Source organism: Rousettus aegyptiacus, unplaced genomic scaffold, assembly GCF_014176215.1.
Source record: "Rousettus aegyptiacus isolate mRouAeg1 unplaced genomic scaffold, mRouAeg1.p scaffold_m13_p_15, whole genome shotgun sequence".
In the NCBI taxonomy this organism is placed as follows: Eukaryota; Metazoa; Chordata; class Mammalia; order Chiroptera; family Pteropodidae; genus Rousettus; species Rousettus aegyptiacus.
This window is the reverse complement of record NW_023416290.1, coordinates 30663684-30797186: the sequence shown is the minus strand read 5'-3', so window position 1 is coordinate 30797186 and position 133503 is coordinate 30663684. Positions and strand designations below refer to the sequence as shown.

Below are 133503 nucleotides of genomic sequence, written 5' to 3'. Positions count from 1 at the left end.
GAAAATTGGAATCAACAATTCAACATACCATAGAGGTCATTTTTACTCAGTACAGTTGACCTTTGAACAACACAGATTTGAACTGCGTTAGTTTAATTATATACTGTTTTTTTTTTTTTCACTTGACCAAAGTTTAATAGACCCATATGGTTCAAATCCATGTTGTTTCAAGGGTCAACTTGGTAGTTGGGAATCCACATACATGAAGGACCAACTGTAGTTAGACACAGGTTTTTGACTGTGCCAAAGGTCAGTCCCCCTAACCCCCAAGTTCTTCAAAGGGCTACTGTACTTAGAAGCTACATGATATGATAAAATATCAGTTATGGAGCCTGACGGGCTATCATTTAATAAATCTGTGGCCTTCCACAAGTTATGTCAAGTTCTCCAGATATCAGTTTTCTCACCTCTAAAATCTAAATTGATACCTCCCACCTTATGAGTGATTACAGGAAATACATGTGATACTGTCCATGGGCCTTGCACTTTGGGCATCAAGGTTAGTTAGGGCCACTCTGCTAGTCACAGCTAGTATGCTATGCCTCTATTAATAAGAACTATGAGGAGGATGATCAATGGTTGGACTTTGGTACTGCAAAGTCACCACAGTGGAGAGATACAAAAATCCAGTAGAGCCCAGAATACAGCATTCTTTTAAGATGCCTACTAATGTCCCCTCTTCTGACAACTACTCTATTTGTCTTTGGGGAAGGTGTGTCTTCCAGAAGAAAGGCCAGCCATTTGCTAATATGTGTTTGGTCTGACAGTTCTTTTACACATCAGCTTCATTCATTGGCAGCTTGAATTTTGGGTTCATGAATAAGAGGGGTATTTATGCCAGAAGAGTCTAGGAGCAAGCCGAGCAGGAGGCAAATGGAAAAAGTATTTCTTGACATTGCTTTAGAGTTGTTTCCCTGAGTCTGCAGCTGCTGCTCTGTCCACATGGCTTCCCTTTGCTGAAGGGTTATGCCAAAGACAATATCCAAAATACTCTTATTTATCTTCTCAGATTGAGGCCAACTGGGCCAACATTACAAAGTTCTTGAAACCAAGCCTCTTGAGTCCCACAGCAATGCTTTTTTCCTTATTGGTATAAATTAGATAGGCAAAGGCTAAGCTGCTGTATAAAAGACACCACAAAATATAATGGCTCCAATAATATTTACATTAATTTCTCTTTCATATAGTTTAGAAATGGGCAAGCAGCCTAGAATGGTTTGGAGGTTGTGGTACATGTAAACATCTAGAAATCCAGGTTTCTTCCATCTTCTTGCTCCACCATTCCTAAGTAGCCCTTGTCAATGGAGAGTTCTTGAGAAAGAAATAAGCTTTAATACTTTCTCCTATGTATCTAGAATAGTATAGCTTTGTACCATCCTTGGAATAATGGAGAGAGATAAGAGTTACTTAAATCACTTTCTGTAATACTTAACTCTCTTAAGAACCCCAGTTGAAAGAGGCTGCTAGAGTGTTATTATCCCATAGTTGAAGCTGGACTCCAGCAACATATTTGAACATTCCAATCTATAGGGAGAGAGGCAGAGGAAGTGGGAGAAAGGAGATTCTTTAAAAATTACAACCTGGGAGTTGTATGTATCTCTTCTGCTCACACCTGATTTCCAGAACAAAGTTTCATAGCCAAATCTACTCACAAAAGTGCTGAGGAAAGTAGTTTGTAGTGTGGTAGCCATATGCACAGCTAAAACTTTTGGATATTCTATTACTAAGAGAAAGAAGGATGGAATAAACAGGGAAGTGATTATCAGTCTCTGTCATCTTTGACTATTACTTATTAGACAGTAAGTTTTATGAGAGCAGGAACTGTGTTTCATTGACTAAGGACAAATAAGTATTTATTTTAGCATAGTATCTAGTATATAGAAGACCCTTAATAACTTTGATTGAATTCCACTTATTTATTTTACATTAAGATAATCCAGAGGAGTGTCTTAAATTATAATTTTCAAAAGACCCAGGGATCAAACACAGCAGGTCCCCAAATAATGTTGTTTGATCGAACATCGTTTTATTAAAACCTTCATGAGATACCATAGGAGCTTAACTCTTGTTTATATTAATTAGTCTATGGTAAAATAGATTTCATCATACATCACTTTGCCACAGTTCTAAGAACCTATCAATGACGTTAAGAGGGCTTACTGTACTCGATGAATAATTATTTAATGTGTTCTTCCTTTTAATGGGGAGGGTGGTTAGTAATCTTGATTTGTTCTAAGATAAGTTTCTTTCCATTAGCTTTAATTATTGATTACTTTGACTTTCTAAATCTCCAGGATTAATTTATGCACTTTCATAAACCGGCAGAAGAAAACAACTCTCCTCAACTGGAATACAAAGGGCACAGTTAGGATGTGAAGATTATATGGAATAAAGGAAATGGTATTTGTAAAAAGCACTTAAAATGGTGACTGGCACATAGAGAATACTATATAAGTGTCATAGGTGATAGAAACTAGCTGATGGTGATAGATGATGAATAGATAATGATAGACAGACAGAGAGACAGACAGATGACAGATAGGTAGATGAGAGATAGATAGATAGATAGATAGATAGATAGATAGATAGATAGATAGATAGATAGATAGATAATAGATGCCAAGAAAGAAGAAAGGAAAGCAGAAAGGGAGGGAAGGAGGGAGAGAGGGAGGGAAGAAGGGACTGCAATTAGAAACGAGTTGATATTTTCTTCCTTATTCATGAGTAGATTATAACATTTTCTAAAGACAGAACAGTCACTAGGCCTCCATGGAAGGAGGTGTCTCACCAAAGACCTAAAGATTCATTCCTTTGCTTGGCCAAGCCTGGATGCATTTTGCCTACTACTCGTGCTACAGTCAAGCTAAATGATTACTGATCTCTTTGGGAACACTAAAATGACAAGCAAAAATGGACGAGCAGCTAGAGAAAGGGCCTAACTCTGAAGGAGGCAGGTGCCATAGCAAGAAACTCTAAGGATATCTTATGGGGTTCTCAGACCTAGTCTTTTGGGTCATTCTGCATTTTTGGTATAATCTAGCACACAGAATACTTCAGGATAGGAAACGTCCTGGGCATCTTTCTGGTTTCGGTATAGGTGTTTATGATAGATGCATGGTTTTGTCCGCCATGTATCCATTCTCGCTTTTTCTGGTAACAGCACTTTGTGCCCTCCTAGGGATCCTCTGTTCTCCTTTTTCACATGATTCTTGTATAGCTGTGCTCACCTCCCACCAGACCAGGAATGACAACTCAGTGTATGCTATCTTCTTGACCATGTGATTGGTTTATGAAATCACAGATGAAGGAAAATGGAAGGTGTGTATTTGAAAACACCTTTCCTAGCCCTAGAAAGGTCATATGTGGTGAAAAAATGTAGTCAAACCAAAGAGGAAGGCAGAGTTGAGCAGACACCAGACGGAGAGTACTGATACCATTTAAACCCCACAATCCAGTTGTCCTTAAGCTAGATTTGTTCCTTTCAGCTACATGCACCAATAAACTCCCTTTTTTATTTAAGCTTATTTGAGTTAGTTTCTACCATTTGCTTTCAAGAGAGTCCTGCTTTACAGAGTGCCTGACTTGGTCTGGCTATCCTAGCAGCTCCTTAATCACTATGGCTAAGATTGCTGAGGACCTATAACAGCTCTTACAGTTACGTTCCAGTGGTTCAGAAAATTGCTCCGGGTTCCACTTTGTACCTTCCACTCTAAACTCTCTTGCTCTGGTTTCTTATCTCTACTTCTGTCCTGTGGTTTGGCACTTGGGTCTCTTTGGATTGACACTTCATGGTACATTGAGCTTGGGCTTCTATTTCAGGTATCGTCCTGAGCATAATTTCTCCAAAAGCCCTGGGCTGTACCCTTTTTATCCCATAGGCCAGTGTCTCCAACCTTTAGGCCAGACTTCACTCCATAAGCAAGAACCACTGAGCCTTTTTGACTCTTCAGTGGCCCTTGAAGCAAATCTTCCAGGTCCTTTTAATGCATGTTCACTTTCTTTTGGTGTTGTTGCCGTAGGCTTTAATTTATGTTACTCAGAAAACCCAAAGGTCAAAACTCCCTCTGTAGTCCACCAAGATATTCAGATAACTTTCCCCAGATTTGGCAATAGGAATTTTTGGTGGGAAAAGATAAGAAAAAATAAGCTTTTATTAAATGGTTAGTCATTCAAACAAGGAAGAACTAAAACCCACATTACATAAAAAGACTTTCAGCCTTGTAGGAGTATGTCCTTTTTATGGGCTCAATTGTGTCTCCTCAAAATTCACATGTTGAAGTTCTAACTCCCAGTACCTTAGAATGTATTTGGAAATGGAATCTTTAAAGAGGTAACTAAGTTAAAATTAGGTCATTAGGGTAAGCCCTAATCCAATACGACAGGTGTCCTTACTAGAAGAAGAGAGTAGGACGCAAATACGTAGAGGGAATATAATGTGAACACAAAAGGAGATGACAGCCATCTACAGCCAAGGAGAGAGGCCTCAGAAGAAACAAGACCTGCAGACACCTTGATCTTGAACTTTTAGCCTCTGGAATTGTGAGAAAATAAATATCTGTTTTTTAAGCCATTCAGTCTCTGATACTTTGTTGTGGTAGCCCTTGCAAACTAATATAGTCCCCTATCACTTATTAGCAAACTGGCATCTCTCCTCACCAAATCCTTTGACAACTAGAAATTCTTCCTGGCTTTTTCTCTCAAAAAATACCCACAAAAAAGAAACCCATGGCATTTGTGGAATTACTACTAAACACTTTCTTATTCAGCCAGTAACTAAAGGATGGATCTGGGGTCTCAGTCATTGGTGAGAGAGGAGGTTATTGGTGATGCACCAGTATTCTTCTCCTCCAGAATCAATTTCGGCCCCTCTTCCTCTTTCCTCCCTCGTTTCTCCTTCCTGAACAATTTATTCAAAAGTCATTAGATGGAGCTGAGCAAGTGTGTATGTTTGTGTATGGAGGGTAGGGGTGGGGTAGAAGCCAGAACAGTGTGCTGAAGCCTGAGTGAGAGGAGGTGGGAGTCCACAAAAGGGCTGAGCCTAGCACAGGATAGCCTGGCCCTAGACCAGTGAGGAAGGAAGGCGTTTATGTAGATGGGCAGCCTGGTGTGAGGAATTGAAAGCTTAGCAGAGTGAGGTGATTTTCCATGTCGAAAGGGACCCTGTGTGGTATGTCATAGCCAGAGCAGGGTAAAGAGTGTGTCCCTTCCCAGCAGGGATGAAGCGAAATGTAAGACACTGAAGTCTGAGAGAATGAGGAAGACGTCCACATGACAGGTGGCTCAACATAGTGTCGGAAGATACGAGGGGTAATGAAGGCATCCATATTTGGTGGGGGGCTGCTGGCATGATATGTTAAATCCCCAATAGGGTGAAGATGATGCCCACATATAAGGGTTGGGTGGAGTGAGGGGGCAGAGCTTAAGCTGGGTCAATAGGACATTTACTTGGTAGGTCAGCCAAGTGTGGAATGTTGAAGCCTAAATGGTGTAAGAAGTGCCGATGGGAGATTGGTTATAGAGATGGATTGATTAGATAAGTAAATATATTCAGGACAATGAGCATGGTGTCTCCTCGTTAGAGAAGGAAATTACAAATATAGGAAAACTAGAATGAACCCTGTGGTGTTGGGTTAGAATTGGAGATGACACTGTGAACACACAACTTTTTAGATAGAGGATGAATGGATGGATGGATGGACGAATGGATAGATAGATTAGATAAATGATGATAGATAGATAGATAGATGATAGATAGACAGAGAAAAGATAAAAATGAAAGTGTACACATACATATATGCACATTCCCTACCTTTGTGCAGAGATCTGGGAGCAGTGATACTCCCATAGCACGGAGCATACTGTGAGTGCCTAGATTTTGATTTCTAAACACCATTTTCCACTGAATGATACCAGGGATCCTTGGAGATAAATGGCTGATTTCATATCAGTCGCTAGGGAAAGTACAAGACAAGCCCGAAACCTCTTTTTGTACTGGAAAGATCAAAGAATTTATAGACAAGTCACATCAAAGGACACAGAAGCCAGCTTGAAGGGACTCCCACTAGCCAAATATAAAATAGCGTAAGCATGAAAATAAATATAGTAAGAGATGATAACCTATTAAATAAAATCGAAATGTATGGTTCTATATAGATGTAAACAAACAAACAAACAACAAACTGAAAGTATGAGAAACAATAGTATGATAAGATATTTACATAGTCTTAAAGTACATTCCCACAAAATACTTACTAATTACCAAGGGAAAGATGCCTGGGTGGTAGATGCTGCCTTAGTCAATGGTCAATGTTAATATCATAAAAATGGGACAAATCTAAATCTTATGCTACCTGATGGGATGCAATGAAAAGAATACAACATTGGTTCTTTAATATTTCTGCCAAAGATGCATAGACTGATTCTAATCATGAAAACACATCAAAGAAATCTAAATGGAGGAACAATTCTACAAAATGACTATCCTTTAATCTCCACAAATGTCAAGGTCATAAAAGTCAGAACAGATTGACAAATATTCCCTATCAAAGGAGAGTAGGAAGACATGACTTGAAAACTCAACACATTAATCCAGACTGGATCCTTCATCTAAAGGATATTGTTGGGGAAACTTGAAGGAGGTCTGAGGATTAGGTGGTAGCGATGTGTCATTGTTAATTTCCTGACTGTGGTAATGTGAGAGAATGTCTTTTTCGTAGGAAATATACGCTAAAATGTCTGGATGTAATGGAGCATCATGTCAGCAATTTACTCTCATATGCTTTAGAAAAGAATAACTAATCATTTGCACGGCAACTTTCCTGTAAATTCAGGGTCATTTCCAAATTTAAAAAAAAATAAAAAATAAAAAACGTCGGATGCAGGACAACTAGCCCAGTCTCTTCTACAAATCTGTATCATGAAAAAAGGGGTAGATGCAAAGAGGCTTATGGGACATCACAAGCAGATGATAACATAGTCCTGTGTGAGATTCAAGTTTAAATGAACAGTGATAAAGCACATTTTAGAGACAATTGGATAATGCAAATGTGGTTTATTATTAGATGAGGTAAAATGTGTTGAAATAGAAATTCAGAGGTCATTGACCAGAAAAAAAAGAGGTAATAGAACAGTAGCAGTAGTATGTGTCATGTGATCTTATTCTGTGGAGAAAAAAGGAGAAATACAAATACAAAAAGTTCTAATTTTAGCACTGGTACTCAATGAGTAGCAGGAATACTTTTTTATTCTCTTATTTTTCTTGTCTTTTATATTCTAATATACAACAATGTACATGCCTGTTTCTGTAGCAGCAAAAGATGATTTTTAAAGTAAAATTTAAATTAAAAAATTAGGAGAAAAGAGTCAATGGGGTCAGTATTCACAACCTTGAATAATGCACATTTTTATCAGCTAGGACACGTCAATGATACAGAAGATATCTAGGCAAAGTCCCTGAAGCCTCTCCTTGTCTCTGGCTTAAGGTCACGAACTCCGCTATATGTTTCTGAGAGGTGCCTAAGGGGTATACATGGCTTTATCATTTCATTTTAACACCATATAGAAATGTCTGTTATCTTACCTGTAAAGTGAGACTAATACTCTGTCTCAGAAGATTATTGAGAGTATTAATGAGTTAATATATTTGGAAAGTGTTGAATAAATTATTAATAGATATCAACAGCACCTCATTTATACAAATACGAAATTTGTGATTAACTCAATTTTTTGATTCATAAAGAGAATGAAGGAAAGATATAGCCTACTAATCCAGATTGGAACATGGTATTTATTTTATATTGTACCTTCTGTATGCTAGGCACTATTCTAAGTGCTTTACAAATAACAAAATATCAATCATCATAATAAGCCAATAGAATGGCTAATCCTATTACCTTCCCCATTTTATAGATGAAGGAAGTGAGCCACAGAGAGGTTAATAAACTTGTGTAAATTTACACAGCCAGTGAGAGACAGGGATGGAATTAGAACTAGGTCGTCCAAATTCTTAACCTCAGCCCATGCTGCCACTCTTACTGCCACATAACCAAGTACAGAAAAGAACTGCAATTTATGTCCCAGTTGCTTTCCAAAGTTTATTTGTAAGCTCATGTTTCAAGTTCTAATGCATTTCTCACCAAAAAAAAAATATTGCAAATTAGGTTTGGTTCCAGGCCAACCTATTTAAACAGGTTTTTAACTCATGACATTGCTGATTCAGAACAGCTGTGGTCTCAAGACCAGCGTACCTGAGCAGCGGACGGTGAACAGGTTCCATCTTCCTATCCAATTCCAATTCAGGTACTTGTGGCTGTATAGCCTGCTGTCTAGAGAAGACTTATGAGGTTGGCCTTAATAGGAGAGCATCCTAGGATCAGTTAATGATGTCTGCTATAATGGAGAAGTAGGAAGAGAGGCCCCAGAGCCAGGCATTTGCAATCTCTGCCCCAGACCCTTTAAACCCTGACACTAAACTGTAAGCTACAGTTTGTGACCTTGTTTCTGAACACTTCTCAACCTTGAGGCCTGAGGAGCCCAGGGACAGGGCAAGAATTCTGAGACCAAAGAAGAGAGGCAGAAAGAAACTGCTCAGCTCAAAGTTTCCATGAGGATGTGGGAGGGCCTGGGGAAATCAGTGGCTAGGACTCCTCTGATGGGGTGACAACTATTCAGAATTTTGGATAACTTGTAAGTTGAGTATACCTGTGTCAGCAGTGCTGGCCAAACCTTTCCTCACACTCAAAAATATTACCCCAATGATTCACATGCCAACAAACATAAGGGAGGCAAGGTTTTAACATCATCTACTCTTGTGGCATTTCGAGAAGTTGTCAGCATGGTTAAAATGACTCATTCAGGGTCACACAGTGAGATCAGAACAGCAGTCATGAGTTATATATAAAAGCAATGTCAAAGTAGAATGAAAATGAGTACATATAACCCAGCATGATGATCCCACAAACCACCCACTTACGTGCAGGACTATTAAATAAGGATTGGGATGGGTGGATCCTCACTCATTCTGCTGAGGTTTCCAGAGAGCGTCATTAGAATGCAAAACGGACTCTGCATAGGGTTTGCTGAGGACTTATTTCTCAAGATAATCTAGAAAAAAAATTATATAAAGCTAAAAGTGAGTCCCAAGCTCAGTTGCATTTGAGAGAGTACTATAGCCCAGCAGGCCCAAAAATGTTATGTCAGCTTTCAAAGGCATTTCACAGTTGCTGCAAAAGCACCATTGGAATAAATCCAAGTGGCTTTAGAAGCAGCCCAGCCCCTTAGACATGGATGACACTGCCAGGAGCAAAATAAAAAAGGGCCATTGCCTAGCTTGGCATCTGGGTCCTGCAGCTGCCAAATCATATCCATTAACCATGCCAAAGTAATCCACAGAGAAATTCCCAGTAAGAGGCCCAGTGGTTCAGCAAGCTAGAAAATTGCCTGTGATCTAGGCAAGTAATGGGTTCCTGTTCTCCAGTGTCTGCTGAGATTGCCAAGTACTGGAGGCAAGTCAGTAGAAATATTTCAGTTCCTGTCTTCTTGTTCATAAAATGGGCACTGCATTCATTGTGTGTGTGTGTGTGTGTGTGTGTGTGTGAGAGAGAGAGAGAGAGAGAGAGAGAGAGAGAGAGAGAGAGAGAGAGAGAAACAGAGAAACAGAGAAGGCACGGAAAGGCAATGATAAAATAAATAAAAAAATTTTTCCCACATTGCGCATTGTTCAGAAGACAGGGTTAACATGATTAAATGAACTAAAAAGAGGGGTGGAAATACAAAAGACTCTGGCCATTTCCCAATCTCGTATCCCAGAATAACAGTAAACTGTGACACAAGGTTTGAAATCCTACCTTGAAGGAAAAGCATGCCTATTCTGCTAGGGAGAAAAAAGTAAAGCCAAAGCTCAGGAAAGTTGGCCAAACCAGGCAGAAGCTCTTCTCCCACCTGTGCATCTGCCTTAGGCTTTTCTTCTTTTCGGACTGTTGCAAGAAAACAGATGGCTACAGAAGCATGAATTTTAAATTTATGAATGGAAATTTGAACAGATGTTAGCAATCAAGATGGCATATAAGAATTTTTTTCATACCATGTTTACAGCCCAGCCTTCTTCACATAAATGGAAAAGAGGGTCATAAAAAGGGTAGTTTTTGATCTCGGGACAGCATGGATCCGGCATAGTGATTATGTGGCACAAAAACGGAAATATTGGAAGAACAAAGGAAGAAAACACTAATAAATTCCCTGTATAAATGTTAAATATTTATCTACAAAATGATAAAATGTATCTGCAAGTATACCATTAACCCATCAGAGTACTTTCTGTATTTTAAGAAGGCAAAGTTCAAGCCTAAGGTTTTAACAAATATCTGTGAACACCTACTTACTTGAATTGTTTAGACTTTTGACATGATAGAGATTGTTTTGTTTTGTTTGGCTGAAGGTCTCAGGCATATGGCGCCCTACTAAATTTCGGAGAGGAATTAAGTAAGAAGTTGGTAAGAGAGATCTAGTGATGTGTGCATGCGTTAATCATCAAATCCTGGGGACTGGGCGAGGTACTAAGGGCAGGTGGGCAGTGACAAATGCATCCAACCTGATCTGCGTCCTCAACACACTTAGAACTGAAGTCAAAAGCAGATACATATAACACAAGGCTGGAACAAGGTATATGTTGAAGTAATAGGAGTGAAGAGAAAGAAGTGAGGTTGTTGGGGACTGGATAATGACAGTGGTCCCTGATATCCTAAGTAGGGAGAATCTAGAACTTGTGCCCATCTGGGAGAAGAGTATCACCTAGAATTTATTAGCAAATCCTGTTGGCTATACCTTTAAAATATGAGGTGGTCATAAGGTCTGGAAACACTAAGGTCAGTGCCCCTAACGCCCAAGTTCTTCAAAGGGCTACTGTACTTAGAAGCTGCATGATATGATAAAATATCAGTTATGGAGCCTGACAGACTATCATTTACTAGATCTGTGGCCTTCTGCAAGTTATCTACCCTTTTTAAAGTTTTCTATGGCAGCTAAATCTAGGTCCCTGGAAATGGACAAATCTCAAATTTTACTATCGTCATAAACTATTAGCACTTTAAGAAAAACCTTAGTGATTACTCAATGCAGACTATTCCATTTGTCATCTAGCTTGATGAACTTTAATTGGAAACCTCTTAGGGTCTCATCGTTGTCTGCCAGAAGCTTAGAAATTCAAGTCCTAGACTATGTAACGTAATGTCGCTGCCTCTTTAAACCAAATGTATTAGATTTTTCTACCACCCCAATATATAATTATAATAAAGCTGTAAAGAAGATCTTATTTATAAAATTGATCTTGCAACATTTTTAGTTTTATATTTTTGCTAGTTCAAAATTTTTCTTTAAGGTTTCAAAATGTATAAGATAGTGAAGAGATAAGCTCCTAAAAACTGTTATTTTTGCACCTGTTTTAGTAGGAACCACCACCATTTGTAGAACAGTTTAGCTCTTTAAGGCAACCAGAGTAAGGCAATTATGTTCTTATTTAGCTTAGTCTCCTAAATAATACTATATCCGTAATGAGCAAGTGCATTTTGTCTAATTTTCAAAAAAAGAAGTGCATTACCAAAATACCAATTCACTAAACATTTGATCTGAAACTATTAACTTTTAACATTAACAGATGGTAATTTCTGAAAACTTGTCCAACCTAAATTTGATTTTATTAATCAGGTTCTAATACTGAAGTTTAGATACTATGCACTTGCAGTTTCAAAAAACACGAGCTCATCCCATTTCCCATCATACGCTAAAAAAAATGGGACAGTTTGAATATTGCGGTCTCTCAAACACAAAGCCAAATTCATACAAAGGAAATCATTTACATGTAGTTAAGGAAACAGGAAAATTTCACATTGGCTTTAACATTTGTAGTTGACCAAAATTTTCCCAAACTCGGTAATCATAACTAACACTTTTTATAGCACTATTTACTGAATCTTAAAAGCAAAATAAAAGTAGGCAGAAAACATACAGTTGAAGAAAACTGGATGTCAGTCTATACAATGACTTTTTTACTTTCAGCATGACAGACTTTATTTTGGCACTTTAACAAATATTTTGCTTTACAGCAGTGACAAAATATTTGCCAGAAATTTTCTTTACCTGGCATGGGTATTCCAAGCAGTTGTTGTTCTACGAACTAAATTTCACTATGCTTTGTACTGTTAGAGGTATGCCCACTACATTCTTAATCTCTGTAACTGAGGGGCATCATGCAGCTTTAGAAGGTACTATCACTTCCTTTTAATCACTCTGAAGTAGAATAATTCTGTAAGTGATGGGGCAGGAATCTGAGAATTAAGGCCATTAAAAATTTAAGTAAACACTGTTCCAAGTGTTGCTTTAATTTTTTTTTTTTTTAATGAGTTCTATGGCTATTCCAGGAACTGTTCTCTAAATGAAATATTCATACTTTATCAAAAGTAAACTATATGTTGGAAAGGTGGCGATTTTTGCTGTCTTCTTCCTACTTTGGTGGCTCACAATTTAAAACAAAATTAATGGTAAAAGAGAAAAAGGAAATGTTCAGTTAGAAAGGAGTACCCAGGCAGGGTACCCTCACACTCCCATCTCCTCCTTGGGCATCACTCACTGCTTGCCAGCGAATTCAATACTAAGCAGTGAGGCCCTCCTTTTAATGCATTGAGCCTCCCTGCCCGCCTCTCCTTCCCTGTAGTGTGAACTGTGGAATCCCCTCTATTAGTTCTTCAGTTAAGCTTCAGGAGAGATTTGGAGCACAGTTTCAAAGGTAAATCGACCTATAAAATTAAACCTTATAGATACTGACACCAGGAAAGCCCCTCTTTAGTTCTTTGGAACTTATAGCCCTAAAAGTTGTTTGTAAAAGCAGACATCTGTCTCAATATTGCTGTCACCTCTCCTATAAAGGTTGCAGACTTTACAATTCCCGCCCTGGCACTTTCCCAATATCTAAAGCCCAACATACATAGGACCACACATTCAGATTTCCTCTGGCCAATTTGGAGTGAATCTGTAACAGCCTCAATGATGAGCTCTTTGGTTTTGATTTACAGGCACTGTGAAACACTCAGAAATCAAACCCATGTCATCCTTGAGAGCAGACGGTCATTAGCAAAGGGGAGATGTACATTTGATCGAAATGTACAAAATTTATAACAGTGACATTTTCAATATTAGGCCACATGATTTATTCAGTAGTTTTTATGTTCCCAAATTACAATTTATGTCTATTCGTAAGACTACAAAAGTTACCATTAGAATTGTCTGTGCTTATAAAATACCCACTTTTTTTTAACTGTCATATATACTCATTAACACCAGTCTGTGACGAGTTACATAGAATCATAGGCACTTCAAAGGCTTAAAAAGACGTTTACAACTTAAATGCATTTTTAAGAACAAAAACTGATTTTTCCTTAAACCCCTACTCGTACCTTCAAATTGCAAGAAATTAACAAAAACAGTGGCCAAAGGAATCTGCAGCAACTTCTTAAAATACTGTTAGCGTCTTTGGGTTTGCTGAGGCTTGTCAGTAACTCACATCAAATCCTCCCAAAAGAAGATTTGATTAGATACATATGACTAAACAGTTTTCTGGTAACAATCCAATTTTACACATTAATTTGCTGTTGCAAATCTGCCTGAAGCTATAGGTAATGAAAAACAAAGTAAGTGTAAAATGGATAGTCTGACACTTAAAAATTTATACAAAGTGGAGGTTAAAGTTTACATATTTGAAAATCACATATACACTAAATTACCATTATCTGAATTATCCAAAGACAAATTGCACCGTAACAGCTACAAAAGGCATAGAGTTTTGTTTTGTTTTCCAGGGACAAGAGAGGAGAGCAGAGAAGAAGAGAAGAACAACAGATAAATTAACAAAGATCAACTTGGTAAAGTTAATCTGAGACATGCTGATACAAAATAAACAGCTTTTCATCTTCGAACCATTGAATAAAAACAATCACTTCATAATTGCGCGTAAAGGTTTAAACTGATTCCATGAGCATTGAGAATTTTCATAACATAATATTTTGCCACTGCTACTCACAGAACACGCAGATGTTAAGTTTTAATTTTATGTTGTTCTAAAGAAATACATGAAAAGTTTTAAATACAATGGGATTTTATCATTAAAGTGCCAGAATGGCTCTTTAATGAAAAAAACAAAAACAAAGATCTTCATTATTCTATGCAAAAGCTTTATTTTTAAAAGTTCAGTGATCTCACAAATAGAGACACTAAGTGGGAGTTTCACGCATAAAACTCCTTGGTAGGTGCCTTCTGATAAGCAGCACTGGATGGTTTGCGCTCTCCAAGGTCATAACTTCCTTCATCCTTCTTTCTCATGCGATACACCAACAGCAGGATGAGGAAAATTGCAAAGAGAAAGCCGATAACTCCACCAGCAATGACAGCTGAAACACACCAAAAGGGAGATTACTTTTAGAAAGGATTCAACAGTTGCAGAAATAGCTTTGTCAAACCCAATCTATTTACAATACTTTTATAAAAGTCTTAATTTAACACCTCCTCCCAAAATTTAAAGCTGGATTCAATGAAGCAACCAGGCAATTGTGCAAATCTGACACTCCTCAGAAAGTTACAATACTTTCTTTGATTGATATTAATAATACCATCCAAAAGCCTAAATAAGAAAAATCTGGCTGTGAGTTCAACTAATTCCATACTTTAAAATTTTTTAGTCTTTTCACACTTTATAGTTTAATTTGCTAATTGCTTTTTCAATGAAAACACAAAACATGATATAACTGACTTAAATTTAAGACTAACTAAATAGGAAAAAAGCATGCAAATTTTTTTTCTAGACTTGGGAGTTGGGATTATCCTTTCAAGGATTAAGTGTTCTTAAATCTTGCAAATCTTCCCCCTTTAAAATCAAATATTAATACTTTCATCAGGTAAGTTACACTTAGAGAACATCCTTAATATGCCTTGGGTGTTATTTGTGTCAACTGTCTTCCCTCTGAAGAACTTTTCCTTCTCTTAAATTTATTTTAAAGTCAGAATGGCTTGGAACAAGACTGGTTGATTTTCACATTCTCCTACCCCCCACATCCAGTTGTTCTGGACAAATTCAGATCTTGACTGCCCCCACGCCCCACTCCCCCAAATGGCTGGCCAAGGGGTGGGCTGGCCAAGCAGACAGAAAATAGAGACAACACTTCCCTAACTCCCGCCTCTCATTCTGGAATGAGATCCCCCGGCCCCTAGACTGCTTTCATTAGAAAAGTGATATCCAGCAAGCTTTGCCTGCATCTCCCAATCTCACTTAGATAAACACAGAGGCCTATTTAAGGACCCTTTCACCTGACTCCTACACTAGGCTACTCACCTGCCAGGACTTCTGTTCTTTTAAAGAGATTGTCTGGGTGCTTCTCAGTATACACATTTGGACCCTCTTCAGCTGGTTCCACTTTTCTTTCTGAGTCAGAGAGGTGAACTTTCTCCTTATCAATTTCTTCAGGTGACTGGTATGGACAAAGGGAAAGGTTGTAAAGATTTTTGTATAATGTGCTAAAAAGAATAGAAAAGTGTATTTCAAAGTTTTTTTTTTCCAAACAACAAATTTAGGAAATAACTAGAATAATCATCAGTTTGTGTGATGAGGGGTGAGTCTTATGATAAACCTATGTAATTTATGGTTTTATACAATACCCATCACGTGTACAGGCAAGATGGACAGTGAGTTCATAATAAGCCTAAATAACATGGTTAGATTGTTTTAGTTGGCATAGCATAAGATCTCTTTCTCACCACTCCTCTGACTTCAGGATTCCATTTCTCTCTGTCTGCTTGAACCCAGAAACACTGTCCCAACCCTCCTTACTCCTTCATCTCTTTGCTACACTGGGCACCGTGACAACAGCTTCCTTTTAATCATTCCCTCTAGGTGTTCTCCAGTGGTTCTTCCTGATCCCACTGTATAGGGAGCAGGCCCCCACACTTACTCTGTAACCCTCCCCTTTCGTTAGCACTCTTTCACCTTCAGAAACCCCTAAATTGGAGTTTCAGGGGACCTGGGTTCTATAAGTAGCTCCTGTGTGACCCTGATCAAGTCACACACTTTTCTGGACCTCAGTTTCTTTAACCAATGAAGGATACTCTCAGGCTCCTGGGTAGTCTATAATTCCCTAATATAAATTTAACAACATAACTCAGCATCATTACCATCTACCCAGCAGCCTATAGGACACTGCCCTTTGCCATGGCAACAAATCAGATCAACTCTCTCTTCTGTTCCATTAATGGTACCAACAATTCTTTTGGCCCCCAAAGTGATTGTTTTTGCACATTCCAAACAGTATCACAATCCTGACAATCTTCCTTTCCCCAATCTCTCAATCTGAGTCCCTTTCTTTGGAGTCTCATTTCCATGGCCTTGTTGAGGTCTTTATCACATCACAGCCAAGCACTTTTCTTATAGCAACTTCATAAGTGTGGCAGTTTCCAGTCTGGCCCCCGGCCCAACCCCCAGCAGGAAACCCTACAGGCCATTTCTACTTGTACTTATTTACCAAGATTGATCTTAAAATCTGTACCCTGATTCCTGCATTTCACCTAACTCCAACCCAAATTTTTCATTTCTTTCATTGTTCATTTGTCCTTGACAAAGCCCTCCCTTGTCTTTAACCTCTCAAAAGTCCCCTGTATTATAGTCTACCACACCAGCACATAAATCATCTGCTGGTTTTGTAATATCCAGTTCCAACACTGGCCATCTTGTGTGAGTCACCTGCAGTCACAATAAAACTTGAAAGTTTTAAAAATAAATAAAAAAAGGCAAGCCCTACCACTAGACATTCTGTTTCAGTTGGTCTGCGATGGGGAAGCTACCATTGATTTTTGTTGTTGTTTTTAAAAGCTCTCCACATAATTCTATGGTTTGAGACCCACTAGATTAGAGAAATTCAGTTCAAATGTATTGCCTATTCTCGATGAGCCTTAAGTTCTTGTTGGTCAACACCACTAATGACAAACTGTCAACTGCATTGGGCTATTACTGTAGACAATAATCCCATTAGTTCTACTATTCTTTCCCAGAACAGCCAACCATCTTTATTAGGACTCTAAGCTGTAGCCCAGTTAAGTAACTGATTGCTTTATGAAGGCCAGAGTTCATCCAATATAGCAGCCTGCTACCCGTAGATGGTTAAATAACATAAGAAAAGATCTCACCTCCCTGGGGTATCTTAAAACCACAGGCATTTCTGGAAAGGACTATAAGCTAGAACAGGTGGATCCATTTTAACTCCAGAGTATATAAGGTCAATGGGGCCTGGCCTCAGTGAACAGAGCACTAGCTTTTCACTGAAGATGGTATGTAATAAAGAGTGATACAGTGTCTTACCTTCCCAAGTTGCAGGAAACCCTGTACTGACTGAAACCTCAACATGCTGTGACTTTCAAAAAGCAGAGACCATGGAAAAATTACCATTTCACAGCTGTACACAATGTCCCCCAAATTCTACTATCCTCTTGCATTATTGTGAGAGAAATTATGAAAGGTCTTCCCAGGCCTTAATGCACCAAAGTAAAGCAGAAGAGGGAAGCTTAGTGGTAGTATTTATTCTGCTTGAGTTTTCTCCATTCTTCTCATGAAAATTGCATCACTAATTGGCTGCCTGACTGAAGGACAGACAACTGAACAGATAAGAGGATGGATTATCTGGGTACTAATCAGAAACCTTTTTATTGCTTGTTAGCGCTGCTACTACAGGTTAGGAAAGGGAAGAGAAAACTCAAAAAGGTGGATTCCCAGGTTTGTGGCTAGGGAAGAAGGTAGGCGCATTCTGGAGGCAAGTAAAATGGACATACTATGATATTAGAGACTGAGTTTAACTTAACCACCCCTCTTATGATGAAGTGATTTCCCCTCAGGTGTTTTGAGTCCCTAAAATCATTTGAGAGAGGTTACACTTCAATTCCCCCTAACTCAGCTTCCAATCCAGCAGCCAGGAAGCAGCTTGCATCCCACAGGTCTGAGTGTGGGGACAAGAGGTCTCTAAGAGCTGGGGTCACTGTGCACTCAGAGGAATGGTCCATCAGTGCACAGCCTCCTGGTGCTCTGGAACATGCATTCTTTAAACTGAAAAGTTTTATTGTATGGAAGCAGGGGCCTGACTAAGAAGAATTCTTTCCAGAGTAGAGAACGAATCTGAAATACCTTAACTCTAGTATATATGTGAAAAATGAAAGTACGAAAAGGCAGCAGAGATGATTAAATGAAGCCAATTAAAGAGTTGTCACATACATGTCTGGTTGTTTAAATGTCATGGGAATGTAATGGAAGTTAAAAATTAAGAGCAATGCTCTGCATGAATAAATAACTGTTCTTTTTATTTTTTTTGTCACATAAATTTACAACAAACTGGATAGACTATCTATAACGGTGACATTAATGCCACTTTGAGACCCATTCAAAAGTAAAGTCTACATTAATGGTATCCTAGAGGCAATGTTTAATTTAGCTGTGCCATGTAACTACAAAATAGGAAATGTAATCACTATTATTAATATTCATTATCAATATTATCAATTATCAGTACTTAGAACAGTATTTGACACATAATGAGTAATACTCAAATCTATTAATGAAATTTTATTATTACATTGAACAAAAATGATACTAGGAATATAAATATATTACAATATTTGGAGATCGTAAATTTCTGAGCTCATGTGCCAAATATCTACCTTCTTTACCTTGATATGACACAATTACTTCCTTAAAGCCATTTTGAACAACTTAACTCAATTTTTAATCCATTGCTGTGAACTGACCACAACTCTACATTAGATTAGGTTTGTTTTAGGATACTACTTTTTATCACTGAAATCCAAAACTGTTACCTCTAGCAAGTGAGCCCCAATGGTCACTAACTTAAAGAGATTCGGTCGTGACAAACAGTCAAATAAAAATGTGGTACAGCCAAATGCATCTTTAGCAGCCATACTGGATAATTATGGCCATATGATCTGAGGTGGTCAGCCACCCTACCATCAACTGCACCTGTTACTTTTCTTGTCTCCCCTCATTCTTCTTTCTTTTATTCGGTCAACTAAATACACTTATGGAGCAGCTACCATGCGTGGACTGGCTCATGCCATGCATGTCTGCCTCAGTACTCACAGGGCTTCTCTTTTCTTCCCTATCACCTGGCCTGTGAAGTCAGTCAGCTACTAACAGTTAACTGACCCTTCTTACTCCTACTGAGAATACTCCAGTTTAGAGAGGGTTGACCTGGCTCCTGCGTATCTGCAGACACCAATCCAGCTGTGCCATTCACCATTCTCTTCACAGACACTGGGAGGACAGAGGAAGGACGGTGGTGAGGGAGAGTTGTCGGGGAGGGCACTGGAGGACAAAGGCACTCTGGTGAGATCACAAAAATAAAAGGCAGGAAGCCTGCCTGTGTTCCTGCCTGCAGAGAGGCACATCTTACTCCAGAGAATGCCTGTCATTACCTTCATGACACAACCTTCCACATCCTATCTGCTACTGAAGCTTGGCAGCATCTCATTTCTAACCAAAAAGAGATATGTATGTTTCTTAGTTTCCAGTATGCTCCCCTGGACTGTCTACAAAGTCTACCGCTAAAGTTATTACACATGCTCATCTGGTGAGTTCTCTAGGTCTCAAGTGCTCTAACCAAACTCAGTTAAGGCTCACAGAGTGTTCACCAGGTCATAGGGGCGACATTACCCACCCTCATATTTAATTTCCTCAATGATCCATGAGGAGTGGGCTCAGAGAAGCTCAGAAACTTGACCAGATCCAGGGTTTGAATAACTTAGGCCTTCTTCAGACTTTAATATTCATTTTCCAACTTACACAGCTTACCTAGAAGTGGGTGGTCAGCTAATTGCCATATAATGTTAAGGCCAAAATTACACATCTCATGGATTTCATAAGCTAGTAGTTTTGCTCTAAGGCCCAAAGCATTGTTTCTTACTAAGTCAGCTCTCAAAATGAATATAGAAAGATGTACTCGGATTCGTTATTATAACTGAAAGAGGTCAGAGTTCATACACCACTGATGGTGGGCAGTAGGGACTTTAAGAAAAACATATTATGACCAGTATCTGGAATCTCTCATTCAATAACCTATTTCATCTTCAGTTCAAAATGGTTTTAACTCAGAGCAAATTCTTTAAGAAATGAAAACAAATTTTCTTGGCTTGAGCAAAATAAATGGAAACGGTTTTGCTTCTTAACTTGTCTGTGTGTTCCTTAAGGAGGAGCACCCTTATAGATGTCTAACTAATGTACTGTATACTTGAACCTAACTTAAAACAAATTTATTTATTTATTTTTTTAAAAAAGGAGCACTCTGTAAAGAATATTCGTATATAAGCTAGGCCTGAGTGATAAAAGTGGTAGGTAGAATGAGCTGCAAAGCCATGAAAAGACATGGAGGAATCTCAAATGCATATCACTAGATGACTGAAGCCAGTGTGAAAGGCTATACACTGTATGATTCCAACTATATGATGTTCTGGAAAAGGTACTACTATGGAGACAGTAAAAAGATCAGTAGTTGCCAGGGGCTCTGGGGACATGAAGGAGGGATGAAAAGACAGAGTAGAGAAAACTTTCAGGCAGTAAAACTGTTCTGCATGATTCCATAATGATGGGTGCATGTCATTATACATTCTTCAGAACCCACAGAATGACAACACCAGGAGTGAAACCTAACATAAACTATGGACTCTGGGTGATAATGACATGTCAATGTAGGTTCTTTGATTATAACAAATGTACCACTCTGGTGCGGGGTGTTGACATCGGGGGAGGCTGTGCATATGTGGGGGAAGGGGTACATGGGAACTCTCTGTACTTTCCATTCAATTTTGCTGTGAACCTAAAACTGCTCTAAAAAACAAAGTCTATTTAACACACAAAAAAGTAGGTGGGTAAATGTCAAAACATTAAGACTAAGAGTCATTTAAATAATATAATGAAAAAACCATTTGTCCTTATATATTTTTAAATGAAGTCTCTTAAAAGAACCATTCTGGATAATTAAATAAAGGAACATTGATAGTAACCTGATAATGAGATGAAAAACAAAACGCACCTTTGTCTGAGCAGGTACCTTGTTCTGTATCTTCAGGGTCGTGGTTTCTGCTTTCGGAGCAGCACTAGTGAACGACATCTTTGGAAGTGGTCGAGATGTTGTCAGCTCAGGACTCTCTATATCCTCATCAGCTCCTAAAAAAAAGAAGCAAAGATGAGCTGAGGACATGAATCAAGATGCAGATTTTCACATTATCAGACAACACTGTCTAAGGCAGACAATGACAAAGCCATGTTCTTTCAAAATACCTGCTAATCGAGAATTCAGTGCTATAGGCATAAAAAATAAAAAAATAAGGGATTGTAAGCTGACAAGGTCCTTGCAATCTGTGAGGTCAACCAAGAGCTGCCTTGCCTAAAATAAATGAATGAATAAATAGATAGATAGATAGATAAACAAATAAATAAATAAAAAGGATTCAGCAGTCTTCATTGCAACGAAGATGTAATTTCAAAGTAGATATGTGAGTAGCCTTGCAATTTTTAAAAATACTTTTATTATCTTGTACACTCTGAAGTAGCTCTTCTTTCATCTGCAATGTTCAATCTCTCCTGCTCGATGAGATTTCTTCCCTTCTACATGCTACAGTTTCTATTTTAAAACATAAAGCAAGTGAAAAAGGAAGACTCTCCCATGGCTGACCCCGTATCTGATGGAGCTGCTGCTCCCCTTTTCTAGTGCCGCTGTGGGTTCTCACTGGCTCATTTCCTCACCATGTACTCTAGTACCTAGTCAGATTTTCCTTGTCATCACACTACTGGTACTATTTTGTTAAGTGGGTACACAATGTCCTTCATATTGCTAGATCCAATGGCATTTCCTAGAGTGGTCCTCATTTATGGAACCTCCCTGCACCACTGGACACCTGTCAACCATTATCTCCTTCTTGATACACTGTCTGGATTTCTATGACTCTGACTTCATGGTTTTCCCCTCATCTCTCTGGCTATTTCTCAATCTTCTTTGCAGGGTCACTCTCTTCTACCTGGACACAAAATATCAAGAATTCCTTAAGATTTGGCTCTATGCTTCTTATTATTCTACATTTTTGATCTTACCCACGTCCATGACTTCAATTACCACCTCCATATAAATGAAACCTAAGCTTATATATTAGCTTATACCACTCCTCGGAAATTCAGACCTATATATCCACTGGCCTACTTGGCATTTTCACTGGAATGACTCGAAGGTACTATACATCTCTAACATGTCCCAAACAGAAATCATCATTGTCCTCCCTCCCCCCAGTAAGCCTGGTGTTACCCTACACTAAATGGATCCCTCCATTTCCTATAAACCACAACTCTGACTTCCTCTTCCTTACCACCATCAAACCCATCACCCAGTTGTATTGATTGTACCTTCTTAACACCTCTCCACTCTAACACCATTCTGCAGTTCCAAGGCCACCATCCCAACCCAAGCCACTGTAATCCTTCCATGAACCAACATAACTACCCTCTTCCCAATAGCCTTTCAGCCCACTGTCCATAAATTGGCTGTGACCCCATCATCTTCCTTCTTAAAACTATGGCAATGGCTCTCCACTGCTTTTGAGATGAATAGAAAATGCCTAAGGCCCATCCTTGCCTACCTTTCCAGCTTCCTTGAGCAACATTTTCCCTGTTGTCCCCTATGGTCCAGCCGTGGTCCCCTCATCTTGTGCCAGAAGGCAAGCCTTGTTAATTCCTCACCTCTGGACCTCAGCACAAAAGTCATTCCTTAGGGAAGGCTTGCCTTCCACATAAGGTCAGAGTCTTCCGTTAAATGCATTTTTAGAACCACCTTTCTTATCCTAATTGCATTTAGCACAAGTTTGTAATTATGCATTTATCTGTATAACTATTGAATAAAGTCTCTGCTACTGGATTGGAGGCTCTATAAGGCCAAGGGATTGCATCTGGTCTGTTCCCTGAGTGCCTAACAGAGTCCCTAACATATGCAGGCTCTGATCTACTATTTGTTCAACAAGTGACTAACCACCAACTGCCATCTGAGCACTTTTTATTTTTTTTTACCTTTAACCACAATAACATTTGAGAATTTCTGACATTCAAATACAACATTCTTTTTAAATTGATCATTTGTCAAATTTGTAACAACTCAAATAAACTCAAACTCTATAGCTCAACTAACCTGTTTCCTCAGACAGGAACAAAGGATGAAATACCTCCAAATTCCTCCTCACAGAATCATGTAAATGACATAATTGGTTTGAAAAGTAAGAGGTAACATGATGGAAACAATACAATAGCTAAGACTACAGTTCATTTTTTAATATTTTAATAATCAACTGTCTCCTTTAATTCAGCATGTACACTCATTATACAGAGAAGAAAGGGCAGGGTAAATATCGGAATAAATACAGGATTTGGCATTAAACAAACTAACAAACTTAGTACTGGTTTTGGCATTTAATAGCTCTGCGATCTAAGGCAAGTAATGTTTGAGTCTTAGTTTCTTCATCTGTAAAATGAGGAAAATCATAACTAACTCCCAGAGGTGCGAATGTGATATATATTTGAAAGCATTCTATAATGTTATGTAAATATGTCATTAATAATGATGGCTCCAGAAATACACTGCTCTTTTCTATCAGCCTACTTGGTTTTCCTTCAAACTTTTACATATAATATGCTTGATTTACTCCTACAATGAATCATTTTCTTACAAAAAAAATTTCAACAAGAAATAAAATAATTTCCAATTAAGGACTTTCAAGAGCCCCTTGGTTCACAATAGTTACAAATATGAATCACCAGACTAGGGATGTGGAGAATCTGTTGTGAGAGAAGAAAATTCCCTGAAGCCAGAGCTCCTGAAGTTAGAGACAGAGGAATGGTCTGCCTGCCGCAGGCAGTTCTCCAGCCGTATTTATTACCTTTAGTAAAAAGACTGGCCCTCTTGCCCAAACCAGAAATCCAGGAACCCAGATGACCACATTTTCCTCATCCCTGACTTTCAGTTCTTCTGTCCTTTCTGCCTGAGACATCCGGGCTACCCTGGATCCCAGAGCCTGCTCCCATCTGGGAAATTCCTGCTGACACTATCTTGGCCAGATCAGCTTCTTCATTGTGGAGCAATTTCTTTCTCTATGTTCCCACTGTTCACTGAATCTCTTCTTTTTTAGAAAATAGCATTTTGTTCTACTTATAAAAAGATTATATGTCAACAAAAAAAATACATTTTCACAGACGAGATTTCAAAACATGTAAATACAGAAAGGAATAAATAAAATTATTCTATGACCAGAGAAAGCATTGTTAAGATTTTTATTTACTGATATTGATGTGTTCCTAGCACCTGGAATGGTATCTGTTCCCCCATGTGGTAGGTGTTTATAAAAACTTATTGAATAAATGAATAAACATCTTTTGTATCTTCTCATCTCAGTTTTTCATTTCTGACAGAACAGTTGCACTCTCTGAGGACTCTCCTGAGTTCTCAGAGTATTCCTTTTTAATAGTACTCTCTTCTAGTTTCACCATGAAAACATCGTCCTATCTCTCCAAATGTAATACATTTTTTTCTGTAAGTTCTCTTCTCTCTATTTCTGTCCTCTCCACATTTTGGAGTGTGGGGAGGTCTCTATTTTTTTTTTTTTTTTTTTTTTTAGAAATTTTTCCATAAATGCCTGGGGAGCCTTGGTGGTCTTCTCACCACCAAATGGGAAACAACAAAAAGCTGACCAGAAGCTTGGCGCACGCAGGAGAGATCTGGTGAATGTGGATGTCATCAGCTTAGACGGAGCTGTGTGTCTGGCTGACAAGTTCCCAATGCCAGTATTACAGAGTTGTTTCCTTAGAGTTGATCCAGTTCCCCAGAGAGGGTAAAGGCCAGAACTGACTGGGAGAAGGTAACTGGGAACAGCTCAGCATTAAATAACTCATTCCAAGAACTTGCTCTCCCTGTTTTCAATATCGTACCTCTAGCTCCATCTGTGCTTGGTACACCTCTAGCCCAACGACCCTCTGTTTTATCCTCTCCAGATAATAAGCCTCCAGTTTTCTTCTGAGATTGGGAGCAAGAATCCCTCTGCTGCATTATGGTGGGAAGAAATCAGGGAATGTACTTGCTTTTAAAATAAACTTGCAACCAATCATCCTGAGTTTAGTAGCACTTTCACCTTCTGCCTAGTGCCACCAGTTTCTGAGCCCCAACGGGACTCTGCTCTGTTCAGTGGGTTGTTTCTTGGTTCCTTGAGGACAGAGACCAAATCTTTCTTATCCCTGTGTCCCAAGAAATTGGCATAGTGTCTGGCAAACAGCAAATGCCTTTGAAATGTTTAAGTGAATGGCTTAAGTTTTCCTATTTGCTAATGCCTATTTGAGTCCACATATATAGCACAGCCCCATCTCCTCACATAGGAAGCATCCCCTGGAACTTTGGCCATTTTCTCCAGTCCATTTGCTTTCCCACTGGATAACTTGATAGAAGTGAAGACAAAGGTAACACTGGCCAATGCCCTAAGGTTACCCAGTTTCTAGCTGAGATTGGCCATTATCGAGGCAGTGTCTCCTAATTCTAGAGTGGGGTTTTACGACACACGGAGGCAGTGCAGCAAAGCAGTGAAAGAGAACACACTCTCCAGTCCACCTCCCTGCTCTCTATCCCAGTTCCATTACTCTCTAATAGTGTGATCTGAGGCAAGCTACGTAATCTCTCTGTGCCTCAGGTTTTTTCACATGAAAAAGGGAGACAGTAATAGAGCTGTCTTTATACAGATGTTAAAAAGATAGGAACAGCACCTGACACACAGTAAGTGCTTTGCAATCTTTAGTTACAACTTCTACTACCTTTAAGCTGAAAATTAACATCCTCTGTGCAGTGCAAGGAGCTTTCCAAGGTTCCGAATGACTCACTTCTTTGCAACAATGATCTACCCAAGACTGGAGCCAAGGCAGCCGCAATAGCAGCATACATTTAAGCCCCAACTTAATCTATCTGGTGAGTGGGTTTAGGATTTCAAATGACCCACTCCAAACCCTTTTCATCTGGAGGGGAGGAGAGGAGATCGGCAAAGGGACAGGACTATGTACCTTCTTTTTTATAATAAACTTAAGGATATTCTTGGCAGAAATCAGCAAAATGATTTGGACAATAGCTATAGGTCTCTAACAACTCTTAGATTCTAAGACATGTGAAATGGGGACAAAAAAGTATCCATATTTATTATTTCTTGGGACATTTTGAAGAAGACTGTTACAAAGCACTTTTGAGGTGTTAAAGAAAAAAAAGAGGTGCCATGAGTGAAAGATATTAATAGAGTTGTGGGCTATGGAGAACCAGTCTTTTCACACTCAATCTGCGTGTGCGATATATATCACTCTCCCGAGAATAACTAGGGCTATTTTTGCATTAGGATTGTACTGTAAGCTCACTGTTACTAGGTCAGCCACCACCTCTTGTTTTTCTCAGACTTGCCATTTTCTAACTTAAAGCGCTCACTCTCATATAGCCAGATCTCTACCAAAGATACAGTGGATTTTTATTTGTTCTGGGTCACTCTGAAGCCCAGCACAACCTGTCAGACATCTATGTTGAACATAACTTTTACCATTTATTGAATCTACAATGAAAATTCAAAGCAAGAAACGGCCTGGATAAGGCTTCCTTAGCATGCTGCTAATCAAATTCCTGACTTAATCATTAATTAAATATATGCACAAACTCTTCCTCTTTCTCAGCTTCTTAGGGGCCATTCCTGGCACAGGTGAAACATTTACCAGGTAGAGTAGAATACAAAAACAGCAAAATCGTTTATTCCCCCTGTATCCGCTTCTTCCACAATGTGATCTTATAGCTTCTTTCATTAAGAAGTGGGCTAGCCTTATGACCTGCTTTGACCAATAACATGTGGTAGTGATGCTATGCTAGTTCTAAGCCGAGGCTTTAGGAAGCTCTGTACACTTCTGCTCTCTCGGGTTCTCTGCCTTCTCCCTGAGAACAATGGCTGGCCTACTGGAGGATGAGAGACCGTGTGGACCAGACCCAAGTCTGCCCAGCTGTCCCAGAGCTATGACAGAGCCCAACCAAGATCAATAAAGCTGCGTATCCAACCTGCGGCTGACCACCAGTGTGTGTGGGAGCCCAGTGTGCCTGGCCTAAACTGCCAACCCACAGAATAATGAGCTAAATAAATGATTGTTGTTTTTAGCTACTACGTTTTGGGGTGGTTTATTATACATCATTATTGAGGCAACAGATAACTGATATACCAAGAGAAATGAGAATATTCCTGTAAGATCATTTACTCGACTGTTACAGTCTCCCTCCTATTTTTAAGCAATACACTAGGAGTAAGAAAGTATAACTCTTCTTGGTCTCATCGATAATCTTTAATATAGGGTGGGCAGTTTTATAAAACTAGTGTTTGAGGGATTATTTAAGGGTGATTTCCATGACATCACTGAGAAAGGCTTAATAATAAAGTTAAAAGCTAATGTTGACAGAACACTGACTACATGCCGAGCAGCAAACTCCAAGAGCTATGGATGTGTCGACCCCTTTAATCCTCACAACATGTCTATATGGTAGAACCTTCCATTCTATAACTGAGGAAATGGAGGTTCGGCCAAATTAAATACACTCCATGATCTCATGGCTTAGGTGACGGAGAGCAGAATTTACACCCAGGCACTTTGACTCCAAAGGGCACACTGTTAACCACTGTGCACCTGCTTGTGTCCCTGAAGTAGTTCTAGGAGGGGCAAGTGGGGGTGGGGAGGGGTAAGGGAGAAAGGGAGAGAAGGAGTGAGGGAGAGAGGGAGCAAGCATGTAGAATGGAGATGACTGTGAAAGCAGCCTTACCCGAGCCTGATGCAGAAGCATAGTCATCGTCATCAATAGGATATACTCCTGAAGCATCTTCAATGGAGCTGTTGTCCAGGTACATGTCTTTATCAGATGTCAGCTCTGCCCTCTGGGAAAGGAAAGAGAAGAGATTCAGGATGGAGAGATTAAGAAACATTGTCTCATTGTTCAGGTTTACACTACGGTGACCACCCCTCCCTCTCCTCCATTCCTCTGAACTCCCATCTCCGGCCCTTCCCGTCCTCAGATGTGCAGGAAGGGCTGACCGCAGATGAATGCCCAAAAGAAGACTACGTAGCCTGATCCAGTAGATTTAGGGTGGCTCAGAGACCTAGCACCTATCATACACTTACTCTGTCACTTTATACTAAACCTGTCTGAATTGCAGTGGTCCCAGTGGTAGTTTTAAGCCATCTCAGGCATTCTTTTTATCACAAAGTCACTGTGAAGCTCCCTGCCAGGGAAAGCTACAAAACACTGAAATCATTTAAGACTTTATTGGGGCTGTATATAAAGATATGATGGCGCTAAGGCTAAATCATCACCATGAAGACCCACCAGATGTTTGCAGGCCTGGTCATGCTCAGACCTTTGGTCATGCTCATCACTGCAGCCAAGAGCTTCCAGCCAATGGGCAGCCCAGAGCTTCTGCCACAGCCTGGATCCACGCAGAGGCTATGCATGGAGCCCTGAAAGGGGCAGTGCCTGCTGGGCTCAACTGACAAAAGCGAAAGCCCACTGTGAGCCCGCTTCTAGGGCTCATTGGCTTAGCAGGATCTTAATGACAAATGCAGATAAACCCCCACGAGCACCTTTGATATTACTGGTGAGAGCAAATCACACACTCCTGTACATAGAGAGGGATCATTCACTAAGCATACCAGTTCCACAGCTTCTTAGCTCTTCGGTAAGAGTTTTAGTATTAAAATTCAACCTAATCCTGCCAGAAGAGTAACACACATGAATTGAAGGTAAAGTAGACTAGAATTTTTTTCAAATGGTTTCAGTAAATTGATATTTTACCACCAATATCTTATGAAAGCCCAGAAACAAATAAAGCAGACTCTGAGATTCTAAATAATATTTGTGTTTGGAAATAAGCAACACTCATTATTGTCCTATTTTTAAAATTCAAATTGAATGTGTGTTCCTAGTAAGAATTATTAAAAAAAATGTTTCCCTCCCTACATTGGCTTTCATTAGATTTCCTCTTAAAAATAAAACTTTCTGTTCCAGCAGTTGCTGTGACTGAAGCCAGCCTATGAGGACAGACAGGGCCAGCCTTCATAACAGTGCCACTTTATTCTCTAAGGTTTCAGTTCTGGCTAGAGAGGCCGACGTATTTTAAACCTCTCCACCAGGCTTCAGTGTCAACTCACAGGAAAGCATGGGAACCCATTTTGTCTGGGCTACCATGCTGGCACATCCTGAGAACTGAAGCCTGAGAGGCTGATTTTCCAGAGGGCTGGCCTACAGGCATTGAATGATCACCTGGAGCCAAGAGCATGCTGGAATTTTTCTGCTAGAATGGTTAGAGTTAACTCTGTCATCTGAGGCCATCCTGCTTTATATCAGTTTCCAAGGCTATCGCCATTTCAAGCTGCAGTTTCCAAAGCTTGTGAACTGTATCAAGAGCCCTGCATTCCATAGCTCTACAATCAATTTAACCGATCCCTATTAGACTCAATTCTCCTTTAAAGGCAAGGACTGTGCCTTAATTCATCATTTATCCAACCTAACTCACCATACTCACAGTATCTGGCTGAAGTACGTGCTCAGTTAATGCTGCTTGGACTGTATGCAGTCTCGCCTAAAGTCAATTCTCAGTCCTGCTTGTATGAACCTTTGCCCTATGAACTTCATCTGGATGACCTTCTTTTTCTCTAAAATCCTGTCTACTTCAAAACAGGCTCTGATTTCTCCAGTCCATATATGTTCCCTAGTGACAAACTACTATTTTGGATTTTGTAGCATATGAACGATGTAAGACATAAACTGTCACAGTAGTTTTTAACTGTTTCCTGTGTATTTCTCTTGCCCCTTGGCTGAAAACAACTCACTGAAGGCAAGTCTTTAATGACCGGTGTGTACTCCCTACCCCTCTAGGTGCACAGATGATAAATAAATATTTGTAGACTGAGATTACCTAAAACAAACTGGCCTTTGACGCAGCTTTCAGAGTTAATCCATGTCACATGACTTCCAGGATTCCTACAGTTAAAATCTCCCAATTCTATGCCTGGGAGATCATCAGCCCATACATTTTGCATTGCATCCACTTAAATAACCTAGAATCTTAAAAGCAGATAACGGAAACTCCATTTACATATTAGAAACCCACTTCCCTTTTCTTAACATTTCTTGAATGACTTTCATTTTCTTCTTGGCTCTGTCAAAGAAGTTTGATGTGACATGGGTAACACTGAGATATTTAATCCCTGTGTATAAATTAAATTTCTTTTCATTAGGTTACCCACTTGTCTGGACTGACACATCTGTCAAACTAACCGGCAGATGGGCCAGAAACATCTCCCACTCCACATCACAGTTCAGTCACAGTGGGTAGCCTGACAAGCACCCAACTTCCCCAGGACACAGCCAGCTCCTTATCAGGTGCTGTCAGGCCTGAATACAAGTCTTGGGGTGGAGGTCAGGGCATGTCTAGAGAAGCTGGCTTGCCTTTGGCCACTCCAGGTCTGCAGGGCTCCAGGGTGGTCCGGGGACTGGCAGGATATTTAACGTGCTTAAAGGCAGCTAAAAGTATTTGTTCCTCCATCACCCGGGGTGGTGCAAAAAATTTCACATTAAACTGTCATCTCCCGCTCTGTCAGGGGCACCAAACCTTTCCAGAGAATCCAATTTAATAATAAGTAGGACCTTTTTACTCTGAAGCAGACATTGCTCAAAGAATACCTCCACTGTTTTTGCTTTAAACAAAAATTATCTTTCCAAATGTGACAAATTCCTTTTTGAAGGCTCCACACTGTGCTGAAAGGATTTTTGCAGTTAACATGCCTGGAGAGGGAAATGAATCATGCAGCAACATTCCCTTGGGACAAATGTGCATCTCTCAAAAGCCATGAAAAGGGTTGACTTGAGACAACTGCTTTTACACCTAGCCAAATGTGGTCTGCCTCACGAAGTAGGACACAATCTGAACACTCTCTTGTTCAATGAGATAGAGCGCTGGGCGACAGTAACCAGGAGGAAATGGTCAGAGGCACAGCCCAGAGTGCAGAACTGCAGCCTGACTGTAGGATTTCGTAACAAGGTTGTTTAACTTAAGACTGACCATTCTGTGAGGCAGTGTCAATACTGTTGACTAACAGGGCTCAGAGTACAAGCTGGAAGAAAATGAAGACCTTGCCCCTCCTGGCTGATGCAAATGCACAAAAAGGAGAGCAAAGGGAAGTTGCAGAAAACAAGTAGGGACAATGAGGAGGAAAATCGACTATAGACCAAGATAAAGGTTCCTGTTTTATGCTGCATCTGGCTGAGGAAACTAAAGCACTAAATTGCCTCCACAGACAAGGCAGTTCTTCCTAGAAGAGGATGCACATCTGACTCAGTTTTGCATCTCCACAATGTCCAGAAGGAAGGCAAGATACTTATTTGCCTCCTAACTCTATACTTCCTCCTCTTGCCCCCAGACTAAAGCATTGGGCCTTGACTGTTACTATGGCATCCTTGCTTAGCCACTGCTCAAGTCTTTGCCTCTGCAGAGGAACCATTCCCAGGAACACATCACTTCCCTGCTAAAAACCTTTTATTGGCTCTGCATCTCTTATAGGATGAAATAAAAACGCCTTGAAAGTTCATTTATCATATTGCTCTCACTTGCAATTCCAGAGTCAGTTGCTGCTACTTCTACCTAAACCCCAAGCAAGCTTCATGACCAAAAACCCCAGAGACCTGGTGACACCAATTTTCTTTATATAAAACCGCTCTAAGAGGAAATATACCCCTTTCAAGATGTAAAGTTGAGGAAAGCAATGGTGATCTAGATCTTAATACTTAAGGATGATTAAAAAACTAGTATTTTTATAAAATGATTCAGCCCAAATTCAGACAGTATTTGTAATAAATAGGAAGAGAAAATGTTAATTGGCTGCATAGATGACCATCAGGTGCACCAATCTTGGTTTCAGTAAGAAAGATCACAAACCTGTTCATTTTCTTAGCAAAGAAAAGTTGTGGAATAGCAAATAAACACATCTAATCATTGGATTTATCTCATATAGGTAAAGCCCAAACTGAACAACTATCATGTTTCAACCTGCCATTGTGGAAATATGTTATTTAGAAATCCCAGGGCCTTATCTACTAGATGAATGACCTCTAAATGCCTTAAAATAGTGCCACCAAAAAGATAATTAAGCTCAAAGCGGTAGACGCTAAATTCACTTAATGGTTTAAACTTAGGTTATAAACAAAGAGAGTAGAAAAACCTAACTTTTCATTAACACCACCCACCCAGACCAAACCTTCAGAAAATTAGCCTTTGGATAGAAAAGTAAAATATTCATGTGGTCTGATATTACATTCTGTGTCACATCACAGAAACACCTAGATGATGCCTCTTAGTTTTATGATAAAGGCACATCCAGTTCTGATTTGGCATCGAATATATAATAACTTTTACAGTGATTACAAACTGCCAAACTGGCTGTAACTTTAGCAACTTGATAAACTATTTAATTTTAGCTAATGTACATATTAAATGAAATAAAAATTTCTCCTACACAGTCACTCAGAGATGATATACTTGCCCTTAAAATGAACTTGCCAATTTTGTCCTAGGTACAACCCAAAGAAACACAGAACCTTAGAGCTTGACCAGGCATTAAAAGCACCAAGATTCCCTGTTTATTTTTAGAAGTGAAGAGATAGAACAGTGGCAAATCAGCTCAAAATCATACAGTCTAGTTGTTGGCCAAAAAGAAGCTTAAAACTTTTGACACCTAATTCTGGGCTCTTTCTATTGCACTGTAATGCCCCACAGTATAAAGATATCAGAGCTGTTCAGTCTGGGGCTGATAAGGATTAGCTGTAGCTAATGCCTAAATATTTCTTATGTGCCAGGCATGTCATGCCAAGTGTTCTATAAGCACCAACATGTTTAATCATCTAACAATCTCCACCGCAGACCAAGGAGCTGAAGCGTCCCCAGAGACAAACGGCTCAGAAGTGGGGCAGGGCTTCCCACTCAGGTCTGGACTATAACCCGTGCACTCCAAGTGTTGGCTGTGCTACTTCTCCCTCCTCCCTCCTCCCTCCTCCTTTTGCTTGTGATGCGCGCATAATCATAATAAAGGCCTTGAGAAGAACTGCAAAGGTCATGCTGAACTCTGCTTGATCCAGCACATCCAAACTCTGGCCATGGAAATTCTCCCCTTAAAATATCTATTTAATGCTTTTTAGAACTAGCATTCTTGGCATCATAGATGGGAAAAATCTGTGTTAAGGGTTCTAGCTTAACAGTTTCTTCTCTGCCTAACGTCCTGTAAGTTTCACACATGGAGAAGGCCTGGAGTCATGTACAGCAAATGCCATTCATTTATTTTTAGTAATACCTTCATCTCTATCAGCTGTCCCATCTGAATCAAAGATGTAACTAAAGGAAAATGCCCTGCTTATTACTGGAGAAACATACTGTTGTCCTTGAATATGTGAGATGACTAAGTTGTATAAGTTTATAAGCAAATATTACTGTATTTACAAATACTTATTTTTAAGGTTTGTTTACAGACAGCACCTGGTACCTAATCATGCCCCAGGCTTACTCCACCATCCTGTATATAATTCATACAAAAGCCAAGGTCAAAGATGAGGTCACCCATGGAAGAATAATTTTAAATCCCTCCTTAAGAAAGGTCTTTAGCTCAGAATTGCTTCAAACATCTACACTAGTCTTTAATTAATTATATAGAAAACTACGGTCTTTTACTTTAAGAAATACTTCTGCATACCTTCCACTGAGTGATGAATGAACATAAATTATTTATTGGTGCATATTAGGAAAATAAACCCAATTCTTAAAAAAAAAAAATCAGGTCATAGGAAGGTAGAGTCACATTTGGGTGTTGAAGTGTGAGGCCAAAGGATGACTGAGCTCCTCAGAAAAATATAAAGTTAAAATAAAAATCAAAAGAAATTTTTAAAAGTCAAATCATAGGCAAGTGTAGAGAAATTTGACTGGTTCCATGAGCCTTTTGAAACAAACCAAGGCACAGCAGGTGACCGAATTCCTGCGCTGTGTTCCTGCAGTCCTTCAGGCCTGAACCCGGCACTTGCAACTCAGCACTCAGACTGGACTCTCCTGGTGGATGCCTCGCATGAAGGTGGGATCTTTCTCACCTCGTAGAATGTATATTTCTGGAAGAGGTTCCAGAACCAGGACCAAGTCTGATGTTTCTGCATCCCTACCAGGACGATCTCTGTGCTCTAGGAGTCAATGTATAGTAATGGCTCAACAGAGAGTAGAGAGGTTGCGTTTTTCTGAAAGGCTGAACCCAAGTGTTAAACAAGTGGTGAAAGGAAATAAGAATACTTTTTAAAGAAGTTACCTGGTTATCTCACATCTTGGAAAACTAAGTCAATGTTCTCTTACTCGGTCTCTTGAAAAAGAACAACCTACAATTCAGCCTTAAAACTGTGAGGGCGACTGTCAGAAAGATAAGGATGACCTTTTAAGAAACAGCCAACCTATTAAGAACGCCTCCATCGGGCCAGGCACAGCACCAGTCTTTGGAGAACATTTAAATGGCTGAAAGGTGTTTTAAAAAGCAACACTGAGTTAGTGTACTTAACTGTAGAAATTTTCCTCTTCATATAAAAAAACAAAAAATAAAAAACAAAAAAAAAAAGGAATGTGGTTCAATGCAGTTAGATTTCCTAGCCAACAAAGCTCAATAAAATCTTTCTTTAATAAAGTGCTCAGCACAATGATCAGCATGTTGACAAAAACAACAACAACAAATCTTGCCAAAGGATGACTTGGCTCACCTAAATTTGTATTTGTGATTAACTAGGATCGATATTTTCAGAAGTTCACTGTATGTATGTTGGTGTAGCTGGTGCTTCAGAAGTATTTTTCTTCCTACAATGTTTGTCTATTGAGTCTATAGAATGGTACCTGGGCGCAATAAGTAGTTTGTTGGGTAGACTTAAAAGAGCTTCTCTAAAACGATGATCCAGAGGACCCTGTATGTTTATTTAACTGAATGATGCATCCTTCCTTTGCCCCTAAGCATCACAACACACACAAACAGGCAAAATGCTAGTGTCCCGCCCCCCCAAGTTCCATTTCTCTTTAATCTGGAACTTGGTAACAATTAACAGTGATAATCACAGATACGCACTGAAAATATGCTTATCTACCAACAATCCTATCACTGGCGTATCATGTACAAAATCCTGTGATTCAAATCCCTGTTTTTATAAGTCACTGTTTCATGAAGAACACTCAATAAAATGAGAAAAAAAATCTAAACTCTGTGCCTGAATTCCTGACATATCTTATACTTTGTAACCTAGAGAAATGAGAGACAACTAATTTAAAGAAAAATATCTCACTTGGAGGGAATTTTCACATGACTTGTAACTTTTGAATTCTGAAACATTTGAATTACAAAATTCAATCAATTTAGGTTTTTCAAAAAAATATTCCTCATGAAATTGGTTTATTGCTCATTTTAAAATCTTCCTCCTCAGTAATAAGGCAGTCAATAAGGGGGAGAAACAAACAAAACAAAACAAAAGCAGAACACACCAACAATTTTTACTTCTGCTTGTAACAAAAGGTTTAGTAGATTCCTGACCCAGACAGAGAGAAAAGTGAAGCAACCTTTATCTTGAATAAAATTTGTTGGCAACAAAAATAGGATTAATTCTCCAAAGTGATGTATATGAAAGCAACGCCTGGGACTCTGAGTGGGATTATGTTGAATATGCATGACACACGAAAAGAAAATGTTCATTACTTACAGATGTGCTCCAAGTTGTGCTTTCTTCCTTTTTTGGAATACCAAACAGAGGGAAGAAGTGTGTAGCCATGTTATTATAAGCAACGCTGCCTCTCCCCCTCTTGAACTAGAATATTCCAGTATTTATTTTGCTATCCATATAACCACAACTTAGACTAGATAAAAATAGAAGCCATGTGAGCCTAACCTGAAAAGTCCCAAGTGTTGGAGAGGGTCAATATTAATATATTCTAACTGAAATAATGAGATTCTGTTTCCTGGTGGAGTTTGGCAGGAGAAGGGGAAAAAAAGAGATTTGGAATTTATTTCTTATTCAGAAGTGTTTTGTAAAAACTACCATAATGGAACAGACTCCAAGTCAAGCACAGGAAACCAACAGGCTCTGGTTTAGACTTAATAATTCACTTTAAGGGTTTTTCAACTGCTACAATTTTAGGCCTCAAGGCACAGCCACCTATATTCTCTACCCTATATGGGGGATGACAAGAGCCACAGGAAGCCTATGGGACAGGAAAATAAATGGGAAAGACCTTAGGTTCAAAGAGCAGACCTCATCCTCCCAGGCTCAGGCTGATGCAAAAGAAGAACCTGCACTCCAAGGCAGCTGATGGTTACAATGTCCAGCTGAGCCTGTGCTGCAGCGGTTACGCCAGCACGGAGTCTGGATGTTAACAGGAATGTGGGACACTTTACGAATGGCCTATAAAGAGAACCTTTGACTATTTAATAGATTCCAACTAACAGAAATTGGCACCAGCCCTCTGGGAAGCATGCTGGTAATGTATTTTAAGTTCTAAAATCTTTTATGCCATCTGACCAGATATTTCTACTCTAAAGGATTATCCTAAGGAAATATTCTAAAAATGAGTTGAGGTGTTTACTATTGCAGCAAAGGTGAATACTGGACTAATTGAGGGAATCACTTCATAAATTATATAAATGTGAAACAACTATGCTATACATCTGAAACTAATATAAAATAATACTGAATGTCAACTCTAATTGAAAAATTAAAATTAAAAGGAAAAAATATCACTGAGTATGTCAATTATACCTCAATTAAAAAAAAAGATCACTGAAACAACCTAAATGCCAACTATATAGAGGGGTAGCTATGTAAATTATGTATGACACATGAATTTCCTCAACATAGCCATTAAAAATCATATACTACTTAGCAACAAGGAAAAATGTTTAGTCTACACGTTAAATTTAAAAAGCATATGTTGTTTTAATGTCTTCTAATATTTAACTCCATTACAATTTCATATACATTGACCAAGTATTGAAATGAAAATGGAAAATGGAGTGAAGGTGAGATCAGTTTGTGAATGATTTCTTTCCTAATCGATATTAGTTACATTTTTAAAAAACATACATGGTACTAAATGCACAAAAAGCACATGACAAATGAGTCATGGTCACAAATGATGATGAACCAGCTTTCAAACAGTACAAATGAACTTCCCAAAACAAACTTATTTATTTATTATTTAAATCAATACATTCAAATACAGACAGGTGTATTATATAAATAATCTAAAGAAAATATCACAAAAATATATGGATGTATAAGTGACAAGCATGGAAAAAAAAATAAACTTCACACTTCATTAAAGTGCCACAGAACGACACAACAGTGCTTGGGCCACTCCTGATCCATTTTATCTGAAGTCACAATGATAAAGGTCTAGTAAAATGAATATTCAATTACAAGATTCTTGGTCTGAGTCTAATTACCCATCTCATTAGCTACTCTTTTCTCCTAGGTTATTTAAAACAAAGAAGACAACTTGTCATGTCAAGGTGAGGCTGCCTGGTTTCCCAGTGAGCAGGTTCCCTTTCAGCTTAGTCCCTGCTTACAGAGGCCAATACCTGAACTTGGAGAGCAAGCCCAGACACACCTATATGGCTGACAAGGCCACCAGCCCCACAGATGTCCCACACTACGCCTGGTTTTCAGAGTCCTTCTATTAGCTTGCCTGTCTGTAAGAAGCCTCTCATTCTGCTTTTCCTTTTGCTGATTCCAGAAAACCTTTCGGTTGACATAGTGACCACCTAACCTAGGATGGCTTTTTCAAAGATGATGTTTGCAGCTGCTTCCTTATACTAGAAGACTGAAAATGTGTCAGCACTTATCTGAATAAAAGAAACAAAGTTAGGCAGAAGGGAATAAATATAAAGGTGATGAGACCACTGACTTCAAAACCGGAGTCAAGCTGTTCTGAACTTTTAATACCTAGGGCCACGTCTCAGGACTCTGTGTGCCCAAAGGATTATTCACATTCCTGATATCCACTGGAAAAATACCTGATTCTGCCCAAAACTCACAGCCCAGGCCTTGTATTTCTTTTTGATATATTATAAGGGAACTGTTCTTGACCAAACTTTTTAACCAAGTAAAATAAACAGTGAGGGCCAAACAGCTTTTAAAGAAATGGTTTCCTTAATAGAGGAAACAGGAAATGATTTAAAGGTATTAGAGTCCACGATGAAATCCATCAGAAACCCTACATGATATTTCCCAAAAAATAGAGCCTCCTCCAGGTTGCAGCTTGAGGCAGGAATTCGAGCCCCAGGCAAAAGGACATGCTTCACCTGGAGTGTGTATATCGTCACAGGAGCTGTGTCATCTCTGAGCAAACACATTTTAGAAAGCGTTCCTGTTGGTGTGCTCAAGTGCTGTCTATGAGTAATTTATCTGAAGGTAACATTTATGGTCCTGCCAAATGAAATAGAAAGGAAACTTGTGGACAGTAGTATTTTTTTCCACCAAAGATAAATACTTTCTTGGCTGTGTAAACTGACAGGTGGCCAAAGCCTTCATAAATCCAAAAGGTAACTTAATCCATCCCAGAGCTGCCTTCTGTTTTTCTGATCTACCTCCATCAGAATCTACAGATGAAGACATTGAGACATTCTGCCAATGGCACTGTGCGCTCTTCTTCTTATGAAGATGAGGGGAAGAGGCAACTTTGCCAGATGGTAAAATTACATGCTTAATTTAAAAAAGAGTATTTAAAAAGCACTTTTGAGACTACATTTTAAAAGAGCATATTATTTTTTGCCCCCAAATGAGGGTGATTCATGGTAATTCACTAGTGATAATTAAATCTCAGTTGGAACACAAATTCAAAAGCGCTATTTCATAAGACATAGCATTTAGTTTTTTCCAAAAATATGAGATAAAGAAAAGCAAATAGTTATGAATCAAAACATATCTGATCATCTCAAGAAATTTTTTTTTCCACCACATGAATCCAGTAATAAAAGCAGCTTACCAGCTGATTCCACCAGTTCTGAAGCCATATGAAAGGCCTCTGCAGTGAGTTAGCACCCAAGGGTACTAAATAGAAGTTGATGCTGATAACACTATTTTTCTAAAAATCTGTACATTCCCCAGGATCTTCAATTCTTCACAAATTAGTGGGCCATCCTATTCCTGCAAATGCCTTCTGTAAAGCAACCAATGGCAAAGTCTATATAAAAAATGCCCCCTTTAAGGATGAAAGCCACCTGGGCTACCTGTTACATCTTCATTTCCCTGACAGCACAGACTCTTACTGAGAATTAAAAACCATGGGAGCCCAGTCCACATTACTGGGCTCTTGGGTCCTGTCTTTTGCTTTTCAAGATGGGGCCTGTTTCTAATAGAGTTAACTGCTCCAGGCACCCCGCCTCCAGACAGTGCCTCTGCCCACAGAGTCGAGTTTATTATTTAATTGGTACAAGATCAGCGTACAGACTGAGAATAACTCGGCCATGATACTCATATGTAAGATGCCCCGTGAAGACACATCCTCTCCTCACTGGCCTCAGGGCATGGAAGGCTGGGGACCCGGCATCACCTTCTATCACTTTCAGCTGACCGAACACACCTGCCTTTAGCCAAGGCTCTGGAATGGGGACATACTTCCGACTCTTCCTGCCACTTAACCTTACTCGCTGCTCACAGAAAAATGACTGGCTTTCTGCCCCTCTTGCTTTGGAGGCTCAAGAATGTGTCTGACTGACTGCAGCTGCTGGGGTAACCTCTTTGGCATGTAAGCCAGCAGCTCTTCACCTAATAGCCTTTCCTCTGCCTCGCTGCCCTGGCCCACCGGTGACAGCCACAATCCCTTCAAGTGGTCACATTGCAGTGAAGCCCCCATGGAAACCCATTTGGAACTGTTCAAGCTCATACCAAAGAATAATGTTTTTAATACAGATTGTTCTTTTTAAATCCTTTACAAAAGCAGCTGTAATCAATCGTGCTTGGGGCGGGTGGGAGCAATTTTAAAAGCTGCCACTCGGAAAGCACTAATATTGATTCTTTTCCCTTTCACAGCTTTTAAGAAAACAATCTCATGCTAAGAAACCATAATCAATTTCTCTAGACGTTGCTAACATAAAACGGTATCTAAATTAAAATATATTACTTAAATTAAATTCAAACCATTGCAGATACAAGAAATCCATCTGTTATCCTGCCTTTCATTCGAGGGACATGTTCACTTTTTTAAAAAAGTCAATCGAACAAATGCAATAATTATTAAATACTGATTAAACCTCAGCAACTCTTGTAAGAGTTGTTTAGTAGGTGACACTAGCTGAAGGATTAAAGGGAAATCTGTCTTCATTTGAGTTCTGGCACTTCCATTCTTCACTTGCAAGATAACAGTCAATTCTAAACTCAGTGCCTATTCTTAGAGAAAACTATCAGTTCTAAAAGCCTGTGTTTATAGACAATCATGATTCCAAGTGGTCACATCCTGAATGAACTTCCAAATAACCAGCATATTTTAAGTTTTTTCACAGGAATTACAATAGATATATTATTCCGTCAAATTTGCCTTTCCATTAGGCCTCTTAGAAACTCAAGTCTTTTCAAAAAGCGAAATGTCAACATTTAAAACTACAATGTGCAGATAGTGCAATTTGGCATTTTCATTTAAAAATTATATTTAAAAACCCCACCAGCATCAAGAGCCAATTTCCAGATTAGACATTAAGGAAAAGCACAATTTAACATAACATCTGTTATCTGTACTTCTGTTTAGAAGAAAAAAAGCCCAGACTTTATAAAAATGCCATATGTAAAATGACTATAGAGCTGAAATCTAAGTAGACTGATAGCTAATACTGTGCCAGCAAGACACCACGAGAAAGGGAACGAGATCTGATCAAATACAACAGTTGGCAAAAAAAGAAAAAAAAAGAAAAAAAAAAACAAGAAAATTTAACTGCCATTTGCTTTGCCCCCAAATAAGAGTAATTTCAATTTCAAGACACTGAGCTGCGATTTCTGTGGCACGTATCTGATGTTCATTCAAAGTTTCACATTCCTGGCATCCTGCAACCACACGAGAGTTTACTGAAGGATTGGATGCACAATTTGCAAATTTATTAGCTGAAAAGTTTAACTCCCTCTCCACACTTACCCCAACCCCTCCAATTAGAGAAGGCCCCTGCTTTTTCACCAAACTAAAGAAGCTAGAGCTGAGAGTTGTGTAAAACTCCTTAACAATGACTGATCAAGAGCCTGCAGCTTTGTCAAGCCCTCCCTCCTGGGGCTGTCATACAAGGAGGATTTCCCAGCTTCAATGGCCCTGGCAGCCTTTTTATCCCCAGTAAGTAATTTTAAGCAACTTTTCTCCAGCAAACAAATCTCTGCCCTTCTTCTCTTTCATCGTAAAATTGCTGCAGCATAAACCAGTTAAGCATTGAAACCAGAATCAGCCTGGTCAAATAATTTCAATCCCATCTTTCTATGTGAATGGTCTAGATCAAGGCTGTGCAATATAATTTACTATAACGACATAAATGTTCCACATGTGCCTTGTCCAAAATGGTAGCCGCTAGTCACATATGGATGGCTGTCGAGCAGTTGAAAGGTGGCTAGGGCAACACTGAATTTCTTATTTTATTTACTTTTAATCAATTTAAATTCAAATAGCTACCCGTGGCTGGTGCCTATTGCATTAGTGCAGTTCTAGAGGGAACTTTTAAACCACTATTAGAAGCCTAGATCCAAGCAGTCTGCTGCTGCTGGGCTACACGCTCTCTCCTTAAACAATAACCTCACATTGGCAGAAATTAGTACCTAACAACATGATTGCCTTGGTACTATATACCTGTCAGAAAAATGAAGAATTCAACCGAACTAGGTCATTAAATAACTATTTATCAAATACCTACTATGTGAGGAAATGTTCTATCATTTGTTTAACAGTAAGACAGCAAGACTTGTGAACAGAGAAACAAAATGTGGTACAGCCAACAATGGAATGTTATTCAGGAATAAAATGAAATGAGCTATCGTGCCACCAAAAGACATGGAGGAATCCTAACTGTGTATTAGTAAGTAAAAAAAAAGTCAGTCTGAAAAGGCTACATAATGCATAATTTGAACTATATGACATTCTGGAAAAGGTGAAACTGTGGAGACAATGAAAAGATCGGTGGTTGCCAGGAGCTTAGAGGAAAGGAGGGAGGGATGACTAGATAAGAACGGGATTTTAGGGCAATGAAACTGCAATGATAGATTAGGCATTTGTCAAACCCCATAGAACTGTACAACAGGTCTATGTAAACCTTAATGCAAACTATGAACTATAGCTACTAATAATGTACCGATATTGGTTCATTCATTGCAGTATATACAGATGTACACAATAATAATAAATGTATGCAATAAGGGAAATATGGGGAAGTTGGAGAAGTATATGGAACTCCATGTACTATCTGTTCAGTTATTCTATAAATCTTAAAGTATACCAAATAATAAAACAATAATGTCTATTAATTATCATGAAGTACAAATGTCTAGAGAACTCCTGAGGCCTGCCCAAATATTCTGCCCTGAGCTATACTCCCTGCTAGAATGACAACAGCCTTTTGGCAAACCAGCACACAAGAATGGTTCCTAGTTGCTAACAATATGTGTACCTGGCTGCCTCAGCCCAATGGCATCAGACCCAATTAGTGTCACCAAATAAATAAGACATTTGCAGATTTCTAGAAGTTATAAGTGGCCCATTCACAGTGGTGATGGTGTTATGAATTCATTCATTCATTCTTGACTATACTGTCAGGAAAATGCCAACAGCAGGTAGGCAAATGAAGTCTTCTCCTGGGAAAATGGCTCATTTGCCTACACGCATTAAATATACAGTTGTGCCATTGTTCCTCCATTTAGCTGTCACAATCATTCGGGTATTCTCTGATGCACTAATAAATTACAGGGGATAAAAATTCTAGTGTGTTGTGGTTTAAAAGATAAAACTAATAAAGACATTCTTGGAACAACTGGGAAATCTGAATATGTACTGGATATTAGAAAATATTATAGAATCATCATTAACTTCCTTATGTAAAATATATTCTTACCTGTAGGGGGATGAGTTCCAAAGTATTCAGGGGAGAAGTATCCTGATGATCAAAATTTACTATCAATAGTACAACCCCCAAAAATCTATGTATAAAAGTGAGTCGAGTGAATATGGTAGACTACTACCAATTATTGAATTTAGGAGGAAGAGACTGTCCTACCTGACACACAGAGACAGGAGCAGACCATTTTTATGTGTGTGGCTTTAATGGAATTCATGTATGTATTCAAAAGACTAAAGGAATAGAATTGGAGGAAAAAATTACAGGCTGTGAGTGGCTCAGATATTACCAGCGGGAAACCAAAATGAGCCATGGGAAGGTTATTAAACAGCTATGTCAAGAGAAGGACATTCAGAACTTTCTTCCTATCTCCATCCTTGCCAACCCCTTAATTTAATTAACAAGAAATTGGTGGTAGGACCAAATCCTGAATTATTAATATATTATATATTAAACACTAAAAGGGTAAATTGAAATTTCAAGCTGCACATTTATGATTTGTGTACTTTTCTGATTGTGCACTTTAGTAAAAGGTTGACTAAAACAAACATACATAAAGAGAGCAACTTAATCTTAGAGGACGAACTCTTGTCCCTAGTCAAAGCATTCTCTTTAACACAGTTTGCATTTACAGGACACTCAGCAGGGGGATCATGTGGTTCTTTTTCAGGCACACCTGTATATCTGAGCACCAAAGTCAAAGAGATGTCGACACTCAAACATCACTAGCAGGCTCTGCCTCTTATGGGAGCAAGGCAAATACCCACACATTTTGTGAAGTGAGAAAGGCTGACAATTCTAGTTGTTTAGAATATACATGTAATGGAATAATTTTTTCATGCTTCTTGTGTTTTCCAAAGAAGTAAAGCATAACATAAAGACGGGAGGTGTTAAATGTTTTTCTCACAGAACAGCAGCCCAAGACTAGACGAGTGCCTCAAAACCTTCCATAGAAAGCTGTCAGATGACTATGGACAGATGTGATTCTGATCACGACAATGCAAGATCCTACAGTCTGTGTGCACAGAAGGCCTGGCTTTGTTGCTTTTCAGCTAATGGAGATTTTATAACCTGGTGGCCAAAGATAACCACTCTTAGCTGATTGTTGCCTGGGGGTAGAGGGGAAGCTGTTGCTTTTGCAGGGACTATTTAGGGGCCATTAGGGCTTAAATTCTGAATAGTCAAATGGCAGTTCTAGATAAATTCCTGATGGGAAAGCTGCTGTATACACTTGAAAACAGGTAAACTTCAGGTCAGCTTTCTTGAAGCAGATGAACTAGCATTAACAGTGATCTCATTTCTCTTCACCTCAAGTTCCTGGGGGAAGGTCTCCTGGTAGCTCAGCTACCAACCAAGGACTTACTCTGAAGATCCAAACTACTTCCAGCCTTGCCAAACCCCCCTGGGGAGCAAGAAACTTGAGAAGTCCCCTAGTCTAAAGCTGCTGGCCACTATATAATCACTCAAGCCAAGAGTTGATTTATTCATTCTCTAAGAACCTACTACGTACAGAGTGCTAAGACCACAAAGCTGAAGATAAGCTGTCACTAGCTAGGCAGAGAGGAAGAGGTGTGGAGGGCAGGGAGAGAACAGGGGAAACTGAGGCACAGAAAATGCCATCATTTAGGGAACCAAGACAGGATGGGGAACGCAGAGGAGCCCAAATTCTGCACAGTGGAGGAGCGGGTGTGTGTGTCCAGGACAGGAATAATAGTGTGAGATGAGGTGTGAAAGGTCTGATCCTGGAGGACCTTTGGGGAAAAACTAGGGAATTTATATTTATTCTGTAAACAAGTGAGGACTTCAAGGAGAAGTTCAAATTTGTGTTCTGGGGAAGGTCAGGCTGGGTGTAGTATAGATAAATGATGAACTAGAGGGCCTGGACTGGATCAGGGTGATGGGTCAAATTATGGCAGCAATTATGTAAGAAGTCTAAGGTAGAGGGGTTGGAAAGGAGGATGGAGTCAATGGTACTGAGGTGGGTAAAATCTCCAGGACTTGCCAACTAACTGACTGAATGAGGGGTGAGGCAGAGGATATCATGATCATTTCTAAATGACAATAGTAGCTGCTGTTCTTATAGAGCATTCATTCCCCAGATACTCCCTACACCCACTCAGGCAGGTTTTATTCCCATTTACAACTGGAACCTGGGCCTTAAGGGTCACATGGTGTGCCCCCATCACCTGACTATTTAGTCTAACACCCAGGTTTCTGATTTGGTGCCCCCTGGAATGAAGGGTAGCATCCTTTGCTGACTCAGGAATATCAGAAGAAGCAGAGGTAGGCTCAAACAGCAAGATGTGATTGAGTTTGAAGAATGAGCAAGCAGGACGTGCTAGCAGGAGGTACTAAAGTAAGGCCGGAAATGACACTGGAGAGATGATCGAAATTCCTCCACTCGTGGGGATGTCAGGACACCTGGTAGCTGGGAAGTGTGGTGAAGAGAACCCAACCCAGAGTCAATGTTCCCCTACTGAAACTCTTAGACTGAGCTGGCTTTTCTGTAAGATGAGAAAACAGGCGTGCTGACCTCCCAGTTTCACATGAAGATTCAAGAGATGCAGTGTGTGAAAAAGCTAGTGAAACTGTAAAATAAAAACCCAACACAAATGATGGTAATATTTGTATAGATGCAGTTATTCTTTTAGGCAGATCAGGTATCATGTGAAAAAGTAACTGACTCTTCCTCAAACTCAAGCCACCTCCAGGGAGGCCACACAGCTTTGTTAGTCTCTGTCATAACCAAGCCAGGTGATTACAATCATCTGGCAAACTCTGGCATGAACAAAACAAATAAACTAAATAAGCTCATCAGGACTGAAAAATAAATGGAGAAAGGATCTGTAACTAAGCCTAAACCTAACTCCACCTCCATATCAGCCTATAAAAATAAGGAGTTCCTCATTAGGTTAGAAAGTGTTGAATTAATGCACTTAATGACTTATATTAGTTGACTATTTCACAGTAAATACAACGGCGACCCCACAGAAATGGACCACAGTATGTGCAGAGCTGAGAAATCTTCTAGGAATTATAGAATATATTTCCTGTCTGTGGCTCAGATAGCAACAGTTAGATAACAAGAGACAGAATATGTCTCTATTATTTCTAGAAAATTAGCTTAACACAGCACCTAGGCTACCAGGAAATTATGTCTAGTCATCCCACTGTGGCCTGTTAGGAACCAGGCTGCACCGCAGGAGGTGAGCAGCGGGTGAACAATGCTTCATCTGTATTTGCAGCCACTCCCAGCGCTAGCATCACCGCCTCAGCTCCACCTCAGATCATCAGGCATGAGATTCTCATAGCGGCAGCACCTGGTGCCACAAAGGTTGGGGACCGCTGCTCTCAGGTATCCATCCACCAATGAACAAATTAGAAAACCAAGTGCATTCTTAGCTAGCAGACCAATCACATCACTGGTGAAATGATCAAAACCAAAACTACAAACACAATATTAGGTTCAATCACATGAAACTGCCATTTTGCATGTGAGACGTATCAGCAATTTCATATGGTTTGGTCTATGCAGAATTTGCATTTTTTATTGCTTTGTTTCTGTTCTCAAGTCAAGCAGTGTAGTATCCAGTCACCATGGCACATAAGGCTGCGGGATCTGCACTGTCTTCATCCTCATCTCATCCCACCTACCCAAACGAACTTGCTCCCACTCCAGGCCTTTGCACCAGCTCTTCATCTGCCTGAAACTCATCCTTTTAACTTCTGTGTGGTCAATTCCTTCTCATTTCAGAGTACTCATTTTTCTAGTTGAAGACCTCAAAAAGGCCTTTCTTACCCATCTCTATCCCAGGCACAATCCATCAGGGATATAATGTGAACAATGTGAACTATGTTTTTAAATTAACTACATTAATTTTAAATTTTCTAGTACTCGAAAAAAATTTAAGTCAAATTCATATTTTTGGCTTTTTAATAACTGTGGTGAAACATAAATTTTACCATTTTAACCATTTTTAGGTGTCATAGTTCAGGAGTATTAAGTGCATTTATATTGTGTAACCATCACCACCATCTACCTCGAGACATTTTTCATCATCCCAAACTGAAACTCTGTACCCATTAGCTCCCCTGTCCCTAGATCCCAGCCCCTGGTAACCACCACCCTGCTTTCTGCCTCTATGAATATGACTACTTTTCATATAAGTTGAATCATACAATATTTGTCCTTTTATGCCTAGCTTATTTCACTTAGTATTACTTTAATATAATTTAATTAATCAAATATATAGAAAAAATTCAAGACATAACCAATGTAAAAATTATTCATGATATTTAAAATTTTCTTTTCATATTATGTCTTTGAATTCCAATATGTACTTGACGCTTATAACACTTCTCAATTTGGACTGGCTGCATTTCAAGTGGTCGATGGACATGTGTGCCTAGTGGCCAGCACAGGTCAATTATACCACCTGGTTTTATTTTTTCATTTACTTTTCTCTAGCTGAAATTGTTTTTTTCTTTATATGTCTATATGCTTTTCTGTCTCCCCTCAGCAGAACATAATTTCTGTAATGGCAGGGCCTGTGCCTATTTTTTTCTGTTCTAAGTCAGCATATATTAAATATAATATAATCGTATAGCTATTTCTAGACAAATACTTTTTGAGCAGATGCTTTTACAAATGGAAGAATCTGTCTCCAAAATATTACCATACTATGTGGAGTGGAAACATCACTAGAGATTACTAGTGATTGTTCCTTTTGCAGGAAGACTCAGTGGCAGTGTAGGATACTGTTTAAGAGCCTAGACCCAGACTGGTCTGGCTCCGCCGCTTACAAGCTGTGGGACCTCTCTGAATCTCAGGTTCCTCATTTATAAAATGGGGATGGTAGTAACAGGGCCTACCTCATAGGTTGCCATGAACATTAAATTATCTATGATTTGTAATGCATTTTTTAAAAAAATTTTCTCACACTGAGCCCAGGTTGTTTTGCGTTTCCAGAGTCATGGCCAGAGCAGAAATGAAGGGACAGAGATCATGTCAGCTTCACTGGGGCATAGGTCACATGTGATCAGATTTTTTTTTAATTGCACATAGTATGCAACCAATAAATATAACCTATTATTATTACAGGGCCCTCCACAACTGCATTCGAACCTTCACGGCTTGATTTCACTTGACAAATATTTAAGCATCTACTTAAGTACACAGTGCTGTGTCTATGTGGCTCTTCCTGTCATGAGAGTTGACAGTGAGGTAGAAGAAAGGTAAGAGCAAGACACAGGGGTCAGATGGTCTGCTAAGGGTGGCGCACTGTACCCGCGGACTCCACAACAAGAGAACTTAATCCAGTTCTGAGGTGGGGGTCAGGTAAAGGGATTCGTGAAGGAAAGGATATCTAGGTTGAGACTATCAGGAAGAAGGGGGAGTGAGCATGAAAGCATATTCTACCATTTTTATGCAAGCACCAGCCTCATGACACTTGTCACTTTTCCTGATCACAGAATGACTTTTCATTACTCTTTATGCCTCTTACATTACACTTTGACTCTTATCCCAAACAGATGAAGAGCTCTTCTAGTCATGTTTCTCTACAAAGCACAGAAAATGTTCAATAAATTTTTAATGAATGAATTCATTTTTCTCCTAGTTTTCCTTATGATTAAAAACCCACATTTCCAAAATGATGGCCTGAGTGACAGTCCTAGACCAGGATGTCCTAACCAGCTCCTGGCTTCAGCCAACCCACACACAATTTATAAAATCTGACCAGTTCACAGTCCACAAACTTGCAGATACAAGATGGCGCTAACTCAATCTCTGTGGTATTCATTTCCACCAATGAATCAAAAGCTCCAACCAAGTTCTACCCACAGGTTTTCTATTTGGCAAGTCACTGGAGCTCTCTGACCCACAGATTTGTTCCTCCAGCCGCCTTGCCTAGCTACCTGATACAGACAGCATCAGGGCTCCATTTTCAAAAACTAATAAACCCATTTGAGCAAATGGACAGTTGTTTAGCATCTCTGACAGGTTTTGGTTATGTTTTAAAGATAGATTATGAAAATTTCATTCAAGCTGCTGCCCTTTTTGTTTAAAACAACTCTTAGAATTGGCTAGAAATTTTATTTGTTATAGTTAACATTTCATTTTCCACCCCCATAAGATGTGCTCTTTCACTGCAAGATCTGCCAGGAGTAATTAAAAACTTGAGGAAGGAAGTCTACGGCCATGTCACCCTGAACGTGCCCGATCTCGTCTGATTCCGGAAGCTAAGCAGGGTCGGGCCTAGTTAGTATTTGGATGGGAAATCACCTAGGAAGACCAGCTTCTGAAGGCGTAAAAAAAAAGTAATAAAATAAAAATTAGATTAAAAAAAAAAAAAACTTAAGGAAGAGAGGAAAAACTCACAGACTTAGCTGCAGACACAGGGTTTTACCTGGCTCCTAACTCATGTAACTTTGTAAGACAAAGCAAAGAAAACTAAGACAATTCTCCTTTAAGTTTATTGATTCCGAAACATAAAATAAGCTTTACTGGCATACTAGAAAATGAGTCAGGAATTATACCTCTATAAAGAAGCAGTAAGAAAAGTCTCCCATGTGCAGGAGACCTGGGTTCAAATGATAGCAACAATGTATAGGAGTTTCTTCTTCTAAAAAGTGACGATCCGACTACTTCCCACTTCCCACAGCGGTCACAATGACCACCTGCACCTGTGTCTCACAGTGGCTGGTAGGTGCTCAACAGATGTTACCTCCACTCCACTTCTCAGAATACAGGTGGGTCATGAGGCTTTTATGGTGAAAATAAATTTAGGAAAAAAATATCTATGACAACTAAATTATTTTTGCCAACTGTGAGATTAAAAAATGCCAAACTTAGGACTTTTATAATAAGACAGCATTTTCTCTTCTAAATATAATTGAAAAATTAGAATTCTTCCCTATCTTTTTGCTACTAGATTTCTTGAAGCTAGACTTTGATGACACCTTAAAGAAGTTGTTATAGCCATTAGATCTTACTAATAAATTTTCACTTGGGTAAACTTTAGAAAATAAACATATACTTGGACAACAATACGAAAACATATACAGACACACACATATACCCTCTCTAAATATAAATGTTTACAATGGGACTAAAGCATGAAAATAATGCCCATGCTAGATCAGAATGCTTAAAAAAATAATAAAAAAATAATAAAAATAAAAAAGATGACCAATCTCAGCAAAACAACAATAAGCTGCAAAAATCTTTTTTGGCATGGTATATATGTGTATTTGTATTTCACATAAAACTAATAAGTACAGTAATTATTATAACAGCTTATTTAGGCATGGAAAATATGAATCTGTTATGGTTCATATTTCTTTTTTTCCTCAGACATGCGTGAGTAGAATGCTTGAAATCCCTTCTACAATATTCCTTATCATTCTAATGAATTAGCTGTAGCCTTTGCTTCTAGAACTTAATTCCATTAATGGTTTTATCACTCCATAGCATTAGGAAGAATTAAATGCTCTTAAATAATCAAGAAATATTCAAAGGCTATGAGAAAATTTAAGTATTTAAGTTCATTAATTTACCATAGTCAACTCCAACATTCTTACATAAAATGTGATTTTAAATTAAAATTCCTTATTTCCTTAAAAGAATCATCTAAGAAGCCCACAACAAAGTCAGCCAAAATAATAAATATAATATGACCATGATAATCCCGGTAAAACACCAGACATTTCATTTTGTTGCTTTATGTCTATGACGCACTGTCACACCTAGTGAAAGCGAAGGCTCACTGCACCCATGTGAAGTAGACCAGGTGGTGGGCACTTTCAACATCAAAAAGGATGTGAGTCTAGGGTGCCACCCAAGACCACACAGCCTGTAAGTGCCTAAGGGGCAGAGAAGAAGGAAGACTGAAGCCCAAGTCTTGCAGGTGGCATGCCCACTGTAATTTTTGCTAATGGTATTAACCTTCTATGAGGTGACAGCTCAGATATTTCAAGTGGTTGCCGAACTTCTACTCTACAACCTCCAGGTCACTGACTCTTCAGTGATCCATCCACGGGTCCTTCACCTCCTACTCCCAGTGGAAATGTCATTACAATCCAAATGTCTCCAATTTCTTCACTGTGGTCTCTACACGGCCTTTCCAATCAGGAGGGAAATGTACTCTTTCTTGATGTATGTGAGGTGTAGGCAAGACTGGTGTCAGGGGAAACTGAGACACAGCCACAAAGCAACACTCTTACATCTATACTTATAGAAGAAATGGCTGTTGGTGTCCCCACTGTTCAATTCTCTGTCCCTCCTTCCCACCTTGCCCCTACCCTGATATACAAGACCACAGATGTATATGATATACTATTTGGATTTATATATGTTAAGCGCTATTTATTCAAACCCTATTAAACTAAGACTCAACCTAAATCATTTCTTCAGCACAAATATTTTCAGTACGATTATCCCATAAGACCCTGAGATATCTTCGGAATCAAATATTAAGTCAGATTCAGAGTGGTTTCAGTGATCATTGTGACTTATCAGGACCTCGTTGCACTCACCTGTAAAATGAGATTGGACTTAAACATCTCTAACAAAACTTTCACTTCTGTAAAAAAATTTCTGAGTGGTGACAGAGATCTAACTATGGGCAGCGAACACACAATGCAATGTACGTATATATATATGCCTTACTGTTGAATTGTATACCTGACACTGGATTTCGTTAACCAATGTCGCCATAATAAAATAAATAAATAAAATAAATTCTGAGAATTTCTAAATTGATAAATAATAGCAAATATACTCAAACAGACTAATACTAAACAGAAATCTCATTTCTGAAACAAACTTCAGAAATAAGAGCTTCATGTATTAATGTATATTCATTCATATATTCATTCATAATAACCTGTAACTAAGATACTTGATACATTTCATGCCTTTAATGTACATGCTTAATGCACTGTGATTTTCCAAAAATCACTTTCTTTTCTTCAAGGTATAAACATTTTTTAAAGAAATTGTGATTTTCCAAAAATCACTTTCTTTTCTTCAAGGTATAAACATTTTTTAAAGAAAAAAAAAAAATAAACATACCTGAGCAGAAAAGGATATCCCATTGCTAACTTATCAAAGTTTATGAAGCAGAGTGAAGAATGTACAGTACAGAAGAATGACTAAAATACAACAGCAGACAATTGTCACTTTTCTAAAGGATCACAAAATTCAAGTGCCAAAATAATGAGCAAGGTGCTTTCCCAAAACTGGCAGGGTCAACTTCATCACTTACTACAGGAGATAAAACTTTAAGATGAACCACAGAAAAAAACCTAGACCCTCGAGGCATTTCCTTAGAAAGTTTTATTTCACATTAATCAAAAGTCGGAGATATAAAAGGAAAACATCTTAGGTACATTCACCAGTCAGAGAGCACTCCTGAGGTTTTCACTTCAGGATCCTTCACAAAAGAAGCCTCACTAAATTGGAGGTCCCTGACCTCCCTGTTTGAGGCCAGGCCACCTGAAACCAACATTACACACCTCTGTGTTCAAGGTCTGCAGTCTAGGCCAGTAGAATATAATCTCTGTGAGAAGAGAAACAAAAAATCTTCTATAGGTATTGATTACCTTCTAAGAGTTTAAAATGCCCTATTCAAATTACTTTCACCCTTGGACATGCCCTTGCAAAGTTTAAAGCACTACTTCTGATAGCCATAGGCCACAGAGCCTTCCTATCCCTCTTTTCCGCACCTCCAGGTGGCTTAACTTCCATTCGGAATGGGACAAAGACATGATCTCTACACTGAAAAATAAGACTAAAATATAAAACCCTCTCACCAGGACAACCAAGGGCACCTGAGTCCTTAAAAAGGGGTATAATTACCAAGCCACCAAGTTACAAGACTGTGCCTAGTCCTGGTAACAAAAGACACAAGGAAGATACTGGCACAGCCTGGTTAAACTGCTTTTGGAATACAGGCCTGTAGTTTGGTAATTGGCAGTTAAGTAGCTGTACTGCCTGTTAGTCTGTAATGACAGAGTGTGGACACTTATGGCAAGTGTACAGAGGAAACAGAAGGATAATCTTCAATTCAACAGTGCTTTTATACGCAAAGGGCCTGTCAGCTGGCACGGTAAGAGCTTAAAGGTTTCTCTAAAGTTCAAAACACAATTTTAGCACTATTGTACATGAACGCCAATGCACAGATTTGAATAACTGACAGCTTGCTTATGAATTAAATTCATCTTTTAACCCAAATATATTAAATATTAAGTATATTAAATACTTCCACCTTGGCTTTGAAATTGCTTAGAAGAGCAGTTCAGTTCTCAAGGAGCAAGGTGGGGTTCCTGTACCATGAGCATCAGCATCGCCAGACACCTTTTAGGAATAACAAGCCTCAGAACCCAACCCAGATCTACTAAAGCAGAAATTCGGAGTGGGGACCTAGTGATCTGTGCTATAACCAGCCTTACAGGTGGGTCTGAGGAACACTAAAATTTGAGGACCACTGACTTAGGAGTCTGAGAACAAAGACATAAAAGTGAAAAAACATAAGATATTTATAGGAAATGGGGATATGGGGGAAATACTCAACATGGGTAACAAAAAGCATGAGGGAAAATGTAAACTAATGATGAATGTTGGGTTATAATGACCAGGAAATTTAAGGCACTGAGTGCTAGCTTAGGAAGCCCAAACTCGAAATGAAATTGTGAGCTTTTGAAAATTCTGGGAGCAGAAAGTGAGATCATTAGAAGACCGGATTAGGAAGCATTAGGAAGAGTTGATGGAAGGCTGTCAAGAAGCTAATCTAGAGCATGGTAATAGAAATATGAACAAGGGAGAGATTTATAAGGTCTCAGAACTGGAAACTTCAACAGGACCTGGCAACAAAGACATCTCACTAACCATTATGGAAATAGCGATGGAAAAGATAAGTTTCAGAGAAGATGGGCAGATGTTGCTTTTGATGCTTGAGGTACTAAGAGGGTGTCCCTGGGAAAATGTCTATCAGGTGGTTGGAATCATGAAAGATAAAAAAGCACAGAGCCAGAAAAACAAATTAGGAGTAATGTGTGTGGAAAATGAAGGTCTGAAGCCACAATGTTAAATGATACCACTGGGGGTGGGGGGGTGTGTAATAATACAAAGGGAAAAAAAAATGGAATTCCACTGTGAACATGTCCCCTCTCCCAGGCACTGACCTATCATCAAATTTGCCTTGGCCTCCACAGGAAAACTTTCCGTGTCCCCAAATGAAAAATCTGGAATTTAGGTTAGCCTGCAGATAAGGAGAGAGAAATGGAGTAATTTAAGCACAAAAACTATGCTTAAAAACAACCCTAATTTTACTTTAGATTTCACGAGAATGAAGACTTGAGGGTGAAGATTACCAATTATATTTATGTTTCAATGGAATCCCTGGTTCTAGTAATTACACAGAATTTTGCTCTAATTATCTTACAGAATGAGTGTGTTAGGAATGAGGAGACTTGCAGAGGAGATGAGGCTTGGATTCCTTCTTATTCCAGTAATGCAGAGCCTCTCACTTTCATTCTGATAACAACGAATAAGTCCTTTCCTCAGGCACTTCCATAGCTACCAAGTCCCACAGAGAGTGCCCTCCATGCCAGCTCACTCCAGGCTGACCATGGCCTTCAGAAATCCTGCCAAGGGCAAATGAGGGAGTCCACTCCAGTGAAAGACGCCACCTCTTGTCCACGTATCTTTCACTCACTAAAAGGCTGTGGCAGAGAAATATACCCCCACAGTCAACTGACCTTTTGACAAAGGGACAAAGGCAGTACGATGGAGAAAAAGTAGTTTTTTCAAATGGTGTTGGGCAGCTGGACATTCACAGGCAAAATAATAATAAAATAAAAATAGAAAAATAATGAGTCTAAACATAAACCTTATACCCTTCACAAAAATTAACTTCAAATAGATCGCAGACCTAAATATAAAATGCAAAATTATAAAACTCCTAAAAGATTAATGCAGAAGAAAATCTAAATGATCTTAAGTATGGCAATGACTTTTTAGATACAACACCACCAAAAGCACGATCCATGGGAGAAATACTTGATTAGGCAGACTTTATTAAAATTAAAAATTTCTGCTCTGTAAAAGACACTGTCAAGGAAACGAGAAGACAAGAAATATCTGGGAAAGTACTATTATTTAATGGTTGTGTAGCAAATGACCTTCCTTCTTGACAGGGGACACCTAGCCGTTGCTTACTCATTTGGCTTCCCTTCATCGTTTCTCTCAGCCCCAACCTCTGAGCTTTGTTCTTAGTTGGATTCGTTTATCGCTGGTACCCAAATATCTTCCCACAATAATGTGTTCAAATTAAGAAGAAACTTGGAAAGCAGATTTGGGAAGGGAAAAAATGTGCTCTGTAGATCCAGTAAAAATTTCTTTGTTCAAACTACTGAGGATGCCACACTGTTGGGCCACTTAACCACTATAAAAACACAACCGTGCCATCAAGTGGCCTGTGAGTAGTAGCTGATTGGAGAGTAAACTTGACCAAGGCCATACAACTCACCTTGTATAGTAAGGCTCCTGAAAATGCCCCCCGCCCCCCGCCCTGCCGCAATGCTTATTTGCACAGGGCTCTAAATCATGCAGGTGCAGGCCAGACGGGCACTGCTTACAATGTGAAAGATGCCCTGCTTGCTGTTCTTCCTCTCACTGGCTCCGTCTTTCAGGGATACTATTCTTCACTTCTCTACTCTTCATTTCTATACCTAGGAGAAAATCCACCTTGCTTGGCCAAGCATGTACTGGGCATACTTTTATGTGGATATTAAAAACTGGAGGGAAAACAAACAACCTTCAGGCTGATGGCTGAGTTTCTATGCCAATGTGCGGGACTGCTCACTCCAGCTTTAAAGAGCTATTTCATCTCTTCTAAAAGACCATGCCTGGGCTCATAACCTAATATGCCAGGAGTATATGGATGGTTTTAAGGGATTTGTGAAGCTCCTGATTTTCTTTAATAAAATCAAGTATATATGCATAGCTTTCATCAAATTCTCAAAGCGATCTGTGATCCAAACATAGCATAAGTACTAACATACTAGGTTCTACAGAGAAATTCAAAATAACTTCCATCTTAAAAGTCAAATTCTCAAGTCATATAAATAAAACCAAAGCCTTAAAAACATAAAATTTGTTCTTTCACAGCCAAACATTTATGTATTCTATTATATTCCACCAACTATTTCAAAGGATTAATATTTGAGACCCTTTAATTATTGTTACACATCCCCTGTAGAGCAATGAATGCATACAGCATTTAACAAAGCACTTTCACATAAATATCCCCTAATTTTCACAATAAGCTGTGAAGTAGATATTAAAAATATCTATGTTTTAAAAATATAGAAATAGGCTTTGAAATTTAAGAAATTTTTTCTTAAATTTCATGTTTTAAAAATATAGAAATAGGCTTTGAAATTTAAGAAATTTTTTCAAGGTCATACTATCAATAAGCTGGAGTTTGAACCTAGGTCTTCTGATGTCAAAATTCACGGTAACATTCTGTAAAACACTGATTTTTAAAAAATTGACTGGACAGAGCTACAGAGGAAGAGGAAGAAATGAAGTGAGAACTGTATGGTGGGGGAGTGGCTGCTAATGGATAGGGTTTTTTTCAGGAGGGTGATGTAAAAACTCTAAAAATAGGTTGTGGTGATGGTTGCAGAACTTTATACTAACAACCACTGGGTTGTATACTTTTTTAAAATATTAGTTTCAGGTACATAGTACATTGGTTAGACATTTATATAGTTTATGAAGTGATCCCCCCAATTATTCTATTACCCATCCGGCTCTACACACAGCCATTACAATACTTGACTATATTCCCCATGCTCTACTCCACGTTCCCATGACTATTTTTCTAACTACTAATTTGTGCTTCTTCATCCCTTCACCTTTTTCCACCGGCCTCCCAACTCCTCTTCCCTCTGGCAGTCCCTCTGTTCCTGTGAGTCTATTTTCTTTTAGTTTCTTCCTTTTGTTCCTTAGATTCTGCATATAAGTGAAATCATATGGTATTTATCTTTCTCTGACTTATTTCACTTTTTTTATGGCTAAGTAATGTTCCATTGTATATGTGAACCATAACTTCTTTATCCAATTGTCTATTGATGGGCACTTAGGTTGCTTCCACATCTTGACTATTGAGAATAGTGCTGCCATGAAGGTAGGGGTACGTAGGTCTTTACAAATTAGTGTTTTGTTTTTCTTTGGATAAATACCCAGAAGTGCAACTGCTGGGTCAAAAGGTAGTTGTAGTTTTAATTTTTTGAGGAACCTCCACACTGTTTTCTATAGTGGCTGTACCAATTTGCAATCCCACCAATAGTGTATGAGGGTTCCCTTTTTTTCACATCTTCACCAATGCTTGTTGTTTTTGATTTGTATACTTTTTAAATGGATAAATTATATGGTGTGTGAATTATATCTCAATAAAGCTATAAAAAATCAACTGAAAATTGGAGGGGGATCAATTTTCGATATTTTGTCATCTTTTAGATCACAATAACGTCAACTTAAAAACGAACCTTTGGTCTTATGAAGTGTTCAGTGTTTTGTTTCCACATGTCTTTAAAATTCATTTCACATTAGGAAGTTTAGTAGTAACTGGGAGAGAAAACTTGGCTTACTCTTCCTGGATTAATTCCAACTTGGTTAAAATTTGTCTTCAGAACTTGAGTTTCATCTAATTCCCTTCTTATAGAATGGAATTACACTCTAACTTAGAAAGGTATAAAAATTCAGACGGAAACATAACCCATAGAAAGGTTTAGTCACTGAATCATTATTGATCGATCATTCATTAGGTTAAAAAGGTAGGGGCAAAACTTACTGGAGCCAATAGGTGGTATGTGGCTACAGAAAGAGCAAATATACCAATGTCATGAGAAGTACTTGTGAACATAGAAAATCAAGCTTAACTTTGAATTGCAGTTTCATTCTTCCACTTCTCTCTTTGAAAATCTTCAGTGGCTTATTACTTATTCTATTAAGTACCAAATCCTCTGCACGGCTCTACATACAACCTCATCTCTCCTTTTACAATAACCTCAAGGTCGTCACTTTCCTTACTATCCCATATTCCATCTACAAATTAGTGGAAACTCCCCAGCAACTCCTTCCTTTTTCCTCTCTAGCTGCTGTCAAACTCCTGAAATCTTTTAAGCTCCACCTCAAATTTCACCTCCTTCTTGCCTATTCAGCCTTCGCTCTTCTCTTTCAACTCATCACAGCCCACTCAGTCCTTATCGAACTTGTTTCCACCATTATCCCTTGTGGAGATTCCACATGGCAACCTCCTTGCCCAGAAGAGAGTGCAAAGTAGATAACTTAGTCATCAAGTTACCAGGAGTAGACTTACTTCCCAATTCCAGTAAGTCATACAAAAATAGGTCTTAAAATAAACCAGTTCCTCTACTAGCAACCGATGAAATAATCTAGAAATTATCTTTACATGTGACTTTTAAAATAATCTATGATTTATGAGTTTTCCACTGAGGTGCTTTTACAAATATATGTCACTTAGTTTCTTACACAAATTTCATATGATTTATGGAAATGCTTCAAAAATGGATTTTTTAAAAATGTGGATTTATCCCTGTTAGAAATCACATTCATTCAATCTATCAATAAATGTTTCAGAGAACCAACTAGGTGTCAATCTCAGGAGGCAAAATTCAGAAATTCTTCATTGTTGTGTTTACTCTGAAAAGATTTCCTCATTCCATGTCAAGGATGTAATTGAAGACAAACCGCCAACAAAAGTTCCTAAAGAGGCAACATACCTACCCAATGAAGGCTCACCAGCCGCTGGCCACAAAACCACCAAGCGCCAACTCTCTTGCTTGAGTCTGAATCACAAATGCCTTTCTCCTTCCCCAAGAACCAGGGCAAATCCTGCTATTTCGTTCTCACTCCATCTCCACCCACCAGAGAGGAAGCATGTCTGAATCCTAGCAAATCATTTCTAAATGACACACAGCTCTACACTTATAATCTCCTCAACCGCCAAGAACAGAATGGATCCTTCTCTCAGACGGGTTTCATGCAATTAGAACTGCTCTAACTACTCATGTGTACCAATTATGGGCTTTATTTACAGAGTGCACTAAATGTAGACATGGTTTAGACACGCCCTGACATCTATCCTCAGGATCAGTTTAATGTACTTGTGTTCCTCCTATACTTATGTATCCTTCTTTTAAAAAACTCAGCCTGGCATTCTAGGACCCTCTGACTCCATAACACAGCTATTGTGCTCTTGGGTTTGAGGCAAGTATCAAAGAGATAAAAATATTGTTCAGCAAAAAATGGCACCATTCGCATATAAATAAACACCAACTGACCAGACACATGGCAAAATATTTAATCGATACAATCTTAAAATTGGTTAAAAGTGTGTATGCATGGGGTGGGGGTAGTGGTGTAGTCAAAGAAAAGGAATAATTTCAATATTTAGTTTCTTTTTCTTTTAAACATAAAATTTCTTACTAAGCTGGTTTATATGCAGTTAACTTCTCAAATTATCAGCCCCAAAGAGGGGAACATAATGGCAGGAAACCTGAAATAACATCACAGAAATAATCCAAATCATAAACTCTAATTCAAGTTTGACTTCCAAGTATGTCACTTAATCACCCTGGAATATCTGTGTATGTATGACATTCTGAGAATTCAGTCCAAACAAACTATAATTGGACAATCAATCTCAAGAGGAATTTAATAGGTCTAGCTTTCCCTGAGTTCAACAATTTCTTATATAGCCCAAGCTGGAAATATACTATTCTTAGACCACGAGAAAATTTGCACTATCTCAAACCTTCTGTGTAGCAGACAAAGAAGTATGTGGATTTATATGAGTGCCTCAACTTGCAGGGTTAATAAAAGGAATCTGAGAGAAGAACAAAGGAAGGACATTAGTATAGAAAATGCTGTGAGGTCTGAAGAGTAAGTTTTGTCAGGAGCAACTGAGAAGTGGCCTCATTTTCTGAAAACTTCCAAGATTGTAAAGAATTATAAGCCAAAGGGAAAATTTTCAAACTAGCATGTTATTAAATTCTACAATGACATACATTTGTGCAGCCCCCCTAAATAAGTACTACTATTTATTATCTGCATACTTTTACAGGGTGGCTTCGAGCAGCTACTTGAATCATTTTCATTGCTCTGTAAACATGAAAAAATGCTAAGATGGAGAAAGCAGACAACAGAGCTACAGCACTTCATGCCCTGTCTCATATTCAGTAAGTATTGGTTACCTGATTGAAGTTGGAACTAAACAAAACAAAGGATTCCTGATCTGTTCAGATCTGGCCAAGTGCTACATCAGCTACTCTTACTAGTGCTAACCATATCCCATGAACTCCCCATGATTCTAAGGGTTTAAAAAAGAAAACAAAACAAAGTCTGTATCATTCATTCATCCAAATATATGAGACACCATGCTAGGGGTTGAGAATGTAAATTTTTTAAATTTCTTATTTTCCTCACGCCTCAACATCCCTACAAATAGGCCATCAAGACCATGCCCAGCTGGTCAGTGCAGTGGTAGAAGGCTGGTCCCTGTCCCAAGTTCTCCTTTTTGCCCTCTCTGGTCTATGACTTAGTTACATTCAATGAGACCCCCTCAGGCCTTTTGTTTGTGTACTCCACCCAGACCCTAAAGGCACCTGCCCATGGGCTCTCTGTCCTCACTCGGTTTCCCATCTTCTTGCTAAATGCATTCCTTGGGTGCTGGGTACCCATGCGGCCCCTTGCATGGTGCATCTTGCCTCCCTCTTCTAGGACCATGTGTAAAATAACTCTAATTTCCTATGCCTTCCAGAGTGTGATTCCTGCACTCAGGTTACAACGATCCTTAAATACCCCACAAAGGGGACTTACGTCCCATTTGTAACACAGGATACAAAACTGGTCAAAGTCCTCATCCTCCAGGGTTGGTCTAATGAGGGACACAATCAAGTGCCACAAAAATAAACCACAGAAGTAAGTGTTTCCAAAGAGAAGTAAGCAGAATTATGAAGAGTGTAAGGTGGGGGAGGTGGATCAAAGAACTACGCTGAGGCCTGAAGAATGACGAGATCTAACTAGGCAAAGAAGTAAAGGAAGAAAAAGGGGCAGGGAGGGAAGAGAGCTCCATGAAGACAGAGCAGCTTATGCAGAAGCCCCTGGAGGGAGGAAGCTGGACCCACAGGAGAGGCTGAAAAGCAACCCACAGGCTGAGAGGCAGGCAGGAACAGAAGGGGCGAGCAGACAGAGGAGGGACAGAGGCCAGGCCAGCAGTGCCTTGCTAAGGATGTGTCTTTATGTTAACATCAAAAAGAAGAAACTCAAAATAAACAAAAAGCTGTGTATGGCCTATTACAAAATGGACTGGAGCCCAAAGCAGCCATGTCTCAGTTCAAAATCCAAGTAGGTGACAGACACACTGCCCTCTGTCTCACTCCGTGTGTCAACAGAAGGTACCAACACCTACCTCAGAGCTCCCTTGAGAGGAATGAACTAGCTAGGTCAAAGTAGGTGAAATTGCTTTGTAAAGTGTTTGGAAAATTAGCATTATAAGATTGTAATTTTTTAAATTAAAGGCTGGGGCATTAATCATGACCTGAATAAAATCTTTTTCCTTTTAAAATCACATATAAATTAAGAAATATGTGCCCAAAGATATAATCATTTCAAAAGCATAATACGCTCGGATTAGATCTTCGCCAAAGGGAATGATATTCAGAAAACTCAGGAATATTAAAATCTATAAGCTAACCTGTCCCAAGGCCCTTTACAGATGGATGGCAGGTTGTTCGGATATTATAATTCAGTACACCAGAATCTTATATTTTAAATAATCACCATGTAATCCTCCTTAGAAAAAATATTCTTGGTAGAAATCCAGATTTGTGTGTCATCAATCAATCACTTTATTATATAGAGCACTTGGAGCCAAACCAGACTACGAAACTTTGTGTAAAATTAAATATAAATAAGTTCAAGTACAAGTGGCTCTCATGGTCTGAAGGCAATATTCTAAAGTAGAGCAATAAAGCATATAGAAAAGAAAAGCATTTGTGATTCTATACCATGGATAAATGGCTGCATTAACTACTGTGATTGGTGTGTGCATTTCTTGCTGCCAAAAAAATAGCAAGAAAAAAGGGCCAGTTGCTCTAAGATTGCTATTGGTGTAAGCTTAGCTTATCTCTACAACTTCCTGTTACCTTTATCTCTTCCTAAAAGGAAGCTTTACAGCAATCAAACTTAGCAAGAGTAATGACTCAATAGATACCCTGAAAAAAAACTTCTATTTAGGCTATTTATATGTTAAAAGTAATTTCTAGATCATATATAGTTACACTAGGCTATCTTGGTATCTTCCAAGAATTATTTTTTAAAAATTGAAACAAGAAACCTATACATTTTATAAAAACACATTCTTAAATACAACCTGTGTGGACAGAATATAAATTTATAGATTATCAAAACTGAATGTCTGTAATTCGAATTTTCTGAAATTAGTACCGGTTTATAGGCGTATGGTCTATTTTAAAAGTACGCCTCACAGAACACATTTTTTCTTTCAAGTATTTACCAAATGAAACTTCTTTTATGCCTTTTAACAATTTCTCCTTCAGTTTAAAAGAGAGTTTTTGTTAAGTCAGAGTATCAATTTTGGCATCGTTTTTAAAATTTAAAACTTGTATTACACAGAACCCCAAGCCTAAAACTGTTTTCTTTTCATCAGTCTGATTATAAACTAGTTATTCAGGAATTCCTGAAATACCTGCAATTCTTTTTCATTCAATACCAGAAAACTCATAAGCTTAATGAATTGGAGAAACATTAGTCCCTAACAAAGGCAAGATGCTTCGAGACTCCATAGGAATTTCATCATTCAGTCTAACATTGGGAAAGGCAAGAGCACACTCAAAATTCACTAAATACACTGAAGGGACTGTAAGGTGTCCCTTCCAAAAAACTGCATAACCACAAAACTGACAGGCTTCAAAACAATAAGAAACTACTTTTAATTATGTTAGTAATGATAACCTAAAGGTCCTTTGTCTCTTCCAGTCTTGAATACAGAGGACGACAACCTGTTAGTGGGATAAATAGAAATTTTTGTCTAAGTAAAATTTAGGACTTTACAATGATCTTGAATCAGAATAAACTCTTTGATATGGCAATCACCAACTGTATTAAATCAATCAATCAATCGATCCTTTTAAATAGGCAAAATGTAAACTGATTTTATGTCAAAAGACTAAGGCTTGATAAAATTCCTTTCTTTTACACATTGGACAAAATTCAGACAAATGCACAGTCATGACACGGCATACTGTAAACTTATACTGTTTACTTCTCTCTCAATTTTGAAACTGACATTTGCCAAGATCAATAGCATGGAATATAATTCAAGAACTTTAATATATCAAAATAAAAGAGGGAAAGAAGTTCCTCAGGGCCTCTGGATAGAATGTAGTACCAAGATGGAGCTCAGAATAAAAACAAGTCAGAGTTTTATATGACACTAGAATCTGTATCCCATTCTTCATTTCACATGGAGGCTGAGCAATTAACTGGAACAAGGTGTGGGCCAAGCACAGCTGGAAGAAAGCGACATCAAATCAGAGGCAAGCCAAACACATGCCAGTGTGCCATTGCTTCTGCTGAAGAATGCTGCAATTTGCTACTCTCCCCAAACCAGGAGGAATTCAAGTTATCCAGGGACACAGCAAGGACCAGCACCCCTACAGTCAAGTCCCTGATACCTGCGTCACATACCCTACCCCTAAGAGTGAACATAGGGCTGATCTGGTTCAAGAGAAAGGAAAAAGATGAAAAGATTTGAAGGAAGATGTAGGTATCAGAAAATTTATTCTAAGAAAAAGGAAATGGGCACAAGAGGACTTGGCACCAAGTTCCTGAGGGCTGGAAGCAGAAGGGAAGGAAAGTCCCAGAACTCTGGGGATGGTCGGAGGCACTGAGATCATTAGGTCTCTCGCTTGGTATTTCTCCTCCACAGAGGAAGTAAACAACCTGCTTGCGCTCAGAAATCATCAAATTTAAATCACCTGGAAAGCCCAATAGACTCCAAATGAGCTTGTACTTACTGATGAGTATGAGAGGTTAAGGGAGGGCCTTAGAGCTACATGGGTGGGTTTATTCCTTGTTCCACCAACCCAGTACCCTTGGACAAGTTTCCTAACTGCTCCCTGTCTCTGGTTTCCTCACCTGTAAACTGGGGCTAATAGTAGTGTAACCTGCCTCATAAGATGGTGTGAGGATTCCATGACATAACATGTACGGACTGCTTAGGATATGTACCTGGCTAACAGTATGTAAGCAGTACAAAAAGTGTTAGTTACTAGTAATTATTTACTGAAGAAGTGGTCTGTTTTATACTGTCTAAGAGGAGATGGGTTTGATTAGAAAAATTATAACCACAAGAAGATTCTTTCTCTTAATCCCACATTCAGTGGGTGAGAGGTGAATTTCTTGGGACTTGCAGGAGTAAAGTGAAACAACCTATAGCAAGGCTGTGACAGGTGTCTCTGTGTCCCTACACCACCTGCCTAGCCTAGGCTGGGTGTGGGCCAAAAACAATTTCCCCAAGGTATCGAGGCTTGACTTGAACCAAGCAAGAGTCCCCCAGGGAGAGTCACCACTATGTCAGCAGCCCAGCTCTCCAGTGAGAATTTGGGAGAGAGTGCTAATCACTGGCTAAGCAAGAGACAAGTCCCAAGACTTCTCAACAGTAACTTGGGAGCTGTGTACATGGGTAACCTACCAGGCAGGTGATCACAGAGACTGCAGGTAGAAACCAAGAGCTGAAAATATTAGGACTAGGAAAAAGATCAGGGTAACTGTCAACAAGAAGCAATTTGATAGGAGGCTCCTTGGGGTTCCAGATGCAGATGAGGAATAAAACAAGCAGGGCACTGGGCTGTCATGATGGCCTATTTAAATAAGAATCACCATAGTATATTAGAACATTTTTTATTTATTAACAAAAAGTGCCTGGAGAATGGAGGTCAGGGCCCTTGTTTAGTAAATTATTTCCCCAGGTTCTAGGAGTCTGTGCGTGGGCTGAGAAACAGCCCAAGTCGTTGGACATGTGATACACTCATGTTGGAGACCATCAAAACTCCTTGTTTCTGGAACACCTGCAACACAAGTCGTTGTGCCAATAATGATAACACTACTGTGGGCCACTAAACTTTCCTTTTCAGTGAAATTTGTCTATCTCTGGGAATGACTGCCAGCATTCTCCATTGAGTGCTTGATTATAACTATACCCAAAATCCTAGTGTGAGCCTGGGACAACCATCCTATCTCTCATTTTTATTTTTAATTTTTACATTTTACGTTATACTTACTCATTTGTAAATATGAGATCTTTGACAAATTTTTTGGGTCCCCATCGTAATGAATAGAGAGGTCCTCAGCCTATTTATGTTGCCTGTATTTGGAAGTACTATATACTACTAGAAAGACCCAAAAACCCAAGGATAAAATTTCAAACCTAAAAGAGCAATCTCAAAGGTGAGCTGGATTTCAAAACTGATGAAATCGAAAAGTTTATTCTAATTCTATTCTTTCAGCTAAAGGAACAGTACATGTGTCACTATATTACAACAGTTTCTAGGCTCTGGTTCAACATAAGAAAATAGATATTCTTTGTTTTAAATAATGCTCATTAAATTAAAAAAATCATATTTAATAATACTTATTAAGTCCCTACAAAAAGGAATTTCTGGGAATGCAAACATATATGAATTATTATTCCAGGTCTCAGAAGAGAAACCTATATGAGAACTCTGCACATTTTCCTTGATGGAGGTGCACCAAGATAACAACCTGAAGATAACTCGAAAACAAAGAAAAACAAAAGGCCAATTAACAAACATCCCCCCAAATACTGGCTTCAATTCAGCTATTAGGCGAGAGACAACGGTTCCACCTACCAGTTGTGCCAGTGCTTCCTAGTGTGGTGCTTCCTAGTGTTACGGTTGCTGGGAATGAACTTCCCCTTCTTCCCTGTGAGCTAAGCTTGAGCCCACAGGCCACTCACTCCTAAAAATAGCTGCTCAGTACACAGCAGATGATGGACAGTTTTCAAAGTTAAAGACTTCAGTCCCATTTTCATGATTTTCTACAGCTAAGATTTTTTTGTTATTCACATCTACCTTTCCCACACCCTGGAGGAGAGCCTCAAAACCACCAGAGTTGCCAGTAGGGTTGTAATTCAACAGTAGTAAACACTGGGGAAAAAAATGTTTTGTTTGTTTTCCCTGTCAAGCCCTTGGGTTAGGAGGAAACTACAAAGAGGAAAAAACAGGAAAAGTCTGGCAAAACCCTAAATTGTTCTTAAAGAAGACTTTCCTAAGTTTACCTGAGGAATTAAGTATCTAAATTTCAGTACGAGTATTCTGCTAAACACTTGGGTTGTAGATTCCCGTGCTTAGACTACCCAAGAAATTTGACAGATGGAACTTGCTATCCAAGAGATAAAAGGTACACAGACACATTTGAGTTCCATTTACTAGAATGGTGTAAAAGGGAATTTTACATGACACATAATATGCTGCGAAACCAATTAAGTATGATGTCTCCTCCATGTGCACGCCGTTTCGTAGGATGCTCTAGGAAGTTCTGTCTCCCAAACAGAGAGAGTTGGCATCAGAGCTTTTCCATTGCCATGGTCCTACTTACCACCAAAACATTAAAACAGTAAAGTGTACATCCCTCAAAGCTGCAAATACCTCGCTTCATGTTCCTTGTGAAGCAGATTCTCAATGTTATAAATGGGGATTTTAAACAGAAGGTTGACCAGGAATTTCACTGGTCCATTTCTAGTCATAGCTACTTCCAGTAGCTCTTTATCTTTCATGAATATTTCTGCCACTTAAGAAAAAAAGGAGGCACTGAAGCAATTGGGTAAAATTTCGTTTAAAAGGTAGCAATTCGCTCACTCCAGGCTGCGGACTGCCTAAAGATGAGAAGAAGCCCTCTGTCAAGGTGAATCGCGTCACACATCTGCCACAGAGTTTCTGGGGTTCTTAGAACTTCCTTCCTCCTTGATGCTTCATGTTTGGGGAAACACAAATAGTAGATACCTCAACTATCTTTAATATTATTGTCATTGTTGGAAGTAACAAACATCCACAAAAGCTGTATAAAAAGTCTGCATAAAAGTCAAACCAGGACTCATGCTAAGTCAGTCCAGAAATTAAGACCAAAAAAGCATCCTTTAAACCCAGACCCCAAACTTTTGCATAAAAGCCACCCTGATATCCTTTATCAACAGGCAAAAATAAAATCCTCTACCCAGGTACTCTCTGACATGGTCTACTGCCATCTGTAAGATTTATGAAGAGCCCATACTAGCCTCAAGATTGAATACTGTGCAGAGTTGACTGAACACAGATCCTGTCCGCCAGGTCAACATCTAACAACTGCTGGTGGCTTTTTCCATAAATAGCTGGATCAAGAGCATTGGTGGAGAGGTGGTCCCCACGTTTATGGGTGAGCTTGAGTCATAGTTAGGCCTTCTAGGTCCATATTTACTGACTGTGACTCACTCTGTAAATGGGGCTGCATAAGTCTTTTATAGTATAAGCTAATGAACCAGATTTTTACATGTATAACCAAGACATGAGATCCAAGTAGACCTTTTAGCAGGAAGCTGACTTTACTACTGAACGTTGTCAACTCAAAGCTTCAAGACACAATAATAAATTGAAAATAGCCTGCATTTCCCCCTCAACTCAGATATGAGACCATTCAATCTGACACAAAAAGGTTTTGCAAATCAATACACATACCATTTAGAAACGCACGTTTTCATTCTAGTACTGCAGCTTTTTAAAAATGGTCACACCCAATATAGGAGCCTATGGGCTGCATGGAAAGTGCCAGCTCAGAAAAACTTCATTCACTGTGATGGTTATCTTCAGCAGAGGTAATTCACAGCAGGATGCTCTGCTGGGCCCATCAATCAATATATAATAATTCAAACAAAAGGCTTAGTTAGCCTCTCTTCCCAAAAGCATTTTTTAATTCCACAAGGGAATCAGAAGCCTGAGACTCTAGGATGGTTAGGATAACCATTCTGACAAATCATTAATGAAACACTTGAGAAATCCATTCACACATAGTCCTGTTTCACACACTAGCTTTTTTCCTCAGCTCCAAACTTGATAAAAATAACTAGTAATTCACTGCCTTGCCGTTACAACAGCCCTCTCTGTAATTCAGCCAAGAACCTGAAATTGCTCCATGAGGAACAGAGAAATTGATCACACATTCTACAAAAGTTCCCCTTCCCTCTTCTTCCAGTTTATTATTAATGATGGCACATACCCTTTCCCACAAAAACAAATGGAGGGTCTTCTGTAGGAAAGCCCAGGGTTCCTCCATCATTCCATCCTCTGGATTGGGGCCTTTCTGTGTTCTTCTGGCTAGTCTTTTCACTAACGAGAATTTGTTCTGGAATTGATAAAGGAGAAAAGAGAAATCCAGCCAGCCAATCCAAAACGCACTAAATTATTTTACCTTAAATCCCAATATGGGCTCCTTTGAGAATGTAATCGAGACTATGGACCCTCTCTCCAGAAATCGTCTGTCCACACAAAATTCTACATTTTCAGGGAGTCGATACATAAAATGTGTAAGTTGGTCCAGGGTCCACGGATTCCAAGTCAAACCTCAAGGCTAGATAAACCTCTTCTCTCATGCTATTCTGAATGTCTATGAGGACCCACTTTAAAAAGGTTATCTCTCTAAAAAATTTCAACAGATTATGTAAATGGAAAATTTCTCTGCAATGTCAGAGCAGTTTACAGAAGAATAAACTCCTTTTACAACTGTCTGCACCTTCTTCCTCCAAGAAAAAGGCCTTCTCTTAATTCCTGATCCTCTCGTCTCCCGGTGCCCTCAACTGCGCATATCACTTCGCCAGGATTACACAGCAGCCCTGAAACTACCTCCCAGCTAGAGCTCCAGTCTCCCCTTAAATCCCCAAAACCTCATCCTAAATGGAAAGACTGCCGAAATGTAGACCCTGCTACCCCCTCACCTCATCCTTTTACTCCATGAAGTAGGGGTTCCATCACTCCAGAAGTATGTTAGAAATGTGAATACCTAGGACATACTCTAAACCTCAGAACACCCAAACTGACAGAATTTCAGGGTTTGGGTAGAACGCAGGAATGTGAAAGTTTCAAAAGTTCCCTGGACACTTCTTATGCACCCCGCTGGTGAATCACTGCTCTAAAGTAATCTTTCACTGAAGCCTGGTTATGACACTTCTTGTCCACAATGCCCTAATTGTGCACGCTTATTCTCACGTTAGACTTTGTTCTGTTTCTTACCTCTACACGGAATATCCATCCTCCTCTCCGCCAACCCAAATCTTACACATTTTGAAAGGTCTATCTCTAAGTTCCTCGTTCCCCAATACTGATGTATTCTGTTTTCTCTCAAAGTGAATTTTTCTCTGACCCCACATATCAGAATTACCTAGTTTGAAAAAGGTGGGAAGGTTCTCAAAAATGCCAGTTTCCAGGCCACTCCAAGTTCTACAAAAATGAAGAACGTGGAATTAAAAATAAATATGTAAACACACAAAAAAATTAAGTACACATAAAACAGAGCCACCAAAACCACCAAAATCTTGGCTATCGAATTTGTTTTCCCAAAATCCTCTAAAACATTTCTGAAATCCAAGCCTGGCAGAGAAGAATTAAAATTTAAACCTGTTCTCTCAGACAAGACAGTGAATACAAGCTACGAGAGAACAGCTGTGTCGTGGCTTAGCCTAACAGGATATACTGACAAGGCAAGGAGCCAGGTCACCGAGCTTCTGGAAAGACCGCAACTCCACACCTCCTCCCCCTTCTTCACAGCAGCATTCTCAAAAACACCCATGCAATTTAATTAAATGGAAGGCCCATAAAAAGCACTGCAGACTTAAAACTGTACATGATAACCTACTGCATAAAAATATACAATTATTTTTTAAATTATGCACAAACCAGGTGATAATTATACCAATAATAAGGTTCCTTATAATACCCATGTGTTTTAAAAATCTGCAATCCTCAAGTCTTATGTGTGAGCATAACCATCTCTAAACCCATCCATTTATTCTGAAAAATTAACTGCAAAGTTTCCTAGGGATATGACACTGTGTTAAGTGCAGTGGGGACACCAAGATGAATGAGAAATGGTCACTGCCCTTGAGGAGCTCAGCACAGGCTTCTAGGGAGAAATATAATAAAGACAAATAGCTACAGTGCAAAGCAGCATACGAAGTGCTGTAAGAGAAATTCAAGGCACTCCTGGAGTTCAGGAAGGAAAGAATGATCACCAGAATAAAGAGGAAGCAGCAATGAGGCAGCAGCCTTTCACCTGGTTCTTCAGGGATGAGCATACATCTGCTAAGAAGACGATAGAATTGAGAGGACAGTCAGTAATACTGTAGGAAGAGCACGTGCATTAGAACACTGATGGGAAAAACCCTCTTCTCAGAATGGAATGAGATGGCAGTTGAGGCAGAGTTGTCAAAAGGATATCTGAAGGAGGTCCCCTGGCCTCTCGCGGATATGCCCATAGGATGTGGATAACTTTGCAAGAGTAAAGTCACTTTGCTGATAGGTAAGCCGTGTCCAATTAGCCCAAAGGCACGCAGGTTATTTCTTTCCTAACAAGGAATAGTGTGGCACAACCTTAAATTAAGCCTAAATGAAAAGGAAATTGGAAACAAAACATTCTGAAATAAACTGGACAAGAAGATCTGCTTAGAGCAATGGATATAAAGTCTGAAGACCTGGGTTTGAGGTTCAAGTTCATCCTGCCAGCTATAACACCTTGTGTAAGTCACTCACACTTTTGTTTCTTCACATGCAAAATACCAATGATAATTCCTCTACCCAGTAAGACTGTTTGCTGATCCAACAAGATGGCTGTGACACTCCTTTGTAAAACTGTAACGTTTTCTCAAAATAAAATATTACTCAGTAACTTTTGAAAATATTTTAAAATTTCATTTTACTTACAAGTAACACAGATTGTCATGATAAAAAAAAAAAAAACGAAAAAAAAACTCAAACAATATGATGCATGTCCATAGCTAGGGGATTACCAGGCTCAGGATGGAGCAGACACCAGAATGCCAGAGCAGGGACATGCAAGTAAACGTGATTAGTGATGAGACTGCTGGGCTGCTGGATCCGACAACCCTGAGAGCACTGACAGCCAGACTTTCTGTTCACTTAAACCTATATATCTCCTGAACAGAACATCAGTTCAAACCAGTTTAAATTGAAACTTGCAACATAATAAAGTCCTAAATAATACCTGATTAAAAAAAAATACTTATCTTGTTCAGATTACATGATGTCTCCTTAACAAATATGAAGGTATCAATATAGTTCTACCTAACTTCTTTCATTACCTGCTAAGGTCAATCAATACTGAATATTAACTCTACAATTATCTAAGTTAAACACATACACATACAAAACAGAATTTTAGCAGACTGGAATTCTTTCTCACAGTTGAAGAAACAAATTCAGGATATGTACACACATTTGTATCTTAAAGCAAACTCATTTGCCATTAGCCATAAAAATGTTTGAAGCTCTGAGTAAACATATTAACCTGCACTAAAGGATTCTATATTGTGACTAATTGAAATAAATCTTCCTTTGATCCAATGCAGTCCTCAAGACTTTCAAACTCTAACTTATTAGGCTAGCATGCTTATAATTTAAAAGACAAATAATTTTTCCCATCCAAAGAATATCTAACATGCCAGACTACACAGCTATTTCTCAAATTCCTCACCTCCTGAATCTCTAGGAGCCTTTCTCTTTCTTCCCACCTTCCCCTAATGATTGATTTTCTCTGTTACCCTTCTAACCAGGGTAGCAATAAAATTTATCCAAACTAGTGCACGTCTGAGAGTGAAAGGGGGAGCTGTTAATAATTAAGCCAGAAAACCAGGTATTTAAAAAAAAATAAACAAAAAAAACTAGATGTATGGTAACCCAACTTACAACTATTATTCTGAGTAGAAAGAAAACTCTACTAAGAAAGAGAAGAAATTGCATATTTGATATGCTGAATTAGGAGGTACACACTTGGGCCTACCCCACTCCTGATCTCCCCTCTCTGAACCATGCACAAGAAAGAGAAGCTGCTCTACTGCCTCAGTGTTTCTCTCCTCCCTGGGATGCACAGTCCAGGTCAATAGTATTTGGGTAATACCTTAACGCGAATTCCTTGGGGGCCACTGGCAATAGCTTAAGGGTTTGTTTGTTCTGATGTAAACAGAAGCTATCCTTTACAAAAAGAGGCACCAAGAACCGTCAATTAAATAGGTATTAGCAAAGGCAACTTCCAACTTCAGAGGCTCATCCTCATCCAAAACATTCATTAAGTATGGTTTACTGTGCCGGGTGCTGCAAGGTCAAAGTGCACAGACCACATCCTCTCTGAATTTATGTTCAAGAAGGAAAATGAAAGGAGACACTCATCAAATAGGGAATTTAAACATTCAGGCCAAGGAGGAAGAGCAGAGCTGGATTTGGAATAGAGCAGAAAGCAAACCAATTAAAGGGAAACCTGATAAAGCGACCCCAAGGCACTGGCTTGGGGATGCAGCAAGGAGCCAGCACTCCATGTGAGGGGAAGTGAGCAGAAATGGGAATTACAGAGACCCATTTAAGGTCCCTTTTCATGGCTTGGTTCAGGTTCACCTGAGTTTAGGACCAAAGCATCCTTCACCAGGATGTGACTCTGGGTTCCCCATCCAGCAGTATCCCACCCTCACCTTTCATTAATCTGTGAGCTACCTCAATCCTGGGGCTTTTGTGTTGGTCACTGGAGTATAAATGGCACCCCCAAAAAAGGTGCTCAATTAATACCTATATTTAACTGTACTAAAATACACAAACATAAAATGTACCATCTTAACCATTTTTAGGTATATCGCTCAGTATTGTTAAGTACATTCACAATGTTCTACAACAATTTCCATCTTCTTTCTTCAAAACAATTTTCCATCTTATAAAACTGAAACTTTGTATCCATTAAATAACTCCTCATTCCTCCTTCCCTCAGTCCCTGGCAACCACCCTTTCTCCTTCCGCCTCTAGGAATTTGACTACTCTAGGTACCTCATATAAGTGGAACTATACAATACTTGTCTTTTTGTGACTGACTTGTTTCACTTTGCATAATATCCCTAAGATTCATCTATGTTGTCACATATGTCAGAATTCCCTTCCTTTTTTAGGCTAAATAATATTCCGTTGTATGTGTGTGTATGTGTGTGTGCATGTGTGTGTGTGTGTGTGTGTATACCACGTATTGTTTTTTCTATAATAAATACCCTTTGAATTAATAAAGTAGCTATATAGCTCAAAGACTAGAACCCAGTCTCCTCAAATTTGAGAGAATTTCAAGTCTCTTCCTTAGACTGTAATATTTTAAATTTCTTACAGAAACATAGATGGACTGGCAATTAAACATAAATAAATAAAAATTAGGTCAGAAAATGCTCCCCTGGGGCTCTTCCACTTCCTACCACTCAAGGAGAATGCATGACTTGATAACTTACTTGGCCTGTGTAAGCTGAGATTTCCCTGGCAAAACCACTTTGCTTTTTAACAGCTTATATTTTAATGCTTCCAATTCGATGCAAGACTAAATACTATTCCAATGAAGGCCTCTGAGGGCTTCTTGATCGAGAAAGAGAAAGCCATGACAGAATGAATAAACATTGCTATATCTTTTCTAATCCTGACTTTCGAGAAGCATAGAAGTTTTAAAAAGTGTGTGTGTGTGTGTGCACGTGCATGTGTGTGGAGGGGCTCTGACATCCAGTGTCTTGGCAAGGGCGACCTCCCAAGATGGTGAGGTGAGCACAGGGAGGCCCTGATGATAGCTATGGTGTACATTCTGACAGTTTTCCAGGTACTGCTGCTGTACCTGCAGGAACTTCCCCTTTCCTTCCTCCCTCCATCTTGTGATGCTAAACAGACATCAAACATACATAATCACAGTTGATTTTCTTAATGAACACCATTTTTTCTTCCTACTTCTTGGCAGCTTGATCTAATTATCTTAATAAAGCGAAATATAATGACTTGTTTTAAAAGTATTTCTTCTGTCAATTCTTCTTGTCAATATGGACCCATTTTCCCAAGTTAATGGCTCAGAACTGTTTTGGTTAATTTCTATCAGATGATGTCTCGAAAAAGGTTAAATTATATCTCGATTCAGAAATGATGCCTTAGAAAATTAGAAAATCTGGTCAGGGGAATGACCTACAACACTAAAAATACCACAAATGTTATCTAACCCAAGAAAACTGAACAAATGAAAAAAAAATGTGAGTAGACTGCATTGCCATTAAAATTGATTAAACTCATTTCATATGGGTTTTTAATCACTAATAAACGGACAGGGAATCAGACCAGGCAACTTAAAAGGAGCAGAGACTCCTTACGTTTCCTTGGATCCCTGTGGTGAACTGCTAAGCAAATATCTACTATATCTAATACATGTGGCTTTATAGATGGATATTTACTTGACTATGAGAAATAATCCAAGATCACTATTTTTTTCAACATAATTCAGAATTTTTTAAAAAATACAAATTCAACCAGAAAGTGAGTCAACATACCATGAATCCACAAATACTTAAGTACTTTACCATGTATGTGACCTTACAAAACATAAAATCTAGTCAAGAAGATCATTAAGAAAAAAAAAGTACCCAAAGTGTTTGAAGAAAATACTTTTTATATCATCTCGTTCATGCTCAGATATGTTTCATCTTTGAAAACATGGGAGATAAAAGATCTTCCTTTAATGTCACTGCGGTAGGAACTCTGACGGCTCATGTAGGCACAGACACATAAATTCTATGGTTAGTACTGGTTATTACAAGATAATGCCAGGCCCTGCTTTGTCCCTTTACTTAAAAGGAAAACTAGAAAATGATTAGAGCATAAATTCAGTCTTTTAGTCAAAATTCATATTTTGCTTACTGTCTTAAGACATATACAGATTAAAGAAGAACATCCTAATGATATTCGGGCATCAAATTCCGAAGACAGCTCAACTTGCAATTGCCTCTCGTAAGATCCTAACAGGGATAACTACAACTGATCGCAACCAGACCCACCAAAGACTGTGTCCAAAGTCGATGCCTTAGTCAGTGGACTAACAAGGCTGACTCAGCTGGGAATGTTATAGACCTAGCTAACTGTCTGCTCTAACTGTACTCAGTGCAAATACATTTCTTTAGAAATTGCTCTTCACAATCTGAAGACTTGATTAAATTCTTAATATTTCATTCACAGCTCAGCTAAGAAGATCTTTCTGAAATATCAGAGAATGGATGGCTGAAAAGTTGCCATGGCAACGGCCCCTCCTTCAACTTTTAACAATTAAGAAACTTAGCAGAGTTTCTACACTTTTCACACTCAACAGAATTTGAGGTAGACAACCCTATTATACAACACAATTTAAAGTTCCTTAAAGCAATGAAGGGTAAAAAACCTGTTTGCTTTAGGGAGATTTAACTTTGGATGCTAACAAGCTTTAATCAATTCAGCCTAAGCAGAAAAAGCCCCCCAAAAGTAACATTTACAGCAAACTTTTTTTACTATTTTTAGTATCTTTGGTTTGAAATATTTAATAAATACTTATTTTTTAAAGTACAGTTGTATTTTTCATATATTTTTATATCCACTTTGTTATTTTTAATATTATAAAATCAACTTCCAGGAATGGAGCACAATATATAACATAAGCTTTACATTTAACACAGCCTACAGGAAATAACAGTTTGTCAGTTTGTGTTATAACCAAGCCTCAAGACGAAATGTTCAGAAACCAATTAGGCCTGAAGTCAGGAGTCACTTGTAAATAAAAAGATTTTAAAGACAAAGCTGACAGATATTTTTAAGTGCATTAGCCCTTAAGGAATGGGAAAATAAACTTTTTTTCTTTCCTATGTTATCCTTAAAATTCATGGCTGCAGATTATAGTCTCACTACAAAATATGGGCTCATTAAAATAGCATTTGAAGCCAGTACAAAATACCCAAAATATCCCAAAGCAAAAATCTTTCAGAATAAAAGTTATTAACTTCTTTCAACTTTCCTGAACACCTAAAGCCAGTGATTTCTGTGGCAATCTTTTTGACATGATAATACCTCATTACTGCCTGATTTGCTATTTCCCCCAACGGAGAACCCTGCTAGCCCTAAAAAGTACTGCGCTGTACGCATTTATTCATTTAACTATACTGTTTTGAGAATTTTCCGAGAACTCTGTGACACTTCTGAAATACCTGAACACTGTGAGGCCTTGTAAACTTCAGCCTGGGGATCTAAGCAGCCCAAGAAGCTTCTGGAGCACAGGCAAGAGTTCAAATTCCACAGGGTTTAAAATCGGGCTTAATTTTTCTCTTTTCGTAAAAAATTAGAACTGCCAGAGCCATTAGCCTCCTTTTCTTACTCAGTTCCATTTATAAATTCTTCTTCTAAGGAGGGAAAAGCTCACCGTCACAGTACAATCTTTTAGTTTCCTAAAATTTATCAAAATGTCATTATAATTAATCAAGTTCTACCCTTCTTCAAACAGTAGCCCCCTCCTCCCAAGGTACTGATAAAGTACCAATGTTAGGAGGCATTCTATCTTATACAACATGGAGGGTGCCTCCATTATTTTATAAAGATAGACAGATTGGCTGACTAGCTATTTTATTAGAGCCTGTCATCGACAGCTTGGCCTGGCTACTGAAGATTCTAGTATATGATTTCTCAGTGAGGGAACTGAGGTGGGATGAACTTTTCAAATAACAATGCACAGACAGGTTTCCAGTAGTCTGGCCAACAGCAGACTCTTTCTCTAAATGCCACAGAGGGAAAGCACAGAGGAATCAATCCTAAGTTAGCTCCTAGAGGCCTGCTTCTCTCCTGAACCAGCACATCTATTTCTCAAAGCACCCACAAGCTTCATGAGGCTAGGGATGTGCCTGTGTCACTTGCTGCTGCTCCCTGGCACCGAAAGCCCTGCCGGACACACATGAGGCACTTCCATCCAGTTGGTACTCAAGAAATATCATGGACCATACATAAGTGCAATCTCTGCCAGGGAGCATCCAGGCCATGACCTGCCTTCACTTGAGTATTCCTATCCAGAGCTATGGCAGACCTAGTTTTATCTCTTTGGAAGGAAATTAAAAGAAGAAACAAAAGGAAGAAAAGCTGGCATAAACCATTCTATTTTCAAATATTTCGCCCATAAATTAAATTCCTTGAGGGGCAAGTCCTTGTCAACTGATTACCTTGATGCTCCCTGTGGTCATTTCCATCATGTCCACGGTTGACAAACACAAATCATTCCTTTTTGGGTTTTCTCCTTCAACATCATGCCTTTGAGCTGCATGAAAAAACCATTTCTACATTCATAAAACTGCATAATGTAACACCTAACTGGTGAATGCCCATCTTTTTATGTCTTGCCTATCTCCCAAATCAAAGTAGACAGATATCTCACGCCCTCACATCACAGAATTCCTACTCTCTGTGGAATCTCCTATCAACCTACAGGCATTTTCTTTTTAAGGTGGTCAAAACAGGCCTCAGGAAGTACCTGGGAAGCCGCTCTCATTCCTCTTAATATCCTTAAGGCCAAAATATGCTGCTGTGGGAGTAAGAGTTATAACAGCATGACATGTACAGATATTCACAGTTACCAAACTTATAGGGAATATTCAGTTAAACTTGAATTTCAAATAATGAATACTTTTTAATAGAGTTGAGCCTTGAACACAGGTGTAAACTGCATAGGTCCACGTATATGTTGATTTTTTTCAATAAATACTGTAAATGTATTTTCTCTTCTTTGTAATTTTCTTAACATTTTCTTTTCTCTAGCTAACTTTACTGTAAGGATACCATATGTAATACATATAACATGTAAAATCTGTGTTAATCAATGGTTTATGTTATCAGTAAGGCTTCTGGTCAACAGCTGGCTATTAGTTAAATTTGGGGGGAGTCAAAAGTTATACGCTGATTTTAGAGCGTGCAGGAAGTCAGTGCCCCAAACTCTGGCATTGTTCAAGGATCAATTGTATAAGTATATCACAAACGGTGCATAGAACATACTTAACACTAAAAAAAAAAAAAAAGTGATTATCTTAAATTCCATTTTAACTGGGCACGCTGTATTTTATCTGGCAACCTTAACAGAGGTTGTAATCTATTAGTGAAAAGACAAGGAGGGCAGTGAGGCTACAGATTGTGATGGGGGTAGGACTTGGACAACAAAACTAAATGAGCTGAAAAACTTAGAATGATGCTAAAAAGTTTGTGCGGGAGGAGAGCAGAGGAGGATGAGCTTGAGAACCATTAACTGAAAGTCACCCTGAAAAGGCCACTAGTATGAAACAGCCTCTCATGGCCCAAAGATGCGATTTTAAAAAATTACTTTAACAATGATGAACTCAGAAAAGAATGGGAATATTTACAGCAAACAGTCTGCCTTGCAGGCACCTTGCTAGTCTCTTAACACCATGTGCCTGATGGCTTACACCACCTCTAAAAGTGGCTCCAACCTGGAAGACTACCAGAGAAAGTATCAAGGCACAGCCCAGGATGTACTCAGTGGTAAGTGTGGGCTAGGAGCCAGCTTGCCTGCATTAAAACTCCAGCTCTTTCCCTCACACTCTTCGAGGGGAGCACATGACTGAAAAAGCACTGTGCTTTCTAGATATTTGTTATGTGCAGTCTTCAGAAAGCCAAAAGCTGAGATCTCTATCCTCTTTTGTTCTACATTTCTGCAAAAGAATGACCAGAATTTAATGTTAATTATGGGGGAAAAATATTTTACCCATGTCCCAGGAGGTAGGCTTTCCTTTTTCCCAAAGGCGGCCAACAAAAAATGCCTTCCATAGGCAAAGACTTGGAGGCATCTGGCAATAGTCATACACCAGAACCAATACCCTAAGAACTCAGTTAGATGACAACTGATTTTACAAAAGGTGTTAAGTCTGAGACTGGGAAAGTAGGAAGCTCTTGGCTATACCTGAAGGCTCCTACTCGCCCCTACTTAATGACAACACATGGCGGCAAATAATAATAATAGCTGACATTTACTGTGGGTTCACTATGTGCCAGATGTTATTCTTAAGACTTTGCATTTATTAATTCAATTAATTCGTGCAGCGAGCTTAGCAGGCAGATACTACCATCCTGCACTGTACAGATGAAGAAATGGAGGCAGAGAGATTAAGGAACTTCAAGGTCACAGAGTTGTTAATGGTAGGTGATGCTAGTCTAGCAACTACACATCTTGAGGTAATGATGGAATGACTCGATTTGATGTCACAATCTTAACACACTATAAACTGTCCTGAACTGGCACACTGAGTTTATAGTTTTGTCAAGGAACTGAAGATGAGATGCCATGTTCCAGTACACATTTTGGCTGGCATGCACATGGACATACGTCAGGCTGAACCAATCCATAATTACACTAGAATCAGTGAATCATCGTATCATGGGGTTGAAGGAGAATTTAAAGGTTACTCAAACTGAATCATAGAACCATGCCAGATAACCACAGTTTCTTACTATTTGTAAAGGGCTTAAACACTCAATGAGTGGTAAATAAGGATGGATGGTGATAGTTCACAGTGATACTTAAATTTTCAATCTCCTTTTCCATCTTACTTTCAACTTTTGAATTTTAAAAGAAATGCAACCACCATGCTTACAAGTTTTATACATTAAGTACATTCTTAATTTATCTAGATAAAATATTTTAAAGTGTTTTGGTTGTTTTTACCTATACTGGACTATTCTTAATTTCATAACCTTAATTGTTTTTTAACTTTTTTTTGGCTGTCCAAAAGAAATATATCTGTAATTTACTACTCGTAATCATGTACTTCTCCATACAAAATATGGCAAAGAGCTAAACCTTTTGGGAAAACATGTCCTATAAAAAGCTTTTATGGTCTTCAATGTCCTTAAAAAGACCATAAAATGAGGTTTTCTATGTAATAGAGAGTCATATGAGACTCCCAGTTTCTGAAATGCTCAAATTCTATCTACCATAATATCACTAATTCATTGTAACACTTTGAAAAAGTTACCTGAGTCTTGATGGTAAACACAGATGTGTCTAATTTGTAAAATAAGAGGGTTGGATTAGATCACAGTTTTCCAACTGGGATGCCCTGGCACAGATGAGCCAAGATTCTGATGCCCCTCGGCCCTCAGGCAGCTGGATGCACCCACTTACAATGGAGGCCCTGGATCTGTCACCTCCAGCCAAGAGCAGCCATGTGTTTCCCTGAAGTGAGATGTGCAAACCTTTTCAGTGTGTGCCCTGATGTGAGATGTGCAAACCTTTTCAGTGGGTGTCCTGATGTGAACACTGGATTAGATGACCTCCAGGTCCATACTAGCTCTGACATTTTGTAACTCTATAATTTTAAGTCATCATCTGCAATGCAGAGCATGATGCTTTGTAATTAGGATGCTTTCAACAAATTTGTTACAATGGCTCAAATTGCAATGGCATCACTGTAAGAAATCAGCATTCCTGTAAAAAAATTAAGTAAATACAGTGATATTTACCAGTATTCTACCAATCGGAAATTTCTATCAGTGAATTATCCATGCTGAGAATGTCAAGGCCAACTGTAAGATCCTAAAGTGTTATACAAAAGAAAGTAATCTATATTTAGCATAGTTTTAATAAAAACAATATTACAGCATATTCTAACTTTTATAGGAAATTACTATATGCCATGGTAACCTCGCTATTAATCACTCTAAAATTGTGCTGAAGAATTATAATGACACTTACTTCTAATTCCCCATGTGCCCGCCACCTCCATCATTTAGACAAAACCATCACTCTTTTCAGATAACTAAAATATTTGGAGTCAATGCAAATACCTGTTTAAGAAGCCAGAGAAAACAGGGTTTAAACACCTTTAATATCTATAGTGTTTTATCTTCAAAGTAAAGCAAAATAAACATAGGGCAGGAAAAAAGCCCACATTTCCAATCTCCACCCCTAGAAATCTGGTTTAAACTAATAGGTTAGAAAGCTCTAGGCAACTCATTACCAGAAAGATGTAAATACGCAGAAGGGAGCTGGGAGACCAGAAACAGTAATGACTAAGGAACTAAAAGGGCTGGCATATAAGGGACAAGTTAAAAAAAGAATTTCCTTTGCTTAGCTAAGAGGGCACAAGGGACATACATCTAACTATATACACACTGGGGATTAAGAAGAAAAAGGAAAAATAGTTATTCAGTATTGCTAATGACCATAGAGAAAGAACAAGAAAGAAGAAAGAATTTGGGGAGTAATATGGGGAGGAAAAGGGATAAGCTACCCTGAATGAGAAAGCCTCTGACTCACTTTAAAGACTGGACTTCTACTCAAGTTACTTCTCACACTTTAAACCAGCCTTGAAAATAAGCATTGAGCAAGCAAACCTGGATGAAAATACTCCAGGATATTTACATAATGAGAAATGGACCCAGGTTTGGTGTTTTATTTTTGTTCTAATCTTAACACTGACAGACACTCAGCCAAGTGTTGTCATGGAGTTTTGAAACAAAACATAAGGATGGCTACAAGTGAAATTTTTTTTTCCAGCTGCAAAAAGCTTTATTGTTTCAATTTGGTCAAAGGCATGGGAGAGGGCTCCAGGGTGGTTAGAAGGCTGCCTAATGATTGCAGGGAGAAGCTCAGGCACAAAGCCAACACCACAGTGATACAGAGGGGCCTCTCAAAAGACTGGGCTCGAAAGGCTGCTGCTAGTCATGCTTGAGGCCAGTCTGCAGAGGTTAGTCAGGTGATCGCCCATCTTCTTGATGAGTTTCACCTCCTTGTCTAGGAAGCGGCTCTTCAGAAAGTCACAGAGATGGGGGGGTCTGTGCATGCAGAACCCAGGGCACACAGATCCAAAAGGGCCTGGTTCAGGTTCTTCTCCATGACCACGGCGGCTTCCGTGGCATCCTGAGTTTTACCCCACTCCTCTTGGGAAGGCTTCTGCAGGTCCTGGAGGAGGGTGCAGCTACCATGCTGGCTTTGCATCTTCAAGAGATGCTCTCAGCGCTCTGGCGTTGCTCTTCATCCAACTCAAAGAAGTGGCCCACACCTTCCAGAGCCACATCGTCATGGTCAAAATAGAAGCACAGAGAGGGGTGGGTGCAAGAGGCCCGCAGATGCAGGTTAACCACCTCAGTGGAATAATTCTGATGGATTTAACAGCTCATGGTTGTTCTGTAATGAGTTAAGCTCAAAATAACATTGGCTGGTCTCAGAGGCCAAAGATGGCTGAGAAGGTTTCGAAGGTTGTGAATGGAAAAGAAGCTGGAGAGTGGTCGGTGGCTGGAAGAAGGGGCGTTCCTGGGGCTATTCTGTCCAAACACTATTGAAGCAAGAGACAGATCCAGGGGACTGCAGAGGGCACTGCCAGCATTTTTTTAAAATAACAATTCTTATGCTAAACTTAACCTACTCTTAACACAGTAAATTTGAAAGATACAGAATAGTATAAATAAGAAATAAAAAATTCCCATTAGCCTATCACCAGAGATAATTACTGATTACATTTTGCTTTTCTTCCTTTCTCATATTTTAACATGGCTATTGCATATTGAGTGGGAAGGTAAGTAGTTCATTATGACATTTGAAATGATCTCCTTTTCAACCTAGCTTTTACTTGATTTTAAAACTCACTGCATATAGGTTTCATGCATTAAGTGTGAATTGTGGTAGTTTTTGCACAAATTCCTGGGGGAAACAAATGGTTGCTCTTAGCTAGAAGTGATGTGGCCTCCACCACAGGCTCTGGCCAGCTACCCTGGGCTCCATCCAGCTGTCCTGAGAGCCAGGGGGCATCAGAATCTTGACGCAGCTGTGCAAGGGCATCCCAGTGGGTAGACTGTGATCTAATTCAACTCTCTCATTTTACAGATGAGTACAGTAAGACCCAGAGAGGTAAAGTAGCTTGTTCAGCAGCATAACAGTGAATTACAATTTGAACACTTCAGAAACTGCAATCCAATATGCCTTATCTTTTACATTAGAATGCCTTATGATAGTCTTCTAGGATATTGAGGGTCATAAATCCCCTTTATAAGAGATGTTTCCCCAATGGGTTATCTCTTTGCCATATTTTATATGGAGAAGTATATGATTAAGAGTAGTTAATTATAGCTATTTCTCTTTGGACAACCCAAGGCCAAAGGTTATTTAAAACAACAACAAGTCTATGGCCATGCTACCCTGAACAAGCCTGATCTCGGAAGCTAAGCATGGTTAGGCCTGGTTAGTACTTGGATGGGAGACCACCTAGGAGGACCAGGTGCTGTAGGTGTAAAAAATAAAAAAATAAGGGACTGTAAGCTGATAAGGTCCTTGTAATCTGTAAGGTCAACCAAAGGTTGTGACAAAAAAAAAAACAAAACAATGAAAATTAGGTTTATGAGACTAAAATTAGAAATGATTTTCATTTAATAAATCATATCAGTTTTGAAATAGTAATATTCCCAATTACATAAAATCCAAACCATTTTTAAATTTATTTAAAATTTTAAATTACATTTCTGCCTAGGAGTATCAAAGCATACCCTAATGAGCACTGAATATTCTATTTTCTAAATTTTTCCTAATATGATGACAGAATGAATATTTGTTTTTGCAGTGCATTTTTTTTATCATAGTGATCATTACTAGTCATTTGTAATTTTTCAGTAAAAAGAATAATTTTAAGTATTCAAGTTGAGCAATCACTGAGAGTTTCTTGCTTTCAGGCTTAAAAATATATCCTCTTTCAGAGATCAAATATATTTTAGTTTAGAGTTTTAAAAATATATATTTAAGTCCAATACATATAGATATTTTGGTGTATGACCTGAGGCAAGGATCTAAATAGATTTTTTTTAAAGAATACAATTCACACCTCCTTTACCAGATAACCTGTACCTTTTGCCAGTGACTTATATAATTATTATTCTATGCACTGAAAAGTTTTACAAGGTGCTATTTTGTTTGAATATATATTTTTATACTCACATCATCCTCTTTTATTATCATAACTTTATAATATGTTTTAATCTCCAGTAGTACAAGTGGCTGCCTCATTCCCTTTTCAAACTAAAAAATACACACACACACACACACACACACACACACACACACACACACACTATATGTATAAAGTGGGAGTTGGGATGCTGACCCCCGCACAGTCAAAAATCCAGGTATAACCTCTGACTCCTCAAAAACTTAACCACAGTTGACCCTCAGTATCTGTAGGGAATTGGTTCCAGGATGCCCACAAAACAAAATCTGTGAATGCTCAAACCCCTTATGTATAATGGCTAGAACCATGCATACAGTCAGTCCTCTGCATCCACTGATTCCCAACCATGACTCCAAAATACTATTTTCTACCAATGGTTGGTTCAATCCACGATTTGAAACCCAGGGATAAGGAGACCCAAAGGTATATTTATCAGGGAAAAAAAACATGCATATAAGTGGACCTGAGCAATTAAAACCCATGTTATTCAAGGGTCAACCATATATATGTGTGTGCACCTATATACTCATATATTCTCCCTGATGAAACTATACAATCAGCTGAAAAATAGGCTTTTTATTAAATTGATGTTTGAAGACTACATGCAAAGATCTTTTAACATCTTAGTTTTCTCTGGTTTACTTAGCATGAATTATTGCACTCCTGTTCCAAACATTCAATGCCCTTTTTTTCAAATGTACCCTACTGATGTATCCCAAATATGTTGATTCTCAGGTCATCTGAAGACCCAATTAAAATCAGGGGGTTTTAAAACTCAACGAATCTAACTCCACCTGGTAGATTAGAGCTCCCCCACTTGAACAGCCTGCAGGGCTGCACACGGAGGCCCTGATTGACAGAGCAGAGGCACACACGGTTAACATTAGGTTTAGCATGAGGGTGAGAGTTAGGGCGAGGGTTGAGATTAGTGTTTGGTACTAGGTTAGAGTTACAATTAGAGTTAAGGTTAGGAGTAGAATTAGGTTTAGTGGAGGATTTTACTGGAGGCAAAAGGGAGCCAGTGAAGGGCATGTAGGTGGGAGAGTGCCATGATCATATTTGTTTTAGGACAGAGATAACCAGCAGAGTGGATGGATAGTTAGTGTTAAAGCCGCCAACAGAGGCAGGAAGAATGGTTAGAAGTCTCCTGGGGTACCTGTTCTAGACAAATAATGACAAAGGCAATGAAAAACAAAGAATGATTCCAGTGGTATTTGTGATATTGCAGTTTTGTCTCTATTGCTACAGAGGGTGCATTCAAATGCTCCAGAAGCAGAAATAATGAGGCTCTGGAACCTGTCATGGTCTCACTCCCCACAGGTCAACAGTACACCTTCCTTCTCCCCTGTGTGGGTTACACTTGCTCAACCAATATTTACTGAGCACCTGCTATGAGTCAGGCACCATGCCAACTGATGAAAGAAATCCTGGACCAACCCCTCGGTGCTCCTGAAATCTAGAAGACCTTCCTCTCTCTTCCACCACATTGAAAAGAGACTAGAGACATCTGCTCTGCCTTTTTAAACTTCAAAAAAGGGAGGGAAGAAATATCTGCAACTGTAAAATATGTGGTCATGCCATTTATTGGTCATATGTTTTATAACAAGAAACAAACATTGTTATATGATAACAGGGTAGTTTTAGCAACTGCTTTAAGGAGAACAGCTCTATATATCAAGCATGCAAACTTGTAATTTTTTCTTTTGCCTACATAAGATAACTTTTGACACTTTATTTTCTATAAAACTTAAAGTTTGCATTCCCTTTAAAGACTCCTATGTTTAAATCCGGAATCACAAATAATAAGTACATATTAACTGAATTCTAACTTCCTCAGAATATAACAAAAATAAGTACGAAGTCACTCTGGGGAGGCCTACGGGGCTAAATCACTGGGAAATAACTACAAGGCAAAGAAGCGCCTGGCAGTCACGTCTCGAAGCCATGACTATCTCTAAAATTTGATGCTTAACAAACTTCGGGCCAAATGCTCAGTTTGGATAAGCCTCGCCTTCATCCTCTCTGGGACTTACTTTCTTCATCTGTGAAACAAGGTCAACGATGCCCACCCCACAGAGTTCCTGGGAGGACTAAGCCTGTGTGGAAAATGCAGTGTAAATTATAAAGAGCTATGCAAACGTTCTAGACCAGGGGTCCCCAACCCCCAGGCTGTGGACCTGTACCTGTCCGTGGCCTGTTAGGAACGGCCCAACAGCAGGAGGTGAGCGGCAGTAAGCGAAGTTTCATTTGTGTTTGCAGCCACTCTCCAGCACTAGCATCACTGCCTCGGCTCCACTTCAGATCACTGGGCATTCGATTCTCATAGAAGCACCAATCCGTGGTGCCAAAAGGTTGGGGACCGCTGTCCTAGACCCTTTCCTCTGGAGGCCTCTGACCTCTGACTGCCCCTTTCAGTTACTTAAGTTAGTAGTCTTATTATAATTTTATATATGGAGAAACTGAGGCCCAAGCATGGAATTTTTCCAGGGGAAAAATCCGACAAATCAAAGGACAGTCCCCAGAAATCATTAAATACCTGGGAATCCAGTTCCAGTAAGGTGTGGTCTTAGACAAGTCCTCTGACCCTTCCAAGGACCAGTTTCTCAACTGTCCTAGTTCAACAATCCTGCCCGTAGGGCAGACCAACAGAGAAGGTTTTTGTTCCCTCGGAGCTTCCTAGAAGGCAGACTGGAGGAACTGGGCCAGACTTCGAGCCCCAGGGCAAGAATCTTTTCCCTGGCCCCATGTTGGGCTGCCAGTTTCAGCTCACAGAAAATGGCAGCCCAAAAGGGATGGGAAGGTTAGGATGGGAGCAGCCTCACTGCAGTGAAAAAGGGGCTCTGATGAGAAACTTGTCCAGTGACCTACGCCGATCAGTCCAGTGCTGTAGGAATCCAGACCTACCAGCATAACCAAACACAGCTGGGGGGCTGGCATTGCAGGAATGGAAGGGTTGCAACAATGCCAGGGCAGGTGGCTTTCCCTGGTGAGGGACAGAAGCTCCTGAAGGGTGATCAAGACAGTGCCATCTCCTGTCCTAACTGACATCGCACACTGACCAGAAGCCTCACCTCTTCTTGCGTCCAGATTGGCCAAAGACGAGACAGAATTCTCCAGGCAAGGGAACAGGAACCCATGAACACTCAGGAGCACTTGAGTAGAGGCTGAAATCATTACTGGGATTTGCATGACAACGGAAGGGAGGGCAGGGGTTCCAATCATTTCTCTGGAACAGGCTGAAGCACAGAGTACAGCTTTATATTACTGTGACTTAATTCCTCCAGTATCCCCAAAGCTCATATGGAAATGCAGGTGACTTGTTAAATAACGGCCAAAGTCTTGTCTCACTCAAACTCTGGTTCCATAAAAAACAGTAACTGTTGGAAACTCTTCAAACCTCACATCTTTTCAAGACTGAGCAGTAAACCACACAAAAATAAGAACCACTCACTTAAGTGCACAAATGACACTACATTAGGTCCCATTAAACAGCCCAATGAAGTCTGCAGTATTTATTAGGTGTGACCACAGCAGTGTACTGACTTCTATGGGAAAGAAGGAAGAAAGGGAGGAATGATTTTTCTATAATACTCGAGCTGGCTGATAACAAGCTGGTTCATTATTCCCAGCCATCCTGCAATCATTAACCGGGCAGTGCTGGGAGTAAGACGAAGAAACCCAGTTCCCAGCCCAAAGAGACTTCCTGATGCAACCCTCAAAACAGCAACGTTTGGGAAGCCATAACTTCTACATCTGAAACCAGAAGAGCTGGAATATCTAACTTAAATTAGTTCTGACTGGTTTTCATTAAATCTTTTTAGCCAGTTGTCAGTATGCTTCAGAGAGGGAAAAAAAATTAATCACATGCTCAACAGATGTGGGCCAGAATCAAAGCAAACTGAGTGGAGCTGCACAGACAGCGAGGAGCAGCTCCCCCAAACGAAAGGTCAGCCGTTTATAATGGCATCCCCAGAGTGATGTATGTGCACACTCAAAAGTTAAATTTCATGAAAAAAAAAATGTCCAATAAAGCCATCAATTTTATTTTTGGTTCATCTGGCTGCAATTTCTGCCTACAGTCATTTCTCTCTAGGAAAACAGCAGCAGGCAGGCACCTGGATTCACTTCGGGTCCCTAGTCTGTGAACTATGACATTCCACACATAGTTTCCCAATGCAAGTACTGAAATGCCTGCTCCCTACTTCTTAGCTCACTGTCTGTAGAAAATACCCTGTTCTTTGATGTGAAATAAAAATCTCCACTTTACAACATGACCCTGCACTGGGCTGCTTTTCTGAAAGAAGCTAAAACGCAAGCACCATTTTGGCCTCCTTGATTGTCTGTTGCAACAATTTTAGAGTGTCTACTTTAAAGTTACAAACACTGAGTTTACATGCACAAAGTCCTGTTACCCAGTGTAGTATTTTAAGGAAGGAGAAATCATTAGCAGAATTCTCTGCAATTATCCTTGAAAAAAAGCTCACCTCTTTTTTTTCGATAGATTCTTGATCCAAATAGTTAAGAATTCCTCCATTCTTCTTAAAGTGCCAGGGAAATTTGTTACTAAATGCACGTTTAAACCAACATTTTATAATGTTGCTGCTGTTTTCAGTGACTCTCCTCCTCTTCCTACCAGACACTCTGGGCTATAATAACCGTCCCACAGTCACCTCCTACTACATAATTACAATAGTGGGCCAATTAAACTAATCAGCTTTTCACATATTTTTATCCAGCTTACAGATGTAAATCTCCCCAGAATGCCGAGAATGAAAGGCACCTCTCCAACAGCACCTAGAACTCCAAGTGTTACTCCTGGAAGAGGCCCAATCCACCAAGGACAAGCTTAACTCATAACCAAAATTAATAAGTAATGTTTGCAGGTGTGATATGCATGTGTATTCACCATACAGTTGTCTTTCTTCTTCAAGGAAATCTAAGGGATCACCTGTTATTATTGTTGAACTACTTCTACACTTCAAAACCCAAACTTTATGTTAGTATAGTTTAGCATGAACAGTAAAACACCACCAAATCTTCTAAAAAGAGATTACGGAGAATAACAATACTATCCAGTACGGGATTTTAGCTGCTCAGAAATCCATTGTATACATTTTTTGATGACGAAGAAGAAAAAGATATTTAAAAGATTTCAAAGGTTCCTCACTGTAGTGTAAGCCATTTACTATGGAGCAACTAAATTCCTTGGAGAAATTTTTCCTGATAAATTACATAGAATCTACTGGTTCCCAACTCTTAAAAAGAAGCAAACTGGGGATACTGTTACAACCACAAAGCAGGAAAAATTCTCAATTACCAGCACAGATGTGAAATAAACAGCAACACATTTTTCTCAAAGAACACTAGATAATCATCTTCTTTGACAAAGACTTTTGTAACCTGGGCAGCCTTAGGCTCAAAGACCCCACACACGTTCTTCAACACAGATAATGTGAGCCCACCTAGCTTCTCCAGACTAGAGGCCATAAATCCTCAGAGGCTGTAGCTCTACTCCAAATAGAGCCACAGTTGAACAAAAGACTTCGTTCCCTCGTAACACCTCTACAATACACCTGTTCTGCCTTTAAGAATCAGATATAAAATTTACTGGAATAATCTATTTACTGGTCACTTATTAAGATTTACACACTAATAAAACCCTACCACATGACAGAAAAATCTGAATATGCTTGGACAGTCTATAAAAGGTGGTTAACACATAACTCCAAAAAGCTTTTATAAAGTTTCTTCTCTTTCAGGTCAATTTTCCAACATATTATTTATACTGATGTGAGAATCATATTATCAGGAATATGGCACCTATATAAAACAGCTCTAACCTGGGAAAAAGGAAACCTGGATTTCAGTTCTGACTGGTTTTCTTTGTACAAGTCACTTAACTTCTCTGAGCCTCAGCTTCTTCATCTGTAAAATTACAGGCTCTTAAAAAGGCACTTGCAGTTCCGAAATTCCAAAATCCAGCAATCAGTTTCCTTCCTAGATTGTTCTTTCAAATCCAATCTTCAAAAGCTCCACCTTCTTTTAACCTCCACATTGTTTGGGCTTTTGCCCTTGGGTGTCCAAGGGAAGAGGCTTTTGTTTAAGAGGCAGCCCTGACTTCCCCAGGGGCCCAAGGGTTACTGCAGGTCTCCCAGAGCAGGATGTGCATAATCAAACTCAGACAGCAGCTGCTGAGTTGGAGATAATCCTAAAAGGACTGCTTCAGACCTCCTCTTTCTCTCACAGTGAAATTGCCTGGCACCAGGCCTGTTCTGGCTGTTTGGACCTTATGTTTTCGGCACATTGCAAACAACATCTTCTGTGGATTCAACTCTCAAAATGCCAATGGATTTTTTTCTGTTTTGCTTTTTCAAGCTGGCTCTCCAGAAGCAGATACTTAAAACAGAAGCACGCACAGTATCCACATGCCGATCGTATATAAACAGCTTGGGATGGGAAAAGAGGCTCTTTGAGAGGCAATGACATAGGACTTCTTATTAATGGAATTATTACTGCTCCTCTGTTCACTCTGATAAAACGCTATTTCATGACAAAGTAAAAGTGAGTGAAGAAGCAAAAATTACCCATTTGAAAATAACTAAATTTATGGATCTCACACTAATTTCTGTTCTGATCTAGTGTTCCCATGAGTCACAACCTCTCTCTACCTCAATTCCATGGCCCTCTAAAGTGAAAACAATTCTGCCTTGTTTTCCTAGAAATAAAATGGGGTTAACAGCTTAACTTCATAAAATGGGTTCTGTGAGTCAAGAGAGCTTTCTACAATGTGTACTTTTAAAAGTAAAAAAAAAAAAAAAAAAAAAAAAAAGTCTTTAGAAAGTTTTCTTGGCAGGATTCTTATATCAATATACCTGGCAAAAGTCATCTTGTTCCAGGAAGTCTTGTGAGAAAAGTTACGATGATATGTTACGAAATAACAACTATTTACTAACACAGCCAAATTCGTGGCCAGCATAAAAAATGAGAAGCTATCAATTCGTTCATGTAATTAATGTTATAGTACTACTTCAAAAAAAATCGTTAATTAGGATTTTAGTTTTTTTCACATAGGAAATACAAATAAGATTTTTTTCTCCCCAAATTATCCAGGGTAAAAGAGGCATTTTTCTTAATAATTTGATGCAATTGCATGTTCTCATAAGACATCTATTTTGTTGTTTTAAAGTTTCCCAGGATACAACTTCCACCCAAATCATTCTTCAAGAATACACATTCTATTTTTATACTTATTCTCTAATAAATATTTATCATTTTGAAACATTCTGAAAATTTTCTCTATGATGAAGCAGTAAGGAACCATGGACTTGAAACTAATTTAAATAAATACATTTATTTTTCTAAAAAAAGAGAAACCATGGAAAATAAACTCCACCAAAAACTGTCGTAATACTTAAGAATTTGAGGACTTTACTAAAAGCAGGGGGTTGGGGATTAGCTTATAAAATCAGCTTTATGATTAACTATCAAGAGAACTGAGAGTTCTTTTTATCTCAAGAAAGTGGTGAGTGCCACACTTGGGCTCAGCCTCCATTCACAAGAACATTAAAGTAAATTTACTCTCCTAACAAGGCTCCCTGTTTATCAGGTCTGGTCCCACTGCGGAGGCCGCACGTGAGGCTGCCAGCTCCCCACACACGCGAGATAGGGGCTTCAGGTTCTCACTGCTTGTGCTCAAGGGCTCTCTGCAGTGAGGATGCCTGCATGGATATTACTGAGAGTGGAATAGTGTGTGCATCTGCTTTTAGGGAAAAGACATAAAAATCAACAAACTATGTAACAAATTAGAAGACAAGGCAGACTTGCACACTGCCTAACTGAAAACTTAAAATGGACCTCCAAACATTCCACTTGAAGACTCTGCCGGACTTCAGATCAAAAAAACTTAGTGGCTTAAAATTAACAGCTTAAGAGGTGAACCATATTATTCTTAATTATTATTACCACTATATTCATGTACCAGCTGTGAACAATTAAAAGCCTGTATTTCTACCTTCCTACAAACCCAATAATAAAACTAAGACATTCTGAAAGAAGTTTCAGCTACTTATCTATAGTTAATTGATCTCAAAGAAAGTCCCTCCAACTATATCCACAAGGCAGAAGGCACACAGTATCACAGCAAATTCTTGTCTTTTCCTTTTTCTTTGCCATGCATTTCATCATTAAAAATTAGAATAACCCAGAAGCATTATAAAGAACACACAACTAGGCTTTTTATACCATTAAACTAAATAACTTAAGAGAACTGGTCACAGTTGCTTCAGTCCTGCTATTTATTTGCTTGTGAGTGAGCCTCTTCTCATCAGAATCGGCAGTAAAATGAGAGAATTAACGGGATGTGTCGTCATTCTTTCAGTTTTGTGTGTAGATGACAATGATAAAACGTACCATTTATTTTTAAAGGGTGGCCATGCACACAAATCACAGAATTTCAAGCTGATTGGATGGAAGCATTAGAACCTAATCAAACTCATTCATTTCACAGCTTTAGACACTCAGCCCCAAGAATCCATATGCAGGGTTGAGGGTGTTCAGAGCTCACAAAGGTCATTTAACCAAGTCCTTGCTGTCAGGGCAAGGACAAGACCAGAGAGATCTAAAAATCACTCACTCTAAAACATTGGGCGATGCATTCCATTTCAAGAGGAAGAAAAAAATAAAAACTAAGAGCAAGCCAACCACTCTGCTACCTATTCTTTGTATCCCTGGTAAGTGGGTTCAACTGGGGCTTGAGGGACGTCATGGCCAAGTCTGCTGATGTAGTTAGTGCCTTAAATTCCTGCTTTTTAATTTTTCCCATAGCCTGACCACTTTAAATTAAAGCCAAAGGCAACCAAGTATGCTTTAAGATCCCCCCTTCTGCGTGTGTATGTATGTATATATATGCATAAATGTATACATATACATATGTACATAAATATGTACATATAGTACTGCATATATATCATGTAAACAAATGAAATAAAATTGAGAATCCAGAAATAATTCCTTACATTTATAGTTAATTGATTTTCAACATGGGTGCCAAGACAATTCCATAGGGGAAAAGAATAGTCTTTTCCAAAAAAAAAAAAATATTGGGACAACTAGACGTTGTATTTTTATAAGATGTGTCCCTATTCCACGACATATGCAAAAATTAATTCAAAATGAGTTATAAACCTAAATGTAAGAGCTAAAAACAAAACTCTTTGAACACACAGGAACAAACCTTTGCAACCTTCATTTAGAAAATGGTTTCTTGCATATGACACCAAAAGCAGTAACGACAAAAAGAAATAAATACGAGTTCACAAAAATTAAAAACTTCTGTCCTTCAATGGACCCCATCATAAGAATGAAAAGCTAATCCCTAGAATGGGAGAAAATATTTACAAATTGCCTGGTAAGAGACTTGGATCAAGAATATGTAAAGAACTCTCAAATTCGGTAAGTCAAATAACCAATTTTAAAATGGGCAAAGAATTTAAATAGACATTTCTCCAGAGGAAATACAAATGGCTAATAGGAATGCAAAAAGATTCCCACATCCTTGGTACATAAATGCAAAACCACCATGAAATATGATTTTGCACCAAGTAGAATGACTACAATCTAAAGGACAATAACAAGTGTCAGCAAGCAGGTGGAGAAACTAGAACCCTGTGCGCTGCTGGTGGGAATGTAATTATGGCCACTCTGGAGACAGTTTGGGAGTCCCGCAAAATGTTAACCACTGAGTTACACATGACCCGGCAACTCCACGCCTAGGTATATAGCCAAGAGAAATGAAACCATGTCCACACAAAAACTGGTACATACATAATGTTCAAAGAAGCATTATTCACAATAGCCAAAAAGTTGAAATGACCCAAGTGTTCATCAACTGATGAATGGGTAAACAAGATTTGGTAGATCCACAGAATGGTATATTATTCAGCAATGAACAGAAATACAATACTAATACATGCACCAACATGGACGAACCTTGAAAACATTATGCTGAGAAAGAAGCCAGTCACAAAAGACCATATCTTATATGATTCCACTTATATGAAATGTCCACAATAGGCAAATCTATAGACACAATCTATAGAGACATCAGGTAGAGTAGTAACCACTAGGACTTGATGGGAATGAAATGAGAAGTGGCTGCTAATGGGCAGTGAGTTTCTTTAGGGAGTGACAACAATGCTCTAAAATCAGATCATGGTGACTGTCATACAACCGTGAAAATACTTAAACCACTAAATTATACACTTTAAATGGGTGACTTTTTGTGGTATGTGAGTTACATCTTAAGAAAGCTGTTAAATATTATGTACATCAACTGCAAGCAGCATAAAAGAAATATTATTTGACAGTTATCATATTGCATGGCCAAATAAATTACCTTTTTAATAAGTAAACAATTTCCAAATAATGAATGCTAAGTATGTTTTGATCCTCAGCTCAGTATCAAATTTTGCATTTGATAGAGGAAGACCTTAGACCTATAACTAAAAATACCAGCAACATTAGAGTCTACAGAAAGTCATTCCAAGCTTTGGGGTCTCTCAGACTAAAGCAGTTATACTGTAACTTCAGTGTTTAGACACTAAAGTGTAGTAGTGGAAATCAAGAATGGGTATTTTTAACAAAACACACCCCCTTCCTCCCCTAAGATGATTCTAAGACAGGCCAGGAGAGGTCAGCACTTCAGGCCAGGAAACCCATCATTCTGGAAAAGCTCCTTCTAGAGTCCCTGGGGTAATGAGCTGTAAACTGGTGGGTGTGGCATGATCACAGGTAGGCAGTATTTTTCACATGCCTCCAAATTCTTGCCATCAATTTCACAGGCCTTTGAGATTTTCAAATTTGATAGTTTGTGAGAAAATCATGCTGAGTGAAATGTTAGCCTTTGGAAGAGGTTCATCAGCTTCTTGGGACCTCCCGGCCCTGCCCTCCCACCCCCCAGAGTATAACAGTTGAGCTATTCACAGTGCATTCTCAGAGTGCATTCACTTGCCCAGTTTTTAATAGAACTATTAGCTCCCAGGACAACAAAGCTATATGTCCACTATGTAATACTCAGAGCCTAAAATGCAGGGAAAAAATCTGCTGGGAATTGTCATCCACAGAACAAGGACAGCTGGCCTCACACCCCAGTTATTTCCTGTCTCTAACAGGTGGACATTTCCCCCTACTGTGAGAATTTGACCTCCTATTCCAACTTCTATTTCCCATATTCAAAAGCAACCTTCATCTTCCTATCTGGGAAGAAGAAACTTAAGCTATAGCAGCTAGATGTAGTGGCACCTCTAAGAGGAAATAGTCATGAAAGATTACTGCATTCTAAGTGACAACTATAACCAATTTATTTGGCTGACAAAGGAGAAGAGAAGAGGATAGAGCAGAATGTTAAAATGTGGCCTGGAATTTTAAAAACTTTATTCCAAGGCATTAGGTAGAAAGGAGGGAAAAAATGATTTCCTTAGCATAGCCATTAAAGAACTACAGCATGTTTGGCTGTAGAGATCAACAGGCAACAGGATTTACAAATGTGGAAACTGAGGCAGAAAAGGTCGAGCGATAGTATTTTCCAGAAGTCACCACTGGTTACTGGCAGAGAAAGGCCAACCTATAAGAACCCAAGTCTCTGGCTACCTGTCCAGCATTCTTTTGCTTCCCTCACATTAAAGAAACACAAAGTGGGCAAAAGTAAAGTGGTAGGGATATGGTTAGGAAATAGTTTCTAGCACCAAGTCCTTTAGCCCATCATTTGTTTCAGTGATGTTCTTCACAATGGTCACTTAAGCCTCTTAAAGAAAGCTTTGGTCACTTAAGCCTCTTAAAGAAAGCTTTGTGCTCTAACCCAGTGGTCCTCAACCCTGGAGGCCAATCTGTGCCCTGTTAGGAAACAGGCCGCACAGCAGGAGGTGAGCGGTGGGTAAGCCAGCAAAGCTTCACCTGTATTTGCAGTAGCTCCCAAGTGCTAGCTAGCATCACTGCCTCAGCTCCACCTCAGATCATCAGACATTACATTCTCATAAGGGCACTGGTCCCTGGGGCCAAAAAGGTTGAGAACTGTTGCTCTAATCCATGGATTATGAATGATCATGACACAGCCTGACTGTCCTTGTCCAGTCTAAGAGGAGCTCCTTGATGTATGTTGCCAAGTGGTGTAGAAGTGAATGCTTGCGGGTGGGGGGAGATAAGGGTATTTCCCCATAAACCTTTGACAATTGGGGCAGTGGCCCCTTTCCCTTGATAATGGCTTGAAGACCCTCTGCATCTTCACTTCTAAATATTCTCTTCCTTTCCCTTCAAGATCACTTACTGATACTTGAGTTTGACTTATCTTTCTGGTATATACCTCTCCGGATCACAACAGACAGTCAAGGGGGCTATTTTACCTGAGTACTTATCAGAGTCATCTGAAGTTTGAGGCAATGTCAAATTTCAACAGTTACACGGTCCTCTAAAGTTGGCAAATAGATGGCTTACTATCAGTTTAACAAACAGTTGGTCCTAGAATGCCATATTCCAACAACTAAGGGCAACAAAGGATGCCCAGTCTCAGACCAAACTATTAGGAAAGGAAGAAAATGTTAAGTTGCTCAGCATTCCACATCAAAATACTGTAAGAATGACAGAATCTAAGGTTACAAGTAAGCTGTAAAGGTCAGTTAATCTCCCAGCTAGCTGATGCTCTGATTCTCTTCTAAAGATCCCAAATAAATGGCCGTCCAAACACATGCTTGCGCATCTCCAGGCACAGTCCTTGCTATTTCAGAAACAGTCTATTTCATCTCTGACTGCCTTTTAGAAAGGTATTCCTTTTACTCAGTCAAAATCTGTCTCCTTGGCAGTTTCCATCCCTTTCATTCTTGACTGTCCAAAACAATGTAAGATCCAGGAAGACAAAGGGTCAGATATAAGTCATTACTTTATATCTTCCTGTTGCTTGTTAGATACTTTTCAGAAAATGTTTTCATGATCTTATTTAAATTTCCAGTAAAAAAAAAAAACTGATCTCTTTTTGTACATGTAGGATGCTAAAAGAAAGTAGTTTTATATTAAATAAACGAAAAGCCTCTCCTGAATGAATACAAAACGCATCTGCAAATAGTTTATGGTATGGAATTTGTTTGAATCTTCTGGGTTTTCTGTCTCTATTTATGCCTCAAGGCACAAAACAACAAGAGCAGCCTGGTAAAGACTCACAAGGATAGTAAATGCCCAAGGAGAGAAACAGTAAACATCAGGAGGCATCTCACAAATGCTCTTAATATTTATAAACCAACAATAGTGTTTTGGGTAAATCTTATTAACGTAATACACAAAGTTCTAGGCAAATGAAATTTTAATTCAGTTACATCAAATATGCCTGCAATCCACATTTTTATTAAGAGGACAATAAGCATTCAGTTGAGAGGCTTGGAAACAGCATGTTATTCTGAATATTACGTATTATTTTTTTCTATCATTTAAGACTATGACGTTTTAAAAGAGCACTACATAGTATACTTTTAGAATGCTCTGGCTGCATATAAATATAAATCGACTATTTACATCATTTCTAAAGTTTGTGGGAAAGGTATGTAGTCCTGAGAATCGCCTCAATTTCTCTGTGCAATGAGTAAGGTATAAATATATATGTGTGTGTGTGTGTGTGTATATATATATATATTTTTTTAGAGGAAATAAATCCTTGAGAATGAGAGGGTAAACACAAACGCAATTCATCGTTTTTTTAACACTCATCATTGTTTGATGTACTAAAGGCCTTTACTGATATAATCTTTGCAGTTAAAGATGCAACAATTTCATTTAGAACATTAAAAAAAAGTACATACCAATCATCCCAAGATAAAATTTATCTTTTCCTTTATTCATATTTATCAACAATTAAAACAGCAAAGGTACAGTCTGTATTTAGTAAACTCATCAAATAAATTTGTTCTTAAATGCCTTTTATCTAATATGCTAATAATCTTCACACACTCCATGCTCGACTAAGTTGACAGTTAATCCTCTCCCACTCCTGGCTTTAGCACCCCCAAGTTCTCCCCTTTCCTGTATATGGCCAAAAACCAATAACAAGAGTAAGGTTAAGCTCGCTCTATACTACATAGACTGTTTATTTCATCAGCAAATAGATGCATATGAGAGTTTCCTCATGGATAGAAGGTGGTTCCTGAACTCACCTTCCAAGACCCTATCCAAGAAGGGTCTTTAGGAATATGAGTTCTGAGGCAAACTGTTATATGTGCCAAACATCTTACCCTGGCAAAATCACATGAGGCGACAATCGGACTGTAAAGGGAGTCACCGTAGTAGTAACAGACACAGCACGCGTGAAGGGAGGAAAAGGAGTCTGGTTCTGACAGCACTCTCTCAGGCTGCAACAGTCCCCCCTTTTGTCTTTGGACAACCAGTCCTTTCCTATCTCCGTCCATGGGATTCTGGTGACATTTCTTCCACTTGCAGTTCCAGGGATGATGCATGTTATCCCAACCAGAAACAGACAGGCTTGGCCAATCTCGAGTCAAAGAGAAGCTATCCTCCAATTCTCACTGGAAGTTGGGGATAAAGCAGCTCTTTCTACCACAATTGCTAAAAACACAGACTGTTAACCTCGCCTTGTCAGGCCTCATCTTGACACCACAAAGACAGAGGTCTCTCCTGGTTGTCATCAGTTCTAAAATCTTCTTTTCCTTACTAATATAACCTTCCCAGATTTTACTGGGCACATGGCTGCCCATTTAAAACCACATTTCCCAGCCTGCAATGCACCTCGTGTGGCCATTCGACTATGTCCTGACCAATAGGATGTAAGTGGAAGTGATATGTTCACTTCCAGGCTGTGGCCTTAAAAGGAAAGGGTCCTTCCTTTGACTGAGTCTTTTGACAGGAAGACAGTAATGGTAGAGCAGTCACCTTGGAGCTGCAGGTAAAGAGCTGCATGTGATCATGGCAAAGCCATCTCACCAGCCCTGTCTTTGTGCTGTTATGTCGAAGGGAAAAACATCCATCTATTTTGAGCCACTATATATGGAATATCTCTTTTAAACAACAGCTTAGCTATTATCTTGATTAGTTTAAGGCCTGAGAGTGAATCTAACAAAGGAAAGTTACTTTGATATATAAAAGATATATAAAACCTACAGCCTGGTAACATTACTTAAACTTCTTAATGCAGCCAGGCCTGAAGACAATTACTTCCAGACTTCATTATTTGAGCCAGAAATTTCTCCTTACTGTTTACACTAGTCTTGAGTTAGTATTTTTGTTACTTGCACCTGGAAGTGTCTTAACTGCTATTACTTACCTGGCGATGGCTTATGAGCTATTGTTACACCTAATGGTCCTGGGTCTTTATAAGCAGAAGCTATACTCAAGCCATCCCTTTCTTCCCAATGGCTGCTTCCCTGAGTCAACGCCAGGCAGAAGCCAAAGCAGTTCTTCTGCCTCCTCACAAAACTTTCAAATTAAGCGTGTTCTAGGAACTGACTTCTATAATGAAATTCACTATTTCTATAAAGTAGTATTTCACAAACTTTAATGTGTTTATGAGTCACTGGGAATCTTGTTAAAATGCAAATTACAATTTAGTAGTCTCAGGTGAGGTTCAAGATTCCGTAGTTCTAATGAGCTCCCTGGTGATGCCCATGCTGCTGGGCTGGCGCCCACCTTTTGAGTAGCAGGTCCTAAAGCAGTGGCCTGTAAGCCTGGCTGCATACTGGAATTACCAAGGCAGCTTTACATACTGAGATCTCGACCCTACAACCAGGAGCTCTCATTTAAAGTGGCCGTACAGTCAGAGGCGTGAGCCATTGCTCAGTACTTCTCAAACTCTAGCATGCCACAGAATCACCTGGAGGGCTTTGTAAAAATCATTGCTAGGCCCTACCACCTGAGTTTCTGATTCAGTTAGTCTGGAGGCCCAGAAATTTGCATTTATAGCAAATTCCTAGTTGATGCAGGCGCTGTTTATCTATCTGCACTTTGAGAACCACAGACCTAATACCAGAGTTATGTGACTCGTAACACCTCAATTTCTAGTAGGAACAAACACTTCTATCATCAAACTGTATTATGCCAATGCTCTGGAACACCTACCTATCAGGGTACACGGGGAGGAAGGGGTAGAATTAGAATTGACATTTCCATTCCCTTAATTTCTAAGATTAATCTATGTGCACACTTAATACTTTATAAGGACACAGTTAACCCTACTGTCACCAAAACAATGAACAGTAATGTTGAATTTTATTCTAGATATTACAGACTTATTGGGTTTAAGTGCCTATGAATCATAGCAAATGGCCCTTTTTAACAGAATAATCCTCCTAACTCTACTGTAGGAAAGATGCATGGTGAATGGCAGTTTCTAAAGGGTCAGCATTTTAATGTTATCCGGCAGAGCAATCTGTACAGGCTTTGAGAAGTCTAGGATTCTTAAGTGAGGTTTTTTCCCCCTCTGAGTCAATTAAAGATATCCCCCTTTATTCAAGGGATGGAAAATTGTGTTTCAGAGTGGAGTGAGGTCAAACATGCTCCCAAATTAGATATATGAACAAAGTAAACTATGAATAGATTAAATAATGGGCTGTGGCTTTTTTACTGAAGCATGAACTAAAGACGACTCAGATGCCTTATTCATGGGACAGCCTAAAGCACTCTCTCTTCCCTACTTTAACAGGAAATAGTACAGTTCATGGAATTAATTTGATTTGAAACAGGTCCAAATCGCTGAAGTGAAGTGCAGTTACAATAAGAGGGCCATCATTAAGACACGTGTAGGGCTTATACGTGATTGGTAAATTCAGAAAAGTCTTAGAATAAATTTCCAATCAGTAAAACGCAATCTCTCTGTTCAAAGCATGAACTCAGGCAAATCTAATAGGCTGACCAAACATGATTTTCTGCAACCAGGCCAAGAAGACAAGTATCCTTTGTTCTACTAAGGAAAGTTTTCCTTCAGAAGGGGAAATGTTTCGATTTTTTAAAGACATCCTCAGGTAAACTTAATTTATATGTACATATAATCTCTTGTCTAAAGAACTCTCAAATGCATCATAATCCACCAATGTAATTATCAGAAAAGTATGAGCCAACAGACAAATGTTGAAGAGAAGGATAGAAAAGGAAGCTGGAAGAGAGAAAGCATTTTTCAATTCTGCATAGTTAGACTGTGACCAGCAGATCAGTCCTGTGAAGCCGCTGTACTACAGGGGGCCGAGTCACAACCAGTGGAAAACATGGTTTAAGATGACAAAAACCTAATCTGTAAGATTTCCCTCTAAGCTAGAGGAGACCAAGAAAGGCATATAGGGCACTGATTCTCAAACCTTCTGGAGGTTGGAATTCCCTGGAGTGCTTTTATAAACAGATAGCTGGGCCCCAGCCCCATATATTCTGATTTAATTGGCCCTGGGTAGGGCCCAGACACAGATAGCTTTTAGAAGCTCCCCAGGTGAATTTAATGTGCAGAAAGGTTTGCGAACCACTGATTTAGAACATGCCCTTCACTATCCAAATGAGAACTAAGAGCCATGAAAAGAAAAAAAGGGGAAAGAATTCAGCCTCTCTTCTGTCTTTCCTAACTGGTCAGTGGCACCGTCATTCTTCTTAGTCTCAGGTTCAAAACCTCAAAAGAGGATCCTTTCTTCTTTGATCAGCACATCTAATGAACCATCCATCCATTTCAATCAGTGTCAACACAGAGGTTAGTGCTGACTCAACACCCAGCACTCATCTAAATGCTGGGCATGCAGTAACTCATTAATCCTCACAGCATCTCTATTGTAGCTGCTGTGACTAAGCTCCTTTTTACAGATGAGAAAACTGAGGCACAGACTAGGTTACCAGCTCAAAGTCATATAGATATGAGCAGAGCTGAGATTTAAAAAGATTCCCATTAATTCTACTCCTTAGTTCTCGCATTACCAGACTGAAGCTTGTGGAGAGGAGCCATCAAAGTAATATGCTAAATATTATAAAGAAATCCGAATACAATGACCTATTAGGCCAAGCAACACAAATGAAGGGTCTGACAATTCATTATTCAGGCTGCGCCCATTAAATTACACTAAAAAGTGGTTATATATTTAAACACTTTCGCTCTTCTCTTGAATGACTGTAGTATCATGTCAGGACTCCTTAAAGCTAAAAAATCTGAGGCTCTAACTTCTGGATCACAAGCAACTAGTCAAGTAGTACCACCTTGCAGTAGAGTGACAATTTGAGACAATGAATGGAAACTGCAAATCACAGTTCTAAGCAGGAGATCGGTGTGGTAATCTTTAACATTGTTGTCTTTTAATAGATTCATTTCTTAAAACTATTACCCCAAAGACTCATTTTCTGAAAAACTATGACTCAAATATATTTATGTTATTACACTAAAATTTACAAAAGCAGTATTCAAGAAAAAAAGTGTTTGGAGAAAAGGTCAATCTACATCTGATACTGGCAAAAAAAAAAAAAAAAAACCTGAGTGAAAAAGTGTTTTTACCTGAGCCATTAGTGTCTCACACTATCTTTCAGGAAGGCACTGACATATTTTTAGTATAAAAATCCAAGGAATGCTCTCCTTTCCTTAACCTACAGTAGCAGTTATTTTCCCCTAGTTACATGTGGTATTAATTCATGAAGATTTTGCTTCTAGTTTTGACTCTTATCTCCACAAAGCTTTTATCACCTTTTCTCCCTACAAGACTCCAAAATCTTCTCAAGATTTACAAATCAACTTTACTTCAGTCCCTGACCTCTTGGGGTTTTCAGGGTCTTCCAAACCCCAATGTTCTTGGCTCTCCTCCCCTAATTAGCCAAAAAGGTTCACAAAAGAGTTAGCTGAAGCACAATTTTTGCTGGAAATTGAGAAATTATCTAAAAACCACCTTGTTATTCACTTTGCACAAAACACATCAACCACTGATGCAGACTGTATAACATAGTATATGCTCCATTTGGTATTTCATTTATTCACCTTGTTTGATGATGAATAAAACGTGAAGTTTGTTCAGTGCTTCTCATTAATGTGGGGAATGAGGGAGAAGAAGGAGCCAGAAGGAACTGTTTTAAGTAAGAAAAAAAAATACTAATTTACCAGATTGCCTAGACCCAACTTATACCTCTACCACCATGTGCTCTTGGACCAATGACTTAAACCTCCCTTTTAAAATCAATTCCAGCTCTCAAATCCACTGTTACATACTTAAAAAGCAGAATCCAAAAGAACATAATGGGACTCATCCTAACACCTTTATACTTCTTTCATCAGATAAGAGTACTTAATCTTAACACCTAATATAAGGTCCAGCTCTCACCTTTAAGAGTCTAAAGTTTACAGAGTATGGAGAATCAGACTGGTGAATTTTAAGGTTTCTTTCTCCCCTGATATCAAATAGATTACTCAGGTTCTAAACAATTTCTTGTTCACTGTATCTTTTGCATACCTTAACATTCAGAAGTCTTTCCTTGGAGAGCAGGTGGAGAAAAAGAGAAAAGTATCAAAATTAAGTGTCTTCAAGTCATCAAAGAGAATTCTTATTTTTCTCCAAAACAGTCTGCCACTTCAGGGAAGGTTCTGTTTTTGTTTTTCTAGAAAGCAGTGACTTCTCTTCTTATCCTTCTCAATTGTAGTTCTTTGGCAGTTTTGATTGCTGGATATGTCTAACTGGATTCAGGCAAAAAAGAAACTGATTCATGTTAAATATGGGTTCAGCCCATCTTCAATTACCCTAAATAATCCAAAGGTATATAATAGTTGCTAGAATGTACATATCATGTCATAATTTCTTTTTAACTTGCAAGACCAATAGAGATTTGCCTTTGCTAAGTGTGCAGTAACAAGAATTAACTATTAACTGACTGACTTACCAAACATAAAACTTCATTTACTAACCAATCAAGATAATCACAAAATCTAATCAAATCTAATATAATCAAATAAAATATCACTCTTCATCTAACTGAGTTCAGAAATAGGACATAAAATTAAGATTTTAATTCACTGGTAAACTTAACAGATAAATAAATCAATATTTACAATGTAAGATTCCAAATTGACCCTCTATAAGCATTTCATAATTACAATCCCAAGTACTACATTAGATTTTCAAGTCTTAACTAAATTTCCAACTTGTATATAAGTCTATTTTGAGCTTTAGCTGAGTGTGATTTAGCTGCCTTAAACTGTGAATAACTGCATTGCTTTCCTGATGTTGAAACATAGATGATAGAGGAAAGAAAAAGTGTAATTCAGCATTACACGTTACCTGTTAAAAAATAAACTGCTCATAAATTTGTGAAAATGTATGCCCTTTAACATCAAGAGTCAGAATGCAAGTATGAAACAAGAAACACAGGCATATTTATAAATATAACACATTCCAAAATTACCGAACTTAAAGCTCAAAGGAAAGAGAAACAAATGTGTTTAAAACACCTACTGTGGTTCAGGTTTTGCATTAGAAGTTTTCACAGTCATTATTAAAGGTAATCTTCAAAATAACCAAAGAGCAACATCCAGTTTAACACTGAAAAACCTAGCTCGGAGATGATAAATAAGAAATACCCCTAAGGTTATGTGGCTTTTCTGTGGTAATACCAGAAACTGAACCCCAATTCACCTGATTCCAAAATCTGCAAGATCATCTCCTGATTATCTCAATTTGGGAGAGTGTACCACTGAATCTTGGGAATGCTAAAACTACAACTTCATATGAATAAAAATCCATATATGTTATAACCCATATTTAATCACACTGTCACACACCTGTCACCCATGTAACCAGAGACTGTTGCCTAACAACTCAGTAAACAGTGGCTTTCTGGTTCCTAAACATGCCAAGCAAATTGAGCCATCAGCACAGATGTACTAACCCTAATATAGTAAACCCTCAGTTAACCAGAAATTACAGACCCTTATGTTAACATCTTTATAAACTTTTACCACATGCTTCTCTGCATTTGTTGAGATGATCATATCACTCTCCCTTAAACTTAATAACTGCACTGCTTTTCTGACGTTGAAGCATTCCTTGGAAAAACCCTTCTCGGGCTCATCATCATTCTCTTAATAAGCTGCTGTACGTAGTTAGATAATATTCTATTTAAAATTTTGGCATCTACGATCCTAGGTGAAACTGGCTTACAGATTAGTTTCCTTGTGCTCTCCTTGTCTGCTTTGGACATAAAGTAAAGCTAACCTCATGAAAGAAAAAGAATAGCCTTCTGTCATTTTCTAAGCTCTGGAACAAAAATTAGTATCTGTTCCTTGAAGGGACAGCATAACTTGTAAAACTGTCTAGGTCTGGTGCCATTTTTTTTTCATTGAAATTTTTGTTGAGATAATTGTAGATTCGTATGAAGTTGTAAGATATAATACAGAGATTTCTTGTGCCTTTTACCCAGTTTCCCCCCAATGGTAACATTTCATAAAACTACAGTAAATACCACAATAAGGATGACATTGATACAATCCACCAATCTTATCTGGATTTCCTGGGTTTTACTTATACTCATTTGTTTGCGTGTATTTAGTGCTATGCAATTTAATCACATGTACAGGTTTGTACATACATATCTATAACAGACATTTATCTATGTACTCTATTTAATATAACTCAAGTTTTACTATAGTTTTATGTCCAACATTTTTGTCTATTGCAGTTTCAAGTTATAAACATTTTTTCAAATACATTTTAATGGCTGTATGATATTTAATGTATAAATTAGAATCTTTTATTTAACCATTCCTCTACTGTACACTTAGGTGGCTTCCTTTTTTTTTAACTATTATAAGTAAGGCTTCTAAAAATACATTTACCCAGGTATGATTATTTCCCTTGAATAGATTTGTAGAAGTAAAATTACTAGAAAAGGTGGGCTCTTCACATCTTAATACTACAGATTCATCCAGTCCCTGTAATAAACCTTTCATGGGCCAGAAGTAATCGACAGCATATTCTCTTACATGGTTCACATGTAGAGAAAAGCTGAGAACCAGCATATCCCCAATATCTCAACACAGATCTAGACCACCCCAAGTCAGGGAAGAGAGCCCCAGTATGAAAAGGCAGGCTGGATCATGCAAATCCTGGGCTACCCTCTGGGGTGGAGCTATTCAAAGAAGCCCATTTGGTATGTCAAGCCCCACTCTTTAGGGAGACAGAAAACCAGGAATTAAAGTAACAGTAATGAACATGTGACAAAAAAGCATGAATATGCCATAAAAGCTCCTACTTATTTTATCTCATATAATCCTAAGAACCTATTCTAGGATATTCCATTTCCATTTTGCAAATGAGAAAACTGAGCACAGAGAGGCTAAGAAAGTTGCCCAAGGTTACACGGTAAGTGGATTCAAACCCAGGCAAGTCTCATCTCTAGTGCTCAGACTCTGAACCACTCTACCATACTTCCTCCTCACTTGAAATCTTGTTTGTGGTCTCCACAGCACTTACTGTGGGCTCCAGTGCTACACAGAAGCAGCAAAGGGAAGGTATTAGTTAAAGGCCCCCCGAACATACTCTGAAAATGAAGGTCTAGGCCAGAAACCAAATGAGAAGCCTGAGATCCCCTCAGTAACACATACCTTAAAAAGCCCTTGGAATTATATCAACAAGTCATGTTACCTTCTATCTCAAATGAAAGTGAATTCTCTCATATCAACTGGTCCCATAAAATATGTGGGAAAATGCTAGACATGAGATCATGAACATTCAGAGTGATGCATATCATCCTGGCACTTCACAATGAACACTCAGTGCACGTTAACTGATTATCATCAGCTATTAGAAATGACTTACTTTTCTGTACTGTGAATTAATTCCTTGCTTCAATAATAAAACAATAAGTATTTGACAGGAGCTTAATAATTACTCATTGATTAGGTTAATCATAACATTTCTCATTACACCCTGCAGCATTATAGAAAAAGTAAATCTTAAAGACAGAAAGTTCCTCTAGTTCATTCCATCATTTTAGAGATGGGGGAAATGAAGTCCCAGAGGGATTAAGATAGTTAATTACATGTGTGCAAAACCTCACTTATGCCCTAAATATTGTAATTTATTCTTATGGTCTTTATATTTAATAAAAAAATTATACAAAAATACATTTTACTCATTTTTTGATAAGAACTTGAAAAATACAACAATTGGCTATCTTGTTCCATGCGTCATTTTTATCATGCAATGGAATTCTGTTAATTGCACATAATCCTTAAATATCAGAACTGTTTGTGTTTAATTTACCTGTAGTGTCATAAAAAAGAAAATAAACATCAAAACACTCCGTAAAGGGCACATTTACTGCATCTTCGTGACATTTTTCATAAAACAGATTCAAAGGCAGAGGAAAGAAATATGAAAACATCTTTAGCCTCAATAAATTTTTCTATAGCTTGGAGCCCAAGACCATGAACTGGCTCTCACATCGCCAACTGCATACCAGTGGGCCTCCCTCTGCTGATACGAAATTCAAATGAGAAGTCTCCAAAGACTTCAGGCTTCTCCCCTCCTTCTAGCCCCGAGATACCCAGATACCCGAGAAAAACAGACATTCACAATTCTATTTCAACAGTGTTCTTTCTTATTCACAGACAGTCACCCCTCTAGCCTTGTTGTTAAAGCTAATGCTGCCCTAGAAACAGACTTGTCAAAACCCAATGGAGATTTTTAATAGTAAGATCTGAAGCTCAAAGGAGAAGTTGCTAAAAGGAGAAATTTCATGCATGTCTACACTTTAAATACTCCCTTTCTCAGTCTCCAAGCTCCCAACACTCCCTCACCACCCCTGCCACTTAATTCTAGATGACTAGTTGCACTCCACCCTATGATGCACACGTAACTCTCTCCTTCCTACATGCTGGAATCACAACCCAGCCCAAGGACACGGGAGGAAGCATGAATGTACACTGACGATGTGCAAGACTTGACATCGATAGCTGTTTATTTTTCACACCAACATTGCAGTGTTGATGAAACAGGTCTGGACGGTCAAAATTGGCAAATTAACCCAGGTCCACCCCCCGCCGCCAGGTGCTAGAGTCAGTTGACCCCAGACCTCACTGCCTTCAGGGGCCAGAGAGAAGCCCAGCTCCAGCAGGACCAACACACCCTCATGCCCTCAGCCATGGCACCTGTACATAAACGCCTTGCGGCATCAACAGGTGTTTATTGCAGGGATCATAGGTGTGGAAACAAGGGCCCTCCCCTCAGATGGCACCAACGTCTCAAGAATGTCAAAGGATTAAGAGGCCTTACGAATATCTTATATAGCTCTCTGGTTTCATAGCCAAGAAAACAGTCCAAGAAAGGAAAAGAAGAAAAAAACCACTTGGTACCTCTGTGCCTCAAGCGTCATTCCTATGCCCCATATTTTATGTTCACAACAGTCATGTTATAGATGTTCTTAGGTCCAATTTATACATAAACCTGTGTGTAGTTTAAGTGACTTGGTGTTTAGTTTGTCACTTAGTATACTAAGTAGCATAGTACTAGCAGCTGAACCTAGACTTGTCCACCTCCTAAGCCAAAGCCCTTAGTACTCTAGCCTAGCCATCAGGGTCACAGAACTACTTACTGCTGGGAGCCCTGGGCCTAAAACAAAATAGCATGGAATCGGGTAAAGTGTGTGACTCAAACTTGGATCTCACATGTAGCCGATTCATTAGAATCACCTGAGATGCTTCATAAAAATACAGACCACTTTGCCTCCTTTCAGGTTTCTGATTGTGTAGATCTGAGAGGAAGCCCTGAAATCTGTATTTTTACATACCTCGTGATTCTGATCATCAGTCTCCCTGCCTATTTACAGAATGTAAAGATAAAGACTAGATCTGTCATCTAAGGCTATTTGGAGCCCGGATTTGAATCAATAGAATTTAAAGGGAGAAACACTAATGATGTGGTATCCTGGGAGTATGCATGACAGTAAGATTGGTGGGCCAAGGCCTGGAAACATGATGGAGAGAAATCAAGGGGGGATAAGTCAGAAGAAGCAATATTATGGAGCATCTTATAAATCTAGCAGAGATATTTTGACTCCACACCATGATAACAAGGAAACATGGACTTTATGAAGCATGGGCAACACAGTCTAAGTGATACAGGATAAATCAAACAGTAGATGAGCATCTGGGCCAGGAAGGGCAACTGCAAGGCTGTTGACATGGAGGCATGAGCGGGCAAGGCCAAAGAAAGAAAATACTGAAGGGGAAAGCTATCTGGATCGCTAGAATGTGAGCTCCCAAAAGACAAAGCGGCTAGCCTGGATTACTCATTGCTTTATCCTGAGCACTTAGTAGATGCTGAATAAATATTTGTAGACGGAACAACACGCAGATGGACTTGGAAGCCAACTGGCAGTAAACAAATTAACAAAAACAAATGAGTCAAGGACAGCTTCAACATTCAAACCCAAAGGACTAGAATTAAGAGATGATACTGGCACAGTTGACTAAAAAAATTTTAGTAAAAGTCGCTTGTTTTCAGCAAAGATTCTTCCTCATTACTTCTTGATTTACTCTGAAACTTTATTTAAGCCTCTGCCCCATGAAAGAATTAGGTAATTCTGAGATACTGAAATGTACTCTCTGTCAACAGTGGAAGGAATGGCAAGTCTTCTGTCTTGAGAAGAAAATGACGGGTGAGATCTTTTAGTTTGATTTTTGGAAATGGAGGAGGGACAGTCTCATGAGAATCTAAACATTCCTTGCATGACCTATTGGATCACTGCCAGCTAACAACCCAAAAGCACAGAGGCTTGACCAGACTCCCTATAAACATAAATGACAGTGGAGGCTGGGCTGTGTGTAGCTAGGTCAGCCTGAGGGGCCTGGCCAACCTGAGAAGACCTCAGGCTCCCTGCAGCTGGCCATCAGGTCTCTAGCGGATTCTGTAGACTTGAGAACTAGTCCCACCAGGGGAAAAAAATTAGATGATCCTTTGAGAACCTTTCCAAACTAATGATTTTTTATTATCACCATCCGAATAATCATGTTACACAGTTTTTCGAAAGGTGAGCACCTTCAAAACTAGATGTACCAGGTTCCAGATGTAAGCGTTGGAGGGCATACTCAAACTCCTCCTAAGACACCCATCCTCTGCAAGCCTGATCTTATAAAATCTCTTTTTAAATGACATCTACCTACTGCTAACATCTAACAGAGAACAAGCCCTCGTTTCTATAAAATTCCCTAGCAAAAGTAATTTGTTTCATTACTTGAGCAGCCAAAAAACTTTTTTTTTTAGAGAACTGCAAAAGGTTATATGGTTCCAATTTTATTTTTCCTTCTAATGCAAACTTTCCAAAGCCTGCCTTTCATAATACACTGAGAGGTAATGCATGGGTCCAAATGACTTGACAGTTTCTTTTAATTTACACAGATCTAAGCATGTGTATAAAATTCCACTAGTTCAAAATGCTTCCTTTTCTTAAAATATATTTCCAGTTCAAATTATACATTTATAGCAGTCTGCAATATATTATTCCTAAAACTAAACAGTCATGTAAAAAACGGATGGAGAAACAGCAGCATATCACTACTGCCACACTCAGTCAGTCTTTCCCCTTGCCGGTTCCGGCAGTGAAAGTCCTAACCTGCCAATGGAAAGTATGAAGGCATCACCACAAACAGGCTGTCCCTGCTGTCTCCAGAGTCCATAAAGGGCCATCAGACCCTTTAAACTAACTGCTTTGAGCCTTGGTTCCTGAGAATATCTTTTTTTTCCCCTTGAGCTTAGTTTAAACTAAAGAATTCACTAACTGCAGACTTTTTTCCTTTCTTCCTTTTAAAAAGTCTTTAAGCTCAGATGATCACTACTTCTAACTCCCAGGAAACAGCAGCAGTTTTCAAATTAAAACGCAAAGTACTGGAAATAATGAGCTATAATGGTTAAATGTTTAAAAATTAAGTCTTTGAACTTTGCATACATTTATGTTGCTAGACATGCAACAAATACAGACTGAAAAGTAATTTAAATGGACTATTAGCCATCCTGAGCTTTAAAACAGTTTCTATTGAGAACTACTGATTCATTGCCTAACAAAGACTCTCTGCTAGTCTCCAAGTTGACATTTTAAAAATATCTAATCACCCTTTTGGATGATGTTCCTATTACTGAAAACAGCATCTACCACGGTGAAGGAGCTTACTCAGAAACCATCCAGTTCTGGCTGGAAATGAGATTTATTAAAACCCCAAAGACACAGAGTTTGGGGAAAAAGTGCCACTAGGTAGAACAGGTACAGTTCAGCCAAAAAGCTTTAAGGAGCGCTACCATCTTGCTTTATGCAAAAACAAACAAACAAACAAACAAACAAACAAACAAACAAAAACCAGACAGGCAGACTATAGAGACATTCTTTTTCTAGAATCCCCAAACGGAAATATTTTTTAGCAAACTCTGAACAAGTCTCAGCAAAGAAGGACCTCCTTAACCTGGGATAGTTTTTTAGGCAGGCTTTTCTTGAAGACCTTTAAATGGAGTTCTCCCTTTGCACTGTTTTGCAAGAAGATAAGCACTAATGTTTTTTCTGAAATAAAGAGAGATTCTCCCCCTTTTTGTGTACAAGAAGCCAAAGTTCATAACAGGCTGTGAGGTTACCAATCCCAATGGATTAAAGATTATTTGCCAAAAACAAATAATACCAATAAGGCTCAGAGTTCTTTTATAGCCAGAGCACCCCAGTATTCATCTTTTCTGTACAGTGTACAATCCTACATGCTCGCCAACCTCTAGTAACGTTTGGGGACTTGCTAGCCCACACAGAGGCTCCCGCACTGATGAAAAATGTCCATCTGCTGCTTAGTGCCAAGGAGGTTTTCCAATCCTAAACTGCCTCAACTCATAAAAGGAGAGAAAGGAGAAGTAACACTCCAGAGGGAAGAGTGAAAAAAAAACACAAAACCACCCTTAAAGATGACATTATTTGTCCTCGAAGAGACACTTCACTATATTTGAAATGGACAAGGTATTAGGTGGCAAAGGGAGGAGATACGAAAAACTGGAAATAACAGAAAGAGCTGCACTCGCTAACCAAAGCCCCAAATCGAAGTGAGGCTGCAAACGGAATTGGGGTTGCTTGGGCTTCCACCTAGCCGGACAAAGCTCGGGGCGCCCAGGTAGGGGTCCAGGAGGCACTTCCCATTAGAGGGCGCTCTTCAGGCGATGTAGGGATACAAGCTTTAGCGCCCGAAACCCATCCTGAGAAGGAGAAACCAAGTCTCCACTGCCGAAACCAAATGCCTTCAGCCTGCGGGAATCGGAGAAGACTCCTCCCGGCCTCGGTGCACGCCCACCAGGGCCCGCGATGGCTAGAGTGGCGGGCTGTAAACCCTGGTCCCCGAGATGCCATGCGACCCGAGGCCAAGCCGTGTGTCACATGCACCTCGCTTCGCCCTGCATGCTGCACTCCAGTGTAATCCGTATTAAAATGTCCTCCTGCCACTAAGGGCCGCCCTCCGCCCCTCAAGTAGAAAAGGGTCCCCGCAAAATCGGTATCCCAGCGGCCGGCGCCTTGACATTTTCTGGCCGTTCGGCGCTCCCCCAGCGGGACCGCGGACTGCGCCTCTGCGGGTGGCGTCTCCGTGTAGTGTCTGCTCCCTCGCCCCAGCCAAGGGGAACATCAAACAAAAGAACTTCTGCAAACTTTCCTCTCCCGAGGCTCGCGAGTTTCTTAAGTCAGGGCCCGTCTCCCCCAGAACTTGCATTCAATCGCGTAGGAAAGCTGGCGTGGAGAGATGGTGTGCGGAGAAAGGGACCTCAAACTTTCCAGGTCGCCCTCGGGTCTGGGGGAGAGAGCAGAGGGGACTCGTTCCCGCGCAAGCCCTGTGAAGGCCCCTGTCTCCTGCCACCCTTTCCCCTCGGTCCTTCCCGGGCGACGCAGTAAGACCCTCCGGGGGGGGGGCGAAAAAATTGAGAGTGACTCCTGTAGCTTCTGAGGTTCAACAAAACTGCGATTCTCGCTCCCTCATCCCCGGGGACCTCGGGGCAACTCCAACAAGCGGCGCTTTTCTGCATGAAGGGAAGGTGGAAACCGATGCAGGAGTGAGCGCTTTCGTCCCAGTAGCTCCCCCGCAGGGGAGCGCCACGTCTGGGGGTGTGGGGAGGTAGGAACCCCCAGGCGGCGCTGCCCGATTCCCGCCGGCCTCACGGACTCTACTCGGCCTCGAGCACCCTAAACGGCGCGCGCGACCCCCGCCTGGCCCACTCACCGACTCCGCCGACACGCAGGCCACCAAGCCCAAGGTAAGCAGGATCCAAGAGCGCTGCATATTCCCCGAGGTCTGGCTGCTCCCAGCAGCCGCTTGCAACCAAGGCGAAACGAAGCCTCCTGCTCAGCGCCTGGCGCAGCCCGCGCAGAAAGATCCGGAGCAGAGCAGCCGCGGCGTACGCGGCTCGGGCTCGGGGACTCCGGCTCGGGGCCCGGGGGCGCTCGCGAATCCTGCGCCTGCTCTCCCGTCCTCGGCTGCGCTGGGGAAACGCTGCGCCTTCTCACTTGTTGGTTTCTGCACTCCTGGCGCCGAGTTGTTGCTCTGGGGAGGCTGCTCTCTAGAGCTCTTCGTGCTCTGCTGCTGTTTTACTCCTCCGCGCACTCTTTCCTCGTGTCACGGCTCAGCTTCTGATTCTGAGAAATAAATTAGGGGGCTTGGAACGGAGCTGCAGCTGAAGTTTTAGGGCAGAGCAGTGGGGGCGCGCTCCGCACGGCAGGAGCTCCCGGAGTATCTGGAGAGCAGCGCCGCGGAGCGCAGCTAGTGGCTCAGCCGCGGCGCCCCTCCTCTTCCCGCGCCGCCGCCGCCCTCCTGGGGTCCTCCTCCTCTCCTCCTGCGCCCTCCTCCCTGCCACTCTCCCTGCCTCAGGAGCTGGCTTCTCCCGGCTCCTCCAGGCGTCTGGGAGATAGGAGGCGGCAGGGTGACTCCCAGCTAAACCCGGGAGAAATTCCTACGGGATTACGCCCCGATTGGCAGCTCCGGGAACCAGTGGGCGCCTGCGCCTCGGCGCCGTGGTTTCTCTGGGTCTGCTTGTCGGCAATCAGGAATCCAGTGCGCCTTCATTTTCTCGATCCGTTTTCCTCTCTTCTCCTCCTCGTGCTCTTTTCTTCTCTATTTTCTTTTCTCTTCACTTTCATTTTTTTCTGCAGCGAGAGACATATTTAGCATTTCTGCCTGCGAGAATTAGACCAGTGGAAAGAAACTGCTTTGAGAGTCGGAAACACACACACACACACACACACACACACACAGTTTACAGATACCTTCAAGCGGTATGAAGTGTTCATAAATCTCCAATTCATGAAAATTGTATTTTCAAAGAGAAGGCAATAAAAGTAAAACGTGTACTATTTCCCACCCATCCTTAATCTACCCACTCCAGCAGAATAGCGGGAGAGACAGCGAGAGCAAAAGAAAGGTGGAGGAAGACCCCTATAAACCCAAAATGCAACACTTTAAAAGCTCTTAATTTCATTAAGGGTTTAAATACCAGTTCTGCATCACACACAGTTTAAGCCCCTAAGACATTTTATAGGCTTCATTTCATCATAGAGGTGTGAACGTTTGGAAGCTACAAATAGGGCAATTTGATGAGAAATTGGACAGACCCTGAATAATAACAGATTTAAAGAGAACTTCAAAGGAAAGAGGGATAAAGTAATTTCTAGTTTGAAGAATATAATGAGCATGTATTTCCTGAATGGAAGTAATTTATCTGAAATATTTCGGTATGAAATTTTTTTCCCAATTCTGTGTCTATGGTATATACTACAGAGCATGGCAAATGCATAATTCCTTCCAGTTTCTGACACTATTTTTCTCTCTGACTTATGGAGTAAATGAATTATGGAGCCATTCTGCTTCTAGAATGCCTGCTCCAGACCAGGGACCTTTCTGTCTTGTTCTCCACTGTTTTCTCATACCTGGCACATAAGACACACAGTAAATATGTCATGAATAAATTTTGATCTAAAACTCAAATCTATACAGCATAAGAGTTGTGAGCCTTTAAGATACATAGATATTGATACATAGATACGAGGCTATAGTGATTTTTGAACTTAATATTAGAATAAAATACAGTCATACTCTAAGTGAGAATTTCAATGTCTTAGTAACCTTCCACTATAATAAATCTCAAAGAAAGGAATTTATAGAACTGGAGAGTTACAACTTAACTTTGGAGACATCCAGCTCTTTAGCTTTGAGTGCCAACTACCAAGCTCCGCATGGGCAAATCTAAGGCATTGTCAGCCAAATCGGTAATATGGAGAAAGAAAAGAGTGAGCAAAGGAGAAAGAAGAGAAGAAAATGATCAGGAAGTTGTAACATTGGATGCTTCTGATTCCACAGAAACTGAGCTGGCACCTGTGGATCAATGTGGACCCAGCTAGATTTTGGGAAGAATGAACTGTGGCCGTATTTTCAAGAAGTATTCTTTATGAGTTGATGAATTTCATGAGAAGAGACTACTGAAAGGAGGTTCCAAAGAAAGGAGCAATGTGAGAGAAATGCGAAGTGCCATAAAATGTCACCTCTACCCCCAAAAGAGATCTAGTCTGCTCTCCAGCCTTCAGGCAAGGACATACCCCCTATTCTCCCCAACAGTTAAGACTACATCAAATAACTTAGCGTTCCAATAAAAGGGGGGAAAGAACTGACTCTTACAGTTATTGCTGTTTATTGGGGCAACTACCTAACAAGAAGCATGGTGGCTGCTCTCTGATTCGGTTTGGGCAGAGAAAGACAAAACTGAATAAGCGGACACATCTGTTGAAAGAATGTATCTGTGCACCCTAATACATATCCCAAGTCTTGGTATTTATGAAATTTTCATTGACTTGTTCTTTAAAAATGATTATACAGCATTGAGAGTATAGGTAATAAGGAAATGGTACCATTTTGACAGTTACAAATAACGATATATGATAACAAATAGATATTCAAGATCTTGTATTGAAATGCATCAATAGGTATGGCCAAAGGGTAATCTGACTATATGAAAATCACTAATAGTGAAAGTACTTACACAAGAGTCAGATACAAAAAAGTTGCTTATGCTGATTGGAGTGGGAGTTGGGCACAGGGGATATCCCCTGGTATTAGCAACATGTCTAAATGTTGGAAATAAGTTTGGGCTGCTATAAGAAAACTATCATAGACTGGCTGGCTTATAAATAACAAAAATGTATTTCTTGCAACTCTGGAACCTGGGAAGTCCAAGGTCAAGGCACCCGCAGATTCAATGTCTGATGAGAGCCGGCTGCCTGGTTCAAGGATGGATGTCTTTTGCTGTATCCTCACATGGTGGAAACAAGGAGGCAGCTCTCTGGGGCCTCTTTCATAAGGGCACTAGTCCCATCCATCAGGGCTTAGCCCTGTTAAAAAAAGAAACAACTGCCTCAAAGTGGAGTCACTTGTGCTAAGCCCCATGCCACCAAACCAAGACTTAATACCTAACCTAATTGCAATTTCAGCTTCTCCCAGGAATGTAATCTTAACTAATCAGTCTGGAGTTTCCTGGTCAGCACTAGTGAGGTCATCTTCCTGATAAAACCCTCTCATCCACTAAAGGAAAGGTGACCTTACCTGAAACAATCCACTCTTTTCCTCCTTCTGCCTATAAAAGCCTTTCATTTTATATAGCTCCTAGGAGCTCTTTTCTATCTGCTCGTTAGGATACTGCCCAATATATGAAGCACAGAATAAAACCAATAAGGTCTTTTAAATTTACTCAGTTCAATTTTGTTTTTTTAACAGCTCTCATGACCTAAGTACCTCTCAAAGGTTCTACCGCCGAATACTGTCAGCTTGGAAATTAGGATTTCAACATATGAACTTTGGCGGTGGGGGAGGAGAGAGGGAACACAAACATCCATAGTGACCTATTTGTGTGTTTTGCTGAATAGATTTTTTTTAAACTGATGACTAAAATTTGGTAGAATTTTGTGGATTATATCTAATACACTAAGTGTAGCTTGTCACTAGAGACAGAGATTCCTCACTAATACATGTTTTCAGGTCCTCTGTTTTGAGGGCTGTGCTTTGAGGGGTGCAGCAAGTAAAATATCAAAACCAATCACTTCCCAAGTAGCGTTGATGGTCACTGAAGGAACAAACACCCTACCTCAAGAAGCTTAGAAGGAAATATAACAAGTAAACAGAAACTGAGATTCAGAAATGTAAAAAACAGGAATGAAAGAGAACCAGACAAAATGAAAAATAGAAACGAAAGCTACTAGGAACATATTTTTTAACCCAAGCTAACATACTGGACTCTGTCATTATGGTATCTAATGATACTCATTGTAACCATGGACAAGCAGATACTGTGCCTCAAGTCAAGGTGAGCTGTCAGAATAGGAAACAGCAAAATGAGAAATATGTCACTGTATTGTTCTTGGTTGTTCTTCCACTTGCCATTGCCTGGAATGTTATCAAGGATCTAGGATAGAAATCTATTTGGTAGTATCAGCCCTGACTAAATTCATTTAAAAGATGATAGAACCTGAGTATTAGAGGAAACACAGCCAGTCAATTATTAATTACTCATGCTAATAATGGCAAGTGAACTGCGGCCATGACAAAAATCTGTAGGTAACCCCCAAAAAATGTTTTCTTAGCCTCAGTCTTTCCACTCATCACTTGCCTACGTCAAACCTTTGCCAGGGAAGTGGGCGTGATTTCAGTTTTAAAATTTGACTGTTAAACAAAATTGTCATATTTTGGGCAGCAAGACATAGGCAGAAAAATCAAGGAATTATACAATACATAAATTATCCCCTGAATAAAGCAGGAGGCAAAACATTCATGTCAGTTTCCCTAATCGAATGGTATGGTTCTTGAAAGACTGTCAAAACTTAACATTTATTCATTTATTCATTCAACAAATATATGTATCACCAGCCACATGCCAGGTACTCATTGGTTAGGCACATGAATTTTCTTGAAATGTGTTGAGTTAATTCATTTTTAAATAAAGATTTGCCCTCAAATCACAAGTCTGTGACTAAGGTACATATCAAATTTCATACTATAGTCATATGAAATTTTAAAGAAAACATTATTTATAGAACACATTGTTATTAGGGATCAACCAATATTTTCCTAAGAGCCATCTTGGATGTATGAATTTAAGGAGGTTTCCTAAAGGTATACTCAAGTTATTTGTTTTATATTTGTATTTATTCAGTTAGACAGGAAAAACTAATCTTAGCTGATTTTAAGTAAAATGGTACTACTCTTGTTACTACTCTCTGTAGACTATTACTTTACTAGCAGCTAGCCATAACCCCATTCACTGTTCTTAGAGATCCAATTTTTCCAAGGCCCTGGAGGAAGGCCCTTCATAATATATACTAAATGGTCCCACATCTCCTTCATCATAACTGGATGTGGAGGCAGATAATTTATTTGTGAGCTGATGGTCAATCCGATTCACCCTTCAGATCATTTCAGCCAAAGACCTCAGAGTTTAACTCAATTGCCTGTTGACCTGGGAGTCATCCCAAATTGGTAAGGGGTCCTTATATGAAAAAAAAAAAAAGATTGCTCTAGAGTGGAAAGAATAAAGCAGGTAAGCAGAGAGAAGCAAAAATAGAGGACATGTGGCTCCAGAATAATTTAGGTACCCAACTCCTTTTTTTCAGTTCCTTTTCTAGATTCTTTTGAGACCCAAATCAAATTTGTCTCCTTAGACTCTATGAGATACTTTAGTCTCCTTAAGGCCACCTCTCAGTGTCTCTCACTTTATTCTCTCTCTGTCTCTCTATCTCTCCCTTTCTCTGTCTCTCTCTCTCAGTTAAAAGGGATTCTGTTCCTGGTAAACCAATGGTCCCAGAAAAAGACAGGGATGAAAATGAGGTAGAGTTTTCACTACCTTATCTTCACTCTGGATAGAATGAAATCCTTGCCATTTAGTGCTTTATAAGGCATATAGAAATAAAGAACAGTTTTAATGAAAATGAACTGCTATAAAAATTATTTAGATATTTCAGTTAAAAACATTTTTAGAGAAAAAGATGTTTAAATTATTGTATTGCCTTGAGGAAAATGTTTTCCATGTTCAATAGAGCTAGGTATCTTAAAAATTCTCACAGCAGAATAGAATATATAGGTATTTCTCTGAATAAAATAGTGTTGATACAAGAATCACCTACAGGTTAATGCAGGAAATTGCTTCATTGGACATTTTTCTAAAATATCTAGAAGACCAAGTTCACAAATGCCCAGGTGCAAAAATGTTACTAAATTCTTTCAGGTAGTGAAATATGAAACATGGTATGGTCATGACTTGGTGACTTATTAAGTAATCCAATACATTAAGGAGACACAAGGCAATCTCTTACACCTTGTTGTTGTTATGAGAGGTTTTACGCTACAGTATATTATAGCTCAGGCTTTGTCAACAAACAGACTGAGGTTTGAATCCCATGTCTACCCCTACTGTGTTCTAAGAGGCTTTGACACCTGAGCAGGCCACTGAATCTAAGCCTGTTTCCTCATCTGTAGATTATAGACATGAGGGTTAACATGTAGAGTCTACGAGCTCATGCATGTGAAGTATTTAGCGAGTTACTTTAGTGAACTTGGAATAAATGCCAGTTGTCATTATTCGTATTTCCTCCCTGGAATAATCTGTCTGTTCTCCCAGTTGCTTGCTGGCTAATTCCTACTTGCCCCTTCAGTGTCAGGTTAGAGCTGCCTTCATTAGCAAATATTTGGGTTCCTACCATGGGTCATACACACCTCCACCAGGTAGCCTTTCCTAATACCCCTAGACTGTATAAGAGACATTTAAGATAACCAGTTCTCATCTATTAATTATAACCTAGGATAGAATATTTGAGTATTGGCAAATTTGCTTGGAGGAACATGTTCTGTTATGGTTAAAAGTATGAAGGAGAAACAGACTAGCATTAGGAAGGGCAGGAAACGAGAGTACCCATCTCTGAACAAACTCATATAGATACAGAGAACAAATTGGCAGTTGCCAGATGGGAGGGGGTGGGAGGTGGGTGAAAAGATGAGAGGGATTAAGAAGTATAAATTGCTAGTTATAAAAGTAGTCACAGGGATGTAAAGTGCAGCACAGGGAATATCGTGAATAACATTGTAGTAACTATGTATGCTATCAGATGGGTACTAGACTTACTGGGGTGATCATAAGGTATATAAATGTCTAGTCACTATGTTGTACACCCAAAACTAATACAATATTGTATGTTAACTGTAGTTGAAAAATAAATTTTAGAAAATAGAAAAAATCTGGACACACAGAAAGACTACCTGCCCATCATTCTATCTTTAAAAAAATATGCAACATAAGAAGTTTAAACCCAAATAAAAACCTAGAGAAAGATTATAAAATTTCAAAATTTCAAGTTCTGAAATAGAAGAAAAGAAAATAATTCTGAAAACAAAATATCACCCCCTTTGAATTCAGACAGAAATAAGGAAAATGCTTCTGGAGAGGAAAAAAAATACAATCTTTCATAGAATCAGAACTCAAAATGTCTACTTTTGTTCTTTTTCTTGTAGCTATTAGTAAATGAATGACAAAGGAAGGGAAGTTCTTTGCAAGTTTTAGTTTCTTGTTGAATTGTAAAAGCAGCGCTTCCTGCCCCAGCACACTACAGGCACACTCCACACCCCTAGGCGACCTGTGTGAATGGCCCAGTATAAATTGTCTCTTTTTCCCTTTCTACTCATATAACCCTGTGTGGAGACGCACATGCACGCACATACGCACTAATTCTTTTGTTTCTTTTGTTCTTGTTTTACAAAATGGGATTCCATTCAACACTTTCTGCATCTTGTACTAATTCCTCTAAGTCACCTGACATAACTTTTGTTCATTTTTTTAAATGGCTCATTTATCTTTAGTGTGGGTATGTCATATTCAGTGCAGCCATTTCCCTCATATAGACATTCATTCTGTTTCCAGTTGTTTCCTACAAACAATCTTATAAAAAATACCTTTTATGTATTGCTTTAATTAATGATGATTTCCTTTCTGTGGACTAAGATTTTTAAAAGGAGGAATTGTTGAATTGGAGAATATAAAGATTTTTCATTTTTGTTGTTTGACAGTTGTACAAGTTCTCACACTTCCAGCAGTGGTGGTTGAGAGTATCCCTCCTTTTCTCTGTGTTCCATCTAGCAATAGGTGTTAGCTTTCTTTTTGGCCGATGTGATAAGTATGAAGTGACAGCTCTTATCACCAGTATTATGTACATCTTCCTGACCACTGGAGCTACAGAGCATCCTTTCATGTGTTTGTTATATTTGGAGCTGGTTTTCTATAAAGTGTCTGTTTATATCCTTTCCCCCATTTTTCTATATAGTAATATGCCCTTTTTTGTAAGAGCTATTATAATAATTCATCTACAACTATGCTATGAATCCATCTACAACTATCCTATAATTGTATCCTGGAGTTGCATAGATCCTATATATACCAGGGGTTCCCAAACTCTGGCCATGGACCGGTTCTTGTCCATAGCCAATTAGGAACTAGGCCTCACAGCAGAAGGTAAACAGTGGGCAAGTGAGCAAAGCTTCGTCTGTATTAGCAGCTGCTCCTCAGAGCTAGCATCACCACCTCAGCTCCACCTCAGATTATCTGGCATTAGATTCTCATAGGAGCACTGGTTCCTGATGCCAAAACAGTTGGGGACTTTTGCTACATACTATACTGTATTTAGTGTATGTACTATCCTATAGTTACCACGTACATCTAAAACTATGCTATTAATTCATTTTGCATATATTCTTATACATATTACAATCTATTTCAAATTTTCTACTTTTTCTATTGATCTATTTGTCTATCTCCATGTCATACCATACCCATTTGACTACCTTGACTGCATAATACCCTATGATATTCCTAAAGCCAAATGTCCTGGTCTCCCTAACCACACATGTTTTCCATGATTTTCTTTGATATTTTGGGGTATTTTTTTCATCTATATAAGTTCAAAGGATATTCTAGAGAATTAAAACAAACCATTTTAGAATTCCATTTGGAATTGAACTAAATTTATGTATTGGTTTTGTGACAACATTTTTTATATTAAGTCTTTTCAAACCAGAAAATGATACATTAAACTTTGTTCAGATCTTTAAATGTCCTTTCATAAAATGTTATAGTTTTCTTATAAATCATGTGAACTTTCCATATACAGTCCCATTATTTATACACACTTTGTTATCACTATTGTAAATAGAATTTTCTCATTTTTATTTAAGAACTTATTGCTAGAAAAAAACCCTTTTTTCCGTATACTACTATTTTAGAAAATTCCTTGATTAATCTACTACATTTTTTACTACAGTGTGTTGTATTTTTAGATGTACAATTATATCATCAGGAAAAAGCATGATTTTAACATATTTTCTAATGTCTATGCCAGTTATTTAATCACAGAAGTGTTACAAACAATAATGGAGATAACAAGGCATTCCAATCTAGCTCCTGATTTTAACAGAAATGCTTTAGTATGTTGTATTTTACCATTTAAAATGACAGTTGTGATTGGTTTGAGGGTGGTCTTTAAGAAATCAAAAGATTTCATTACTTATTATGGGCTTTTATTAGAAATTGTTGAATTGATCAAAGTCCTTCCAAGACTTATTGATACAATTCTGTGAGCTTTATCTTTCAGTTTGTTGATATAATTCATTATGTTGACATTTCCTGAGAGCCATTTTCTGACAACTATCCACTTGCACATTCCTCGAATAAAACTTGCTTGACCTTATGCATCAGTTTTTGAACACTTGATATTTACTAATATTTTGTTTAGAATTTTAGCACCTTATTTGAAAGCGATATAGGTCTATGACTTTTTTCAATCTGTTTTCTACTAAATCAGGCTGTGTTGTCTATACAAAAAGGATTGGGGAGCTTTCTATATTTCCTCTCTGGCCTGGACTAATTTAAGAAGCATTGAAACAATCAGATCTTTAGAAATTAGACAGCACCTATTCTAGGAACCCTTTTAGTCATGGTGCCTATTAAATGGTAGCTCTTTTATGATGAATTATTTCTTTTGTCATAACTGATCTATTCACGTTTAATATTTTTTTCTTGGGTCTATTTCAGTCATTTGAATTTTGCCAGAAAGTCATTCTTATCATCTAGGTTTTAAAATTTGTTGCCATATGTTTGCTTTTAGAGAGAGAAGCATTTTGTATTATTCTTAAATTTTGCTTCACATTCTTTTCTCATTGCTTACCTTGTCTCTTTGATTCTTCTTTCCCATCATGCTCCAAACTTATCTTTTCTATTATTAATCTTTTTTAAAGTAACTTTTACATTTACTTATCCTTATACTTTTTATGTTTGCTTGCTTTCTCTTTTGTCTTTGTTAATTCTCTTATTTCTTTCCTTTGCTTTTAAAATTGATCTCTTCATATTTTCTTAAATGAAATTCTAAATTCTTTCATTTGTCTCATTCTTTAATAATAAAATCATTTGAGATTATGTATTTCTTGAATGGAAGTAATTGATCTAAAATATTTTGGTATGAAAATTTTTTTTTCAATTCCATATCTATAGATTACTACAGAACATGGCAAATGCACATTTCCTTCCAGTTTCTAACACTGTTTTTGTCTGACTTATGGAGTAAATAAATTATTGAACTATTCCACTTCCAGAATGCCCACTCTAGGAGATCACAGACCTTTCTGTCTTGTCCATCATTGTTTTCTCATACCTGGTATGGAAGACACACAATAAATATTTCTTGAATAAATATGATTTAAAACTCAATCTATACTACATGAGAGCATTTAAGATACATAGATATAGATATATTGATACTAGACCATGATAATTTTTTAAACTTAGTATTAGAATAAAATACAATCATACTCTAAATGAGAATTACAATGTCTTAGAAACCGTTCACTACAATAAATCTCAAGGTGGACATTTCAGTGAAAACTTCATGTAAATCAAGGAATGTTTTATTTAATAGACTAGAAACTATAGCTTGGGAAGCTTCCATAATTTTCCCTAATTGACCCAACTAATGAATTTTAGAACCAGCATTCCCAGCCCAACATTTCTGGAGCTTTTTAAAGTTTTCCAAAATTTCATAAATTCTTCTCAGTTGGGAATTGGAATCATTAGTTACCTGTTAGCTTTTTAAAGGCTTAAGCAAAATTCATAAATATTTGGTTTTTAATGTGCTTTTTAGTTTCCACATTTGGAAATTTAAATCTGTGGTTTTGTTTGCTTGTTTGTTTGTTTTTTATCAGTGCCAAATGATTTGTATTGTCATCAGAGAACATAATGTGGATATTTTTTTATGTCATTACTATGTGTTTCAAGTAAAAGAGGGCCACAGGGTGTGAACTCAGCACCACCTTCTTGAGTAATGCTTCTTTTCTTTAAGTATAACCATCATGAATGCTCATCTGGAGTACCAGATGTAGTTGGGATTACTGTGGTTCAGAAAGGGACATAAAAGAAGAATCCTACAGAAAAGCAACAAAAATGCCCACATATTTAGGAGCTATCCAGTGAGAAGAGAATAAATAAAATAGTAGAGTTCAGACAAGATAAAGAATAGCCGAAAAATGACTGATGTTAAGAGCATAATGAAAATTACCTTGGAGAGAGGTCAGACTTGTTTATCAGATCCTAGATTTGAAACTAAAGGGCATCCTTTAGTTCCTGGAGGAAATAGTTTTACAACAAATGAGAGAGAATTATTTGTGAACTTTTAGAAATTTCTTTTCATTTTTTTTTTGCTGTGACATTTTATTATAAAATATTTAAACAGACATAAAAATAAAAAGAATTACTTATTGATGATCTTTTCCCCAAATATGGCTTAGAATAAAAATATAAATAGATTCAAAAAGCATTTTCATAATGTACAAAAGATGACTGGACATTGGATATATAAAGGAAAATTTTTATAATTCAAATTTTGAGGTAAATAGTCCAGAAGATGCAGATTAATAAGAAACTTTTGGGTAGGTTGCATAAATTTGATTGGAGAAGGGAAGCACTGGGAGTTGGAGTGTAAAGATAGGACGCAAATGTCCCATAGAAATGTTTTGACATGTGAGAGGGAAATATAACAGTTGGAGATGTGACAGCTTTGTGAAAACATGAGAAATTAGATCTCCGAACTGTGAGTTTAAGTCATTAAATTTGCTTTGCAACACTATAAAAAATTTAAAGTTTTTATAAAACAAATGAAAGCATGTATCAAGTAATACCACTTCTTCTCCTGGCCAGAATGGAGTAACTGCTACTGAATTTGTCCACCTATCATAAGCAGCTATAAAACTGGACAAAATAGATAAGAAAATTGGCTGTTTTAAAGCATTGGATAACAGGCAATGCAAAACTATGATTCTTAGAAGATGGAAAAAACACAAAGGGACACCCATGGCTACCTTACCTTTCTGCCTGGAGGAAGTTTCTGGATCACAACTCAGGGAGGGAAAGCCCGAAGAGCAGTCTTGCTGAGTTGAGGAGATGAGATGAGACATGGGGCCTCAGAAGGCTGAAATCTGTGAGTAGGGCACTGGAAAGGAGGTAGCTACACAGAGAGTGATCCCAAAAGTCTGTGTGGGGATTTATCATAGATCCTTGGAGAGGGCTAGCAGCCTAGAAGAAGGTAGGTAGTGTAAAGCTAAAAGCAGAAGAGAGATACTAAAGACTGTACAGTACTGGTAGATATTAGAGTTTTGGTCCAGCCAGAGTAGAGAAACATCATTGCAGTTAGTTAAAATCATCTTAAGAATAAATTCTAGGTCTTTGAGCCATGCTTCTCTTGCTCAGGCCTGCTTGCCTGCTTCTATGTCTACAAATGTACTTTCCCTTCTAATAAAGCTTTTCTTTTCTGCTGAAAAAAAAAAGAATAAATTCTAGCCATTCTCTAGGGAAAAAAAGATAAAATCAAAATTGACTCACTCCAACAGAGCACAAAATCAAGGCTTGTAGTAAAATGAGGATCTACCAGTATTTTAGCTGTCTGCCGGAACAAAACTCAACACTCTTTGAAGGAAAGCAAAACAATTTGGTCTCCCTACAACATATTGCTAACAATATCCAAAATACAATTAATAATTACTAGACATGCAAAGGAATAGAATAATGTGATAAATAATTAAGAAAAAAAAGACAGTCAATAAAAATAGATACTGAGGTTACCAGGATGTTCGATTTAGACAATAAGGACTTTAAAATAAAATAAAACATCAGCAAAATGAAATTAAGTACAATATCAAGTAGTCTAACATATATATCTTAGGGCCCAATTAAGGAAGAAGAGAAGAGAGACAAGAGGGGCCGAGAAAGGAGGAGAGGGCAGGAAAGTGGGGGCAGAGAGAAAGAGAATGGAGCAGGAAAAATATTTGAAGAAACTGGGTGAAATTTTTCCTAAATTGGATCTAATAAACTCAACAAGTAGTTTGTGGGATAAACACAATAACCCATGCCTAGGTACATTTTAGTCAAGTTGATGGAAAACAAAGATAAAGAGAAAAATTCTTAAAAAGTCAAAACAAAAGACACATTAGGCACAGGAATAACAAGAATGGCAGCTGACTTTTTTTCTGCAAACTTGGTGACCAGAAGACAGTGGAAAATGATCTTTAATATGCTACAGGAGGAGAAAAAGAACTATCAACCTAGAATCCTATATCTAGTAAAAATTTCATTGAAAATGAGGATAAAATAAACTTCTTCAGACAAGCAAATGCTGAGAAAATTCACTGCTAGAAGACAGACACTATAAGAAATATTAAAGGAAGTTCTGCAAGCTAAAGGGAAATACCAAATGGAAATCTAAATCTACAGGCAGGAATAAAGAACTCTAGAAACTACACGCATACACACACACACACACACACACACACACACACACAACACATTTTTTCTTCTCAATTTCTGTAAAACACATATGACTGTTTAAAGCAAAAGTAATTATCTTTTTAGTTTGGAGTTTATAATTTATGTGTAAGTAAAATTCATAAGAGCAATAGCAAAAAGAATGGAGGGGGGAGTAGTGAATAAAATTATAGTGAGGTTCTTACATTTTAATATGAAAAGGTACAATATTAATTTGAATTAGAATTTGATAAAGTAAGAATGCGTATTGTGATTTGAGGGTGAGGAACTCTTATGGTGTATCTGAAACTGACATGTTTTCCAGGATGGTTGGTCGCTCTATCTTACATTTGAGGCAAACAAAATAAAATTGGGAAGACTTAAACCTGATTATAACAATATTTAGATTAAATTCAAATGGACTAAACAAACAAATTAAAAGCAGAAATCATTCTGGATGAAAAAAGTAAGACCGAACTATAGGTAGTTTATAGGAAATGCACTTTTATATCACTTTTATATACAAAGACTCACACAGGTTGTAAGTAAAATAGAAAAAATATACTTGGCAAAAAGTAAGGCTAAGATACCTTGTATAGCTATATTAATATCATACAAAATAAACTTCAAGACAAAAAATATCATGAAAGGTAAAAAGGCATTTTATAATGTTAAAGTGTCAGTTCATCAGGAACAGATTATAATCCTAAATATGTATAGACCTAGTAACAGAGCTTCAAAAGACATGAAGCAAAAAAACTTACAGAACTCAAGGGAGACCATTATAGCTGCATATTTTAATTTTCTTTTTGCAGTGGTTGATAGAATAAATATATTTTAAAAATCAGGATATAGATAATATGAACAAAACTACCAATCAACTTAAACTCACTGATATTTATAGACTACTATACTCAACAACGGCATAATACACATTCTTTTCAAGTTTATATGGGACATTCACAAAGGTATACCTTAAACTGGGTCATAAAATAAGTCTTTAAGTTTCAGAAAATTTAAATCTTATAGAATATATTCTCTGGCTACAGCAAAAATGAACGAGAAACAAAAAAGCAATTAGAAAATAATAATAATAATAATAAGATACTTAAGAAAGACTCAAACATCTGGAAATTAAATAACATACATGTCTTTAAATTGTTTATTGTGGTAACATTGGGTAATACAATTATATAATTTTTAGATGTACATTATAATTTGACATCTGTATATTCTATTGTGTGTTTACCACTCAAAGTCCAGTTGCCTTCATCTACCATATATTTGATCCCCTTTACCTACTTCGCACTCCCCCATCCCTCTATATTTGATCCTCTTTACCACATCTACCTCCCCTCTCCTCCCCCACCTCCTACTTTCTGGAAACCACAACTCTATAGTCCATGTCCATGATTCTCTGTTTGTTTGTCCTGTTCCTTTGTTGCTTTTAGGTTTATATCCCAAATGTAAGTGATATCATGTGATTTTCAAATTTTTCTGTCTGGCTTATTTTGCTTAGCATGATTATCTCGAGGTCCATCCATATTGTCGTAAAAGGCAGTATTTCATCTCTTCTTAAGGCTGAGTAATATTCCATTGTATATACCACAGCTTCTTTAGCCAATCACCTATCATAGGGCATTTCGGTTGCTTCCATGCCCAGACCACTGTGAATAATGCTGCTATGAACATCAGTGTGCAAATATCTTTTTGGATATGGGTTTTCAAGTCTTTGGGGTAAACACCCAGTAGAGGGATTGCTGGATCATGTGATAGATCAATTCTTAGTTTTTTGAGGAACCTCCACACTGTTTTCCAAAGTGGTTGTACTAAATTGCAGTCCTACCAGCAGTGTGAGGGGTCTTTTTTCTCCACATCCTCTCCAACATTTGTTATTACTTGTCCTGTTGATTATAGCTCTTCTAACAGGTGTGAGATGGTATCCCATTGTGGTCTTGATTTGCGTTTCCCAAGTAGCTAGTGACGTTGAGCATCCTTTCAAATATTTGTTGACTATTTGTATGTCCTCTAGGGAAAAGTGTCTGTTCAGGTCCTCTGCCCATTTTGTTGAATGGATCATTTGTTTTTTTTAGTCATTATTGACTTGTGTGAGTTCTTTGTGTATTTGAGATATTAGGCCCTTATTGGAGGCATTGTTTGTAAATATATTTTCCCATTCGGATGGTTGTCTCTTTACCTTGTTGATGATTTCTTTTGCTGAGCAGAAGCTTTTTAGTTTGATGTAGTCCCGTTCATTTATTTTAGCTTTTACTTCCCTTGCCTTTGAGGTCAAATTCATAAAATCCTCTTTAAGTCCAAGGTTCTTGAGTTTAGTTCCTATGTTTTCTTTTATGCATTTTATTGGTTCGGGTCTTATATTCAGGTCCTTAATCCATTTTGAGTTAATATTGGTGTGTGGTGATAGACAACAGTCTAGTTTCATTCTTTTGTGGGTGGCTTTCCAGTTTTCCCAGCACCATTTATTGAAGAGGCTTTCCTTTCTCCACTGTATGTTTTTGACTTTTTTGTTGAAAACTATTTGCCCATATAAATATAGGTTTATTTCTGGACTCTCGATTCTGTTCCACTGGTCAGTGTGTCTGTTTTGCTGCCAATACCATGATGTTTTGATTATTGTCACTTTGTAGTATAATTTGAAGTCAGGCAGAGTGATGCCTCTAGCCTCATTCTTTTTCTCAGGATGGCTTTGGCAATTCAGGGGCTTTTGTGTTTCCATACAAATCTGAAATTTTTTTTGTTCTATTTCTTTAAAAAATATTGATGTAATTTTGATGGGGATTGCATTAAATCTGTATAATGCTTTAGGTAATAAGGTCATTTTAACTATGTTGATTTTTCCAATCCAAGAACCCGAAATATCTTTCTATTTCTTTGGATCTTCTTTGATTTCTTTTCATAGAGTCTTATAGCTTTCATTATATAGGTCCTTCACATGTTTCATTAAATGTATTCTGAGGTATTTCATTCTTTTTGTTGCAATAGCAAAACGAATTATTTTTTTCCACTTCTTTTTCTGACACTTCGTTATTAGAATATAGGAACTCTATGGATTTTTGAATGTTGATTTTGTATCTAGAAAATTTACTGTATTTGCTTATTGTTTTTAGTAGTGTTCATAGTGTTCTTGCGAGGTCTTTAGGGTTTTTATATAGAGAATCATGTCATCCTCAAGTAGTGACAGTTTGACTTCTTCATTTCCTATTCAAATGCTTTTATATCTTTCTCTTGTCTGATTGCACTCGCTAGGACCTCCAATGTTATACTGAATAACAGTGGTGATAGTGGACAGCCTTGCCTTGTTCCTGATCTTAGAGAGAAGGTTTTTAGTTTTTCACCATTAAGTATAATGTTAGCTAAGGGTTTGTAGTAGATAGCCTTTTTATACCTTTCTATACAGATTTTATTAAGTGTTTTAATCATAAATGGATGCTTCATCTTGTTGAAGGTTTTTTTCTGCATCTGTTGATATGATCATATGATTCTTATTTTTAAATTTGTTTATGTGGTGTATCACATTAATCAATTTTCCTATGTTAAACCATCCCTGTGCCTCTGGGATGAAGCCCACTTGATCATGGTATATAACCTTTTTAATATATTGCTGTATTTGATTGGCTAGTATCTTATTTAGGATTTTTGTATCTGTGTTCGTGAGAGATATTGGTCTGTTGTTTTCTTTTTTGTGTGTTATCTTTACCAGGTTTTGGTATCAACTCATTTTGATATTGGCCACATCAAAATGAGTTGGGAAGTATTGCCTCCTCTTTGAGCTTTTGGAAGAGTTTGAGGAGAATAGGTATTAAATCTTTGAATGTTTGGTAGAATTCATTGGTGAGCTATCTAGTCCTGAATTTTTACTTTTTGTTATGCTTTTGATGATTGTTTCAATTTCTATACTGCTGATCAGTCTATTTAGATTTACAGTTCTTGATTCAGTCTAGGAAGGTTGTATTTTTCTAAGTACTAGTCCATTTATTCTATGTTATTAAATTTGGTGTTATATACTTTTTTATACTATTCTTGTACGACTCTTTGTATTTCTGCAATATCAGTCATAATTTCCCCTCTTTCATCCCTGATTTTGTTTATTTGTGTCCTTTCTCTTTTTTCTTTAGTGAGTCTAGCCAGAAGTTTGTCAATTTTATGAACCTTTGCAAAGGATCAGCTCTTTGTTGCATTTTTTATATTTTTGTTTGTTTGTTTGTTTTCAATTTCATTCATTTCTGCTCTAATTTTGATTTTTTTTCCTTCTGCTGACTTTAGGCTTCATTTGTTCTTCCTTTTCTAGTTTTTTAAGATGAAGCATTAGGTCGTTTATTTGGGCTTGTTCTTGTTTTTGAAGATAGGCCTGTAATGATATGAACTTTTCTCTTATGATTGCTTTTGCCTTTTCCTAAAAGTTTTGGTATGTTGTACTATCATTATCATTTGTTTCTATGTATCTCTTGATCTCTCTTTTTATTTCTTCTCTGACCCAATTATTCTTCAGTATCATGTTGTTTAATCTCCATGTATTTGTGGTTCTTCCTGATTTCTTTTCACAGTTGATCTCTAGCTTCAAAGCATTATGATCAGAGAATATGGTTGGTATGGTTTCAGCCCTCTTATATTTGTTGACGCTATCTCTGTGTCCCAGTATGTTGTCGATTCTTGAGAATGTTCCATGCGCACTAGAGAAGAATGTATAAGCAGCCGTTTTGAGATGAAAGGCTCAATAAATGTCCATTATGTCCAGTTGGTCTAATTTGTCATTTCAGGATGTTATTTCCTTACTGATTTTCTGTTTGGATTATCTGTCCATATCCAACAGTGGGGTATTTAGGTCCCCTACTACAATAGTGTTTTGGTCTGTTTCTCCCTTTAGTTCTGTTAGTAATTGTTTTACATATTTCAGGGCTCCCTGATTGGGTGCATAAATATTAATAAGTGTTATGTCTTCTTGGTGCATGATTCCCTTTATGATTATGAAGTGTCCCTTAGTATTTTTCTTTACCTTTTTTATTTTGAAGTCCAATTCTTCTGATATTAGTACTGCTACTCCTGCTTTTCTCTGAATGCCATTTGCTCGAAATATCATTTTCCACCCTTTCACTTTGAGTTTGTATTTGTCTTTGGAGCTGAGATGTGTCTACTGGAAACAGCATATGGTTGAGTTTTGTTTTTTGATTCATTCTACGTTCTGTGCCTTTTTATCGGTGAGTTCAGTCCATTTACTTTTAGGGTGGTTATTGAAATATAAAGTCTTCTTATAGCCATTTTATCTTTTGCTTCCTGGTAGCTCGGTGTTTCCATTGCTTCCTTGTTCTTGTGTTTCTGTTTTCTTTATTTCGGTTGGCTTTTGAGAATTTTGCCTCTGGTTCTTTTTGTTTTATGTTATATATTTCAATTCTGAATTTTCTGTGTGTGGTTACCATTAAAAATATCTAAAGGATAGTTATGTATAAATAGTCATCCATTTTCTTCTGTGTGTGTCGTATCTCCATTTCCCTTTGTGAATTTGGGTATTTGAATCTTCCCCTTTTCAGGCATTATTGTCTCAATTTGTCCCTATGTATGCTGAACATTCATTACTATCTTGCTATAGCAATTCTCTTATTATTTAAGCTTATAATGCCCTGTTCTTAGTAAGGGTTGCACTCCTCTGCTTTTATTTACCTGATTGTCACTTTACTCTTAATTATGTATTTTTTGTTGTCATTTTATTTTAGGTGAGCTAACTCCTTTCAGTATTTCCTGTAGTGCAGGCCTCATAGTGGAGAATTCCCTCAATTTTTGTATATCTGGAAAGATCTTAATTTCTCCTTAATATCTAAAGGACAGCTTAGCTGGATACATTATTCTAGGCTGTTAGTTCCTTTCACTTAATACTTTAATTATTTAATTCCATTCCTTTCTGGTTTGTAAGGTTTGTGCTGAGAAGTCCAACAATAATCTAATGGGTTTTCCTTCATAAGGTAGTTTTCTTTTCTCTCTCTGCCTTGAGAATTCTATCTTTATCATTTATTTTTGATAATTTTAATGTGTCTTGGTGAAAGCCTTTTTGGCTTCAGATAACTGGGTATTTTGTTGACTTTTTGAATTCCAAGCTCCTTCCTTAGATTTGGGAAATTCTTGTCTACTATTTGTCTGAAAATGCTTTCTAGTCCCTGCTTCTTTTCGTCACCTTCAA

At 38.6% G+C, this 133503-nt stretch overlaps 1 protein-coding gene and 2 pseudogenes across 1 annotated transcript; 1 reads left to right on the top strand and 2 right to left on the bottom strand.

Moving 5' to 3' along the window:
* Positions 1 to 12370: 12370 nt before the first annotated feature.
* SDC2 (syndecan 2) lies at positions 12371 to 114332 on the bottom strand. The gene is made up of 5 exons (XM_016125457.2): positions 113675 to 114332; positions 27933 to 28044; positions 21120 to 21253; positions 15374 to 15509; positions 12371 to 14435 (listed from the first exon to the last, which is right to left on the bottom strand). The coding sequence occupies exons 1-5, from the start codon at positions 113732 to 113734 to the stop codon at positions 14272 to 14274; spliced, it is 606 nt and encodes a 201-aa protein (XP_015980943.1). The 5' UTR covers positions 113735 to 114332; the 3' UTR covers positions 12371 to 14271.
* Positions 77626 to 83723, bottom strand: LOC107500343 (annotated as a pseudogene).
* LOC118612286 lies at positions 83643 to 83751 on the top strand (annotated as a pseudogene).
* Positions 114333 to 133503: the final 19171 nt, after the last annotated feature.

Bases quoted from the DNA above. Each gene is read 5' to 3' on its own strand.
- SDC2 (XM_016125457.2), bottom strand. From the start codon at position 113,734: ATGCAGCGCTCTTGGATCCTGCTTACCTTGGGCTTGGTGGCCTGCGTG. The intron at 28,045-113,674 runs GTGAGTGGGCCA...TTCCTTTCCCAG, and splicing joins CCTGCGTGTCGGCGGAGTCG to AGGGCAGAGCTGACATCTGA. The intron at 15,510-21,119 runs GTGCGTTTTGTT...TGTCCATACCAG, and splicing joins AGGTACCTGCTCAGACAAAG to TCACCTGAAGAAATTGATAA.